The sequence below is a fragment of the Pinus tabuliformis genome, chromosome 2_2, assembly GCF_031772625.1.
Source record: "Pinus tabuliformis cultivar Carrire ecotype Pingquan chromosome 2_2, CPIR1, whole genome shotgun sequence".
Taxonomy (NCBI): Eukaryota; Viridiplantae; Streptophyta; class Pinopsida; order Pinales; family Pinaceae; genus Pinus; species Pinus tabuliformis.
Genome location: NC_142300.1, coordinates 900,101,681 through 900,245,859, shown reverse-complemented (window position 1 = coordinate 900,245,859; position 144,179 = coordinate 900,101,681).

Below are 144,179 nucleotides of genomic sequence, written 5' to 3'. Positions count from 1 at the left end.
CAATTGGCCTCCCTCTAAACACGCCCAACTATATGTACATATTTCTTCCATGGTCCCTACTGAAAGCAAGTTGAAAAATGGATCCATTTATGAGGTCGAAAGTCAAACTTGACATTTGAATGGTCTCTCTAAACACTCCTGACTATTGACGGTCCCTGACCAGATCGACTCCTACAATGTTGCATGGAAGCATCCTAAATCAATTTTGTTTTAAATTTGAAAATTATTTATTTAAATTACAATTTTAGAAAGTGGATTCTAAAATATTAAGTTTGTTTATATATATATATATATATATATATATATATATATATATATATATATATATATATATATATATATATATATATATATATATAGATATATAATACATTAAGTTTTATAAATTTATATTTAAAATACATCTTTGCAGTGTATTAATTTTTGGTTTATAGTACATTTTGTATGATTTTTTTTACTTTGTTTGTTGACCATGTTCTTCTTTGTTTTTTTTTTTGTTTTTTTGGTTTTTTGGGTCCTAATTATTTTAAATTGTGGCAAGTGACTAAATTGTTAAGTTTTATTGGTTTTACTTAAAATTGTGGATGATTGCAAAATGAATTAAAATTTTAGTGAATGTTTTGATTATTTTGACTAAATTTTATAAAAGTAAAAGGGACTTAGTTTAAAGCCATGTGAATGTGAATTTAAATTGTATTTCAATTTCAAAGTAATTTTATTCATATATTTTGTAAATTAAGTATTTGGAATATTAAATAAGTAATTAAATTTATGATAATTTTCATTAATATATATATATATATATATATATATATATATATATATATAACAGAAGTGAATAGATTGATGAAAACAATATGAACAAGAAGAAGATAAATCAATGGCACATAACAAAAGATGTATCTAGGGAAATCCACTGCTCAAAAGCTCGCTATTTGTATTGCATATATCAGAAATATGAGTGAATATACAAAGCATGTTCTCACTAGAACAATTCCTCTCAAGTATGCTCAACTCTCTAAGCTCACAAGCAAGCTCAAGACAAATCGTTAGCCTATTCAGTAGCTCTCCAAGCCCCTATTCTCTTGTGTAATTCCTAGGATGAATAGTCTATATTTAAAGGGAATTCATGCTTCCAAAATTGTGCAATCCAAACATAGGTCCTTCTATGATTGCATGCATGATATTTACAACTCAATAAATCATACAACGGACAACACACTGTCCTTGAACTCTAGTCTTAACTGGGTATTTCTCAGAATTGGCATGCATGAGTTTCTGATGGGGGAGTCTTCAGTTAATGAGAGTGACACTTGTGGATGCACTAGTGCACCAACTAACTGTTAACTCTCTATTAGTTCCACAAATAACTTGGAACCAATTTAGCTGAACATAACTCAGTAAACTGAGTTATCTAATTTACAACTCAATCAAAACTCATACTAGACCCCTAAAATTTAGGGAGAACATATAGACGACTTCATAAAGACTTCCAACTCAAAATTCCTAAGCTAATTATGTTAATTAAGCTTAATTAACTATTTACAAGTTGCTATGAGAATATAATTCAATTTTAATTCACAGTTTAAATTCACGGACAAATTTAAACTCGAATTTCTTGTTGCCATTTCTCAACACTCCCTCTCAACAAGAAAGGGATTACCAGCTACCTCGATCCTGTCTCTGTGAAACGTGAATTTACATCTTGACAATTCCTTTGTCAAAATGTCAGCATCTTTATCCTCTATGGGAATGTAATCTGATAACATAATTTTCCTGAATACACAATCTCTGAGATGATGATATATGATATCAATATTCTTGGACTGACCATGAAAAATGAGATTTTTAGAGAGTTTGATACAACTATGATTATTACAGAAAATAGCAGTTGGATCCATCTGTTGACCAAACAAACCAACCAGGATCTTCCTCATCTAGATGACCTAACATGCTGCCTAACTCACAACCATGTACTCTGCCTCTGCCGAATTGAGTGCAGTCAATATTTGTTTCCTGCTGTACCAAGAAACTTCTTTTGACCCAGTACTGAAGATCCCACTAATGTGCTCTTTCGGTCAGATGGAATCCCTTCCCAATATGCATTGGTGAAGCCTTGGATATTTACTCCCTCCGTTAATCTGTACCATAATCCATACTGAGAACTTCCCCTGAGGTATCTCAACACATGCTTTGTTGCCTTCTAATATAACTTTGTAGGGCTAACCATCGCTTGACTAAGCTAGTTAATTGGATAGCACATATATGGTCATGAGTTCACCAAGTACACGATTGAACCCACAAGGTGCTTGTAAATAGTATCTTCCTCTACTTCCCTTGAAGTAGCATCCTCCTTCCTCCAGTTATCCACTAGAGGAGTCTCCACGGGTTCGCTTCTCTCCACGCGGAATCTCCTGAGTATCTCATTGGCATAATTACCTCGAGACGCAAACAACTCCCCATTTCCCTACCATACCTCCATGCCAAGAGAGTAATGCATGAGCCCCATGTCCTTCATCTCAAACTCTCTTGCCAGGTCCTCTTTGCAATTTGATCAACTGAACATTACTTGTCAGTATGAGATCATCAACATAAAGTTCAATGATCAACAATTTACCTTCCACCACTATGTGGCATAGGTTTGAATCCACTTCACTCTTCGCAAAGCCCAACTTGGTGAAGTAGCTATCTATCCTAGTGTACCAAGCACATGCTACTTGCTTTAGCCCATACAAAGCTCTCTTGAGCCGACACACATGCGACTCATGGTCAAAGGTCTCAAAACCTTCATGTTGCTCTATGTACACCTCTTCCTCAAACATGCCATTAAGGAAGGCTATCATTACATCCATATGATGTACCTTCCAACCCATCTGGGATGATAGTGACAATATAGATATGATACACGAGTACCTTACAACAGGAGCAAAGGTCTTCTAATAGCCAATACCCTCTACTTGTGAAAAGCCATGGGCCACAAATCTAGTGTTATGCTTCTCCACACTACCATCTGCAGCTTTATTTACCTTACAAAGCCAATAGGATCTCACCACTGACTTGTCCTCTGGTCTTAGGACCACATCCCAAACACTATTACGAACTATGGAGTCAAACTCCTCCATCATGACATCAACCCAAACTAACTGTCTCACTGCTTCCTTAAAGGAAGATGGCATGTCACAACACATTCACCCATAAGATCCCTATATCTAGTGTACCTCTCAAGTTGCCTCCTCTGCCTATGCTGAGAAGTGGGTGCTCCCACATTCTCCCATGCATCATCCAATAATTTGTTAACCTCTTTGGTACAATTTCTTCCCTCTCTGGAAGACTCTGACTTAGTGGATGTCTCCACTACCAGATCCTCTTCATGTGGCTACTCCACATCAATTGAGGCTCCTCAACTTTATGAGCTAAAATATCCTCATCAACATGTAGCTCAATCTCCCTCTCAAGGGAAACTTGCATGGCCTTCTCCTCAATGAATTTGACATCCTTGCAAACCATTGTCATCTTGCTGGTCGACAAGTACACCTGATAGTTGTGAGGTGTATAAGTGTACCCCACAAATATCCCCGACTTTGATGTTGGCTCAAGCTTATTTTGTGCATCTTTGGTCACATGGAAATATACCAATAAATAAAAAATCCTGAAGTGATCAACATATGGCCTCTTACTGGAATAAGCCTCCTATGGTGTCTTCAACCCAAGTATCTGATTTGGGCTATGGTTCTGAACATAAATTGTTCTGTTGCATGCCTCATCCCACAAGTGTAGTGGTAGGCCTCGATCATGGAACATCACCCTCACTGCCCCTACTATGATTTTGTTCTTCCTCCCGGCCACCCCATTCTGCTGAGGGATATGGGGTGTCATCAACTCCCATTTAATCCCTTCGGCTGCACAAAATTTCTTAAATTTGTTTGAGACATATTCACCACCGTTATGACTCCGTAGAACTTTAACCTTCTTGCCCAACTCTTTCTCCACCAATTCTTTAAACTCAAAAAACTTTGTGAAGGTTTGATCCTTTTTCTGCATGAAAAATATCCAAGATTTTCGAGAAAAGTCATCAAAAAATATAACATAATACATATGTTTGGCCATGGATTCTATCGAGAATGGTCTGCACAAATCTGAATGGACTAACTCTAGAATATTCTCTGCTCAAATGTGTCTATCGTGAAAGGAAGACTTGGTGTATTTTCCCAAAGTAAACCCCTTGCATGTATCAACTTGCTCAAGCGTGCCTTTGGGAAGACTGGTAGAGATCTGCTGCAATATCTTCAAAGCCCCATGATGCAAGTGGGCCAATCATCTGTGCCACAACTCATCAACATCTCGGCTCTGCACCCTTTCTACTTTTGTTCTCAAAGCAACACACTCTTCTACGTCAAACTTATAGAGATTCTTCACCCAAATCCCTGCCTTCTTTACTTGACCTATGGCTATGTGTCGAAGGAACACCTTTCCTTTCGAGAATATCACATCAAAGGCTCTATCCTAAAGCATGGCAATGGATACCAAGTTCTTATTCAGCCCAGACAGATACATAAAATTATTTAAGGTGAGTGGAGCCCAATGCTCCCTCTGAAAAGTAATCATTCCCAATCTAGTAACACTATACTTCCCATCGCCACCCATCTCGATATGCATCTAGAGATCTTTCTCTTCCAGGTCACTGAATAACTCTTTATCACCAGTCACATCTAATGAAGCACCACTTCCTAAGTACTATACACTTCCCATCATTGATGACACCATGCATGCAATGAGGGAAAATTCTAATTCGAATTGAGAGGCCAAACCCTCACCCGCCGCTCCTCCTAAGGTCTTCTTCTTGGACTTCTTGAGTGGAAAAACTGTAGCAAAATGGCCTAGATCATGAAAATGAAAGCACTTAACTTTCGTCATGTCTTTATTCTTACCTCCATGATAAGAATCCTATTTGGAATCTGGATTTTTCCCTTTCCCCTTCTTCGCCTTAATCTCTAAGGCATAGTTCTCTTCATCATCAGTCTTTGATGAAGAGCCATCCCTGGTTTTCCTCCTAATCTCCTCTTGCATCAAATCTGACCATAGTCATTCCCAATCTAGTAGCTTCTCGCAACCATTGACATATTCCTGATAACTATGACAACTCTTTAAGAGTCCTAGAAGAGAAAGACTCACTATATCATCCTCAACAACCGTGATTCCAACACTTCCAAGTTCTTCATGACACTAAGTGAACTTGGTCAAGTATTTTGGAATCGTCTCACCTTTCTCCATTTTGATTTTTTGAAGTTTTTCCTTCAGTTCCAATTTCCTTTGGTCACTGTTGTTCTGATACAAGTCTGTTAATGTTCAAAACACAATTCCCACTTATTCCGGCAATGGTTTTTTCAAATTCATGATTTTTCTTTGACGTAGCCCCACACCTTGTGATGTGAAATTTCAAATAAACTTATGAGTTAGGATCTATTAGGGTTCCTGTGTTGTTTTTTTATAGTTATTAAAATTGAGTAGTCTTTTAAGTGTGGTTTTTTAGAGTTTTTGGCAGATTTCTAGTATAATCTAGATAAAAATTTTGTGGCCAAATCTTGGTTTGTGTTTTCTAAATTGGTTTCAAAACTCTGGGAGCAGTCCTATTATGAAGAGTTCACCAATCAAACGTGTGATTTCAATGAATCCCTATGGGATTCTAAACAAATTAGATCAGAAAATAAACCAGAAATCTTTTCAAAAAATCACACTTAAAGATTGATTTCTCAAAACTAATTATATTAAAAAATAATTATATTACAAATATTTATTAGTTAAGTATGTAATTTAAGATGGTGGACTAAAGAAGGAAAAAAATATGATTACGTTATTAAACAAGGGCTATGTAATAGCTAGTACATTTTTTTTTTCACATACTGGTTCACGGATACTCGATCAGTGGGTAGCCGCTATGTCTAGGGTTGTTTAACACTGATGTTTAAACAAATTATATTAAAAAAATAATTATATTACAAATATTTATTAGTTAAGTATGTAATTTAAGATGGTGGACCAAAGAAGGAAAAAAATATGATTACGTTATTAATCAAGGGCTAGCTAGTACATTTTTTTTTCACATACCGATTCACGATACCCGGTCACTGGGTAGCTACTATGTCCAGGGTTGTGTTAGCTACTATGTCCAGGGTTGTTTAACACTGATGTTTAACACTGAGTGGACTATGTCCAAGGTTGTTTAACACTGATGTTTAACACTGAGTGGACTATGTCCAAGGTTGTTTAACACTGCTATGTCCACTGAGTGGACTATGTCCAAGGTTGTTTAACATTGATGTTTAACACTGAGTGGACTATGTCCAAGGTTGTTTAACACTGCTATGTCCAAGGTTGTTTAACACTGAGTGGACGCCACCGGAAGGGCATCAACACCCTCGGCCTATTTACTAACCTGACCCCAAGAGCTTTCGGGATTCGACCCTGTGACCTCCCATTGGCGAGGCACTTGATTTGACCCATTGAGCTAACTCTTGGGGCTAATAGCTAGTACATGTTGCTTAGCATAAATATAGATTAATTGAACTAAAAAATAATAAAGACAGATTTCATCACAAAAATAAAACAACTAATAAAATATTGTATTATTGAATGTCATCACCAAAAGTTAAGAAATATGATTAACTAATAGTGTTTATATTAAAATATATATGTGTGTGTTATATATATATATATATATATATATATATATATATATATATATATATAATTAAATTTATTAAAATATTTTTTTTAGTATAATAATAGTTCATCTTAAATTGAAGAAAAAATTATAATTCATTTAAATGGAAATAATAGGAAAAAAATAAAAAAATGAAAATGAAATAAAACTAAAAACAAAAAATTAATAACTAATGGAAATAGAAGTTACTAAACAAAGCATAATAAGACCTCAACCAATCATCTTAAACATAAATAAATTTAAATAATAATAAAAATAACAAAAAATGAATTGCCAAAATTGAACTATGGATAAGGGACATAAAATTTTGATCCAAAACAAACTAATACACTGTCAAATTGAATCCTAAAACAATATAATAAAAAATTTATTATATTTTAAAATTTTATAAATTAAAATTAATAATTTAAAAATTGGAAAAAATTATAATTCAAGTTAATATAAAAATCACAAAATCGATTAAAATGGTAAGAATGTATTTTAAAAAATAACAATTAGACCATGGTAAAAGAATCGGTAAATAACAATAGGACCATGGTAAAGGAATCTGTTAATTAAACACTAGCACAGAGAGCAGTTATAAAAGTAATTAGAATACCATACTAAGTTTAAATCACTATATTGATTGTGACATTTAAGGTGAAAGAAAGTTGCAAACAACAATAAAAAATGTTATTTGAGATTTGGTTGCAACAAATATAAAGAACATGCTGCTTTAGTCATCGGAAAAGCAAAGCTGCAAGAGGAATAAAGTTACTTTAAACCAATAAAAGATATGAGATAAAATTCCACCTGTGTTGGTTGTGCCGAAGGTGTTCCCCGTTATTTCGGTCCATTCAGTACGTAATTCCCACTTACTCCGCTGATGGGTTTTTCAAACTCATGCTTTTGCGTTGACGTCCCACCGCACCCGCACCATGTGCAACTTAAAATAAACATTTGAGTTGGAATACACTAGGGTTGCGATAAAATGGGCGGTTTATAATTAGTAATTATACACCATGTTAGAAAGGAAAAGTTGTAAGGTTGTAGTATAGGAAAGGGTAATCTAAAAGATAAAAGTAAAAAAATTATATAATTTTATTTATTTATTATTATTTGTGTGAGAAAAGTTTTAATTGTTTTTTTAAGAAATTAGTTTTATTAGTGTTATTTTGGTTTGTGTGTTTTTTCATGTTATATTTAAATTTATATTGTATTAGATATCATATCAATTTTTTATTCTGCGCATTGGAAACAATGTAAGTAATACTTAATTAAATTCATTTTTACTTTTAGTTTGTTATTAATATTCTAATTTTAATTTGTCTTTGAATTAAAATTGTGAATTAAAATCGAATTTAGTCTCACTAGCTGCTTGGAATTAATTAAATAATTCATTATGGATTAATTAGTTGGAGAAATTACCCAGATGCGAGTGTTAAATTGACGTTAATGCAGATTAGACAGAAGGACGATAGACGACCAGGCCACATGGCCACTCGCGTCCCCTTCCATGCCAATTTATGGCAAGCCACACTTAGCCTGTCGGCACCATTACTCTGGTGCTCAAGTCGAGGAATTCGCAGCAGGCATAAGGCCATGGCTTCCGCAAGCCATAATCCATTCATCCCATCCCCGCTAAACTGCTCTTGCCCCCCTCATGCTACGGAGCCGAGCTCACGCACAATTACAGGGAGGCGCTGTTGGATTCTCAGCTGTATTGATTTGGGGAATGGCTTCCATTTCTCCCAAATCACTCACTGTGCTCTGAATTCCGCCCAAAATTCCTCTGCATCTCTTCTGAATAGCCTCATCAATTCCAGAGTAAACTTTGCCTCCTCTACTGCAATCACTGATAACAACACAGTCATTTTGGCCTAGACCAACAACCGTCAACCAACCATGCAACGTACTCGCCATCGAATGCGTAGCAAAAGAGGTGGTAGTCGTGGCAAAAGCATTCACCTCCCCTCGACACCCACCCCTGAACCAACAACTCCTTCCTCATCCCCTTCTACTATTCATTCCAGAGGTCATTTCTTTGGTAAACACCTTGACATGCGCAGCGGTAGAGGTCGGGCACAGGCCGATGGTGCCAGAAGAATGAACACTGCTACCCAAACAGCCAACCTCCCTACCCCCCCTCACCCCTCTCACCACACGACCCAATTTCACTTTCACAATACATTGCATTGTCCTCATATCCTTTCCACTGTCACAGTGACCTTCAGTGAGGAAATTAGTTCGCAGGATGAAGAGGATGCTTAGACCCGCGGACCTGGACCAGAGAAAGGGAACAACAACAAGCAACAGAAGGCAGATAAGACGAAGAAGGATGGCCATGAACCAGAGAAAGGAAACAACAGTAAGCAGCAGAAGGCAGAGAAGACGCGCAAGGCTAGTCATGACAACATTCTACATGGCGAGGATATGGTTGGAGGCAAGCATGCAATCGAAGGCAGTGTGGGTGGCATGCAAGCAGTTGGTGGCATCCCGGGCGGCACGTCAGGCAAGCATGCAGTCGAGGACAGTTCAGTTGGCTCGCAAGCAGTCGAGGACAGTTCAGTTGGCTCGCAAGAAGTCGATGGCATCCCGCGCGACACGTCAGCAGAGGATGATGACTGGTATGAGTATGTGTGTCGCATTGTGGAGGAGCCTCCACCAGACGATACCTAGGGGGTCAAGTTGCCAGGTTTCGATTCGCTGCTCTCTTGTTGTTTCATGGGTTTGTTTCATGGGGTTTTTTCTTTACTATTTTTTCAAACCATGTGGCTCGTTTTGATTGGTTTTGATTTAGGACCCCTGTGTGGGCCTTTTAGGTTAAGAATTGAGACCCTTGCATGGGCATTTTACAATGGGTTCACTCGGACTGGTTTCCCCTCGGTGGGCAGTTGAGTTTTGTCTTCTTGATTAAATTTTGACATAACTCTATTCAGCACCGCAGAGGCCGAAGCCTCGCTGTATTCTTAATTTTGCTTTTAGCAATAGAATAATATTACTTAGAAAGAAAAAATTAGTTGGAGAAATTCAAGTTAGAAGTCTTTCTGAAGTCATGCAACAGTTATCCCTTAAATTAAGGAGATTATTCCTTCATTAAGGAGATAAGATTGAGTTATATTTGAGTTGTAATTAGTTAGTTTAGTTTACTTAGTTAAGTCTAATTAAATTAGTTCCAAATTGTTTGAGGAACTAATTGTGAGTTATCAGTCAGTTGAAATTCAAGGGATGCATCTAAGAAACCATTCTTTAAATTAGATGTCAAATTTGATCTTCCCATGTTCAACGGTAAAAGTAATGCAGAAAATCTTAATAACTGGATTAGGCATATTGAAATCTATTGCAGGATTCAGCAAATTGAAGAGGACGATGCAAAGATTCAGTTGGCCTCTCTTCTGCTAGGTAGCACTGCTCTCGTCTGGTGGGAGAGAAAATTGCGAAGCAGTAAGAGTGTGGGTAATCTTCTTTCCTCATGGCCTAGTTTCATTTATGCATTAAAGGAACAATTTTATCCCTTGGGTTATAAGCAAAAAGCCTTAATGGATTGGCAATACTTAAGGCAAGGCAGAGGTCAGGATGTTCAAAGCTTTACATAGGAGTTTAAAAAACAAGCAATTAATTTGGGCATTGCACTTGACTCACCTGAAGTAGTAACTAAGTATATGGGATCATTACATAGTTACATTAGATATTCATTATTATTGTTTGAACCAACTACTATTGACTCGGCCAATGTAAAGGCCATTCAACTTGAGAACAGGGGAAAAAATGGAAAAGATGATCATTTCAAGTAACCACCTTTCAAACCTCCAAATGGAAAAACCAAAGTGAACGGAAAGGGAAAGGAGAAAAAGATGGCATCAACCAAGAAAGATTAAGGAGAAAGGCCTTATTGCACCCACTGCAAAAAGGAAGGTCATGACGACGATCATTGTTAGAAATTGTACTCGGAAAAGAGACCAAAGAAGTATGGAGGAAAAAGCAAGCAGAAGACAGTGGTAACTGTGCAGCAAGACCTTCGATCTGATTCCAGAGATGAAGCATTGATCACAGTAGCAGGAAAAAAAGGTAATCTTACACCTCATGTTAATTCTGAATCACATGAAAGCACTAGTTCAATAGATGTGTCTCTTCCTAATGAACGAAAGAGAATTGAGTTATTTCATATTAGAGTTATCATAAATCATACAAAAGTGGGAACTCTATTTGATACCAAATCCCAAGAAAATTTAATTTTAGAATCCTTGGTAAAGAAGCTAGGCTTAGAAACCAAACCACATCCAAAAATTTACCCACTTTAATGGATACATGATAAAACAAAATTGAATGTAACTAAGCAGTGCAAGATTAAATTTGTGGTTGCTTCTAAGTTAGTGGATGACGTATAACTTGATGTCATACCATTGGATATCTGTGGCATGATGTTAGGGAGTCCATACCTATATGATAGAAAAGAAATCTTCTTCTGCCATGAAAACAAATACCAAATCACAAAAGATGGGGTAGAATATATTGTATGGGCTCATCAAACTAAAATCAATGCCAGCCTTGTAAGTGCAGGACAAATGAAGAGGTTGGTGAATTCTAGTAAGGGTTGCATGCTTATGGTTGTAAGGGGGAAAGATGCAGAATTATCTGATGCTTTCCATGGTTGTGATCATGTGCATAAAAAGGAATTATGTGAAGTAATTTCTAACTATGATGAGATATTTTAGGAACCAAGGGGATTACCTCTAAAGAGGGAAATCCAACATGAGATCCATTTGCAGCATGACGCTCAATTACAAAATATTGGCATGTATAGGATGTCGACTATTGAGATGGAGGAGATCAAAAAGTAGGTGCAGGAACTATTGAGCCAAAGGGTCATCAGATCGAGCACTTTCCATGTGACTCACCAATTATCTTAGTGCCAAAGAAATATGGCGCATGGAGGATGTGCATGGATTACCGAGCACTAAACAAAATCACGTTGACAAATCGTTACCCTCTCCCGTGCATTGATGATTTACTAGATCGGTTAAAGAATGCCATCTATTTCACCAAATTGGATTTGCGTAGTGGTTATCACTAGGTTCGAATCGCAGAGCAGGATGTGTGGGACCACCTTCAAGACCAAACATGGGTTGTTCGAATGGATGGTGATGTCATTCTACTTTGCAACGCTCCATTAACTTTCATGAGGGTCATGAATGATCTCTTTAGGACTTTCATTGATGAATTTGTTCTTGTATATCTAGATGATATTCTTGTCTTTAGTAAAAGTTGGAATGAACATGTATGCCATGTAAAGAAAGTGCTTGATGTATTGAAAAAAGAAAAAATCTATGTAAAATTGTCAAAGTGTGAGTTTGGGAAAACCTCTTTGGTTTACCTAGGTCATATTGTTGGTCATGGTTAGTTAAAAATTGATCCTTCTAAAGTTGAAGCAATTGTAAATTGGCCTAAGCCTACTAGTGTAACCGAGGTTCGCAACTTTTTTGGCGCAGTACAGTATTGGAGGAGATTTATTGTCAATTTCTCTATTAGTGTAGCACCTTTACACACATTGAAAAGTGTAAAGCAAGTCTTTCAATGGGGAGGAAAGTAGAAGAAGTCCTTCGAAGCATTGAAAGAAAATATCAACACTGCACCGGTCTTGGCCTTACCATATCTCCAACAACCATTCGAGATCGAGACAGACACTAGCGGATATGCCATGGGAGTTGTACTAATGCAACAAAAGATGTCGACATGTTACCATTCAGAGAAATTCTCTCAGGTTGTGATAAACTATCCCACTTATGACAAGGAGTTATATGCCTTGGTTCAGTGCGAAAAAGTGGAAACATTACCTAATCGGCAAGGAGACCATCATCCATACAAATCATCAACCTTTGCAGTATCTTCAGTCACAAACCAAGTTGCAGCAAGCTTGTCATTTCAGGTGGATGGGTTTTCTTCAACAGTTTCATCAGGTAATAAAGTATAAGAAGGGAACTAGTAACAAAGTGGTCGATATTCTATCTCGCCCTCCTATTTTTTGCTTCTGTTATTTTTCATAATGCTTCGTTATCTTTTGAAAGTTATGCTAAACAATATGCTAACGATGATGACTTTAAGGAGATTTATGCAAAACTAACCCATGGTTCACAGGTGGACAACTATCACTTGTAGGGGAAACTGTTGTATCACCTTGGAAAATTGTGCATACCCACAGGGGAAAGGGTACATGTAATTCGGGAGGCCCACACCTCCCTTGTGTCTGGTCATTTTGGTGTTGAAAAATCTTTGTGTCATGTACAAAGATTTTGTTTTTGGCCTCATATGAAGAACATTGTGAATTGCTATGTAAAGGAATGTGTGATGTGTTCTGTTTCAAATCCCTCTAATAGAAAACTTGGGCTCTACACACCACTCCCTATTCCGAGTTGTCCATGGGAAAGTGTGTCGATGGATTTTGTAGGAGGTTTGCCTTTGTCTAGAAAAAGTCACGACTATTTGTATGTCATCATTGACCATTTTAGTAAGAGGTGTATTTTAATGCCTTGTAAAAAGCAGATCACTGCAAAGCAGACTACTTATCTTTTCTTTCAGCATGTTTGGTGTTATCACTTATAACTAAAATTGATACATGTAACTTTCCATCCTAGCCCGATGACGAAGGTCAGTGTTAGTTTAATTTGGTTTTAATTTTTTCCCTTAGAATCTGGAGTTTTGATGAGTTTTTGAGTCAAGTTATTCTCAGCTCCTATTGGTCCCCCTCCATCTACCATTGTTTTATAGTCACCTGTTATCTTATGTCAGTCACCGTGTCTTTTTGTAATTTCGTAGCGAAATCATGATTAGGCAGTTTCGCAGCGCAATCATGATTAGGCAGTTTCACAGCGCAATCATGATTAGGCAGTTTCGCAGCGCAATCATGATTAGGCAGTTTCGCAGCGCATCATTCAAATTTAAAATTGACCGCGCTGCGAAATCATGGATTCGTACCTTTCGCAGCGAATCTTTCCCGAAATGTCAAGTCCGTTAGGTGAGTCATACGCCGTGTCTTCTCATGTTAGCTCCTGTACCTCTCTTACCACATTTTACCACTCATTGCCACTATCACCACCACTAGATCTGTTGATACGCACAAATTATCATTCCCAAGAAAGACAACCGTGCATAAACCTTAATGATGGCCGTAAGTCTTGCATGAGTGAGAAATCTGCAAGATTACATCTTGAAAGGTTTTAAACGGAAAAATTCAAAATTCAAGCTAGGCTGATAATCAAGAGAGGCTGAATTCAAATAGAAGCCGAATCACAATTCCAACTGGAGATGGTAGTCATTGTTTGTGAAGATCTGGAAGAATCAATGGAGAAAAAAGAGCACAGATCCGGTAAATGTCTAAGGACTGAACCTGAAGGCCTGGATATAATGCTGAGAAATGAAGAGGTGAAGAAAGCATTTAAAAAGGCCGGGTGCTGGAAGTTTTGCAAAAAGTTACAAGGAGGACACGCACAGGTAACTAAGGAATTTGCACTTAACTTCACAGGCTTGAATTCAAAGGTAGCCATGTTAGAATTGCAGGTTTCGCCAGAAGTGATATCTACTGTAACAGAGATCCCACGAGGAAAGGAGGAATGGTTTAAAAATTTCAAATTTGACATGAATCCTTGCAAGGAGTTTTTGAAGGATGATTATGTAAATGAAGATTTAAGTAAGGCAGTGCCCAGGAATTATGTCAAAGAATATTATGCTCACTTACTCACCTGCATACAGAAATATCTGACTTGTGAAGGAAGGTATAACAAGGTTTATTCTTACCATTTTAAACTCCTTTTGCATTTCACCGGAAAGGTCTCCATAGACTTACCTTTTTATCTGTTCCGTAGTTTGAGTAAGATGTGTGATAAGGTACAACTGAGGAAATAGGATTGTGAAACCTCTTTGTTTCATCATGGTTTGATTAAACTATTGGTTTTAGATGGGCTCCAAAAGATAGACAGAGATTGGAATTCATTCATTTTTATGGCTGGATTCAAAAGACAGACTGGCCTCACTCCACCACCTGCTAGAGATTTTACAATAGCTGAGCTCCAAACAGAAGCAAGAGCTAAAAGAGTTCCAAAGTCACAAGTAAGAAAACAGGTGAAGCCACTTATCATCCAAGATCAACCTCAACAATCAACTAAGGAAAAAACTCATGGTAAAAAGACTGTACCTGAAACAAGCACATCTGAAGTAGCCTCAAGGGTAAGAACAAGAAGTCAGATAAATAAGGAAAAAGGTAAAGCTATAGCAGTTGAAGAAAGTCCAGTGTCCAAGGCAAGTTTAAATGATTTATTACAGGCTATTGAATTCGAGCAGTCTCTACCAGTTCAAATCGAATTGATGCAGTCAGAACAAGAAAGCACCAAGAAATCCAAGGCCTCAAAAAGGCTTAGATTTGATGTGCCAGCTGAAGAGTTCATTTTTAAACCTAGAAGACCTATGACAAGGAGATTCCAGCAAGTACAGGAAGCACTGCCAAGAACAGAGGAAACAAGGGAAGAGACACAAAAAGACACAGGCAAAACAATCATTGCAGCTAAAGAAAATAATATAGCAGCCCTGAAGAGCCAATTGGAATCAGCTAAATATGAGATTGCCAAATTGAAGAAAGCCGCTAGAAAACATGCAGCCATACATGCAAAGTATTATAAAACTCTATGGGAAGGGAATGCTGCTGTAGAAGCTCAGCTGAATTCAGTGGTTGATGGCCATTCACAATTTCACACATGGACAGTACCAGCAATCAAAGAAGCCAAGTACATCAGAAGGATCAATATGCAACTGAGAGCTGGGAATAAGGCTATGAAGAAACAAATTGAAGATCTGAAGGCACAGTTAAGTCAGCTACCTGCTAAATGAGTTTTCATTTCAAGTAAGATTTTGTTTTAAAGTTTTGACAAATTTGCTTGATTTTATCTTTCTGAGGAAATATAAATCCCTATTCGACATGTGGAAAGTCTAAAGGAGTTTTTGGCAATCGAGTACTCGGCTAATAAAGGTCTCGGGTTAAAAGCAAGCTGTTTTAAATAACTCAGTAGTTTCGTAGCGCGCTACGAAACTGCTGAAGGTGATAATTTTAACGCAAATCAAGCAGTTTTGAATTATAAGCGGGAATTTTGAAAGGGAAACGTCTAAAAGGCATACAAGGCATCATCTGAAGCTATCAACAGTCAACCAGGTCAAGACAGGTGGAGAAAAGATATATTCAAAATCCAACTTTAAATTTTTGTCGTAAAGTGAGCAATTTACCACAGTTCAGGATATGTTAAACAGTTTACAAGAAACTTTTGCCTGCACACATGTACATGGGAAAAAGATTACAACGCATCAAGGACGTGGCAGACTTCTACATTTTGGGTGATTAAAAGATAAAGGACATGCTTCTTTGCATTCGAATATTTTGGGGAAAACTAAAGCCGAGAAGCAAGGATAGTCTCCTAATATTTCTGGGCAGTTAAGAAGATTCAGCATCCAAGGTCAACATGGAGCATTAAACACCCATATTAGCCAAACTGAAAGAAAACCAGATGTCAAAGAACGAGGAGAAGCCATCATGCATGTAATATGGAGTTAGAGTCATAGTTGATTTAGATCTCTAAAAAACTCCAGTCAACACCTTGTTGTATTTATTAGTTAGTTAAAGGGTTAATAGGTGTCATTAGAAGTAGTTTTTGAATTCCCCTCATGCTGGAGGAGGAATCTCGATCAGTTAGAATAAGAACTCTATATATAGCTGAAACAACAATGTAATCAAGGTTGGAAAATTTTATGATACAACTTGTATTTGGCTTATATAAAGACTCATTTTCAGTAATATAATTTTGACTTTACTTCTCAGGATTCATGAAGGATTTCTTATGTTCAGAATATGTGATCTTGTCCTTTCCATAATTTTTACAGTGGTATAGATGTATAATCACTCAGAATTCACTGAATGTGCTCTGATTTCCTGTATGCATTTATAAACTGTGGTCCCATATGAGTTATGTTCTGAATGTCTAAATGCTGAGTGCCCTGACTTCTATGTAAGGTTGAGTTCACTGTTATATTGAGGTATTGTTGACTCCATAAGCCCAATGGATAGTTGTTTAATGTATTTCCAACATTCATATCTTTCACAGTTGTTCTATAAGAGTTAGCCATCTTATCGTTAATCAAAATCATTAATCCTTTAAGAGAGAGCCCTCTCAGGTTGAGGAGGCTAAGCCTCAGCGTAAAGTAGGTCTGAAATAGTTACTTAGAGTCAACCTGACCAGCAGCCTATCAGGATCTGATTTTGAGATAACATTTGGGTCCATTTTGGGTTTCCCACATCGATTGTGTCAGATTGGGACTCTCTCTTTCTCGGAGGCTTTTAGACCAGCTTGTGGAAGATGATGGACACCAAGTTGAAAAGAAGCATGGCATTTCATCCACAGACTAATGGACAGACAAAGGTTGCCAACCGCACCATGGTACACTTGTTGCGAGGCTATTGTGGAAAACAACCTAAGTTGTGGGATGAGCATCTTCCATATGTGTAGCATTCCTACAATTGAGCAGTGCACTCATCTACGCATCATTCACCATTTGAGACATGTTTTGGATACCTGCCCAAAGATCCTTTTGATATGGTCTTTGGAAGGTAAGATGGCTCCAATGGACTTGATGAAAGGGACAAAGAACAACGGTTCATTCATCGGATCCAATTGATTCACCAAGCAGTATAGGAGCAGTTGGAGAAAAGTCAGGCTCAGTACAAGGCTCGACATGACAAACACCAAGTCGACCATCAATTTCAAGTGGGCGACAAAGTGTGGTTCCATATCAACAAGGATAGGATGAAGGGAGAAGGGAAGAAGTCGCGACCAATCTGGTATGCTCCATTCATCATCTTGGAGAAGATTGGAAACAATGCCTTTCGTCTCGATTTGCCAACATATATGAGAATGAACTCCATAGTGAATGTGGAAAACTTAAAGCTTTATGAGCCACCATTGATGATGGACACTGAAGAGGTGGGATCAGTTCCTACAGTTGATGATTTTTCACTGGAGTACCTCGATGATTTGCATGAAGATATCATCCTTGACAGAAGAACCAGGACTTCACGATGGGGAGATGTGGAATACCTTCAAGTTGGTTTCAAGGGGATGCACCCTAGCAAGGCAAAATGGCTAGAAAAAGAGAGAGTGAGGGAACAATTCCCTCACTTTCCAATTGACTGATAAAGATTTTTGCGGACCAAAAGCTCCTCAATGGGGAGGATTGATCCAGGTGGATCTCCAGACACTAGTGGCATGGAAAAGGCCCAAAATTTAAAGTGGCAGAAATTTGATTAACTTGACATTAGATCGAAGTTCTCATCGCCCTGATTCCAACAGTGCGAACAACACTCAAATCTGAGTCCGTATGAAGAAGATAGAAGCAATCAAAGTTGTGGGTTGACTTACCCATGTGGCAGGCTTAAGGAGGGCACAATTTGGCAAGAATGCAACCAGTTTTCTGGGTGAATTTGTGGGTCCGTTAATTTTTCTTCTACCGCCTAAGGTTTTGGAAAAACCAAAAAAGGGTTGGTGGTTATTTATTTTCCAAAACCGAAAAAGGGTTGGTGGTTATTTATTTAAAAATAAATAAATAAGTATTAAAAAAAATGGGGTGGGCAGCCATGACCCTCCTGCCCTTGGAACCACCACACAAAATAAATATTAAAAATAGTGGGGCGGGCGGCCATGACCCCACTGCCCCCAGTACCCAGTGGAACCGCCTAACAAAAAAATGTCAAAGTGGGGTGGGTGGCCATGATCCATCCACCCTGGAGCCCACACGTAATAGCCATAATATATGGTGAGGCGCAGGTAGTCAACCTCGCCGCCCCTCCACCTCACCATGATAAGCAACCAACGACAGGAAATGGGGGTGGGCCACCCAAAATAGTGGACCCTCCACCCCAACATTAACCCAACAAAATAATACGTAGGTTAATTCGGGAGGGGCAAGATTTGATCCTCTGACCCCTCCTCAACGAATTTCTAAAGTTTCCGTTGCGCTAAACCACCTTCTTGTTTAATCTGCCCATCAAAAATTATTTAAACCTTTTTTCGTAGTTCACCAATGGGGGGAATGTGCACGCAGTTCGAGGCAGATAAATTACATGTGGTGGAACTATGAGCAAGGATGTGATAGGGGGCGAAACCTTCCTTGAGCACATTTTCCAGGGGGTCAGTTTTGGTCTAGTGTCAAAATTGGGCAAGTTTTATATAGATTTTGCACTTCTCGGCAATAGGAAATTAATTGTGATGCTAGTTTTTGCAACATAACTCTCCATTTTTCGGACATTTTCTAGAGTAGAGGTATAAGACTCCCTTTTTGTAAATGTTGATTTTACTCTTCTTTCTCATGCCACTTAATGAATGAAGACCTCCCCATTGATTGAGCAGGGCCAGGAGACGTAGTCCAAATTGGACGAACTTTATTATCAAGTCTTTTGTCTTCTTTCATGCTTTTATGTGTTTCTCCTCTTCTCTCTTGTGCACAATCAATTTCTATGTTTAAGCTGCAATTTATCCATGTAATTATTTAATACATCTATAAGAAAAAGATCTTGGATTACTTCAGACATGATCAAAGTTCTAAATTCAAAAACCAGGGCCGAGTTGGAACAAATTGAAATTATGGATAGAACAGAAACCATCCTGGAAATCAAGAAGGTGTTGCAAAAAAAGGACTTGATGACTGAGTTAGAAACTAAGTGTCAAACCTTGAAGACTTTTGTCCTAAAATTTAATTTTAAGTTTAATTTACTTAATCAGAGAGGACTGCTAGTATTAGTGGCCCCAAATGAGAGGTTGATCAATTTAGAAAAATATTGCCAGAAGCTTTATACTATAGCAACTGATAAATCAAACTTTGCAGGTATAGAGGGGCATATTACAGGGAAACAAGCATTAGAAGCTTTAGATTTTTATTTGACTACTAAGCATGAAATTAAACATATTTTTGTAAATAAGCCCACTTTTGAGAAGTATACCGAGGTTGATGAAGTTTACAGGAAATTGGTATATCTTTCTATACCAAGTGAAGACCGATGGCATCACTTGTGTGAAGTTATTGAGTAACTTTCATCAATTGAACTGAAGGACAGTTGGGAAACACTTTTTCGGGACTACATCATCAACAAATTCCTAAAGAATAGTGGAAACACTTAGCGGTTTTGAAATTCCTATAGTTTTGTACTATTTTTGTATTTTTGTTTTGAAAATATCTAGAAGAAATTTTGTGTAAATAACTCCTCCAAGTTGTTAGGGTTGAACCCTTGGATGAGATTTGATAACATAATTGTAACCGAGCTGGAGATTTTCCAAGTTAATGTAAGGATTCTGAATTTTCCTTCTGTAGTTTTCTCTCGTTGTAAGTTTTTCATATGTGCTTATTTCATTATGCATTGGTTCATATATTTAAGTCTTTATGCAGATATCTAGGTAATATCATACTGAGTAACAGTCAATCTTAAATCCTCTGTGAAGTTATCAGCAATAACTAGGGACTAGCTTATAAGACTATATGTTATTATAAAATCCCCTATATCAATTAATTGTCACACAAATATGCATTCGTTTAAATATATTTTATTCTATAGGAAACATTGTTTGCCTATGTTCTTTACTTATAACCAATCAAATATTATTTCTGAATATTTAGCAAGTTATACTTCATCAATATCCTACTATTCATTCACTTTGAATCAATTAACTATAGCTAGACAAATAACAACCATTTCATCTAGCTTAGTAATTGTTAAGGATCAAGCACCTGTTTTCAATAATTCATATCGTTGGTCATCTATAAAATTTAAAACCAACAAAACATTTTAGATTCTCTTGCATGACTCACTCACCTAGAGTCATCTTAGAGGACAACATCAGACTGGCGTTGTTGTAGGGGAGCGAAAATTGAACTATTTTCCCTGGGACAATGATTAAAAACGTTTTCTTTAAGGTGATTAAAGAATTTATAGGTTAAAAAATCATTCAACTAGTGACTCCACTAAACCAAAATGGCTCCTTCAAAACATACCAAATATCAATCTAACTCTCAAATTATATCTCATTTATCTGATCCAGAGATATTGGTGAGAGATGCCTCATTTAGAAGGAGACTTGAAGATTCTGCTTCTTCTTCTGTACCATTATATCCTTAATATATTCCAACTTCTAATCCCTTTAGCTCTGTTCCATCCCAATTAGATTTGGCTGATCTATCATCAAGGGTTTTAGAACCTTTATCTAAAGGAGTTGATTTTTAGTCAACTCTCTTAGTCCAATCTTTGGAATCATACAAAATTCCTGAAATATTTTCATATTCCCCCAAGTCAGATGAAGAACTAGAAGTACATTTACCGGAGCTAAAACCAACTGATTTTATCTTCCCCGATCATTATACATTCCCATGCACTTCTACTCAACTGAAAAAACCTTCTCTGTACATTCAAATCCATTGTTTGAAAGTAAAGAGCAAGTTGAAACAGAGGTTCATAAGTTAGTAATTAAAACACCTTTGAAAGCTTTTAGGAATCCTCCACTTTCCCATTCTCCTCCTCCCACTTTTACACCTCCATCTTCACCCACTTCACCACCTTCCTCTTCATCCTCCACTACATCATCTCCAACCTCTTCTACTGAATCATCTTCTTATTCATCTTTAGATATGCCCTTTCAACTTATAATTCAAGCTAGATATGATGCCCTACATCTTCCCAACCACCTAAACAATTTCCCTGATGGGTATTTGAAACACCTGCCCAGGTTTAATGGTGAAAGTGACCTCTTTGCAGAAGATCATCTAGTTGCATTCCCGGATTTGGATATAATATGAATATAGAGCATGGGGATGTATATATGTGTTTATTTGTTCAATATTTAGAGGGAAATGTTAAGATATGGTTTAGGAAACTGAGAGCTGATTCAATTCAGTCCTGGAATGATTTAACTACTATATTCAAGAATCAGTGGGGTATCAAAAATGATCCATTTTACTACCTTACTGAGTTTGAAGAGCTTAAAAGGAACCATGGAGAACCTGTGGCAGATTTCATTAAACGATTCAAAAAACTCTACCAAAAAATACCTCCTAATTGTAAACCTCCAGTTGCAACAACAAAAGTTAGGTTTTCCAAATCCTTTGAGGATGAATTTGTAGTCATGTTGAGGGATAGGCCATATCCTACCCTTTAGGATATGCAAACTAACGCTATATTAGTTGAGGCTAACCGATAAGCTTCATCTAAACTCAAAGACAAGGCTGAAAAGGCTGAAAGAAAAATGGAGGGCAAGGAGGAAGGATCTTCCTAAAAGATCAAAACCGATGATGAGAAAATAGATGAGATAACATCATTACTTAGAAACCTATCTAATAGGATTTCTAATATTGAAACTCAGCCTAGAACCATACAACAAACTATTGTTAGACCACAGACTCAGTTTAGAAGAGCCCCTCAAACTCAAATTTTACAGAGACCTAACACTGATCAACAGATCCAACCTCCTCTGATGATTGATGACCAACAACCAGATGATATTGGTCCTCTAATTTCCAAAGATATAAATAATTTTGATTCTTCATCTGTACATAATGCTATTGTTTCTCACCCTTCAAATCAGTCTTCCCAAAATCAAGAAGACAATCAAATTTCTAAATACCAGACCTCCTCTGAATTCCTAATTGGAGAATTAAATCAAAGATATGATCTTAGACCTAGGCCAGGGCCTGGTAGACCTCCAAAAATTCCCACTCTAAATGAACCTCAGATAAAACCTGTTGAAACCCAAACAACTATCATTCAACCACTGGATCAAATAGGTGAAACAAGTCAAATTGGTAAAACCGTTTTGAAAACCTTCAATGTTGAAAGAGAGCTGGAAAGTGTTGAAATACCAATTCCCCTAGTTGAACTGTTAAAGAATGCAGGGTATAAGAACCAAGTTTCAAAATGGATTCAGTCATCAAGTGTTGATTCTAAAGGGGATGTGATAAGCCTGCACGAAGAAAAACCCTCAGTAGCTTTTGGTCCTACCTCTGACATGATAGATGAGAATGTACCACCATTTTATGTGACTTTGAAAATTCATGATTTCCTATTATATAACTATATGCTATATTTTGGGGCTTCCCATAATCTAATGCCTAAAGTGATCATGGATCAATTGCAATTAGAAGTCACTAGAACTTACCATGATCTTTACACTTTTGACTCCAAGAAAGTTCCTTGTCTTGGACTCATGAAAGACTTGGTGGTTACCTTAGCACAGATCCCTATCAAAAGTGTGGTTTTAGACATATTAGTCACTGACATTCCTCCAAAATTTGGCATGATGCTATCAAGATCTTGTTGTGCTAAACTATGCGGAAGCCTACAAATGGATATGTCTTATGCCAATATTCCAGTTTATGGGGCTGAGCATCTGAGGCTATATAGAGAAGTTAGATTTATGAACAATGTTTGTAGAGATGATCAAGCTACGAATCATTCTATTTATGTTGTTGACCAAGACTTCGCTGTTTTGAACTATTCGTAACTAATTTACAAAATACTCAACATACTATTGAAGATATTATTGATTAACCTAAAACTGTTGAAAATGATATTTGGAAATTGTACTTTGATGGTTCTTTCTCAAAGGAAGGTGCAGGAGCTAGAATTGTATTAACTTAACCAGATAAAGAAAATATTACCCAATCATAAAAACTTGAATCTGATGTAACTAATAATGTAACAAAGTATGAAGCTTTTATGCTAGGATTGGAGTTAGTAAGAAGTCTTAAGGGGTAGAACTTAAGTGTATACAGTGATTCTAAACTTATTGTCCAACAAGTTAGGAATCAGTGTCAAACTACGCACCCCAGATTAATAGCTTATAGGAATGAAGTTTGGGATTCAATTGAAAAATTCTTTTCAACATTCAATATTACTACTATTCCTAGAGGTCAAAATATGCATGCAAATTCCTTTGCTATCTCTGCAAGTTCCTTTAAAATACATGATAAAATTCTTATCCAATATAAAATTCAAGTAAAGTATAGACCATCTATTCCTGAAAATCTTAAGCACTAGAAAATATTTAATGATGACGAGCAATTAAAATCCTTTTTGCAAGTCATTGATGAATTCCCAAATATGCAAGTTGAGGAAGAACAACTTGATAATCTTGAAATTGACAATGAAAATCAAACACCACAATTTGATCCTAAAATTTCTGATCATAGCATTATCCAATTTTATTCCAAAATGGTTAATCCCTCTTGAGAAGCTCTTGTATCATAATGATTTCCCCAAAAATCCACTATTTGATTCACATGAGGAAAATATTGAAATTTATAACATTGAAAGTTCTGAAGAGATCAAAAACGTTAAATTTTCCACATCTATGTCATTGGAAGCCAAAGACAAAGATTTATCCCTCCTTAAATCCAAAAAAGATTTTTTTCCTCGTCTTATAATGAATTGAAAACATATAATACATCTCTTATTGAATACAAAATTCCATTAAAATGAGAGGCAAAACCTTTCAAACAAAAATTGAGGAGAATTAATCCTATCCTTCTTCCTATAATTGAAAAAGAACTAAAGAAGCTATTGGATGCTAAAATAATACTTCCATTAATATATTTTAGGAATTTGAATAAATCTTCCTTGAAGGACAATTACCCATTACATAAGATGGATCAATTACTTCAGAAAGTTTTAGGAGCCCAAAGAATCTCCATCTTAGATGGTTTTTCAAGATATAAACAGATTATGGTTAGTCCAGAGGATAGAGAAAAAACTGCATTTACAATTCGATGGGCACATTAATGTATGCCCGGATGCCTTTTGGAGTAACTAACGCTGGAGCCACATTTCAACATGCTATGGACCTAGCATTTGTAGGTAAGACCAACATATTTGTTGTTATTTATTTAGGTGATTTAACTATTTTTTCCAATTCTGATGAAAATAATATGAAGAATTTGAGAAAGGCTTTTGACAGGTGCAGAAAATTTGGGATTTCCCTTAATCTCAAAAAGTCTTTGTTTGCACTCCAAGAAGGAAAACTGCTCAGATACATGATTTCTAAAGTAGTAGTCATTGATCGTAAAAGAGTCTCAACAATTCAAGCACTCATATTACCAAGGAAAAAAAAGGAAGTTCAAGCTTTCCTTGGCAAAACTAATTTTTTTAAGAAAATTTATCCTTAACTATGCTGAAATAGTTATGGACATAACTGATATGCTGAAAAAAACCATGAAGTCAAATGGATTGTTCTGGCTAGATATGAATTTGATCAAATTAAAAAGGCCATTGTAGAAGCCCTTGTCTTAACTAGTCCAGATTACTCTAAACATTTTAGTGTCTTTTATTTTGCTTCTGAAACTACCGTAGTTGCTATTCGTTTGCAAAAGAATAAAGATGGATATGACCAACCCTTTGCCTTTTTTAGCAAGGTTATGAGATATATTGAGCTAAAGTATGACATCATTGAAAAACAAGCCTATTCTTTAGTTGAAGCTCAGAAATCCTTTAGAGTCTATCTCCTCCACTCTTCTATCATTGCCTATGTACCTAATAGTGTCGTCAAAATTATCTAATTCAGCCTGACATTGATGGAAGGAGAGGGGGATGGATAACTAAAATTTTATAGTATAATCTCATCATCAGGACTAACAAAATGGTAAAAGGTCAAGGCCTGACCAAGCTCCTTGCTGAATCCAATTGCAAGATATTAGGAATAAATTATGTTTTTGACATCCCAGATGAGAAGAATACACAAGAACCTTCTGCAACCCCCACACATGAGAATCCATAAGAACCTTCTCAGAGCCCAAATGAGAAGAATCCACAAGAACCTTCTACATTAGATCAGTCAATTCTAATTCACATTTGTATAATTTTTCTACAAATCAAATAGCTCTGATACCATGTAGAAATTTCACCTATAGATCAAATTGATATATGCAATGTCCTAAAGCATAATACTTGATCTAGTTCTACAAAACATTAAGTGGAAGAAAAATTGATGTCATGAGCATCATCAAGCAAAAACACATATAACTGATCAAGAGAAATAATCACACATAACACAAGATATATCACTGGGGAAAGCACCAGCATAAAACCCCAACACTATATTATAAATCAAGTGGAAATACTCTTCTGTCTACAAAAAATATCAGCTCAAGGGCTATCCTGTACTTCCTACAATCAAAAGATGAAATTCATGGACTACCTAGGCCTCAATATATAGGCTGAAAATTTGCCTAATCATACCTGCTGTCACCTCAGGTCCAACTACGTAGTCATAGAAGAAAATAGATTCCTTCCTCATGCAAGGAATACTTACTAGAAATATCCTAGCATCTAATAGTACACTGTCCCTCATCTGATCTCAACTGGGTCTTTGTCTAAACTGCCATGCATCAGTTATTCATGAGAGAATACTCAGTTATCTGAAAATAATAGTTGTCACATGCATGCAAGCATTAACAAACTATATTTCATTATTTTAATAACTTGTTAAAATAATCTAAATGGACTTGACTAAGTTAAACTAAGTCAACTGATCCTCTCAATATAGAACTGAACCTTATCTCCTTTAATCAAGGGATAAAGTCCCAAATCAAGAGAGAAAATAATTGCATGATCTCACAAAGACTTCAAGTTTAATTTTCCATAACTAATTAACTCATGGAGATTAATTAATTAATATTTTAAACTGTTGGTAAGACCAAATTCGTTTTTACTTCCTATAGTTAGACCAGGGACTGCTAAAAATAGGGAGGGACCCAGAAATGCTATTTTTAGAACTTTCTATTTTTAGCAGTTTCACCTCTCACCCAAGGTGGCCAATGACCTCACTGGCCAAACTGATATTTTTAGACGTGCTATTTTTAAGAGTCCTATTTTTATCACATTCTAAATTTATCATTTCTTGTTGCACACTTTTCAACACTCCCTCTCAACAAGAAAGGGATTATCAGCAACCTCAATCCTATCTTTGTGGAACTCAAACTTGCCTTTTGACAATGCCTTTGTCAAAATATCTGCATCCTGTTCCTCGGTCGAAATGTACTGCAACATCATGATCCTCTTGACCACACAATCCCGTAGATGATGATAGCGGATATCTATATGCTTGGACCTGTCATGAAACACTGGATTCTCAGAGAGTTTAATGCAACTCTGATTATCACAATATATCACTGTAGGATCCATCATCTAACCAAACAATCCCACTAGAATCTTCCGCATCCAGATGGCCTCACATGCAACCTAACTAGCTGCCATGTACTCTTCCTCCGCTGTGCTAAGTGCAACTGATCTCTGTTTCCTGCTATACCAAGAAACCGCAGCTGACCCAAGGTTGAAGATTCCTCCAGAAGTGCTCTTCTTTTCTGATGGACTACCTGCCCAATCTGCATCCGTGAAGCCTTGGAGCTTCACTCCCTTTGTCCACCTGTACCATAATCCATACTGTGTAGTGCCTCTGAGATATCTCAGCACATGCTTTGCCGCCTTCCAAAATAACTTGGTTGGTTGAACCATAGCTTGACTCAACTGGTTCACTGCAAAGCACAAAAATCCAGTCGTGTGTTTACCAAATACATGAGTGAACCCACCAGCTGCCTATAAACAATAGCAGCTACTACCTCACTTGAAGTAGCATCCTCCTTTCTCCAGTTTCCTGCTAGAGGAGTGTCCATGGGCTTGCACATCTCCATGTGGAAGTGCCTGAGTATCTCATTGGAATATTTGCCTTGAGACACAAATACATCCCCATCTCTCTGCCACACCTCCATGCCTAGAAAGTAGTGCATGAAGCCCATGTCCTTCATCTCAAACTCTCTTGCAAGGTCCTCCTTGCAAGACTTGATCAACTGATCATCACCTGTAAAAATCAGATCATCGACATAAAGTACAATAATCAATAGCTTACCTTCTACAATGATGTGGTAGAGGTTCGCATCTGCTTCACTCTTGGTGAAGTCCAACCCGGTGAAATAACTTTCGATCCTGGTATACCAAGCACGAGGTGCTTGCTTCAGCCCATACAATGCTTGCTTGAGCTGACACACATGTGACTCATGATCGAAGGTCTCAAATTCCTCTAGCTTCTCTATGTATACCTCTTCCTTAATCTCCCCATTGAGGAATGTTGTCTTAACATCCATCTAATGGATCTTCCAACCCATTTGTGATGATAGTGCTAGAATCGATCTAATCAATGAGTACCTTGCAACAGGAGCAAAGGTCTCATCATAGACAATCCCCTCAACCTGTGAGAAACCATGGGCAACAAACCTTTCCTTGTGTTTCTCAATACTACCATCAGCTGCCTGCTTTACCTTGTAAATCCATCAGGAAGTAACCACTGACTTGTTCCCTAGTCTAGGAACAACATCCCACACATTGTTCTGCATGATAGAATCACACTCCTATACCATCGCATCAACCCAAATTAGCTGCTGCACTGCCTTCTCAAAAGAAGAATGCTCGTTTGTTACAAATTCCCCAACCAGGGCCATGTAGCCAGTGTATCTCTCGGGAGATATCCTCTGTCTGCACTGAGAGGATGGCTGCCCCACATTCTATCTCGTATCCTGCATCAATATGTTAGCTTCTCGTGAGCGTTTCCGCCCATCTCTGGAAGACTCTCTAGCAATGGTGATCTCCACTACTGGAATCTCTGCATGCAGTTGATCCGCATCATTAAGAGGCTCCTCCTCCTTAGGAACTAATAGTTGCTCATCATCACCATGCGACTTGAGCTCCCTCTCAAGTGACACTCGCATGACTCGCTGCTCATCGAACTTTAGATCCTTGCGCACTACAGCCCTCTGACTGGTAGGCAGAAACACACGATTGTTGTGAGGTGTATCCATGTACCCCCAAAGTATTCCCAACTCAGCTGTTGGGTCTAGCTTCCTTCGAGCATCTTTGGTCACATGACAGAAGATTGGTGATCCAAATATGCGGAAGTGACTGACATCTGGTCTCTTCCCTGAAAAAGCCTCCATAGGTGTCTTCATCCCCAAAATACGATGAGGAATTTTGTTATGAAGATATACTGCTATATTGCATGCCTTAGCCCACAGATGAAGTGGTAGGCCTTGGTCATGCAACATCGATCGAGTTGCACCCACAATAGATATGTTCTTCCTTTCGGCCACCCCATTTTGTTGTGGGTTATGAGGTGCCGTGAGTTCTCGTTTAATTCCTTCTGAAGCACAGAAGTCCTTAAACTGCTGGAAAATATACTCTCCCCATTATCACTCCGCAAGGCCTTTATCTTCCTCCCTAATTCTTTCTCTGCCAAAGCTTTGAACTCAGAAAACTTCAAGAAGGTTTGATCCTTCTTTTGCATAAAGTAGATCCAACTTCTACGAGAAAAATCATCAACAAAAATAACATAATAACTTTGCTTCGCGATGGAGTCTTGAATGAACTTGCTCTAGAACTGCTCCTGCTCTACCATCCCGATCATGAAAGGAAGATTTTGCATACTTACCCAAAGTACAACCTTTGCATGTGCTCGTTTGCTCCAGCTTGCACTTGGGTAATCCGGTAGAAATCTACTGCATGATCTTCAAGGCCCCATGATGCAAGTGGCCCAGTCTCCTATGCCATAACTCACCAATATCTTGGCCATGCATCACCTCTGCTTTGCTACTCAAAGCAGCACAGTCTTCTACCTATAACTTATAGAGATTCTTAACTCGAATCCCTATCTGTTTGGTCTGTCCAGTGCCGATATGCCTTAGGAAAACCTTTCCCAAACTAAAGACTACTTCATAGCCTTTATCCTCAAGCATAGTAATAGACACAAGATTATTTTTCAGCCCTGGTATATACATAACATTAGAAAGAGAGAGGGGAGAGCCATGCTCCCTCTGAAACACAATTGTACCTGAACTTGAGGCACGATACTTTCCATCATCACCCATCTCGATCCTTATATGGAGTTCCTTCTCCTCCAAAGTGCTAAAAATAGTCTTGTCACCTGACATGTGGAAAGAAGCTTGACTATCCAAGTACCAAACACATCCCATGTTGGATGAAACCATGCATGCAATAAGTGAGAAATCCATCTAAAATTGTGAAGCTAATGCATCACCATCAGATTCCTTGGAGGAACCCTTCTTGGACTTCTTCTTTGGGCAACGAGTAGCATAGTGACCCAACTCATGACAATGAAAGCTTCTCACTTTCGACTTGTCAAACTTCTTCCCTCCTTAAGAAGACTTGGATTGGGATGACTTTCCTTTCCCCTTCTCAACTTTAGATGCTAAAGCCAAGTTCTCTTCCTCATCATGATTTGATGAAGAAGTTCCATCTCTGGTGTTCCGTCTGATCTCCTCCTGCATCAAATACAACCATAGTCATTCCCAATCTAGCAGTTTGTCCCTTCCATTAACTGAGTCCTGGTAACTATGCCAGCTCTTAGCAGGCCAAGAAGTGCTAGACTCACCATATCATCATCAGTGGTAGTGATCCCTATGCTTGCAAGCTCATCTCTGCAGTTGGTGAGCTTGTGCAGGAATGTAGTGATCGTATCGCCCTTCTCACACTTGATCTTTCGAAGCTTATCTTTTGGTGCCAGCTTCCTCTGATCACTACTATTTTGATATAGATCTTTCAATGCTTTCTACATTGAAAACGGAGTCTCCTTCCCATGGAGGTTCGAGACTATGTGATCTCGAACTCCCTCCAGGATCTCCTAGCTCTATCCACATTCTTCTTCCAATCTGCAACCTAATTAGCATCAGTAGGCTTAGGGACATCTTGATCAATGTAGTCGTTAATGCCATTATCTTCCAATACTGCTTCCATGTGATCCTTCCAAGTTATATAGTTTGATCTGCCATCAAGGGCATACTCAAGCCTCAAACCAGTGAAGGCCATTTGGATGAAATCTGAACTGTGATGAGAACTAGATATCTATATCCCAAATAATAAACTTCAAATTCCTTTCTCTTGCTTGTATACTATTCCTTGCTTGATTACCTGTGCTCCGATACCATGTAGAATTTTTCTACAAATCAGATAGCTTTGATACCATGTAGAAATTTCACCTATAGATCAAACTGATATATGCAACATCCTAAAGCATAATACTTGATCTAGTTCTACAAAACGTTAAGCGGAAGCAAAATCGATTTCATGAGCATCATCAAGCATAAACACATATAACTAATCAAGAGAAATAATCACACATAACACAAGATATATCACTGGGGAAAGCACCAGCATAAAACCCCAACATTTTATTATCAATCAAGTGGAAATCCTCTTCTGTCTACAAAAAATATCAGCTCAAGAGCTATCCTGTACTTCCTGCAATGAAAAGATGAAAATCATGGACTACCTAGGCCTCAATATATAGGCTAAAAATTGGCCTAATCATATCTCTGATCTCAACTGGGTCTTTGTCTAAACTTCCATGCAGCAGTTATTCATGAGAGAATACTCAGTTATCTGAAAATAATAGTTGTCACATGCATGCAAGCATTAACAAACTATATTTCATTATTTTAACAACTTGTTAAAATAATCTAACTGGACTTGACTAAGTTAAACTAAGTCAACTGATCCTCTCAATATAGAACTGAACCTTATCTCCTTTAATCAAGGGATAAATTCCCAAATCAAGAGAGAAAATAATTGCATGATCTCACAAAGACTTCAAGTTTAATTTTCCATAACTAATTAACTCATGGAGATTAATTAATTAATATTTTAAACTACTTGTAAGACAAAATTCGTTTCTACTTCCTATAGTTAGACCAGGGACTGCTAAAAATAGGAAGGGACCCAGAAATTCTATTTTAGAACTTTCTATTTTTAACAGTTTTACCTCTCACCCAAGGTGGCCAATGACCTCACTAGACAAACTGCTATTTTTAGACATGCTATTTTTAGGAGTCTATGTTTAGCACATTCTAAATTTATCATTTCTTGTTGCACACTTTTCAACAACATTGATGGAATTTTTTTGTTATCAGATTGGTACTTTGACATTGTGAACTTTCTTAGAGAATTTGAATGTCTGGCTGAATTTAGCAAAAATCAATATAAAACACTGAATTTGAAAGATGTAAATTACTATATTGTGAATGAAAATTTGTAGTGGAAGGATCCTCTTAACATCCTTTTACTTTGCCTAATAGAGAATGAGACAGAAGGGATCATTGATGAATTTCATACAGGCATATGTGGAGGACACTATGCTTGGAGGGCCATACAATATCTTAAGGGCAGGGTTTTATTGGCCTACTCTATCTGCACAAGTCGGAGCAAAGGTTAGGAGATGTACACAGTGTCAAATGTTTGTTGGAAAGCAGAGATTAGCAACTCTTCCATTAGTTCCAGTCTTAGTCCAAGCACCATTCACTCAATGGGGATTGGATTTCAATGGGGAAATTCATCCTCCATCAAACAATCAATACAAATGGATATTGACTACTGCAAACTACTTTACCAAGTGGGTAGAAGCCATTCTAGTCAGAAAAGCAACTAATGTTGTTCTTATCAAGTTTATTGAAGAATATATATTGTGTAGATTTTGATTCCACTAGCAAATAGTGACAGACAATGCACAAACATTCAATAGTACTAAGATGATTGAGTTCTGTCAGAAATATCAGATCTTGTTGGATCATTCTACACCATACTATCCACAGGGAAATGGATTGGCAGAGTCCTCAAATAAAAGTTTGGTTATAGTAATAAAGAAAATATTGGAGGGTCATAAAAGGAGTTGGGATAGTCATCTCATTTATGCACTTTGGGTCAAGAGGATTTCACCCAAAATATCAATAGGTAAATCCCCTTTTCATCTTGTTTATGGAAAATAAGTTATATTTCTCACACATTTAACTTTTCCTGTTATGAAGTTTTTGCAAGAGTCAATTGGAGAGCCTGATGACTTCTCTCGAAGAATAAATCAGATGATAGAATTGAATGAGGATAGAGATGAAATACATTACAAGCTTAAGAATTAGGAGAGTAAAATGAAAATATTGTTTTATAGGAAAGCTAGGGAAAGATATTTCAGGAAAGGTGATCTGCTACTGAGATGGGATGCTAGGAGAGAAGGCCAAGGCAAACATGGAAAGTTTGACAACCTTTGGTTGGGACCATTTAGTATTCTTGAGGTCAAGGGTAATAACATTAATTCTGCAAAATTTGGAGGGAGAGTATTCCTCGTTTCCTGTCAATGGGAAGTACTTAAAGCACTACATTTAGCATTGAGAGGTTTCCATTCATTCGTCATTGTATTTTACTGGAGAGTTTTATTTTACATGTGGTAGTGTGTATTTATTTCAACAAAAGACCCTGTTAGCGCGAAGAGAAGGCACATGGATCTATAAGTTCTCTGCATCCTACAAGAGGAAGTAGTCCCCAGTTGGAGCCGATGTTGTAACATGCTTTATATTTGATAAGTTAGTTTTTATTTATAAAAGAGGGTACGAAAATATAAAGAAAAAATGGAAATATGAAAAAAAGAAAGAAAGAGATGAAATAAAAACCCATCAAAATAAAATATTTTTTTTTTGATAAGTGTGCTTATTTAAATGTCACTTCATGAAATAAATTCCAATTGTAATAAATAAAGGTCTGTGTGCAACTTGTTTTTATGCCACAATCTTTTCCTCTGATCTTGATCAAACTATCTAATCTTGATCAGATCATTTAAATTTTTGTATTAGATTAGATAATAAGTTCAACCAAATAGTTTAATCTTGGTTGAACATTAGAATTTAGGATATATTAGGATAAATAAAGGCCTAATATGCTCAAAATTTGGCCTAAGTTATACTAGATTAGGTTTAGATTAGTCAAATAGTTAAAAAGGGTAACTAGTCTAAGCACGCTCAAATTAGATTAATTTGTAATTAGCGCTTAATTACCTTTTTAAAGGATGATTAATTATTTTGTAGTAATTATTTATATTTCTTTTTAGCCAAAGTCAAATACGACAAAAAAGGTTTGCCGACAAGCGATAAAGGTTGATCAACATCCAACGGTGATCCGCTTCCCCGCCCAGATCAACAGTGGGGAAGCCTCTTCACACCCCCTTGCCATGAAACAAGATAACGGTAGGGGGGGGGGTGTGCTTGGTGCGAAAAGTAGATTTTCCTACGTGAGCCCCTCGCATATGTTTTCCTCCCTAGCACTTCACACCCCCCTCACACAATACCACTTACCACTACCCCCCCCCGAAATTTGCCATCCACACTTCCCATGCTTCTCGATACCACTCCAACAATAACACCTCCAGTGCCATCTACCTCCAATCACTCCATGCCACGTGACATCATCCATTACCACCTATCCATTCTTGTGTATCCATTTCCACAATTAATTTCTTCCCATTGTTGATCTCACCTCCCATTGATGCCTTAAATTCCTAATTATCCGATCACCAACAACCTTCCCTGTAACGATAATATTAATCCACTATTACATATTCTTTTGCCCCATTACATCATCCTTTCTTCAACTACTCTTGCACTGTTTTCTTTCACTGTCCTATTTACTATTATGTTCTACAAATTCTCTGCCGAGCCAAACCTGCAATATTAAGCATCCTTTGAGTAGTTCCTCTGCAACTTTTCTACCATTCACCATTTCAGTATTTCACATGGCTCCAAAGAAGAAGGATAAGCCTTCTTCCAGTTCCTCTGCAACACAGGAAACCCCAAAGGCCTATGATGCCTTAGACCTGGACCATATCCCATTGACCGACAAATATTTCAAAATTGCAGATACCAAATGTGAATTCAACATGTTCAAATTTCATAATTAGCTGAAGTAGACATACTTTGATTCTGATGATGAAATATACCTGTGGGAATCCCATCTACCTTTGTATATGTTTCCTTAGACTTATTCCTTTCCTGATTTAGTTATCTGGTGCCAATCCAAGTATAATCCTTTACAGAGAACAGTGGTAGCTCAGAATGGAGACATTCTAATAACTATCACTAGAGAAACCATCAACAAATGCTTATGATCCCAAAAAATGACTCCCTTAGATTTTTCTCCACTACAACCTTAATTGACTTATATCACAAGCTGACCTTCCCTCAAAGAGCTCAAACATTTGAGATTTTCTCCCTGAAGATGTTGAGCTCCCCAAAAATAATCCTCCTTATCCATCATCTATGTTCCCTGAAAGCCTACCAATCAGACCAATCGGTAGATGAAGCTATCCTAGGTTATTTGTCAATCTTTTCTAAAGAGAACAAGCATGCCTTCATGTATAACTACAATCAATTTTTGGTTGAATCTATGCATGAGCAATTTATGAACATCACTACTGAAGGAGTGTTTAAATAATCCTCTGTCCTATTTCAAATGTTTATTTTTCAGTAGGGAGACAAGTTTCCTATTGTTTTGCACAAGAAGGATGATCAACAAGAGAATCAAGTAGTTACTCACTGGACCTAATTTATTAGAAGGAACTCAACTGAGTTAACATTTTCATATTTCATAGATTGTTTCATTCACCCAGTTGCACAACTTCTCAGCAATTAGAGTGAACCCAGGATCAATACAGAAATCAAAAGGATCATGCACCTCAGTGATCAAGTTAGAACAGGAGACTGGTACCTTTACCAGAATTACACAGAGATCAGAGTATATGTCTGCGAATTAGATACATATAAGTTGCCCAAATATGTTCCAATGAAAATTTTCTCTTCGGAATATATTAGGCAAATGATGAATATGGATGAGCTTCATTTCATTTCAGGGAAGAGGAGATCACAGTTCAAGATAAAGGCACAAGTTGGATCATTTATTTGCAATACTAGACCAACAGGTTTAGAGGGATATGTCATGCTAAAATAGATGGGTTTCCAACTAAGCTTCACCTTGTCTGTTAGGAAACCAACTCACAAAAAGATAGAAAAGATAGATCAAATGCCATGGAATTTGTGGAGCACTGGAAAGGTATGTTTTTGACGAACAATTTAGTGACTTCTCAGTAACAATTGTAACCCTTTCTGCATAATGAACTTAAAGAAATACATAATTTTAATAGAATGTGTGAGAATTAGTATGGAAAACTTAATCGCTGATAATTGTTATTTTCCATGCAGGAAAGGGTGGAAACAAAGGGCTGCCATTCGAAAGGAAAAGACAAAGGAGGAATAACTGTTGTCCCTTTAGAAGGGAACCGGATGCGAACAAGATCGAACACATCGAAGCAGAACGACCCTGGAAAGAAAGAAGGGTTATCAATTCAGCGGAACAGGGGAAGAAAAGTAAAGGATTAACGGCTTGGCGAATCCCTCAAGATCTTTGATCCTGAGGGATCGCTGTTTTGCTTATTTTTGCTACCTAGATACCTCTTCCGTTACTTATATAAAAAGGGACATCATCGACCTTTTTTTCATATATGTAACTGTGAATTTCAGACTCAACTTTGATCATTGACTCTCACTAAGACTTGTTTTGATGTACATTTGTTGATGCATTAATACAAAATACTTGGTGTTTATTTCATCTCTGCGTCTGGAGTAATCTAAGGCGGTGTACCGTTGGAAGCTAAGGGCCCGGCTCCGAAGGACACTTTCTTTTGTATCATTATAATTTGGTTTCTGTGTGGTTTGTTTATCTTTATAGTTTGGTAATTTGACATGTTTTTCATATGCTATTCCATGCTCTGTTACGATTAATTCATTAATGGTTTCTTTCAAGAGATTTATGTAGTGACTCTGTATTGTATGAGTGAATCTTTTCAGAGTTGATTGCATGTTAACAATCTAAGCCAACTGTTTCTGTTACAGAGCCTTCATATTGAATATTGCTGTATTGGATTCATTTGAAATCTCAATTATTGGAATCCGGAAGTAATGTTATTCTATTTGGAAACATAGTCATATTCGCGTTAATCATCAGATTGCTATATTAAGCGTGTTGTGTATATATGGTTGATGATTGCTGTTCCATAATTCATTTGTGAATACTGTTCCATAAAGTATAATCCATTGAAGTTTCTTTAAGAGAGGAGACTGCTATTTTATTACAGAGTGTGAGTTTGGTTCAATAGAACAAGTTTAGTTCGGACTCACGAGGTTTAGTTCCATTTATTGCTGTTCCATTTACTGCTGTTCCATTTCAGATTTGCTGTTCCATATCCTGTTTTCTGTTCCATTTCACTTTCTGTCGTTCCATTTACTTGCATTTGCTGTCTTGGTGTGAGAGAATGTCTAAGGCTGTAGTGAGCCTCAGCAGTCGCTGCCTAGCTCCCATACCTATGGTCCATGCTCTAATTTCCTTTCCATCAGTTTCTAGAGGGATGGGTTATCGCTTCCGTACCCTTGACTGATAAGCTGCTTTGTGTGATTTTATTCTTTTAGAGCAATTTAGTCATAAGTTTAGCATTCGTTTACTCTTGTATTTTCTAAACACTGTACTACTAAGCATTACTCTGACGAATAGCCTCGGATTGAGATACTCTTTGCAATAACAAAGCGTTCCTGGATTGACTTATTAATGTGGCATAACTAGAGGTGAAAGAGACCCTTGTTACAGCTCTACATTTTGGCGCCATTGCCGGGGAAAGAGTATAGCCATTTGTTTTTTACAGAGTAGTGTACGAGTCTGCTAGGGGAGAGTTGGATTTTAAAAACGGAAGGTAAGAACCTGCGTACGGAGCATGTAAAAGCCCTGCTCCACCATCCGCTTTCCTGGCAGAATTGTGGGTTGAATAGAATTTGGTAGTTTATAGAGTGCATGACTAAGCAAAAAAAGCCAGAAAAAATTATCAAACCTCCGTTCAAACCCGAAAAAGCCAAAGGGCCGGTGAACCTTGGCCGAACAACCTTCATAGACGAAATCTATAAGAAAACTGAATCTCAGCCATCAGTAGGGTTCAGGAAAACCAATTCTAAACAACCTACTAGCTCCCTTCAAGCCGCAGGATCACCATCTGTAGCCTTCGCTGAGGTGCATAGTCAGACTGATGAACAGGACTTTCAAGAAATTGAAAACTCTATTCCAGAACGACTGCAGGAAGGGAATCTAAGCAATCTTTGTGAAGGAGAAGGGGAAACAGGAGAATTTGAGGAGCCAAGATCCCCTCCTAGGATAATTCAGCCATTAAAAAGCCCGGATAAAGGAAGCGCTGTAAAAATCATTGTTGAAGGGATTCAATCTCCTCAAGCAACAGGGACTCTCGTTATTCCAGACAAAGGAAGTGCTATTAAAAAAATCCCTGTTAAGGCCATTCCTTCTCCGGCTAAGAATACCCTCTTAGAGATCCCGGAAGGTTATTGACACATATTCGATCCCATGGCACAGAATCAGCCAAACACTCAAACTTCTACATTACAATACCCTATAGTGGATTTCGCAACAAATGCTCCTATGAAAGCAATTCCCCTTCAACACATTCCTACATTTCATGGACTTACATCAGAGGACCCCGATGAATTCTTATTTGAATTTGATGTATTATGCAGGGGATATGATTACACCACTGACCCCCAGAAATTAAAGTTGTTCCCCTCCACTTTGAAAGGAGCAGCTTTAAGATGGTTTATGGGTTTAGGTGGTGGGGTTATAAATAACTGGGAGCAAATGAAAGAATCTTTCCTAAAGAAATATCAAGATTATTGTAGGTCTAGAGAACTGAAAGATGAAATATTTCAGATGACAGCTAGACCAAATGAAACACTAGAAGAATATGTAGAACATTTTTAGTATAATTTGCAAAGATCTCCATATGCATCACTACCTCTGCCTGATAATGTCTTAAAAACAACATTGATTAGAGGCATGGAGGAACAATGGATTGAAACATTAAATATCATGGGAAAATGGGATATTTATCAAGAAAATTTTGCTGACATCATTGATTTATGTATCAGGAGCTCGAGAGGTAGCACAAGGATAAAACCAGCGGAATATGATCGGTTTGTCAGAGATAACAAAATAACAACAGAAGGAGTAACACGTGTAGAACTTGGAAATTTATTAGAAAATTTTAAAACTGATATCTTGGGGACATTGACTACATAACTTGATATTGTGCAAGCTAAACCGAAGCAAATAGAGGCAGAACAGAATTTGGCGATCTTCTGCCCCCGATGTAGAAGAAAAAATAGCCACAAGGAATGTCCACTAGATGCAGTTCAAACATGTGCTATCTGTACAAAAGATCACCTTATTGAAAGTTTCCCCTCACTTCCTGGATTGAAGGCAGTATATAAGGAAGTAGAAGAAGAGCCAGAATCAGCATACTTCGTTAACCAGCGTCGCCAATGGCAACCAAGGAAATCGGGTATGTTTTCAGACCCAACTTCTTCTTTTCAGCCTCCACAGTATAACGCTCAGAAATATAGTATGTGGCAAAACCAATCTCAACCCCCATTTTCGAACTGGTCATCACAACCATTTCCTTCTCCAAATCCATGGATGAATCAGCCAAGCCAATTTGGTTGGCTGAATTTTCCTTACGCCCCACCATATTGGCAGAATAGCTCATATCCTCTGCAATGGACCCCCCCTACTTCACAAAGTTCACCCTGGCAGACAAATTGGCCAAGATCGATATATCAGCCAACAAGAACTATTCCGCTCCCTCAACCGACTCTGCCAGCTTTGCAACAAAATCCCCAGTCTAATCTGAGACCGCAACTCCCAGCCCAACCCAATCCTAATCCTAATAATAGGCCGGTCCAATCCCTCCAAATTATAGAATCAGTAGAAATCGGACCTGAACTGAGGGAGTGCAATGATCTTCAGTTAAGATCTGGACGTATAATAGAAACAGAGGGAGATAAAATAGTTCACATTGAAGATCAGTTACCAGTAGAACAACCATTACAACAAGAGGGTGCAAATAAGGAGCAGACTCATCATCAAGCGAATACACCCTCTCCTCCCTTCCCAGAACGATTAGTCATACCATGACCTGTACAATATCCAGACTTTGACATTCTGGGAGAGCTACAAAACCTGTACATACGAATTCCTTTCCTCCAAGCCATTCAAGACATCCCTATATATGCAAAAACTATAAAAGAATTGTGCATAAAAAACCAAGGAGGAATGTAACCACTAACCCAAGAGTCCAAGTAGTCGGTACTTTATCTGACCTGTTATTAGGAACACGCATTAAATATGACGATCCAGGAAATCCAATCGTAACTGTTCAAATCTATGGTCAGACTCTGACTAATGCTTTAGTTGATTTAGGAGTTGCAATTAATATTTTGAAAACTTCTACTTGCCAAAATCTCGGTATTACATCAGTAGAACCCACTTCTACTTTGTTAGAATTGGCTGACTAATCTGTAGTTCGACCGGAAGGAACTCTATACGATGTCATGGTCTCTATAGATTCTTGGGAATACCCAACTGATTTCCTGGTAATTAATCCAAAAACCCGACTGGATGGACACCCGATAATTTTAGGTAGACCTTGGTTTTCTACCGCCGATGCTTACATTGGTTTCCGGCAGGGGAATATGACCATAACCAGAGGACCAGATATTAAAAATCTAGTTCTACACCCTCCAGCACAGCCAAGTCTTACAATGATAAAAACTAACTAGAACCCTGTATCATACCTTACTGACAATATCAGATCACCATTGACTATACAGAAGGACCTAGACTTTAAAGACCAAAAAAAAGATGATGCCATCAATAACTTCGTTAGTCAAACTGAATCTAGACCTCATGCACAGTGTTTCATGATAGAAGCTACATTTGATAGCGAACTAGAAGAAGATCCCTTGAAAGATACACATGACCAAACGATACCTGTGACTTCTGTTTCCAATAGTAAGGCAGTGGAAATTGAACTGGGAAAAACTCTAAACATCAATGCCAACCTTACACCGGACCAAGAAATAAAACTCATCCATCTGTTACGGAAGCATCAAGAAGCATTTGCGTGGGATTACCCTGATATGAAAGGGATTGACCCCCAATTGTGCACCCACCATATTTATATAGAAAAAGATGCAAGACCTGTCTGTCAACCGCAAAGAAGACTCAACCCTCATCTAAAAGATGTTGTAAAAGCAGAACTTCAGAAGCTTTTAGATGTTAATTTTATCTATCCTATTTCTGATAGTAAGTGGGTCTCTCCACTTGTGTTTGTACTTAAGAAGAATGGGAAATGGAGGATTTGCGTGGATTATAGAGAGTTAAACAAAGCCACACAAAAAGACCATTTTCCCCTCCCATTCATAGACCAAGTATTGGACACTTTAGCAGGAAAGAAATTCTTTTCTTTCCTGGATGGCTTCAGTGGATACAATCAAATTCAGATTGCCCCTGAAGACCAGGATAAAACTACCTTTACTTGTCCTTGGGGAACGTTCGCCTATAGAGTTCTACCCTTTGGCCTATGTAATTCTCCTGCCACATTCCAAAGGGCTATTCTTAGCATCTTTGCAGATTTAATAAATGATGGACTTGAAGTATACATGGATGACTTTACACCATATGGAGATGATTTTGATCCAGCTTTGGACACCCTAGAGAAAGTCCTACAGCGTTGCATTGCTACCAGGCTTTGTTTAAGTCACGAAAAATGCTATATGATGATGACTGAAGGGCTCATTCTAGGACATTTCATCTCAGCAGCTGGCATTCAGGTAGATCCGGCCAAAATTCAAATTCTTTTGCTTATCCCCACCCCCACTACTCAGACAGAGGTACGCAGCTTTCTTGGATTTTCTAGGTATTACAGACGATTTATAGAACATTATTCACACATTGCTGCACCTTTATATGCATTAACTGGTAATGTTGATTTCATGTGGACAGAGAAATGCGACCGCGCTTTCCAGGAATTAAAGAAGCTTGTATCAACAGCTCCAGTCCTTCGACGACCAAACTGGAATTTACCATTCCAAATCTCATATGACGCCTCAGAAACAACAATCGGTGCAGTCCTTGGGCAGTAGGAGGATAAAAAACCATATGCTATTTATTACATTAGCAAAAATTTATCCCATGCTGAATTAAATTACACTGTCACCGAAAAAGAATTCCTCGCTGTAATACATGCTGTCAATAAGTTTAGACATTATATTACAGGCTATCCCGTTGTTTTATATACAGATCATTCTGCTATCAAATATTTAGCGAATAAGCCTGTTACAAATGCTAGGATAACGAGATGGTTGATCTTATTGCAGGAGTTCGATATCACAATCAAGGATAGACCCAGCAAGGAAAACCTTGTAGCTAATTTTCTCTCACGAATACCAAAATCAATTGAGGCAGCAACAGTGGAAGACCAATTTTCGGATGAGCACCTGTTTGCTGTTGCTGTTCAAACACCTTGGTATGCTGATGTTGCCAACTACCTTGCAGTACGTAAGCTACCAAAACACTTAACTCCTAATGAACGTAAGTAGATTGCTCAGAAGAGTACTTGGTTTTCGTGGATCGGGGGTTATTTGTTCCACACAGGGGCAGACATGCAAATTAGGAGGTGTATTCGAGAAGATGAAATTTTCGACATCTTAAAAGCTTTTCATAACAGACCATGTGGGGGACACTTTGCCGAGAAAAGAATAGCACATAAAGTATTGCAGACGGGATACTACCGGCCTACAATTTTTAAGGATTCGAAGAAATTCGTTCAAGCCTGTGACAGCTGCCAGCGAGCAGGACGACCTGGTCAAGCCGACGAAATGCCTCTAAGGCCACAATTAGTCATTGAACCATTTGAACGATGGGCTCTTGATTTCGTTGGACCCATCAACCCATCATCAAATTAGAGAACATATATCTTGGTAGCCACAAAATATGTTACCAAATGGGTTGAGGCCGAAGCGTTGCCTAGAGCTACAGAAGATTCGGTAATACAGTTCCTGTTCCATTTGTTTGTACGATATGGCCTTCCGAGAGAAATAATTATAGATGGAGGACCACAATTTGCCGGAAACAAATTAGCTGTAACACTTAACAATTATCACATCCAGCATAAAATTACTACCCCATATCACCCGTAGGCGAATGGGCAAGTAGAAAGTAGCAATAAGGTAATAGAATCAATTTTAACAAAAACCATTGCTTCACATAGGCGTGATTGGGCCGCCCGACTACCTTAAGCACTCTGGGCTTATAGAACCACCTGGAGAAGTACCACTGGTTATTCACCCTATCAATTAGTGTTTGGGAAACAACCTATTTTCCCCATAGAATTTGAAATCCAAACGCTACGAACTGCACAGGAAGTTGGCCTAGATTTAAGTGAGGCACAAATCAATCGACTACAACAGATTAATGAATTGGACGAAATAAGGCTCTCTGCATTACAAAAAACAACACTTATTCAGCAGCAGCGAGCTAAATGGCATGATGCACTTATCAAGAACAAAGTATTTCATGAAGGATACCGGGCTCTGTTATATGACTCTCGGTTTCAGGATTTCCCGGGGAAACTGCAGACTCGTTGGTTGGGGCCATACGAAATCCAGAAAGTACATGATAATGGGACCCTTACTTTCATCACAATCGATGGTTCTGGATATGCATTCAAGGTAAATGGCCACCGAGTTCGTCTCTATCGCAGGCCACTCACTCGGGAATCCTTGTGTCAGCAGCTACGTCAAGACACTGACATGGAAATTTTAGGAGAGGAAGTAAAATATTCCTCACCTATAATTCAGTAAGGAACACATTTTTTTGACTTGTACATAAGTTCTTGTATATACGTTTTCTTAATATTTCTTTGATCTTTTTTTTTTTTTTTAAGTTTGCTTTTTACAGTCAGCGTGTCTTTGCTGTTCCTTTTCCAAAAGGAACAACAGTTGCTTGTTTTCATGTTTTTGCTGTTCCTTTTTTAAAAGGAACAACATTTCCGAGTTTTTGCTGTTCCTTCTCAAAAGGAACATCATTTGTGAGTCTTTGATGTTCCTTTTCAAAAGGAACAACATTTCCGAGTTTTTGTTGTTCCTTCTCAAAAGGAACAACATTTGTGAGTCTTTGTTGTTCCTTTTCAAAATGAATAACATTTGTGAGTTTTTGCTGTTCCTTTTCAAAAGGAACAACATTTTTGGGTTTTTGCTGTTCCTTTTCAAAAAGAACAGCATTTGTGAGTTTTTGCTGTTCCTTTTCAAAAGGAACAACATTTTTGGGTTTTTGCTGTTCCTTTTCAAAAGGAACAACATTTGTGAAGTTTTTGTTGTTCCTTTTCAAAAGGAACAACATTTGTGAGTTTTTGCTGTTCCTTTTCAAAAGGAACGACATTTGTGAGTCTTTGCTGTTCCTTTTAAAAAGGAACAACATTTGTGAGTTTTTGCTGTTCCTTTTCAAAAGGAACAACATTTGTGAGTTTTTGCTGTTCATTTTCAAAAGGAACAACATTTGTGAATTTTTGCTGTTCCTTTTTCAAAGGAGACAACACTCATGATCTTAGGCTATTTCGTCTCAAAGAACAACATCTCAACTATTTGTTTGCATGGATTCTTCTCTGTTGTTCCTCTTTCAAAAGGAACACCATAGCCATGTCTTTGCTCTCTGTGATGATTCATATTGAGGATGCTTTCCGCCCATCTTCTCTCCAGTCTTTAATATACAACTATGCACTTATGCAATGAACATAAAGTACGACATACCGAAATCAGCAGATCATAAGATCACTATCTTTATAGAGCCTAGTATTGATAAGAGGACAAGAGGAGGGATATACTTACTTCTCATCTCCGTTGTCATTGACTTATTCCCATTATCTGGTTGGTTATCTTTATCATGGCGATTTCCCTAAATTTTTTTTTGATTATTACTCAGGAATAAGAACAGAGGATTTATATCTTCCTGTTGGGATGATAAGACTTCTTCCACCATTCCCACTCTTAAGGAGGGCTGAACCACCCTTATGTGTAAATAAATAAGAAAAAGTGTTGTGCAAAGAAAAAATGATGAATATATTGTCAAATGCAGGATAAGGGGTCTCATCAAGAGCCAGCCTACCATGATCATCAGGTTGGAAGCGAAGTGGCATTCCCAGTATGGCCACCACACTAGGGATATGGTCCAAAAAGTACACTAAATAAACAAACCTTGGAACAGGGGGTCTGATCACGAGCTGACCTGTCCACGTTTCGCACCTTCCTTGTGAATGGAATTATGGCTAACTGGTTACCAAGCCAGCATAATGGCCTGCGTTTTGACAAAATACTTTTTATACACATAAAGGATCATGGTTCCGGGGGTGAAATAAAAAACTCTGCCAAGGTTATGAACACCTGTCGGCAGCAGAGCTCTGTTAATGGTATCGAAGTCATAATGGTTACACCAACAGGGATGATATTAACACCTCTTTTTCTCTTCTATCCTATGAATAATTCATATTTTATTTCCCGATGAACATATCGCACGAACACTCATTACTACCAATCATGGAAAAGGAACTGACAATGACCTCTGGGGATTTCGTACGATTGACAGGCGTCCCATCCCCCGGCCTCGCATCATATTACGCAGGCTCTTATGTAAAACGCGATCCACCTTTTTGCCTTGATTTCGGTATTTCGTTGTCCATCTAAAACATGGCGTAATTTTATATGCTGTTCCTTTATGACCGGTTACATGATGGCTGTTGCTCCTCTATTTGAAAGCTGGGGCAGCCTATCACATCGCGGGGGGGGGGGGGGAAGGTAATCTCATTACTCCACGAGTTACGTGTCAGCACATCATTCGGGGTAGATAGTGTACGAAGGTATGGCATGGTTTAACGGTATGATAATTCTATTTTATGCAAAGTTGCCATCCACAATCCATTTTTGTTGCATACTCTGTTTTTTTTCGCAACAATCACCTTCTCTGCATCTCAAAACAGCACAGGCAGTTGCTGTTCCATTGGAAATCCTTAGTAGAACCATGGGAGGAAAGGCAGTCCGAAGCGAACCTCAGGAATTGACAGTCTCTGCTGCTGCCCGGGAGATCCTGGAAAAGGCTGGATGGCTGAATTATTTCAGTCACCTACAAGAATCAAACGAGACAGTGGCGTTGGAATTTCTGCAAAACTTGCAGGAGGACTACTCCATAGTGAGAGAAAGGCGGATAGCGGTCACTGACGATGTAACTGCAAAAGTCTCAGGACTACCAGCCACCGGACCTGTATGGACACTGAGGAAAGAAAGACTACAAAAGATTATGGAGATTTTTTAGGATGAAGGCCAAAACTTGACAGTGAAGGGGAAGGGAGTTCTGCCAGCAACGTTAGGAGAACCCTGGACCGAACTAGCAAGGATAGTACAGAGCTACATTACTTGCGAAGGAAGGAAGGACGTGGTAAGACCACGCCATCTTAAACTCTTAGCTGTTTTGAAAGAAAAATGTTCTATAAATCTGCCTGCACTTTTAAATTCACTATTGCATGATGCGGCCCGAAGCCTGAAAATGACACAACACGTAGAAGTAGTTGTTAGCCACCATGGATTGATTCGATTGATAGTGAGCCATAGTCTCACTCAACAACAGAGCAGCTGGGAGGAGCTTGTTGCATTGATTGAGGGGAGATTGGTTGCACCATCCCCAAAACCTAAACATTCCTCGAGCACACCAGAATGATGAGAGAAACGCAGAGAAGTGGCAGCAGGAAAACGTGTTGCTCCAAAACGTAAGCATTCTTCAAGTACACCGGAGCGACCAGAAAAATGTAGAGAAGTGATAGCAGAAAAACCTGTTGCTTGTACACCTGAATAACCAGAGAAACCAAGAAAATCAATCCGGCTAGCTCGAATACGAGGAAGGCTGGAAAAGATTCGGGAAAGCACCATCCAACCAATTGAGATTATAGACGAACCTCCAGAACTAGAAGGAGGACCTTCCGAAGGAAATTCTGGACAATCTGGGGCGAGGCTAAGCAAGCTGGAGAAGGAGGTGAGGAGAGAGAAGTGCACTCCGAAACAGAAACAGAAGCTGAACACTCCAAGGCAGTCACTGAGCAGGACAATCAGGAGGAGGAAGTAGTAGAGCCAGAAAGCAGCCCGCTACGAGACCCTGTGGGAGAAGAAGAATTGGCCGCTATCCTGGCCAACATGGGGGAATATGGCCAATCCTCCAGCCCAGCAGGTCCTCCCGATGGACCTCCAGAGGAAGACATACCTGAGAATTTACATGCAGAAAAGGAAGGAGAAGAAAACCCGCCTGTTCATGAGGAAGAAATAAGGGACACCAACCGGGAACAATCTGTTCCCAAGGCACCAGAAGAAACTCTAGATAGAGTAGGAGTAGATTTAAGGGCCAGTCATAAAACCTCTGCTGAGGCAAAGGAAATCAAGAAATTAAGGACTAAACGACAGAGGCTGCTGAACACTATAGCCCGGCTCCGACAATAAATTCGGATTCTGAAAGCCAGTCTGAGGATACGAAGGACCACAAGGAAAAGAAAGAGGACCACTGCAGCAAAATCCTGTAGAACAAGAAGACGAAGGACTTATAGTCGCCCTGTTGGTCGAAACCCGGCTGGAAGACCTGCTGCTGTTCCAATTGTCACTGAAGAACAGACTGCTGTTCCAAATGACGCTGAGGAACAAACTGCTGTTCCAATTGTCACTGAAGAACAGACTGTTGTCCCAAATGATGTTGAGGAACAGACTGCTGTTCCAATTGACAATGAGGAACAGACTGCTGTTCCAATTGATAATGAAGAACAGACTGCCGTTCCAATTGGGGCAGAGGGACAGGATGACGTTCCATTAACAGAGGAACCACAACAACCTTTCATTCGTGTTAAGAAAGAAAAGAAGAATAAGGAGATCCAAATAGAGGCACCGCTTTCAGGGGTGATCCGGGTTCTGAACTCCAAACAATATAACAAAAAGGTTCAGGTAAAACTCCCGGCCTCTATGGCCCTACGGAAAAAGGATTCAAAAACAAGAACCTTGCACAAGATGATGAAGCAAGCTCAGTAAGAAGCTGAACAGTTGAAGGAACAAACAGTCCCCCGGGAGAAATATGAAGAATTGCAACAGCAATTTCGGGATATTAGTCAGTCCGAGAGCCAGGCCTTCGAAGGCTGGCAAAAGGAGCAAGAAAAGGTTGCAAAGATAACTCGTCGATTAGATATTGTTGTTAGGCAGATGGACACTGTGTGTTCTTTGTATAATGACGTTCTGGCCTATAGGGCCCCTGCTAAAAACTATGCTTTACTTTTGCTTGAACGATATTTACGATTAAATATAAAAGCTGTCAGGGCAGGTGCCCCTATACAAATCAATACTGTTAATGATTTCATAGATTGTTGCAATCATTATGGAATTAAGGTTCAAAGATTATTATGTGAATTTTACTTGCATAACCTCGTGCTAGACCAGGAAACTGATTTAAATCCTGGCCCTTTTGTTGGGGACATCCAATTGCAAGCCTTCGTTTCATTCGGGGTTAATCAGCTAAAATGGCTCAGGGCTTATAACACTTTTCAGAGACATGAAAATAGCCTAGACTTGTGGGTAAGAGCCGAGCCTAGAGACCCAGTACTGTTATGGAGAGCACATAGGAACCTTATGAGAACCCCGGGTGTTATGGAGACATTAGGACCCATGCATGAGGACCTAATCCGACAAAATTTGGAATATTTTCTGACTATTAAAGACCTTGCCATCGATGCTGCAAAATTCCGATACCAGACTTCGAACCCAAACATCCAGCTCAGGGAACCGTTCAGATATGAAAATTTTGAGCTAGCTGCCAGCCGATTGAACCTTTATGGCGAGCGTATTTTGCAAGCAGAGCCATCCTGGTTAGGGTATCGATTTAGTAGTCCAATTATTTGGCACCCTGCACCCGGATATCATGCCTTGTATGAAATTCCTGAAGGTCAAACAAATTAGTTCTTTGAGGATCTAGTTGCTCATCACGGCTGTAGGCCTCCACACGAGGTTCCCTCTCCTGCCTATTCTCTTACCGCCTTGCATGTCAACTATAATGTTTTCATGAGGGCATGAAACAGGGTAAGCAGGGGGGTGTGTGGAGCACTGGAAAGGTATGTTTTTGACGAACAATTTAGTGACTTTTCAGTAACAATTGTAACCCTTTCTGCATAATGAACTTAAAGAAATAAAGAATTTTAATAGAATGTGTGAGAATTAGTATGGAAAAATTAATCGCTGATAATTGTTATTTTTCCATGCAGGAAAGGGTGGAAACGAAGGGCGGCCATTCGAAAGGAAAAGACAAAGGAGGAATAACTGCTGTCCCTTTAGAAGGGAACCAGATGCGAACAAGATCGAACAGATTGAAGTAGAACGACCCTGGAAAGAAAGAAGGGTTATCAATTCAACGGAACAGGGGAAGAAAAGTAAAGGATTAACGACTTGGCAGGGATCGCTGTTTTGCTTATTTTTGCTAACTAGATACCTCTGCCGTTAATTATATAAAAAGGGACAGCATCATTAAGCAAAGGGACCTTTTTTTCATATATGTAACCGTGAATTTCAGACTCAACTTTGATCATCGACTCTCACTAAGACTTGTTTTGCTGTAAATTTGTTGATGCATTAATACAAAAGACTTGGTGTTTATTTCATCTTTGCGTCTGGAGTAATCTAAGGCGGTGTACCGTTGGAAGCTAAGGGCCCGGCTCTGAAGGACACTTGCTTTTGTATCATTATAATTTGGTTTCTGTGTGGTTTGTTTATCTTTATAGTTTGGTAATCTGACATTTTTTTCATATGCTATTCCATGCTCTGTTACGATTAATTCATTAATGGTTTCTTTCAAGAGATTTATGTAGTGACTCTGTATTGTATGAGTGAATCTTTTCAGAGTTGATTTCATGTTAACAATCTAAGCCAACTGTTTCTGTTACAGAGCCTTCATATTGAATATTGCTGTATTGGATTCATTTGAAATCTCAATTATTGGAATCCGGAAGTAATGTTATTCTATTTGGAAACATAGTCATATTCGCGTTAATCATCAGATTGCTATATTAAGCGTGTTGTGTATATATGGTTGATGATTGCTGTTCCATAATTCATTTGTGAATACTGTTCCATAAAGTATAATCCATTGAAGTTGCTTTAAGAGAGGAGACTGCTATTTTATTACAGAGTGTGAGTTTGGTTCAATAGAACAAGTTTAGTTCGGACTCGCGAGGTTTAGTTCCATTTATTGCTGTTCCATTTACTGCTGTTCCATTTCAGATTTGCTGTTCCATTTCCTGTTTGCTGTTCCATTTCACTTTCTGCCGTTCCATTTACTTGCATTTGCTGTCTTGGTGTGAGAGAAGGTCTAAGGCTGTAGTGAGCCTCAGCAGTCGCTGCCTAGCTCCCAGACCTATGGTCCATGCTCTAATTTCCTTTCCATCAGTTTCTAGAGGGATGGGTTATCGCTTCCATACCCTTGACTGATAAGCTGCTTTGTGTGATTTTATTCTTTTAGAGCAATTTAGTCATAAGTTTAGCATCCGTTTACTCTTGTATTTTCTAAACACTGTACTACTAAGCATTACTCTGACGAATAGCCTCGGATTGAGATACTCTTTGCAATAACAAAGCGTTCCCGGATTGACTTATTAATATGGCATAACTAGAGGTGAAAGAGACCCTTGTTACAGCGCTACACAATTCAGCCTCTTCGAGCAGGCAACCTCCTTTACATTTCACAAATGAACAATTCTTATATGATACAAATGACTAAACCTCCCTTATATATATAGGAGTCTAAGAGGTCACAATATAATCAAGCCAACCTAACAATAATAACATAAGGGCACAACAATAACAATAGTGGGTTTCTATGGGGCACACTAATAACAATATGGGGACAATAGGGGCACAATAATAACAATAAGGGATACAATGACAATAGTAATGGGGGAATCACTAGCATTATAGGGACCTAACATTCCCCTCTCCTTCTGGAAAGAGTTGTCCTCAACACTTGAGTAGTTCTCGATGCTTCTGTATAAAATTCTCATCCTCCCATGTGGAATCTTTAGTAGATAAGTTCTTCCACTTGATGGGATACTCCGAAATTGATCAATTTTGTAGCTGTCGAGTTCTTGTTTCTGTGACTGATTTGGTTCCAATATGATTTTTCCTTCCTTGTCAAGTTCTGCCAATATTGTTTGAACTCGGAGCTTGTTACCTATAACCTTCTTTAAACATGAAACATGGAAAACTGGGTGCACTCGGGAAGCTGCAGGAAGCTCTAATTTGTATGCCATAGTACCAATCTTTTGTAACACCTTGTACAGACCATAAAACTTTGGTGATAATTTATTATCCTTCTTAGCTTGCATGAGGGACATTTGTTTATATGGTTGTAGCCATAGGAATATGTAGTCACCTACATCAAAACTTCTTCTGCTGCGATGTTGATCTACCTGTTGTTTCATTCTATTTTGTGCCAACGTGAGGTTATCCTTTTGAGAGTTAGAGAACTTGTTGTTGATGCTCGATGTGATGTTCCATTGCTTGAAAATTAGAATTTTCTCTTAAATATGATGTGATGGATGGTGGATGATATCCATAAAGTTCCATAAATGGGGTCATTTTTTTTGCAGTATGAAAGGAAGTGTTATACCACCATTCACCCGGAGGCAACCATTTGACCCATTGTGTTTTTTTATTAGATACAAAGCAACGAATACGTCCTTCCAAAATTTTGTTTACTATCTCAGTTTGCCCATCAGATTGAGGATGATAAGATGAGCTATGAGCTAACTGAGTACTGAGACAAGAAAATAATTCTGTCCAAAAATTTCCAATGAAAATGGGATCTCTGTCGCTTACAGTAATCTTTGGGTTTCCATGTAGCTTTTGAATTATTTCCATAAATGAAGTAGAAATTGTATTGGATTTAAATGGATGTGATAATGCACAAAAGTGTGCATACTTGGTAAGTCTGTCAACTACCACCATGATGACACTCTTTCCTTCGGACTTGGGTAAACCTATGATAAAATCCATTGAAACCTCCTCCCAATGTTGGCTTGGAATGGATAAAGTTGTAATAGACCTGGGGTTTTAATTGTTTCAACTTTATTTTGTTCGAGAACCAAACATTCCACCACAAAATTTTGAATATACAATTTAAGGCCATCCCAAAAAAATTCCTTCTTAACCCTGTGGTAAGTTTTTAAAAATCCTGAGTACCCTCCTAAAGGAGAAGTGTGCAATTCCATAAGAATCTTTTGTTTGAGCTGGGAATTCTTGCATAGGTATAAGCGGTATTTGTACCATAACGAATCATTTTTCCAGCTAAATGTATCAGATGTACTGGGATCTTGTTGTAACTTTTGAATGAGTGCCCACACTTCTTTGTCATTCTTCCATTCATCCCTTGCTTCGTTTATCCAATCTGGTTGGATAATAGAAATGGTGCACAACAATGCTTCCACATCCTTATCCTTTCTTAAGAGTGCATATTCCACAACATTTTTCTTCCCTTTTTTGTAGATGATTTCAAAGTCATAACCCAACATCTTTGTGACCCATTTTTGTTGCTCTTCAGAGGATAATCTTGTTCTAAAAAGTATTTAAGACTATCATGATCTGTTTTTACCTTGAAGTGCCTTCCCATTAGGTAGGGTCGTCATTTCTGAAGGAAATGTAGTATTGCCAACATTTCCTTAAGAAATGGTGACCCTACCTAATGGGAAGACACTTCAAGGTAAAAAGTGTCCCTCAAGAAAACTATTTATGAGAAGGAAATGTTGGAAATACTACGCACACTTGAGAGATGGCAAGCTTACCTAATGGGAAGACACTTCAAGGTAAAAATGGATCATGAAAGTGTTAAATACCTTTTAGAACAAAGATTACCCTTTGAAGAGCAACAAAAATGGGTTACAAGGATGTTGGGTTATGACTTCGAAATCATCTACAAAAAAGGGAAGCAAAATGTTGTGGTAGATGCACTCTCAAGAAAGGATGACGATATGGAAGCATTGGTGTGTGCCATTTCTATTATCCAACTAGATTGGATAAACGAAACAAGGTATGAATGGAAGAAGGATGAAGAAATGTGGCCACTCATTCAAAAGTTGCAGAAGGTCCCAGTTCAAACAATATTGCCAGAACTTGACAAGGAACGAAAAATCATATTGGAGCCTGGAGAAGTCACAAAAGCAAGAACCCAACAGCTATGAAATCGATCAATTTCAGAGTATCTCATCAAGTGGAAGAACTTACTTGCTGAAGATTCCATATGGGAGGACAAGAATTTTATACAGGAGCTTCAATAACTACTCAAGCATTGAGGACAACACTTTTTGAAGGAGAGGGGCATGTTAGGCCCCTATACTATTAGTGTAACCCCTTATTATTATTAGTACAACCCCCTTATTATATTGTTGTACCCATGCAGTCCCCATTTTGTTAGTATTGTGCCCCATAGAAGCCCACTATTGTTATTATTGTGCCCTTACATTATTATTGTTATGTCGGCTCTGATTATATTATGACCCCTTAGACTCCTAAATATAGAAAGGAGGTCTTGTCATTTGTATCATTGAAGAATTGTTCATTTGTGTAATGTAAAGGAGGTTTCCCCCAGGAAGAGGCTTATTTCTAAGGCATTGATCTACCTTTTCTATATTTTTGTGAGCTGGTTTCATAACAAATTGTTTCTCCTTCAATAGTTTGAGCACCCTGTCAACATGTTCAACATGATCCTTCGAAGACTTGCAGTAGATTAGTATATCATTAAAAAATACTAACACAAATTTTCTAAGGAAGGGTTTGAAAATGGAATTCATCAAACCTTGAAATGTAGAAGGTGCATTGGTAAGGCCCAAAGGCATGACCAAAAATTCATAATGACCCTCATGAGTTCTAAATGTTGTTTTTGGAATGTCTTTAGTATTCATTCTGATTTGATGATATCCTGAACGAAGATCCAATTTGGTGAAGTAAATTGATCCATGCAATTCATCCAATAATTCATCAATGACAAGAATGGGAAGTTTATCTTTAATAGTGAGCTTGTTGAGCTCCCTATAATCCAAACACATGCGCCATGATCCATCCTTCTTGTGCACCAATACTACTGGAGCAAAGAAAGAACTTTGACTAGGTTGAATTATTCCAGCCTCTAGCATTTCTACAACCATATGTTCAATTTCACTCTTTTGGGCATAGGGATATCCATACGGCCTGATGTTTGGAGGAACACTTCCTGGAATCAAATGAATATCATGATCATGATCACGAATAGGTGGGAGGCCTTTGGGAGTCTCAAATACCTTGGAATGATTTTCCAAGACTTTTTGGAGATCTAGAGAAATAGATGATTTCGATGTGGGAACCTCTAGTGAACATAATTGTGCAATTACGCCTCATTCTTCCTTCTTTAGAAGCTTTGTCATACCATTAGAGCTGATTATCTTTCCTGGTTTCCCAACAATACCCCTTAATTCAACTTCCTTTCCTTTTGCATAAAATTTTTGAAAATTAAAAGCTATTGTACCTAAGGATTATAGCCATTCGACTCCGAGTACAACATCAACACCACCCATTGGAATGGAAAGCATTGTGATATTCAATACATATTCTCCCATGGATATCTTGATATTATGGCACTTTCCAGAGCAATTTATGGTTCCTCCACTTGCAACCATCACTTGACACTCTGGTGTTGGATATAGGAAGCAATAAAGCTCCTTGGATATCTTACAATGAATAAAATTATGGGTACTTCCTGAATCAATCAACACTATTACCTTTTTCTTCTTGATATGTCCTTCTATCTTGATAGTTTGAGGAGTGGTAATTCTAGCCAGTGCATTACAAGATATGGTTAGATTCATTTCATCTTTATCTAGGGTTTGTTCCTGGAGTATATCCTCTTCTTTTGACATTGCTTGTTCCTTTTCTTCCTCCTCTTCACAATCTATGTAGAATAATTTCTTCTCAGCACACTTATGACCTTTAGTGTATTTTCTATCACAACTGTAACAAAGCCCTTTTGCTCGTTTTTATTCCAATTTTTGTGGTGTCAACCTTGTAGGTTGTGGAAGGCTAGGGGCAACAAAACTTCCATCTTTATAATTGTCAGTAGTAGGCTTCCTGGTTGCCATAATTTTGCTTTCCATTTTTCTTGCTAACCTGAATGCCTTCTCCAATGAATCAGGTTCCCAAAGGCGAACCTCATGTTGGATATTATCCTTTAAAGTCTCTATGAACACATCAATCCTATGCTCCTCTGGAATATATTTTATCCTTATGTTCAATTTTTGGAAGTCTTCAATGTGCTCCATCATTGAACCCTTTTGTTTGAGATTTATAAATTGGCTAAAAAAGGTGTTTCTTTTTATATCCTCATAATGTGCTATCATTTCTTCTGTAAAAATTTCCCAAGTGACAATTTTTTTATGAGAGCAAAGCCATCAATACCATAAAAACTGATATAGTTCCAAATATAAAGTTGCAATACTTACCTTTTGTGTGTTTATCACATTATGGAGATCGAAAAATTGCTCCATCTGTAGTATCCATGTTCCGGGATCCTTGCCGTCAAACTTCCTCATATCAATTTTTTGAACATGGTGGGTCTTCAATCCAACATTAGAGTCTATGAGATCATGAGTAACATTTCTTTTGTTCTCATCATGAGGTTCCTTTACTACCCTATCATCATTAGTAACCATTTCTTGTAGCAATGTATTCAAATTTATCTTCAATTCTTCCATCTTAGCATCCATGCCATTCATCTTAGCATCCATGCCATCCATCTTAACTTGCATGCCATTCATATTAGCTTCCATGCCATTCATCTTGGCTTCAGTTACCTTTTGTGAGAGTGAAATTTTTTGTACCTGGTCTTGTAATTTTGATATATCATGTTGAATTTCTTCCTCTTCTTCACAAGTCATGCTAGAGCTTTCAGGTTTCATACTAGGTGTTTCCATTTGCTTTCTTTGAGAAATCAATTAATGCTAATAATTCTTCACTATTCCCTTTGAATTCCTTCAAACTATTTTTTCAAACCAATGTTATGCAAAATTTAAAAAAGCCCTACAGACTTTTTTTTTTTTCACTTTGTAAGAGCTCGATAGTGAATCTATTGTATCTTTGTAACTACGGATCTCGAATATCTAAAATCATGTCCCGCACTAGCCCTTTGAGTCCTCTTTCTAACCCCGCAAGCTTGATCAAGATTGGATTCTCGAAGGAAGAGTTATGGCAAATCTCCCACAGTGACCTGATTATAGACTACTTTAGTAGTGCAAACTTATACGAAGTGCCACGTGTTATTGTTTCGACCTTAGTACCTGAAAGTCATATACAGAAAACTAAAGGCTGTCCTCTTTCTGAAACTTATGAAATTTCAATTTGATGCTAAGAACAAAAGTTATGATAATTTTCCTAGGTCACTTGTTTGGAATGTAATTCGGGAGTCTACAAAAACCCTAACTTTGTCAGATCATATCTCTCAAAATATAGCGATACAAGCTCGAAATTTCGAATTCGAAGTTTAGAACAATTTAAGCTCAAATGGTTTTTTTTTAGCTTATGAAACATTGCAAAAAAAGAGTTATAGAAAAAATTCCATAATGACCTGTTTGGAGCAGGAAACCTTAGAATCCAAAGCTCTGGTACCAAATTTTTGAAAACCAGCTCACAAAAAGATAGGAAAGATACATCAACACCTTGGAATTCAACCTCTTCGAGGGGTTGCCCCATTTACATTACACAAATGAAGAATTATTAGATGATACAAATGACTAAACCTACTTTCTATATATAGGAGTCTAAGGGGTCACAATATAATCAAGCCGACCTAATAGTAATAACATAAGGGCACAACAATAACAATAGTGGGTTTCTATGGGGTACACAAATAACAATATGGGGATAATAGGGGCACAATAATAACAATAAGGGATACAATGACAATAGTAATGGGGGAATCACTAGTATTATATGGACCTAACATCATATTATGATCCATTCAGTATCATTTCAGAATTAAGGGTGGAACTCAAAACCACTATTTATAATCATACACCTAGACCAGAGATTGAGAAGTTCAAAAATCAGGAATAGTGGGAAGAGAATACTCTTCAAGAAGAAGAAGAATGGGTTTTACCTCCTTCTACTCTTCAAAATCTTACTTCTCAAACTAAACATGACAAGAGGCCTAGGGAAGGATCTGTTATCACTCAGGTTGTCCCTTAGCTCCTTGAGGGATACGACCAAGGTAACCACAAACCAATCTTGGGACTGCAGGTGCTAGCCCACCAGCAGTCAGAGAGGGCTCTCTCTTTAGGATTTAGCTTTGTTGATGACGATTTTAGGCTAGTTATTGAGTACAAGGGGTTTTGTTTTAGTTTTGGTGGGATGGATGATGCTTTCAAGTAAAGAGGCAGGGATAGCATGAAAGTTTTAGAACCATTGGTCATGGAGTCAAGGAGTAGGACTGCTGGTGCGTTTTCTGGGTCACAAGAGGGAATATGGAGCAATGTTGGGTCCCTATAATACTAGTGATTACCCCATTACTATTGTAGTTATACCCCTTATTTATATTGTTGTGCCCCCATTGCCCCCCATATTGTTATTAATGTGCCCACAAAATCCCTCTATTGTTATTTTTGTGGCTTTATATTATTATTGTTAGGTCGGCTGGATTATATTGTGACTCCTTAGACTCCTATATATAGAAAGGAGGTTTTGTCATTTGAATCATCCAAGAATTGTTCATTTATGTAATTTAAAGGAGGTTTCCCCATCGAAGAGGCTCAATTCTAAGGCGTTGATCTATATTTTCTATCTTTTCTTGAGCTGGTTTCATAACATTTGGTATCAGAGCATTGGATTCTAGGGTTTCGCTGCTCCAAACAGGTCATCGTGGAATTTTTGCTATAACTTTTTTTTCTGTGATGTTTCAGAATTCGTAAAAAACACCCATTTGAGAAAAAATCGCGCTGAAACTTGGGTCCAAATTTCAGAGCTTTTTGCGTGATATTTTCGGAGATATGATCTGAGGAAGTTGGTCTTTCTGCAGACTCCTGAATTACACGCAAAACAGGTGAGCTGGGGAAAATCGTCATAACTTTCTTTCTGAGCATCAGATTGAAATTTCGTAAGAAGGTACAGAAAGAGGACGGACTGTAGTTTTCTTTTATATACATTTTAGAGTCAAAGGTTGAAACAGTGACACGTGGCACTTCGTACAAGTTCTCTCTACTGAACTAGTCTATAATCAGGTCACTGCGGGAGATTGTGCATAACTCCTTCTTGAAGAATCCAATTTGGATCACACTAGTGGCATTGGAAAGAGGACATAGAAGGCTACTACAGGTCAAAACTTCAGAACTGGATGATTTGAAATTACAGAGGTACATCAGATTCAATATCAGGCTTCTACAAAGAAAAAAAAGGTGTGTAGTTTTTTTTTAAATTTTTGCATAAGCTTGGTTTGAAGGAATTCAAAGGGCATAGTAAAGCATTATTATCGGTAACTGATGCCCCGAGGAAAGAAAATGCAAACACCTAGTAAGGAACCTGAAAGCTCTAGCATGACTCATGAAGAAGAGGAAGAAATGCTACATGATATATCAAAATTACAAGAACAAGTGCAACAAATGTCACGCTCACAAAAGCTAACAGATGCTAAGATAAATGGCGTGGAATCTAAGATAAAGGGCATGGAAGCTAAGATGGATGGAATGGAAGCTAAGTTGAATGGAATGTATGGTAAAATTGATGGCATGGATGATAAGATGGAAGAATTGAAGATAAATATGAATAAGTTGCTACAAGAAATGGTCACTAAGGGTGAAAGAGTACTAAAGGAAACTCATGATGAGAACAAAAGAAATGTTAATCATGATTCCATAGACTCTAATGTTGGATCGAAGACTCACCATGTTCCAAAAATCGATATGAGGAAGTTTGATGGCAAGGATCCCGCCACATGGATATTACAGATGGAGCAATTCTTCGATCTCAATAATGTGCAAAACACACAAAAGGTACGTATGGCAACTTTATATTTGGAACCAAATCAGTTTGTATGGTATCAATGGCTTTGTTCTCGTAAAAAATTTATCACTTGGGCAATTTTTACGGAAGAATTGATAGCACATTATGAGGATACAAAAAGCAACACTTTTTTTAGCCAATTGATAAGTCTCAAACAAAAGGGTTCAATAATGGAGCACATTGAGGAGTTCCAAAAATTGAACATAAGGGTAAAAGATATTCCAGAGGAGCATAGGATTGATGTGTTCATAGGGTCTTTAAAGGATAATATCCAACATGATGTGCGCCTTTGGGAACCTGATTCATTAGAGAAGGCATTCAGGTTAGCAAGAAAAATGGAAAGCAAAATTATGGCAACTAGGAAGCATACCATTCACAACTATAAAGACGGAAGTGTTGTTGCCCATAGTCTTCCACAACCTACAAGGTTGACACCACAACAATTGGAAGAAAAAAGAGCAAAAGGGCTTTGTTACAATTGTGATAGCAAATACACAAAAGGTCATAAGTGTGCTGAGAAGAAATTATTCTACATAGATTGTGAAGAGGAAGAAGAAAAGGAGCAAGAAAGGTCAAAAGAAGAGGATATATTCCAGGAACAAAGCCTAGATGAAGAACAAATAAATCCGACCATATCTTGTAATGCATTGGCGGGAATTACCACTCCTCAAACCATCAAGATAGAAGGACAAATCAAGAAGAAAAAGGTAATAGTGTTGATTGATTCAGGAAGCACCCACAATTTTATTCATTGTAGGGTAGCAAAAGAATTGAATTGCTTCCTATATCCAGCACCAGAGTGTCAAGTGATGATTGCAAATGGAGGAACAATAAATTGTTCTGGAAAGTGCCATAATATCAAGCTATCCATGGGAGAATATGTATTGACTAGCCCAATGCTTTCCATTCCAATGGGAGGTGCTGATGTTGTACTAGGAGTCCAATGGCTACAATCCTTGGGTACAATAGCTTTTAATTTTCAAGAACTTTTCATGAAATTTTCTGTGGAAGGAAAGGAAGTTGAATTAAGGGGTATTGCAGGGAAACCAGGAAAGATAATCAGCTCTAATGGCATGACAAAGCTTCTAAAAAAGGAGCAAAGAGGTGTAATTGCACAATTATGTTCGCTAGATGTTTCCACATTGGAATCATCTATTTCTCCAGATCTCCAAAAAGTCCTGGACAATCATTCCAAGGTATTTGAGACTCCCAAAGGTCTCCCACCTATGCGTGATCATGATCATGCTATTCATCTGATTCCAGGAAGTGTTCCTCCAAACATCAGGCCGTACAGATATCCCTATGTCCAAAAAAGTGAAATTGAACGTATGGTTGCAGAAATGCTAGAGGCTGGTATAATTCAACCGAGTCAAAGTTCTTTCTCTGCTCCAGTAGTATTGGTGCACAAGAAGGATGGATCATGGCGCATGTGTCCGGATTATAGGGAGCTCAACAAGCTCACTATTAAAGATAAGTTCCCCATTCCTGTCATTGATGAATTACTGGATGAATTGCATGGATCAATTTACTTCACCAAGTTGGATCTTCGTTCAGGATATCATCAAATCAGAATGAAGATTGAAGACATTCCGAAAACGGCATTTAGAACTCATGAGGGTCATTATGAATTTTTGGTCATGCCTTTTGGCCTTACCAATGCACCTTCAACATTTCAAGGTTTGATGAATTCAATTTTCAAACCATTCCTTAGAAAATTTGTGTTAGTATTTTTTGATGATATACTAATCTACAGCAAGTCTTGGAAGGATCATGTTGAACATGTTGACAGGGTGCTACAACTATTGGAGGAGAAACAATTATATGCAAAAAGATCCAAATGTTTCTTTGGAGTCCAGGAGGTGGAATATTTGGGTCATATTGTATCTCATGAAGGAGTTAAGGTAGACCCTAGCAAAATTAAAGCCATTAAGGAATGGAAAATCCCCACATCCATAAAGCATCTGCGAGGATTTCTTGGGTTGACAGGGTATTATCGCAAGTTTGTTAAGAATTATGGGAGAATAGCAGCACCTCTAACAACATTATTGAAGAAAGATGCATTTTCATGGACTCCGGAAGCAACAAAGGCCTTTGAACATCTTAAAGAGGCAATGTGCCAAGCACCGGTCTTAGCTACACCGGACTTCACAAAAACCTTTATTGTGGAATGTGATGCTTCAGGAAATGGAATTGGTGCTGTTCTAATGCAAGATGAAAGACCCATTGCTTTTGAAAGTCGTCCAATCAAGGGAAAGTTTTTAAGCAAAGCTATTTATGAGAAGGAAATGTTGGCAATACTCCATGCACTTAAGAAATGGCGACCCTACCTAATGGGAAGACACTTCAAGGTAAAAACGGATCATGATAGCCTTAAATACTTTTTAGAACAAAGATTATCCTCTGAAGAGCAACAAAAGTGGGTCACAAAGATGTTGGGTTATGACTTTGAAATCATCTACAAAAAAGGGAAGCAAAATGTGGTGGCAGATGCACTCTCAAGAAAGGATGAGGATGTGGAAGCATTGTTGTGCGCCATTTCTATTATCCAACCAGATTGGATAAACGAAGCAAGGGAGGAATGGAAGAATGACGAAGAAGTGTGGGCACTTATTCGAAAGCTACAACAAGATTCCAGTACGTCTGATACATTTAGCTGGAAAAATGATTCGTTATGGTACAAAGATCGCTTATACCTCTGTAAGAATTCCCAGCTAAAACAAAAGATTCTTATGGAATTGCACACTTCTCCCTTAGGAGGGCACTCAGGATTTTTAAAAACTTACCACAGGGTTAAGAAGGAATTTTTTTGGGATGGCCTTAAATCAGATATTCAAAAGTTTGTGGCAGAATGTTTGGTTTGCCAACAAAATAAAGTTGAAACAATTAAGACACCGGGTCTATTACAACCTTTATCCATTCCAAGCCAACGTTGGGAGGAGGTTTCAATGGATTTTATCACAGGTTTACCCAAGTCTGAGGGAAAGAGTGTCATCATGGTGGTAGTTGACAGACTTACCAAGTATGCACACTTTTGTGCATTATCACATCCATTTAAAGCCAGTACAGTTTCTACTGCATTTATGGAAACAATTCAAAAGCTACATGGAAACCCAAAGATTATTGTAAGTGACAGAGATCCCATTTTCACTGGAAATTTTTGGACAGAATTATTTTCTTGTCTTGGTACTCAGTTAGCTCATAGCTCATCTTATCATCCTCAATCTGATGGGCAAACTGAGATAGTAAACAAATGTTTGGAAGGATATCTTCGTTGCTTTGTATCTGATAAACAGACACAATGGGTCAAATGGTTGCCTCTGGCTGAATGGTGGTATAACACTTCCTTCCATACAGCAACAAAAATGACCCCATTTATGGCACTTTATGGGTATCAACCACCATCCATCACATCATATTTAAGAGAAAATTCTAAGGTTCAGGCAGTGGAACATCACATCGAACATCAACAACAAGTCCTCCAACTCTTAAAGGATAACCTCGTGTTGGCACAAAATAGAATGAAACAACAGGCAGATCAACATCGCAGTGAAAGAAGTTTTGATGTAGGTGATTGGGTATTCCTACGGCTACAACCATATAAGCAAATGTCCCTCAAGCAAGCTAAGAAGGATAATAAATTATCACCAAAGTATTATGGTCCGTACAAGGTGTTGCAAAAGATTGGTACTATGGCATACAAATTGGAGCTTCCTGCAGCTTCTCGATTGCACCCAGTTTTCCATGTTTCATGTTTAAAGAAGGTTATAGGCGACAAGCTCCCAGTTCAAACAATATTGCCAGAACTTGACGAGGAAGGAAAAATTATATTGGAACCGGAAGCAGTTATAGAAACAAGAACTCGACAGCTACGAAATCGATCAATTTCAGAGTATCTTATCAAGTGGAAGAACTTATCCGCTGAAGATTCCACATGGGAGGATGAGAATTTTATGCAGAAGTATCTAGAACTACTCAAGCGTTGAGGACAACACTTTTTTGAAGGAGAGGGGCATGTTGGGTCCCTATAATACTAGTGATTACCCCATTACTATTGTAGTTATACCCCTTATTTATATTGTTGTGCCCCTATTGCCCCCATATTGTTATTAATGTGCCCACAAAATCCCTCTATTGTTATTTTTGTGGCTTTATATTATTATTGTTAGGTCGGCTGGATTATATTGTGACTCCTTAGACTCCTATATATAGAAAGGAGGTTTTGTCATTTGAATCATCCAAGAATTGTTCATTTATGTAATGTAAAGGAGGTTTCCCACTCGAAGAGGTTGAATTCTAAGGCGTTGATCTATCTTTTCTTGAGCTGGTTTCATAACAAGCAAGCTAGCTGCACATGAAACAATCATTCAAGCTAAAGGATGAAGTGAAGGCTAGGAATGAGAGGCAGTTAAGAATCTCTCGTTCAGCTTAGCAGAGGGAAGGTTAATGAGCTCTATCTAGGAGCAGTGAAGAATCCCTAGATAACTGTCAAACATGAGTGAATTAGGGGAAATATGAGCCACAGGGAATTCATATTCATTTCTAATTTAGATGAAAACATATAGAAACAACAGAAATTGAGCATAGAGGGCAATTAAACCAATTATAAACTATTCATTCTTTCTGCTATTTTTGATGTTACATCAATGGAAAACAAAGGTAAGAAACACATATTGAGTCATGTTGCAACACAAGAATTCCACATTCAATTCTTGAAAACATTCTTACGCAGCACACAGTCATTCCTCCAAGCTTTTCAGCAGTCTTTGATTAAGTAAAACATCAGATATACAGAGCAAGTCTCTCTTAGAGCTATACGACCAACCAACCCTTTAAACAGTGAATTCGGGTGGTTTTTATAAGTAAAATATCTAAAAAGATTAGATCTCAGACAGATCTTCTGTAATAAGTGTCTTTAACCTAACACATGTCTGAAATAAATGAGGGAAAATATCCTCGAGCTGCGCTGGGTGCAGCTATACCAAAAGGAGTTTAATGTGTTGCCTTTATGGCTCTATGCTAATCACTTAGCGATAAATATGATTTGGGTTTTGATCCATGCTCTTGAGTGGTTCTGAGGAGCATTAACTGTGATGGGAGAGCCTTGATTGGCCTTTACTGCTTTCTTTGAATTTGTTGGAGGTCATTCAATGTCCACCTGCATTGGGAATAAAGGTTTTCATTTAAAACATTCGACTGATACTCTTTGCCACTTCCTTGATATGCTTTGGCATTGAATGTGTGCCTTTCTTACTTCCGATACTCTTTAAATTGTTGCATCGACTTTTCATGGCTACTGTTCGGCCCTCTGTTTGCTTTTAAAACTGTGTTTGCCCCTTTCTGAATGCTGCGCGAAGAAATTCATGTCATTCTGCGCCTTTCGGGCCTGCTGGAGGCCGAGCCACGAAAGGGATTTCCATTTTGGCCTATTTCCCCTAGCGCTAATCGCGCATCAAAAACTGCCTCAGATTTTGATTCCGGGCTTCCTAGGCTGCGATTTGCGCCTCTCGCGCTTTTTGACGGTGACATCAGCATGACGTCATGTGGTGGGACCCAGTATGGCGGGTGATGTGACAGGGTGACGTTAGCAAGGTGACATCAGCAGTACGGCGGGTGACGTGGTGGTACAGTGGAGGAGGCTACGTTGGATGATGACATCAGCATGACGTGGCGCTGATGCAGGAGGAGGAAAGGTAGTATCCAGTTTCAGGCACACCGCTTTTGTGCGCAGGCGGTATCGGAGGAGGGGGCTCCGCCATAGCCGAGAGGGTGACGCGTGGCGGGAGTACGACGGGAAAACCGCCCATCTCCTGGGCGTTAACCCTCGGCACGTCGGGGCACAAAAAGGCCCGCCCACCGTAGATCTTGGGCGCGCCAGATCTGACGGTCGGCGGCACGAGTAAGGCGGCGGACGGTTAGGGACGGGGCCCGCGCGCAATTTTTGTGTGTTTTCATATGGCGGGGGGGGGGGGGAACTTTAATAATGTGGGTTTTTATGGGTTAATGCGGCATGGGTGTGATTCGAACCAACTTTATCACAAAATATGAACGCGGATGGGTTAAATATAGGTCCCAGATGGACTTAATATTTCCCCAGACTTGATAAATGTGGCTAAAAAATGCCAAGGGGTGGGAATATGTACGTAGGGGAGTTATTAACATATTTTTAGTAGGGGAAGGGGAGATAGATAGGGAGCTACATAGTAAAATTAGTAGTTAATATGACAAGTGATCAAAAAGCGCTAAGTATGTGAATATTAGGCTATTTATGGGGGAAAATGATTCATAGAGGAAGTATGAACATGCCTTGAGAAAAGCAGATCTTTACCAAGGCAAATGATATGGAAAATGATGAAAGTAATAGGTATCAAGCAGATCTTGATCCCTTCAGGGAAGTTAGTGAGTGATTTGGGAAATGAGAAGAAGACGGAGTTAGACATGCCTCACTTGAGCTCCTCCAAATGGAAAACTGCATCATAACTGTGCTCTGTGAAGATATAACACCTAAAAACATGAAATGGATTATAGAGCATGATTCTGCAAACACAAAACTACTTACCCAGCCTACTTACCTAGCATTTTTCTCCTTTTTGCATAGGTGCACTTGGACTTGCAAACCCAGAGTATCCTTTTCTCTTTTTGTTGTCCCTCTATCTAAGTCTACACTTATTTCTTCCAAGGGCCCAGATTAAGTAGTTGGGCTCCTTTGTTTCTCTACCTATCTATAAATCTGCCAAGATTGAACTGTTTGGACAGATAATGACTCTCTATATTCTAAAACAAGAAATTGAAACCTAGGGAAGCCAAGATTAGGCTGTTTGGACTTCCCTTAACAGAAACTTCTTCAAAAATGGATAACTCATCAAAATTGGGATACAGTAGTGGCATTTAGATTGGCACACTTTCATGGCCTCTTCTTTGGCCTCTTTTCAGGAAATATGGAGCATTGCAGCATGCAAAGTATGACATATTTGGCATGTAAAAATGTCAATCATGAAAGATGAACACCTGTTGCAACAGGAGGCTAACAGGATCATCGTCATCAACAACTGGAGAAATAGAATTCGTCCACTATCAGAAGAAATCAAGGACTGAAACAAAGGGAAATACTACTACATAGGGTCAGAAGGAGCCTCTCATGATCAATTTGGATGATTCACATGTATCTATAGGAATAGAAGAAGTTGTAATTACTACTCCTTCTTCTTCTTCTACTTCACATAATTTGTTAGAGATTACTTAATCTGCAAGACCAAGTGAAACAGAGGAGTCAAATTTCTTCACTAACTTCCTTAAAATCAAGTAGAAGAATGAAGCTTTAAAAGCTAATGTTTATGCACAATTTTGGAGGCAGACTTCTACTTCACAACACAGATTGTTGAAAACATTTGACAGCGAGAAGGGAAGAATGCAAACTGATTTTCTACAGGGTCAAGTGCCTTTCCATAAAGGTTCTTTTGATTATAAGAAAACTATATTTTCATTTGATGCTAATCAACTAAATCCAATTAATCAAATGGACATGCATAGGTAGTCTAGTGAAATGATTTTCTCAACCATGACCAACACTGCTATATCATTGTCAAAACTTAAAACTGCTCTGTCAAATGTCCAGTCACAATTGAAGATTGAGAAAATATCATCTTTAGCTAAGGATAATAAGGTCAAGTCATTAGAGGACTTAGTAATTAAAATTGGATATGACCCTACTGATGTCAAAGCTTATGAAGATATTATCAGGAGGAAGAACATAGATATTTCAACATTGAGGAAGAAACTGAAACTGCCTTCTACAAAGGACCCCCAGATGAAGGAGACAACATAAACTAAACAACACAAGGAAAAAATGCTCATAATGATAATTGAGCAGAATGTACAAATAAAGAATATGGAGGAGAAAATTGAGAAATTGCTTAAGGAAAAAGAGAAATTTACTCATTTAGCTATAGCTCCCATCACAACTATTCATATTACAGTGTCCAGAACAATAGGGGAATCTACATAGGCCACAATACAATCTACATCAATAGTAGAGGACTTGAATAGACTCTCACAAGAGATGACTCACCAAACGCAAGAGAATGAAAGGCTTCATTCGAAGTTTAAAAACCTGTAAGCTCAGGAGATAAAGAATGATACTCTGTACGTTGAGGAAATGCATAAAACACACAAGTTGAACATAAGAATTGAAGAGTTACAGAGCCAGTCATTAATGGCTCATACCTTGGCCCAAGCCAAGGAAAGCATTTGGGCAGATATTAATCAGGCGATAACTGAAGTATGACCTTCCATTCAAATAATATTTGAGCAGGAGGATCTCATAAACATATGTCAAGTAGCCATTGATGAAGTCAAGTAGCTTATTAAAAACAAACCAAGTGAGGCTTCAGACATGATCAGAGTTCTAAATTCAAAAACCAGGGCTGAGTTGGAACATATTGAAATATGTACAAAACAAAAAACATCTTGGAAATCAAGAAGGCGTTGCAGAAAAATAACTTGATGACTCATTTAGAAACTGAGTGTCAAACCTTGAAGACTTTTGTCCAAAGATTTCATTTTAATTTTAATTTACTTAATCAGAGAGGATTACCAGGATAAGTAGCTCCAAATGATAGGTTGATCAATTTGGAAGAACATTGCTAGAAGCTGTATCCTATAACAACTGATAAATCAAACATTGTAGGTATAAAGGGGCATATTACAGGGAAAGAAGCATTAGAAGCTTTAGATTTTGATTTGACTATTGAGCATGAAATTAAACATCTTTTTGTAAATAGGCCCACTTTTGAGAAGTACACCGAGGTTGATGAAGTTTACGGGAAATTGGTAAATCTTGCCATACCAAGTGAAGACCAATGGGATCACTTGTGTAAATTTATTGAGTAAATTGCATCAACAACTGAAGGAAAACTATGCAACACTTTTTGGGGACCACATCATCAACAAATTCCTAAAGAATAGTGCTAGCACTTAGCAACTTTAAACTTCATATAGTTTTGTACTATTTTTGTATTTTTGTTTTGAAAATATGTAGAAGAAATTTTGTATAAATAACTCCTCCTTCGAGTTATGAAGGTTTGAACCCTTGGATGCGCTTTGAGAACAAAATTATAACTGAGCTAGAGATTTTCCAAGTCAATGAAAGGACTCTGAATTTTCCTTCTATAGTTTTGTCTCCTTGTAATTTTTTCATTTGTTCTTATTTCATTATGTATTTGTTCATATATTTAAGTCTTTATGCAGAGATCTGGGTAAGATCATACTGAGTATCAGTCAGTCTTAATCCCCTATTAAGTTATCAACAATAACTAGGGACTAGCTTATAAGGCTATTTATTATTGTAAACTCCCCTATATCAATTAATTGTCACACAAATATGCATTCGTTTAAATATATTTTGTTCTACAGGAAACATTGTTTGCCTGTATTCTTTGCTTATAACCATCAAATATTAGGTTGAAATATTTAGCAAGTTATACTTCATCAAAATTCTATTATTCATTCACTTTAAATCAATTAACTATAGCTAGACAAATAGAAGCCCTTTCATCTAGTTTATTAACTATTAAGGCTTAAGCACTTGTTTTCAATAATTCATATCATTGGTCATCCATAAAATTTAAAACAAATAAAACATTTTAGATGCTCTAGCATGACTAACTGACCTAGAGTCATCTCAGAGGACATCAAGTAGTATTAAGGACTATAATTGTCCATATTCACCAAGGAGTTACATATATTGTCTAGAAACGCCTAAGCATATTGGTCTTTGTAGATGACAATACCTCTCCTTTTATGAAAACAAACTGCAAGACTTCATTTATGATTTTTTCCATATGATATTAAAAGTTACCTACTAGGGTCTCTCTAATAACTTTTTCCATCTTTCATCTGAGAGTGCATTCACATGTACCCTTGGAATTGGAAACCACCATTTCTTCCCTTGGACCTTATTCCTATTACCAAAGTCATCTACAAGTGCATTACCTCCTTCATCGTACCAAAATTTTGTCTGGCCTATGAGATGTAGAGATTCCTTCAAGCATCACACATCATAAAAAGTACGAACACATTAAACATCAATTTTACAAGAGAGTTGTCTTAATAGTTAAACAAATACAATGACTGGGAACAAAATTGTTACTTCCTTACAATCCACATGCAATCCAACTTTCTCAATGTTGCAAGATTCACATGAATGTCGGACCAAGGCATATAACCATAGATTTTCTTAGCCCTGAATTTTTTAAACAATTAGAATATTACACATTGCATATCTTTTGATAATTCTAAATTCTTAGTAGTCTTGAGAAAAAGATATCTTCCCCATCTAACCTATCCATTAGATTGCTTCTTTGAATGACAATTCATTTTTCTCAGTAATGAAATGTATACCACTGCTTGGTTGCAAGGTCACACTCCTATATTTCCCCACATCTTTTGAAGTAAATTATGTTTGAAATTAATTATTCAACCATAAATTTAGTATTATATTGGAATTTTTTCCTTGTGATTAATCGTTGGTCATTTATGAACTCAAAATTGTTGAGAGTGTTGGAGAAGGGGTAAATGACCTCAAGGTGGGTGATAGTGTCCTTCCTATATTCACTAGAAAATGCAAAGAATGCAAGCACTGCAAGTCAGAAGAGAGCAACATGTGTGCTTTTCTAAGAATTGACACTGAAAGAGGAGTTATGATGAGTGATGGATATTAAGGTTTTTCCATCAATGGGAATCCAATTTACTACTTCCTTGGTATTTCCACTTTCAACAAGTACACAGTTGCACATGTTGGTTGTGTTGCCAAAATTAATCTCATGGCACCTCTTAACAAAGTTTGTGTTTTAAGTTGTGGTGTCTCTACAAGTAATTTACTTCCAGATATTTTTTTCTATTCATTTGTTTTCCATTTTAGATTATTTCCATGTACATATCCACCATAAGAAATATTAAGGACCATAACTATCCATATTCACTAAGCAAATACATATATTGTCTAGAAAATCCCAAGCAGATTAGCCTTTTGCAGATGACAATACCTCTTCTTTTATGAAAACAAAATGCAAGACTTCATTTATGATTTTGTCCATATGATATTAAAAGTTACCTTCAAGGGTCTCTCCTTATATGGACTCTCCTTATTATTGGGGTTACCCTTGGCCTAGTAACTTGGATAACATAATTTATTCTTTCCCTTTTACTTTAGCTAGCATTATTTCAATTGAAGATTTTGAGAATACTTGGAATTTGATGGAAAAGGGTGAGGTCAAAAAATTTACCTCATTCATGTCCATTAGATTCAAAGATACAATCTAGTTACATTTATCTCTTACTTTGGGTATAAAAATTGGTAGTGGACAACCTTAGTTAAAATTGCCTAGTGCACTAGGCTATCTACCATCTTGTGAACTCCCATCTATGGAGATCACAAAAATTATTGTGCTTCTCATATACAAAACACATTTCTAACCATTTTGCATTCATCTAGGAGATTTTCCTATTTGGTTTGGTGTAATATAGGCCATCCTTCTAGATTTTCTAATTGAGATGCTTTTCAATGGAAATTGATGTTTGTCTTTTCTTATTATTTCATTTTTTATACCAATTATTCTTTCCTTTGTTATACCAAACACCAAGCCATCACTTATTGTTCAAAATTTTGACTAACATTTCCTACATTATGACCATGTCATTTTTCATCACCTATTGCTGTGGGGAAAAATGCCTATGCAGGACGATCCTATCCACCTAAGGTGTGACAGTGCCTTAGCAACAAACAGAGACAGCTATTCTAGTATTCTTCCTTTATGAATTAAGAATGAAGAGATAGATAGATGGACTAACCGGTGTCTTCCATTTGTCCCTCGATCCGACTTCTCTTCTCTTGGAGAGTTCCCAGCTACTTGCCTTCTCGCTCGCCCAGCTTCAAGAGGTTTCTGAAGATCACAAGAAGAGAACACTACACAAGACATGGATTCATATTCATAACTAGTTCAGGATTAGAAATAAACTAAACATACTAATGCATTCATACATAAAAAATACATCAGCATATAGGAGAAACCAAGATAGCTTTATTGATGAATAACAAGGTTCAGGAAGAGATACAACCCAGAGGGCTCCAATCCAGCATCTCCTTCCCAGCAAATGGAATTCCTATCTTCACCCCCTTCAAAGCATTAAGCACCCAATGATTCCAATCTCAAACCAACAACAATTCTTTGCAATAACAAAATTCCAGCCTCTAGATCTCATGGAGGAGAGATCCATATATAGATGTTTGGAGAGAGGATGAGTCAGCTTGAGATCTGACTAGTGTCCTCTCCCTCTGTCAGTTCTTGATTCCACTTGGAGGTTCTTACTTCCACTTGGAGATTTGGAACCTCTTACTCATCACCAGTCGAATTCCCTGAGGCAAGTGTCATTTTGGAAGCTTCCTGGGTTTTGACACCTTGAGAAATGAGCCTGCCACATGTCCACTCTCGTTCAGTGCAGGTAGCCAGTGTTCCATTTGACATTCAACGCAGGTAGCCAGTGTTGGCTTTGACATTCAGCGCAAACAGCTAGTGTAGCCACTGAAATGATCTTGAAATGACTTGTTTTTGAGCAGTTTTTGTCGGAGAACTTCTGTGAATTGCTATGGTTTGTTAGCCTTGTTCCTCTAGGGGTAGGAACAACATGTTTAGGGACTTTGGATCCCTTAGATTATGGACATTTCATGCTCAATGTTGTAAGGCACAAAAATGTCTATAACAGTTGCCCCCTAAAGTATGAGGCTGTTTATCGGGTGAAATGCTTTATCAGGGGGATCTGAAGTTCATCCAATGCTGAGAGGAGACCTGTAATAAGATACAATACAATACATTATTTTTCATACTACTTTCATGATCTAGCTGAGGCGGGCATTCCCATGCTCAGCTTTATAAATTCATTTTTCTGTACATAGAACAGACAATCGTCTAATGGTAGACTGATAATTTTGATGAAATTATCATCCTTTGAGTAGGATGATTATCTGCTGCAATGATGTACATGTCAATGTCTTTATATTTCCTGAATATATATCACAGCCCGGATGGATGAAACTAGATCCGGGGTCTTCAAACTCGTTCGATCTTCACTCTAAGTACAAGTCAATCCATGTGAGAAATGTTCTGAAGTCGAACATGGAAAGACATTGCTTGATTACCGGTCAATGATGTAAATCGTTAACAAGCGCGAGAGGAATCACCGATAATGATAATGACCCTCAAGGTACTGCAGTACAATTCACGTGGTGTGAATAAAGGACTTGGCGTCGAACACCGCGCAAAATCTTTCGGTCGAAGGTCATTGATGTATACATGTCGCTGAAAGTGAGAAACTTGCCATTGAGGCATGCAAGCTTCAAAGTACTGAAGGGGGTGTTCCTAGATCAACTTCTTGGATAATGAGCTGATGTCGAAAAGAAGTGATCTGTCAAAGGAGGGCCTTAATGGATCCCACATCAGTGACACGGAACGAAGCTAATGATTTTAATGGAGGTGAAAATGATCTGTGACATATGATTCAGGGTGGCGGTCATGAAAGGATGAAGGATAATGTATGGCAGTGGATGGGACACGGTTGACTTTTATGAACGACTTATCTTGAACATATGGCGACACTGATACGATGGATTGGTAGCATTACCCCAAATATGGATGGTATGGCGAGACCATGGATGTGACCGGTGAATGAAACAACCCAACCCGATTGTGGTACGGAGGAAAAGTGTCATGTTCAAGAGCAACTTGCTACCATCAAAGTTTTCTTTAGTTTCTCCCAATTTTTCCCTAATCATTGCTGACCAGTACCTCTTTATTTTTGTCAAGCTTGAGGAGGATAACATATGCTTGTTCTATAACCTACCCTTCGGGCAAGCCCATCGCTATGTTTTAACGAGCCTAGCAATAGTGAAACTCGTTCTCGTCTAAAGACAAGTTTGTCGCTATTTAATGATTTTAACGAGTCTAACGACAAAGATAACTCGGTTCTTTTCATTTTTAGAGAGTCTGAAAAGATACATAAAGTCAACTCCAAAATTCCTTTTTCGTCATCTAATCCCTTAAGTCCAAAAAAGTATAAAACAATACAGAAGGGATGAGTTTTCGATAGTTTTAACGAGCCGAATAAAACAAGTGCTCGATCTTTTTGTGCAATAATCCCTCAGTTCCAAAAAGATTAAAATCTAGAGGAGGGATAGCTCTTCTGGTCCCTTTAATGAGCTGGAAGGCCAAGGACTCGACAATCTTTTCATATTTTACGAGTCAGTTGAAAAGAGCTTAAAGAAGACTCGTCTTTTGAGGAACGAGTGATAAACAGGGTTAGTAGCTGATTCCAGGTACAGGTTGGAATTTTCCAATCACGGCAATGTCACAAGGATGGCTAGGTGAAATCACTCTTCGCAGCTGTTCCTCAAAATGGGTAAACAATCATATGGAGGTGAACGATCAGCCAAATGAAAAGTGGAGGTGACAGTGCAAACACGACCAAGGCTTTAACGGCTGATGATATTACATTCACTGTGGTTATTTACCGGGTAGTTCATTTTTTAACGAGCTTAAACGCGGATCAAAACACTTGCTCGGTCTTATGTTTATTTTTTAACGAGCATGAACTATGTGCTAAAACTGCTCGGATCTTGCGTTTATTTTTTAACGAGCATGAACTTTGTGCTAAAACTGTTAGAAATCATATGGTCAAATTTTTTATTTTTACCATGACTAGCTTTGCCATTTTCAAAGATAGTACTATATCCTCAATTGCTGCATCAAACTAGTTAGAAATGAATAACATTTGCTTGAAAATGAGATTATAACCCTAATATTTCGCTTTGAACTACGTAAAAAGCCATTAAAAGGTGTTTTTACCTCTCATTTTACCATTTCATTTGAACTTGGTTTGTTGGAGCTTTGGAGGTGCCTCTTCCCCTTTGATTTTCATCAGTTGATTCCGGGAGATTCTGCAGATGATTTTCGGCGCCGTTTGGACCAGGTAGGAGCTAAACCCTAGCTCTTCCTTTTCATGGTTTCCTTTTTCCATTCTGTGCCTGTTTTCCTGTTCTCCTGAGCCCCTGGGGTTTTGCTAGGGCGCTCTGCCATCAGCGCAGGCAGTCCATTCAAAACCTGTGTTGAATATCAAGCTGCATGAAGGCAGTTTGACCTTCAACGTAGGTGGGACACTAGCCAGTTGCGTTGAGCATAGAAAAACAGTTCTGTTGCACAGTTTTTGATGAAAAGTTTTCCAGTCTCTCATCAAATCCAAGATCTTACTCTTTCTCTTGTTTGTTTTGCAGGGACTTTTGAGCAAAATGACCCTCACATGGCGAGAATGAGAACATGAAGAAGAAGACATGATTGCCCTCCATGACCCTGTCATGGTGAACGTGCTGCGGAACTGTGGCTGCTGAAGTTCTTCCGTATCTCTAGTATGAGAGCACAGATCTCCTTACTGCAGTATATGCTTGATGCTTGAGATCCTATCAACCAAGTATTTCAGATCAGGAGCAAATCCATCCCTTTGACCGTGGTAGACATTTACTTCTTGACTGGTTTGTCGAGGTGGGGTGCCCCCATTTCTTTGTCAGGTTTGGCCCGAGGGAATGACTCTGTGAGAGATTATGTCTGCCAGTATTGCAGGGAAGGATCCCAGTCGAGTAGAGATGGCAAGGTTGTTATCCGTGAGATTACTGACAGGTCTCTCAGGTCCATTCTGTATACTATTGGTAGGATGGCCGGTAGCGCATCTCTTCATGTTGCCAATAGATCTTATGTGCAGCACGCCTTGGAGTGTCTCCAACCGAAAATATTCAACTGGTGTGATGCAGTACTTCTTCAGATGAAAAGTCAGTTGAACAAGGTAAAGGATGGGAAGCTGAAGAACTTTGGATTTCGTTCTATTCTGACTGCCTTTGCCTTGGAGAAAATACCACTGATGCAGCCTCAGTATATCGTACTCGACTTGCCTTCTCCTACCAAGCCACGCATGCAGAGATGGGTTGATCACATGTCTAGGCATGCTGGTCAATCTCAGATTTCTTTCACTGATACCTTCTTCAGGTGGTTCGAGCGTCAGGAGATGGTCTATTCCGAGTATCCCTATGTTGGTATGGATTTCCGAGGTGATCCGGACTTGGTACTGCCGGATGGCGAACAGTGGGGCGCTATTGGTAAAATCTTCGACCATATTACTGTTTACTGTTCTTATTTATAATGTCCTTGTGCTTTATTCTATCAAGACTTTAATCAAACTCATGTGTGCGTGCAGATGTTGGTCCTGTTCGTCCAGCAGTTCGCCCGAGAGCACCAGTTGCTGCCCTAGCAGGGAAGACTGCTGGGAGAGTTATTCTCCGCGACCTTGATGTGGCTAAGACCCTTACAGCTGTGTAGGAGCAGGTTGAGAGCCTTACTCTTGGCATTCCCGATGTGAGGATTGATGAGTTACTGTTACAGTTGCACCGACATACTACTGGTGTGCCTAGACGATGGACTCGTCTCTTGCGCATGATTGCATAGGCCGTGACGTGCTATCATGAGCATCACTAGGCTAGGGTGCCCCCTAGCATTTTTGAGTTTTTGGTTCATGCGACCATCTTGGTTATAAAACATTATGTATAAACGATAAACAGCTTATATATATATATATATATATATATATTTTGATTTTCGTGGCTTATTCTGGTTGAGTTATATGAGCCATATGTACAACATTGATGATGGGTCTCTTTTTATAAATGTCGCAAATGTCTATCTAACACATATTTTGCTAATGAGTCGGTTAATGTGTTTAAGTTTCTGGAAATATGCTGGTATTGAATTAAATCAAACTGTCTTTCCAAAATCTTAACCCTTAAGAACATGCGATAAATAGCTGGGTTGCGAACGGAATATACACCATTGAGTTGTAGTATTACGAGTTGTGAGTCTAGCCTGACGATTAGTCAGCGTATACCATGGGTGATGGCATCAGAGAGTAGTTCTATCAACGCACTATACTCAGCGATGTTATTCGTTGATTGCCCAATACATACACCTCTGAAACTTACTAACTCGCCACTTGGATCAAAAATGGCCCAGGCTGCGGAGGATAGGTTCCGCGAACTACGACTCGCTCCGTCAAAATACCCAACACATGTCTCCAGAAGGTTTGACATCTGCAATAAATGTAAAAAGGTGGATTACTCGACCAAAACAAACACTTTAGCGAAAAAAAAATACAACAAAAGCATACAGGTTACTATTTAAGCATAGTAATGCTTGAGGTACAACCCATTACGGGGTTGCGCTAGTGGAATTCCGTCATAATCCATTAACTCGTAGGCTCCTTTTGCTAACACTCGTTTAACAATATAAGGGCCCATCCATAAAGAATTAAATTTACCTGCTCCCAATTTATCGGATTCTTGGTCATAAAACAAGACCAAGTCACCTTCTGAGAAGACACGGGGTTTGACATTTTTGTCGAACTGCGCCTTGACTCATTTCTTATGGGCTTCGTTAGCCAAAGCGGCATCACGAAGGGTTTCATCCAATTGGATTAATTCCAAGAAACGAGCCTCTTCTTCCGAAGTTCCAAGGAGGAGATCAATTGCGAGTTTAAGAGACGAGATTTCACACTGGATTGGCAAGACTGCTTCTAGGCCATACACCAGTTGGAAAGGTGTGAACCCGGTCGCGTTCTTTACCGATGTTCGGTAAGCCCACAAGGCTGAGTACAGGATTAGGTGCCACCTTCTTTTGTGAACCCCGATCATCCTTTGCAACATACGCTTCAGGACCTTGTTGATTGCTTCAACTTGTCCGTTGGCTTGTGGATAATACGGGGTAGAGCTGTCGTGAGATAACCCTAGCTTGGCAGCTAATTCAACCATCATGTGATTGCGAAAATGCGATCCATGATCTGTAACTATAGCCTGTGGTACGCCAAACCTGGCGACTACATGATTGAAAAAGAAAAGGGCAGCTGTTTCACCAGTGTTATCTAATGTAGGCATCGCCTCGGCCCATTTGGTAAAATAGTCAACAGCGACTATAATATACCCATGCCCCCCGGTCGAGGTGGGGTTACATGTCATGAAATCGATGCCCCATTTGGCGAAAGGCCCAACAACAACTATTATCTGTAAAGGTGCGGGTGGCCTTCTGGTTTTGCTATCAAAAATTTGACAAGCATGGCAACTTCTGACTGCGGTTATGCAATCTTTGAACATTGTTGGCCAGAAGTATCCTGCTCGTAAGATTTTCTATGTTGTAGCATATCCAGATTGATGCCCCCCACACGCGCCTGAATGACACTCATTCAGGGCTTTTTCGGCCTCTTCATGGGTGAGGCACCTCCTCAGAACTGTATCGATACCACGACGGTAAAGCGTATCACCGACGATCATGTAGTCTTTCGCTTGGTATCGTATACGTTTCTGTTCTGAGTGAGAGGTGTCAGGCTTGAATTTTTGGGTTTGGAGATAAACGATTATATCTCCATACCACTCATTGCTTGTAGATATCAGAAACAAATGCTCGTCCATGATTGATTCTTCGGATGTTTCATCGTTGGACGATGATGGGAGATCGCACAATAATTCTGCGAAGACTAAAGCTTTCTTTGATTTGGATTTTACAAATTCCAGATCAAACTCTTGAAGGATCGCTATCCATTTTGAATATTTTCCCCCCAGCAACTGTCGCGACAATATATAAGTCATGGGGTTGCAATCTGATAGAATGGTAGTTTTCTGAAAGAGGACGTAATGTCGAAATCTTTGTATCGCTTGAACAGCAGTGAGTGCTATCTTTTCAACATAAGAACATTTGCTTTCTGTATCATTCAAGTTTTTACTTAAATAATATATAGGATGTTCAATTCCATCGACTTCTTGAACTAAAACCATCGCAATGGTTGTATCTGCTGCGCCAGATACAGGTTAAAGTCTCTTTGATAGTCTGGGGCATACATTAATGATGCTTTTACTAGAGAATCTTTCAGAGCATCAAAGGAAGCTTGCACCACCTGATCCCAGACAAAAGGTACATCCTTTTTCAAAAGACGTGTATAACCTTTAGCAAGTTCTGCGTAATTTGGAATGAATCTCCTCAGAAAGTTTGCTTTCCCTTGGAGTTTCTGAATCTGAAGCAAATTTGACGGTGGAGGCAAATTAATGATTGCCTGAACCTTGCAAGGGTCGAGCCGAATCCCATCCCTAGAGACTACAAAGCCAAGTAAACGACCAGAACCGACGCAAAACACACATTTGTGTGGATTGAGTCTTATCTTGTAGTGTCGGCAACGTAGAAATATCGCTCTTAAATGCTGCGGATGATCAGTCCGCTTTCGCGAATGAGCTGGAAGGTCGTCGAGATAAGGTTGAACGATGTTCTTGATGTCATGGAAGGCATAATTCATTGCCCTCTGAAATGTCGCCCCTGCGTTATTTAAACCAAAGGGTAATTTTCGATAAGCGAATGTGCCCCACGGACAGATGAATGCAGTCTTTGACTGGTCCTGTGGGCGGATATTTATTTGATTATACCCGGAAAATCCATCCATAAATGAAAAGATTTCACATCCGGCACATTCATCAATTATCTGGTCGATGAAGGGTGTAGGGTAGTTGTCCTTTGGACAAGCTTGGTTTACATCCCTATAATCGACACACACTCTAATTGTCCCTTGTTTCTTCATAATAGGGACAATATTCGATACCCAATCAGTTAGAGGAACCGGGTAGATGAAACCAGCATGGAGGAGCTTTTCAACTTCTGCTTTAATGGCAGCGACTTTCTTGGGGTGCACCTGCCGAAGCCGTTGTCTTACTGGTTTGACATCAGGATACATCTTAATTTCATGCTCAACGATACTCGAGTCAATGCCTGGCATTTCATCATATGACCAAGCAAAGACATCTCTGAATTCGAGAAAAAGAGCGTTATATATTTCCAGTTCTGAAGGAGAACAACCTTTCCCGACATAAATGTTCTCTACAACATTTGTTTTAGTTGAGATATTTATGGCTATAGTCTCTTCAATATTGGATAAGTTTCGCTCGGAATCCACCGTATTTACAGTATTTGATAGGAATTCAAAAACTGAAGGGAGATAAAGGTCATGCTGAGTATCTTCTTCATATTCCGGATGAAGGGAACGATGGTGGCAATCATTCCATGGTGTCCCCTCAATCAACATTGATTGTAGGATTCCTTCGTCAGTCCCATGTACTTTCGACCAAGGATCTAACGGGGTACCATATTCTCTAGACCTATCTACCCAAATGCTTGATGAGCGTTGACTTGGGTTTGCCTGCCATGCTCGAAACATTGATTTCTACAATATTTCTATAGGGCTTGGGGGCAAAACCATTGCATGATCCATGTCGACATCGTCTTTTGAGATCTTCGTGGAAGATATCATGTTGCAGGCTCTTACCAACGCTACTTCTCCTATATAGATTGGAGGTGGAAGTGCAAAAGTTCCCATTAATGTGGGGTCTTTCAGTAGGCCTACTCCGATATCTTGAAGCGAATGGTTGCTTCCATGGATCATGGGAATGCTTCCTGTAACTTGTGAACCATTAGGGAGGAAGTCTTGTTGGTCGACGATCGTAATCCCTCGTTGAAAAGGGAATGCGATCTTCCTAAAATAAGTCGACACTATAGCTGCCATGGCATATATCCACGGTCTTCCCAGTAGGATGTTGTAGTCCAGATTCCCATCGATGACTTCAACATCTATTTCTACTGTTTTTCCTCCCAGTTCAACTTTCAAGTTATTAAGGATACCGCACGGGGTATATGTCCTTCCGTCGAATTCTTTTAATGTCGTCGAAGATCGCGACAAGGTTGGAGATCCTAAAGTTTTCCAGCAACTCATCGACATAATACATGTAGATGCCCCCTCATCAATAATTATTCGGTGAACAGTTTTGTTGAGGGCTTTCACTTGAATAAGGAAAGCTAGTTGAGCTGGTAACTGAGGATCGTATCCTTTGTGGTCAAAGGATACAAGATTGGAATCCTTAGGATCAACCCCACCAATAGCCGATAACAAAGCTTGCCTTTGGGATGGGAAATTTTGTAGTACTTCAAGAGTCGACATAGCGGATGGCGATTGGGCCAAATCTTCTACTATGTTATAATGCTGCGCCGCTTTGGCGCGAGGATTAAATGTTGACTTGTGTATTACTCCCTTTGGCGGTTTTATCGTTAATTCAGGAATGATGGGTGGTACAACTTCTGTCGAAGTTTTTGTTGAACTACTTGGTTGATCTTTACCCTTGTCGTTCGATAGCTGTGGATTCCCATAATCTTTGTTCCTTGTTGAAATCAAAGCATCATTCTACTATTTTGAAACTGACAACATAAGCACTTGCGACGGGGAAGCATTTCCACTATCAACCAGATTTTGACCTGGATTGGGAAATGGATCAGTTAACACAGCTGAGGTCTGCGAACTTTTAAAGAATCTCTTAAGCTCAGCTTTGTACGGACATTTGTTTGTCCAATGATCCTCATCACATATTTGACATGGATTTTTCCTATTTCCAGGAGGGTTTGAAGAAGTTTTTCCAGGAGATGACTCACCCTGTTTCTTCTTCTTCCCTTTGTTTTGTTTCTTCTTGCTCCCTGGTTGTTTGGTTTCTTTGCCTTTATCTGCTGATACGACATTTACTTCCGAAGCAAGAATTTCTTCTTTTGCATTTTGATCCGAATTCTTACGGGCTTTCTTAGACGAAGCCTTTGTCGATTTCGCGTTTGCCGTGCCAATCACGCCATTGCCCGCATGAGAGTCACTATTTGATTTAGGAGGAGGAGGAATTGAGAATTCCGGTCTAGGGGCGTCAGGTATTTTGTCGTAGAGCGTGCCAGACTGAGTATAAACTAAGTCTAGATATTGTGCACGAGCAATAACTTGCTCCTCTGTTACGACCCCCCCCTTTGCCACATCTTTTGTTATAGCAGGAAGTAACGACTTTATAAACCATTCAGCTAACAGCTGATCGGGAACGTATGTTTTCACCATCCTACGACGACGATGCCACTCATGTATATGATTGGATATATGAGTGGCCGTTGTCTGCTTGAAGTTGGTTAAGATTTATGTTCCCGTTTCATACCTTATCGGTAATTGAAAATGGGTTAAGAAAGTCGTGGCTAGGGAGCTGAAATTGTCGAACGAGGCTCTAGGTAATTCAATATACCATTTTGCCGCTGGACCCGTTAACGTCCTCTGGAAAAGGCGAAGCCTTATCAAATCATCATTTAGGGTGTTTGATGAACACCAAAGATGAAAAGTCATCACGTGATTCGATGGGTCTTCACCTGGATTTCCATTGAATTTAGGAATGTCAGATGGAAGTTTGTGAGGAATCGCTGGCCACCAAGGGGCGTAAGCAATCGGATCGTTGGTTAACCGGTGTAAATCGGGTAACTCTAAAGTTGCCATGAATGGTAACCGTTGATTCAGGTTAGGTGAAGCATACCCAGGGTACGATGGAATCGCTTCAGCAGTGGGCCTTTGCATACCAGCATAATGTAATTGATGTTGGTATGACTGATACGGTTGGTGGACTTGACCACTGTAAAGCGGTTGGTTTTGACCGTTTTGAATATACGGTTGTCCACTGTTCGCAAAGATCTGCTGCTCAGAACCTTGGTACACTTGCTAGAATTGTGGTTGTTGTTATTGCACCAGCCACGGTTGTGAAGCCATGTTCTGTTGCGCTATACTAACCGTTGGACCAAGGTGTGGGGTGATTGTACCCATTTGGACCCGTGTCGCCCCACCAGTAGGTGATTGTGGTTGAGTCACAGGGTCAAGGGGCTGTTGCATTACAACCTGAGAAATGTGAGGCTGACATACAACAGGTATCACTTGAACTTGTGACACTGTTACAATAGCTGGTGTGGTCGGGATATTCGACATAGTTACACACTGCTGCATAGAATATACAACCCTTGGTTGTTGAGGTAGCATAGGTACCCAACCACTTGATGTAATTCCAGTATAACCTGAATACTGTTGTGAACTCCCGTATGGATACCCTCCCGGAGGGGGTGGTGAAAGGGCATATTTCCCCCCATACGGTAGAAATCCGGAACTCAAGGGGATTGTTTGTCCTTGTGGATTGGATTGCCCAAATTGACCTCCAAATGGATCAATCTGGCGAGTTTCAACATAAGAGTTTCTGGATATTATTTCGGAGGAACAAACTGGAACAGACCACACTGTCGAAATAGTCCCTTGGTGGACTCCTTCTAGCGGTTGCGAGCTAGTCGGGACAGATGGTATGTCGGCAAACATTGTCAGAGTGACGGCAAGGGCTTCTGTTGTCGCTGTGTCATTCGACACAGTCCTAGATGTTGACGGTTGTTCAGACATTTTGAGTCTATCCAATAGATTGCCTAGCGATTCTACAGGAACTTCCACTTGTGGTGGACTAACTTCTGATGAAGGAAATAGAGTGACCCCGACTCCAAAATGGGTTGGAGTACTTGCTTGCGGATCCTCTAAAATTTCTTATATCACAATCAAACTCGGTGGAAGAGGAAGACCGTCAGGTCCGTAAAATATTTCTGGTGCCGAAGAAGGGGTTGAATCAACAGCGACAGTTGTTTGAGGAGCAAGACTCTCTGAATCGGTTACAGATGGAACTGGTTCAGTAACGCAAGTATTTTCTCCCAGACAAGGATCAATGTTACTGTCCCTCTGTGGCTGTTGAACTTCTTCTATAGAGGCAGGGTTTCCAGAAATGTTTGGAGTAACCGGAATCTCAGATGTTGTTAGAACACTTGTTCTAACTTTGATAGGAGATTTCGAACCGGTTAAGCGAGTTCGCTTTGTCTGTACTGTTTTCGATTCCGAAGACAAAGACGGTTGACTCGTAAGCCTCCGCGAATGATAGGGTACGGGCGGTCGATCTTCCTGAATGCCGTGTTCAGTGCATTGCGATCAGTAGGGCGGCCGACACGGCTTCCTAAGGATAAAGGTTTTATTCCTATAGGGGTCTCCCAATATATACATGACGGTACGTGGGAGCACAATCTGTACTGGCGCTATCGTCCCTTAGGAGGAATCACCCACCATCCACGATTTCGACAGTCACCAGGCTTAACGACGCCGAAACACGTCTCTAGCCTAGACCTCTATGTTGTGCGTTATGTTGCAAAGTGTTGTTAAGTTCATTCAATTTATTTTAGGTTGATCTTTTTAGAAGTTTGCCTTTCAAGTTTCACCACGAGATGTATGATACAATTCCTAAATTCAGTCTAAAGATGATAAGCAAGCTTTATATCTTTTCAACTTTGAAAATCCTAGCTACTAAGGGAAAAGAAAGACACCATCTTTTCTCAAAGAGCAATCAGCACACTCTAATGCACTTTTCCTAAATCCAACATGCAAACTATCAAATGCAAATGCACAATGCAGGTGTTTGTTTTCCGCTTTCTTAGTATTGATGCCTACAAAGAAAGATTTTTGTACAACTTTGAATTTGCTTTTAAATGAAAAATACAAACAAGTTTACTTTTTCGAAATCAGAGAGGGTAGAAGAGATTACAACACTTAACGATTTTCGAAATGAATACTTGTTCCGACACTTAAAAGAGACAAATTCAAACCAATAAGCAAAAGTAAATATATAATCAATCTGCAAACAGCCAATGAACTCTCTTCTAAGATCACAATCAACAGATCTGAATCAAGGGCTACAGGATGACTATTTCACTCATGCAAAGGAAAACTGTAAATGATGCCACAAACACATAAAAACACTCACAGTATTTTTGTACAAAAGGAGGTGGAATCTAAGCAGAGAAAAGGAGTTATCAGACTGGTACCTATGCTAGTTACAGGCTGCAAAAATCAGAGATCAAAACAAGGCAAAACAGAGTAGAGAACCCCAGCTGCACAAGGAAAAACGGGTTCAGCGCAACCTCAACACAAGGGTTTTGACATTCAGTGCAGGTAGCCTTCACGGGACCTACGTTGAAATGCAGAATCCCTTCACTGGGTCTGCGCTGAAGGAGAAACTCTCGTTTCCTTCAGGTTCTTGGTCACAGATTGCTATTTAATTCACTGTTTAAGGCCAAATAAAAGCACCAAGCAAGGTACAATCAAAGGGATGCTTTGAAGGGTACTAAGATCTATCACAAAGGATCATCAAATCATTTGTGAGTCCATTGTCCAGATCATAGACAAGTCCAGTGATTGGATCAAAGCAGCAACTGTCTACTTTGCATCCGGGAAAAGCAGATGCAGTTCGATTGTTGCAGTCAAGTCTATGAAACAAAAAATGATGGAAACACAAATAAAATGACTAAACAAATCTCCCCAGTGGAGTCGCCAATTTGCTGTGGGGAAAAATTCCTATGCAGGACGATCCTATCCACCTAAGGTGTGACAGTGCCTTAGCAACAAACCGAGACAGCTATTCTAGTATTCTTCCTTTATGAATTAAGAATGAAGAGATAGATAGATGGACTAACCGGTGTCTTCCGTTTGTCCCTCGATCCGGCTTGTCTTCTCTTGGAGAGTTCCCAGCTACTTGCCTTCTCGATCGCCCAACTTCAAGAGGTTTCTGCAAGATCACAAGAAGAGAACACTACACAAGACATGGATTCATATTCATAACTAGTTCAGGATTAGAAATAAACTAAACATACTAATGCATTCATACATCAAAAATACATCAGCATATAGGAGAAACCAAGATAGCTTTATTGATGAATAACAAGGTTCAGGAAGAGATACAACCCCGAGGGCTCCAATCCAGCATCTCCTTCCCAGCAAATGGAATTCCTATCTTCACCCCCTTCAAAGCATTAAGCACCCAATGATTCCAATCTCAAACCAACAACAATTCTTTGCAATAACAAAATTCCAGCCTCTAGATCTCATGGAGGAGAGATCCATATATAGATGTTTGGAGAGAGGATGAGTCAGCTTGAGATCTAACTAGTGTTCTCTCCCTCTGTCAGTTCTTGATTCCACTTGGAGGTTCTTGCTTCCACTTGGAGATTTGGAACCTCTTACTCATCACCAGTCGAATTCCCTGAGGCAAGTGTCATTTTGGAAGCTTCATGGGTTTTGACACCTTGAGAAATGAGCTTGCCACATGTCCACTCTCGTTCAGCGCAGGTAGCCAGTGTTCCATTTGACATTCAACGCAGGTAGCCAGTGTTGGCTTTGACATTCAGCGCAAACAGCTAGTGTAGCCACTGAAATGATCTTGAATTGACTTGTTTTTGAGCAGTTTCTGGTGGAGAACTTCTGTGAATTGCTGTGGTTTGTTAGCCTTGTTCCTCTATGGGTAGGAACAACATGTTTAGGGACTTTGGATCCCTTAGATTATGGACATTTCATGCTCAATGCTGTAAGGCACAAAAATGTCTATAACACCTATCCCTCAATATCCTCCTCTACAAGATTATGTAGGCATATCTTACCTTAAGAAATGCTCTATCTATGCTTACTTGTTAGGTTTTCTATTCCAAAATTTGTCTAACATCATTGGAATGTTACACTCCTATCCTTCGCCACATATTCAGACATGAAGTATTTAGGTATCAACTATTATGCTTGAAATTAATTATTCAACCATAAATGTAGTATTTTATCGGAAATTTTTCCCTTTGATTAATTGTTGGTCATTTTTGAACAAAAAATTGTTGAGAGTGTTGAAGAAGGGGTAACATACCTCAAGGTGGGTGATAGTGTCCTTCCTATATCCACTGGAGAATGCAAATAATGCAAGAACTGCAAGTAAGAAGAGAGCAACATGTGTACTGTTCTAAGAATTTACACTGAAAGGGGAGTTATGATGAGTAATGCAAATTCAAGTTTTTCCATCAATGGGAATCCAATTTACCACTTCCTTGGTATGTCCACTTTCAACAAGTACACTGTTCTGCATGCTATTGGTGTTGCCAAAATTAATCCCAAGGCACCTCTTGACAAAGTTTGTGTTTTAAGCTCTGGCATCTCTAAAAGTAATTTACTTCCAAATCTTTTTTCTAATCATCTGTTTTCCATTTTAAATTATTTCCATGTACATATCCACCATGAGAAATATTAAGGACTATAACTATCCATATTCACTAAGTAGTTACATATATTGTCTAGAAAATCCCAAAGTACATGTTATGCCATCATTACATCAAAAGATCACCCCTACCAATCAATGTAAATATGAAAAAAACATGCTAAACTATCATTGCATGAAAACAACATTCCTCCAACCCAAAAAATGTACTGCAAGTACATGAGTTCTAAATCCTATATCTAGCTTTTCACTATTTTTTCTATGTCAATTAGATGATGTAAGAATTAAATAGCTATGCCCATTATCCCAATGCTCCCTCCATTTGAATAATTTTTCCTTGTTGGAACAAGCCCCACTATGTAATTAGTAGGGGAAAGAAGCCAATCCATCTCTCTCCACCATTTGGTCTTCCTCTCCTCTGGCAATGGCTCAAGCCTCTAGAATTCCCCAAATAGAGAAATTTTCAAAGAACATTTATAATTCAAAGTATATTACCACTAGGGGATCCATTATGATGTAACCTAATTTCTCCTTAAAAGAGTTATTTCTAAAAGAAAATTCAATAAATTCAATTAGGAGCAGAGAATGAACACGGAGTTTGGTGGTTTACATCCATCTTCAATGTTTCTCAAACCCTTAATCTCCCAAATGGAATAGTAATAACAAAATACTATAAATTATTCTCAAACATTATATTAGTCACTACATAAATAGGAAGGCATGGCTTTACAGGGCATGAATTAATTATTGCATCTCTATCTGGGAAGGTATAGGTTATATGGTTGGAAATTCTTTGTAGTTTACAAGAAACAACCTGCAAATGGTAAACTTCCGAAAAGCTACATGTTTTTGGGGAGTGGAATATTCTTTTGTGTAAGAACCTTCCTCTAAGATGCCACATCCTGGGGGGTCTCTTCTGCGAAAATGGCTAAGATATGCACCAGGTTTTGTCTGACAAATTATTAGTAAAAACTACCTTAGACTCAGTTAACAATCAGATATCACAAGATAGCACAAATTGACCATGTTAGTAGAGCAACATGTTCTTGGGGAGATTGAATCTATGTCTCAACAATGAAAGGGAATTCAATTTATTGCTTGGTCACATCCCACTTGGCTTCCAACAAAAATTCATTACTTTATTACATCATCTGATATAAATGATCTAATGTATCTTTGGATTTACTAAGAACTCAGAGGGATCAAAATAAAAATTGAGGTGCAAACCCATTGGTGCTTAAAAGTTGTCAGATTAAGATGAAACTATGCTAAATTATTTTATTCTTATATATGTCATTTTTTTTGTTGTATTAATAGCTCCTTTTTTTCATTTTGATGTACAACTATTACACACTGATGTGACCTATCTCACATGTACTAGGTTGTAGACTGCACTTAACTTCTTTGGGTTCAATAATGGTTTGAGTTTGAGAAGAAAAAAATCTTCACAGAGAATAATATCATATAAATTTTGAATTGATCAATAACCATTGAAAGGTTAAAAAAAACAAAGGAAAAGCTATTGTGATGCTTATGGATAATAGGTCAACAATAAGTTTTTGTAGAATTAATGGAAAATAAGTGAAGGGACTGTATACATTGCAGAGTTTTATTTCTTGACAACTAGATTTTCCAGCATATATACTTGGGGGTGGCCATCCTTACTCATCTAAGGAGCGGTTTATTCACAAATGTCCTAAGTATTCGATACTTTATTCCTGTTTGGTGCATAGAATATATTTCAAAGGACCTTGTATCCCTCTTTTTTAAAGATTTGTTGTTGTGAGGATTTTTCCATGAACAAGTGTCAAATAGATAAAATTTTATTTTAGGAAGACACTTGTCATGCCATATTGTTTTCCAAGTTGCAAACTTGTGTAGCATTATTTATTTGATACCCATTTTTCATTATGTAATCACCTGCTTGTTTTCCCATTCTCTATTTTTCTAGATTGATCCGCTTGCAGAGCTGACCCACTTAATTTTGTAAGAGTGTGGACCACTGATCATTTAAACTTTTTGGAAGATTTTGTATTTTCCATTTATTCCACAATCCATTTCCTTGTTCATCTGATTATCTGATGTCTTTGAGCTGAATTATATCATTTTGTGCCATCCACCACTTCAGGTTTGTAGTATCTTTACTATGGTGTAGAGGTTGTTTTCCAAGAATTCCTTCCTCCCAGATTTTGAACTTTTCCCCATTCATGGAATCCATGAGAGATTGCTCTGTATGGTGTTTACTACTACTTGATAGTTTCCAAATTGTTGATGCTTTTATATTCTAAAGTTGCCTATCTAGACTATGTAGCCAATTTTGTTGGGCGTGGGATCCCCTAAGGGAAGTTTTGGAGCTTAAATCCATGATTTTGACTAAATCCGATGTAAAGGATCTATGTTTTGTAGGCATGGAACACAAACTTGTAAATGAGTCATACGGTTTTTTGCCCTCATTTTTGTAAATCTAATGTCGGCTTTAGAGATCTACCCATGGTCCACAGACTATGGGATTGTATAAATAGAGCGAGGCTCTTAGTTATAAAGGAGGAGAATCAATTGATGGATGGATGAAAAAGAATTGAGTCTTATCTAAGTGTAGAGTCGAGTCTTGGGTCATAGAGTAGGAGAAGGCTCTGCAGCTGAGTGTGCAGATGCCTAGTGGTTTGTAGTTGAGTGCACAGACCCCTGCAGTTGAGTGCGCAGGGCGAGTTGAGTTTTTAACCTTTGGAGAAGTAATAAAGAGAAGTTTCATATCATTTTTGTGTATCTTTTCCTATTTTATGCATTGAGTATATTGGGTATGAATTGCAATTTTACTATTTATATGCACGAACTTATATGATGATGTTACCTAAGAGAATATAAGACAAAGAATATGTTTATGCTAAGTTAACTAATAGTTATAAGAAGATAAGTAAGATGCGCAACATAACTTGGGGAATTAGCACAGATCACTGCCTTAGTAGTGCGAAAGCAGCTCAGCCCCTGGTTAGGGATGTGCGAAGGTGATTATAACAGATCGTGAAGACCTCGTAGGTTAGGGCAGTGCATGAAGTAAGCTGCACGAAGGTATTCACAGTTGGACTAAACCAACCCCTCAGACATCTCAAGGGTGTGGAAAATTGGTTCCAACATCCCCCCATACTACTTTGGGTGAGACCTCAGTCCACTCTTCGTGGGCTGTTGCCGAAAGGGCTAGTAGTGTAGGGATTTGTTCGGCTAATTAACTCTGAACCTAGGTTAGGCCCCCTCAAGCCAATAATAGTTCCGTTGTCGGTACCGGAATCTGCATAGAGATGTCTGGTGTCATATCATTGGAATCCAACTAATAAGGAAATTGAAGGTTGGTTGGATAGGATAATTCACGAGTTCGTGGCGTAGGAGAACAGGAATCTGCGACTGACAAAAGAAGAGTGGTTAGACTACTACCTAAACACGGAGATCCACAAAATATTCTTCGCATATTTCCATACTGAGTTGTATGAGTGGATCATGAAGCTAGCAGAAAGCGAAGGAACGTGGAAACTTGACAATCCTATTGTGTGGACCCCAAAGTTGGTGCACAGATTGGATGCATCAGAGGATAAGATTACGTGTGCTATTGATCACTGGCTCGATCAGATTATAGGAGGATTCATTACTGAGTTCACGGTAGATACGTAAGTCAGCTATAGCGAGGCAGAGTGACGCTTTCTCAAAGGACTACGAGGTAAGTATGTAAAGTCTCTAAATACTTGGATTAAAATGCTATTGTGTGAAAAGAGGGTTATGTAATTACCTTGATGTTCAGAGCTACGTGAAGTGGAAACCTACAGAAACGAAGGAAGTAAGGGACTAGAGAATAGTCCTTTCATTTCACCTCCGCAAGGGGATGAGGAAGAGCTCACAAAGGTCTCTCCGCGAAGTGCGATCCATTTGATAAGGCAAAGGATTCCATGCATACCACCCCCACCCACACCGTCACCAGCTTCAACGCCTTCACCTCCATCTTCACCTGTACCACCTCAGCCACCACCGTGAGTCGATATGGCAAGCGTGATAAAGTTCCCTATGTTCAAGGGAGTAGGAAATGAGGATCTGGACTAGTTTTGGTTTGTGATAAGAGCCGTATGGGAAGCAAAGGGAGTTATAGATGACAATATAAAGAAAGCGACATTAGTTAGCGCCCTACAGGACCGCACGCTGACCTGGTATATTAAGCATTCCAATGATAATTCAAATGTGGGGATCACGGATATCCAAACTGCGCTAAATAAGGAATTTAGCAATCCAAATTCAGAAGTGCAGTCGATCATTGGGTTCAAAGATATCACAATGCTACCAGGTGAGACTCCTTGAGAGTTGGATCAGAGGCTGAAGTGCACAATTCACGAAGATAATATGACTTTGATGGATGGACACCACCACGAATGGTTTGTAGCATCGCTAACACTACATTTGAAGAACGCGCTCTCGCAGCAGAGGTTAATGAATCAGGAAGAATCCTTGGAGATCACAATGAGACTGCATGAGACCCCAATGCATGATCCTAACTTGGGAGTTCAGCAGATCCATGCATAGTTGAAAAACTTATGCCTTGAGATGTAGAGTCTGAAACAGGATAGGATAGCTCGACCAAAAGTGCGTGAAGAGGTGTGGTGTGTAAAATGCAAGGGTCAAGGTCATGATAAGGAGTACTACTCGGTGTTCGAAAATTACCTCGCGGGAGGAGGACTGATGCCGTTAAGATTGGAGGCACAAGAAGGACCTAGCACGGTGCTTGCCTTGTGGTGTGCAATTTGTCAAATAACAGGGAAACATGCTACGGACAACTGCCATTTGTTATAGAAGTATACACAAAATTCGCAACAATTGTTCTGTAACTTTTGTAGATCAACGGGACATGATGAGCATACTTGTAGAAGCTATGAGTTAATGATGGATAGAACTCCCACCTACAGAGTTAAGGCCAAATCGTGGCTCCTAGACCCGAATGTAAGAGTGGCGCGAACAGGATTTGAGGGGCGCAGACAAGGCTGAGGAGGAAGATGATTTGGAAGAGGTCATGGAAAGTTGATATGATACAATTGTGGATGGCCAAGACATTATGCCCATGATTGCATGAATCCAACACGTCCATCATGTCTATATTTTACCTTGTTTGATCACGAGACAAAATATTATCCTACACTGATAGCTAGGATACATGACAAGGGAGCGCTACCACCTCCCCCGACTCAGAACAAACAGATGATGAGGTCTCAGCCGTGCGAAGAAGATCCAAATGTGAACATTGTGCTCCGAAGTGGAATCATGATGGGAGATGATAAAGGAAAACAGTGTACCAGTAGCCTTATGGGATTATAGGACAACGTGCAAGAAAATGACAGAACAGATGCCTTCTAGCCTAGCCTATGGAGCGAACGTTGTAATTCCGATGGACTATGTCATGCCTAGTCCGTGCATAGCATCGTTGTTGGATATCACGGTTTGCATAACCTTCAAAGAAGGGATCGCACAGTTGGAAGAGCTCGAAGTAGAATGCTTGGGACTTGATGAAGAGATCCAATAGTGTAATCTTAGGCTCTGAGAACTCATGAATGAAAGAGTTTGGCTGAGGGAAAAAAGCACCATGGCAGAAGAAGAAGTCAAGAAGATTAAGGAAGGAATAAAGAAAGATTTTCTTGATAAGAAATTCATGGTGATAAAATAGGATACGCAAGATTACGTTGACGAATTTGGGGACTACCGTCGAGAGTTGATGAGTTTGATGCCTTGGATTGGACCATATGTTACTAAGGGGATCACATATGGTGGCGTGATGTAATTGGTAAAATGCGCGATGCAGTTGGTGAAGCCAACTAGTGGACCCTTCCCAGGAGAAGTAAGCGCTAATCGGTTGAAGCCGTATATAGGCGGCCCAACCTGTTGAAAATATCATTCAGTATATTCCAATTTTAGTTTGTCCTTGAATTAAAATTGTGAATTAAATTCGAATTTAGTCTCACCAGCTGCTTGAAAAATAATTCATTAATTCCTCTTGAGTTAATTAGTTGGAGAAATTCAAGCTAGAAGTCTTTGTGAAGTCATGCAACAGTTATCCCTTAAATTAAGTAGATTATCCCTTAATTAAGGATATAAGGATGAGTTGTATTTGAGTTGTAATTAGTTAGCTCAGTTAACTGAGTTATGTCCAGTTAAATTAGTTCCAAATAGTTTACAGAACTAATTGTGAGTTTAGTTTGTTAATGCATGCATGCATGAAACTAGTGTACTCCAAATAACTGAAGATTCTCTCAATAATAACTCATGCATGTTAGTTCAGAGAAATACTGAGTTGAGATTAAAGACAGGGACAGTGTGCTATCAGTTGGAGGAATTTTCCTATAAAGGAAACTCATCCATGCAGTCAAGGGAAGGTTCCTTGAGGATTGCGTAGTTTTACAGGTTGTGTGATCAGTGTTACACTTGGTAATAGTAGGATCACCCAAGAGAAACATCAAAAGGAAATAAGAGGCTTGGAGGGCTGAGGAGAAGGTTTGTGAGAAGCCTTGTTAGCCTATGAGCATCTAGGAGGATTGTACTGAGAGATGGTAGCTGTGAGAGCTAAAGCTTTGTGTAATTCTGAGATATTTCCACCTTGTATGATAATACAAAGAGAGGGGTTTTTAGCTGAGGCTTTCCCCAGAGTATTCTTCTCTGTTTCATGTGTATTGATTCTTCTTCTCTGTTATATGTGTTCTGCTTGATCTTGCTCAAATCGATTAAGCTTCCGCAAGTTTGATTGTAGAAGTAGATTAATTATTTTGCTTTAGTTATATTGCATAATCAGATTGATCTACAATGAGAATTTCTACATGGTATCAGAGTTGGATCTGTAGAAATATCTACATGGTATCATAGCAAAGGTGATCGAAGCTATGGATAGTATATTGAGAAGGGAAATTCGAAGTTTGAAGTTCGAGGTTGCAGGTACAAACCGAATTCATCTCATACTTTAGGTTGGTCAATGGTGTTCTATGGCTTGAGACATGAGTATGCTCTAGATGGTAGCTTGAATTACATAGCATGAAAATAATGCATGGAAGTGGTATTATAAGACAATGGTTTGAAAAATTTCATTGATAAAGAAACCCCAAGCCAGCTACAACTAATGCACAAGAGTTGGCTGAGTGGAATAAGTGTGTGGTGAGGGCGAGACGGATAATCCTTGAGGGAGTTCGAGACCATATTGTCTCAAGTATCCATGGGAAGGATACTCCATATTCAATGTGGAAGACATTGAAGGACCTCTAACAGAAAAATAGTGACTAGAGAAAACTGGCGCTCAAGGACAAGCTTCAAAGAATCAAGATGGAGAACGGTGATATTATTTTTACATATTTGAACAAGCTCACCACCTGTAGATATGAGCTTGGTAGTGTGGGAATAACGACTGCTGATGATGATATGGTGAGCCTCACTCTCCTTGGTCTTCCAAAGAGCTGGCATAGCTACCAGGACTCTATGAATGGAAGGGAGAAACTACCAGATTGGGAACGACTATGCTTGGATCTCATGTAGGAGGAGATTAAGAGGAGCACTCGAGATGGTTCTTCATCAAAGAATGATCATAAAGAAAATATGGCCTTAGCAAGTAAGCCAAGGAAAGGAAAGGAGAACGATTCTCATCCCCAATCAAATTCTTCTCATAAAGGGAAGAAGATTGACAAATATAAGGTGAGATGCTTTAATTGTCATGAGGTGGGCCATTATACAACTAATTTCCCATTGAATAAGTCCAAGAAGGGATCCTTGGAAGGATCTGAATGTGAGGCATTGGCCTCTTAGTTTGAATTGGATTTTATCCTCATTGCATGCATGGTGTCATCGATGATGGGTTGTGGTTGGTTTCTTGACAGTGGAGCCTAATTCGACATGACCGACGATAAAAGTTTATTCAGTACCTTGGAGGAGAAAGACCTAAAGATGCACATAGAGATGGGTGATGACAAAAGGTTTAGTGTTTCAGGAGTGGGAACAATTTCTTTTCAGAGGGAGCATGGAGCTTTCATCACCTTAACAGATGTGAAGTATGTGGTTGGACTGAAGAAGAATTGGGTATCGATCGAGATGTTGGAGGACAAAGGCTACGATGTTGTCTTCAGTAAGGGAAAGGTTTTCCTTAGACACATCACCACGGGTCATGTGAAATAGATTGGTTCACGAGTCAAGAACATGTACGCTATTGAGGTTCAAGATGCATGCAAAGCCTTGAGGAGCAAGGAAAAGATTAGAGACTTGGTGCTTGCGAGGGAGAGTAAATTATCTGTCAACATGTAGTGCCAAAAGAAGTCTCAAACAATTGTGGAGGAGCCACAATTGGAGAAGTTACCAGAGGGATCACATGCTTCCATACCTCCAGGTGTGAGGTGGGGCGATGTGAAGTGATAGTCTCAAGAAGGCTGAAATTTGGCAGGGTTCATTGATAGGTTTTATCTCATAGATCGTACCTTGCTACAAGAGCCCAAAGTACATAGTAGTGGGAGGAATTAGTGGGATTGATGCAGTCAGAGATCAAAGTGACAGAGGCTAGAGTAGTCAAATACTGAAGAGCACAGAGAAGGGTTGACAACGGTGCAGAAAGGCAGAGTCAGCAGAAGCACATAGTTTTCAGATGACAAAGTTAATAACAATCATATACTTTGATGACGGATGCATCATACTGATTCAGGTTGGATGTTTTTTTTTTATGTTTATGGAGTTGTTGGAGAAACAACACTAGAGAGAAGTGTTGCATGTAGAAAATTCGAAAGGTTCAGGATCGGGTTCGAGTTGAAGTCCTTTCTTTTTGAGAGAGAGTGTTGAAAATAGCAACAAGAAATGCTAAAAATAACATTTAGTATATTCCAATTTTAGTTTGTCCTTGAATTAAAATTGTGAATTAAAGTCGAATTTAGTCTCACCAGCTGCTTGAAAAATAACTAATTAATTCATCTTGAGTTAATTAGTTGGAGAAATTCAAGCTAGAAGTCTTGGTGAAGTCATGCAACAATTATCCCTTAAATAAAGGAGATTATCCTGATAAGGATGAGTTGTATTTGAGTTGCAATTAGTTAGCTCAGTTAATTGAGTTATGTCCAGTTAAATTAGTTCCAAACAGTTTGAGAAACTAATTATGAGTTCAGTTAGTTAATGCATGCATGCATGAAACTAGTGTACTCCAGATAATTGAAGATTCTCTCATAAATAACTCATGCATGTCAGTTCAGACAAAGACCCAGTTGAGATTAAAGAAATGGAAAGTGTACTGTTAGTTGGAGGAATTTTCCTATAAAGGAAACTCATCCATGCAGTCAATGTTGGGTTGTGTTATATTCTTTCCACGACTAGCCCACGTAGTTAACCGAGGGGTTAGAGGGGGGGTCAAGCCCCCCTTTGTTGCACCGATTGTGTAGCGGGGGGGGGGGGGGGGTCACAGGGGGTTTGAGGTGTACCCATAACCCCACTTTATGGGGTCCGGGGAAATGCCCCATAATTTTTTTGTTTTGGACCCTATGTTAGGTTGGGCAGACCCACCTATGGTTTTGTGCACGATTTTCGCACATGTTTTTTGGACACAATGGTTTTCGATCCATGGTATTGGACACGATGGTTTTCGGTGCATGGCATTGGATGCTTTGGCATGTATAAATATGTATTATAACATTTAAAGGAACATAATGAAAAATCAATCTGGTAGTCTCGTTTTTGGGATCCAGGGAAATCTCTGTGTATATGTGTTTTATGTGTTATGCTCTTGCATTATTTATTTTCTGTGTTTTAGAATTCGTATGCAGGTAATTTCTGTATGGGGTTAAAACCTACATTTAGGATCAGAGTTGTTTTGGCTTCAAGGGGACACCTTTGTTGTTGAGGGGTTTCTCTCGGGCCTGTGGTAGACCATGTTTAGTGGGAGATCTGCGAGATCGATTCTGTTGGTAAAAGAAGATGGCGAGCAGTGGAAAGATAGAGATCGAGAAATTTAATGGTCAAAGTTTTGAGTTGTGGAAACTAAAGATGGAGGATCTGTTGGTGGATAAAGATCAATGGATCGTAGTAGATCCGGTTACTAAACCAATGGGAGTGTCCGATGAAGAATGGAAGAAGTTGGATCAGAAGGAAAAAAGCACTATACGATTATGTGTCTTAGATTCAGTATTGTTGAATGTATCAGGGGAATCTATGGCGAAGGCTTTGTGGGACAAGTTAGGGACTTTGTACCAATCTAAGTCTCTGGTGAATAAACTATTCTTGCAGAAAAAGTTGTATAACCTAAGGATGAAAGATGGAGACTCAGTGATAGAGCATCTGAACACATTTAATACTATGGTAAGTCAATTAGCATCTGTTGATATTAAAATTTTAGATGAAGATAAGTGCATCAGTTTGTTGTGTTCTCTACTAGATTCGTGGGATAGTCTGGTTATTGCAATAGGTAGCAATGCAACTGCCTTGCAGTTTGATGAAATAGTCTCAGCCTTGTTGACAGAGGAGATGAGATGGAAAAATATGGAGAGCCAGAATGGTGATGCCTTTTCTGTACGAGGACGGTCCTAGAACATAAACAAAAATAAGTCATCGAGTGGGAGATCTAAATCTAGAGGGAGATCTAAATCTCCAGGAAAACTTGTAAAGGTGGCGTGCTAGAAATGTGGAAAGGAAGGGAACTTCAAAAGGGACTGTAAATCTAAAGCTCCTAATAAAGGAAAGGGATTTGATGATGCCCTTATGCAGAGGCAAAAACCACCTCAGATGAAGGTGGGGATGTGTACTTGGCTTCTTCAAGTACACATGTAGATCATGAGGCATGGCTTACTAACTCAGGTGGATCCTTTCACTTCACTCCCCATAGAGAGTGGTTCTGCGAGTATGAGAAATATGATGATGGTGATGTCTTCTTGGGGGATGATAAGAAGGCTAGAATCGTTGGTCACAGAAAAGTAAAATTGAAGTTACAAGGTGGAAGGGTTAGAACACTTCCGAGTGTTCTACATATTCCTGCGTTGGCCAGAAATCTGATTTTTGTAAGCAAGTTGGATGATGCAGGTGTAAAAATGGTGTTCGAGAAGGATACCTGCAAAATGGTTCGGGGAGCACTGGTATTGATACGGGGAGTTTGAATTGGAACTTTGTACAAGCTGCAAGGTAGCACTGTTGTTGACGGGTGCAACAGTTTTGTGGTTCCTGAAAGTGGAGCTGAAAATCTAGTGGTCTCTGGAAAGAAGAACATGTTGTGGCATAAAAGGCTTGGACATATGGGAGAGAAGGGCCTTCTAATACTTCATGGTAAAGGTATGGTAGAAGGTATGAGTAATAGCTCTCTGGATTTTGATTTCTGTGAAAATTTTGTATACGGGAAGCAGAATCGAGTGAGTTTCCCCTCTGGTAGTAGGAGGGCGAAATAGATATTAGAACTTGTGCACAGTGATGTGTTTGGACCTATGAAGGTTCCATCATTGGGTAAGTCTGTGTACTATGTATCATTTATAGATGACTTCTTGAGGAATACGTGGATACATTTCCTTAAGAAGAAATCTGAAGCCTTTGACAGGTTTAAAGAATTTAAGGCTCTCATGGAAAATCAGACAGAGAAGAAGATAAAGGTGCTGAGGACAGATAATGGTGGAGAGTTTTGCAGCAAGGAATTTGAAGAATTCTGTAATAAGTGTGGTATAGCACGACAAAAGAATACTCCATATACACCTCAGAAAAATGGAGTTGCAGAAAGAATGAATAAGACGTTGATGGAAAGGGCAAGAAGCATGCTCAGTGGTGCTAGGTTAGGACATGAATTCTGGGCGGAGGTGATGGATACTGCATGTTACCTGGGAAACGATCACCTTCATCAGCGTTGGAGGATAAGACTCCACAAGAGGTATGTACTGGTAAGAAACCCTCTCTTTCACATCTGAGGGTACTTAGATGTGATGCATATGTACATGTTTCGAAGGAGAAACGAACCAAGTTGGATAGTAAATTTGAAAAGTGCATCTTTATTGGGTATAAAGATGGTTTAAAGGGTTATAAGCTTTGTAACCCAGTCACACGGAAGGTTTTGTACAACCAAGATGTGGTGTTCAAAGAGGTAAAAGGTGTTATTAAACATGAAGTCCAACCAAAGGAACCTAAGAATATAGAGTTTGAGCTAAAGGAGGAAGAATCAGACTCTACAGCAGAGGAGGAATCAAAAGATGAAGAGCCACAAACTCTGGGTGTAAGAAGATCAGTTCGAGAAAGAAGGCAGCTAGAAAGGTATAGTCCATCTACTTTCTGTTCAAATTTTGCTTTATCTATTACTGATGATGATCCCAGAACTGTGAAAGAAGTAGTAGATTCAAAGGATGGAAAACTCTGGAAAGAGGCCATGGTTGATGAAATGGCATCTTTGCAAAAAAATGAGGCTTGGGATCTGGTGGAGTTGCTGGCTGGAAGGAAACCCATTGGCGGAAAATGGGTGTTGAAGAAGAAGACAAATGCAAAAGGAAAGGTGGAGAAGTACAAATCTCGGTTGGTAGAAAAAGGTTATTCCCAGGTGCCGGGAATTGATTTTGGTGATATTTTTTCTCCTGTTTCCAAGGTAACTTCTATTAGATTACTTTTCTCTGTTGTTGTTGCTTTTGATTTTGAGGTAGAACAGATGGATGTGAAGACAACATTTCTTCACGAGGATCTGGAAGCAAAAATATACATGAAGCAACCTGAAGGCTTTGCGGTGAAGGGTAAGAAAGAACTGTTATGCAAGTTAAAGAAGTCTTTGTATGGGTTAAAATAGTTGCCAAGGATTTGGTATCAGAAATTTGATACATTTATACGGGGACTTGGCTTCACCAGAAGCAAAGCAGATCACTGTGTGTATTTTAAATTAATTGGTGACCATGTTATTTATCTAGTCTTGTATGTGGATGGTATGTTGCTGGTTGGAAATGACAAAGAAATTATCTAGGATTTGAAGACCCAAATTTTTTCCTCCAAATTTGACATGAAAGATCTTGGTGCTACAAACTATATTTTGGGCATGGAAATTAAAAGAGATTGGGCAAAGAGGAAGCTCTGCTTAAACCAGAGGAAGTATATCAAGACAATACTGCAGAGGTTTAATATGCAGGATAGTAAACCGGTGAAGGTTCCTATTCCTGTAGGTGTGAGGTTATCTACTGAACAGTGTCCCAATACACAAGAAGAGGAAGAGGACATGTACCATGTTCCATATGCAAGTGTGGTTGGTAGCCTGATGTATGCAATGGTCTATACTAGACCAGACACTGCACATGCAGTGGGAGTATTGAGCAAGTTTATGTCAAAACCAGGGAAGGAGCACTGGACAATAGTGAAGTGGGTTTTCAGGTATTTGCGTGACACTAGTGATTATGGTTTGTGCTACCAAGGAAGATCAGGATTGAATAGAATGTTGGATATTCATGGCTTTGTTGATGCAGACTGGGCTGGAGATCTGGATCAGAGAAGATCTACAAGTGGGTATGTGTTTAACCTACTTGGAGGTGCAGTCAGTTGGATGAGTAAGAAACAATCTGTAGTGGCACTATCAACTACAGAGGCAGAATACATGTCAGCCACTCATGCAAGCAAGGAAGCAGTTTGGTTGCAGAGATTGAGTTCAAGTATGGGGTTAGTACAAGGAGCTATAAGGATAGATTGTGATAGCCAAAGTGCAATTTTCTTGGCAAAGAACCCCACATATAATTCAAAGAAAAAGCACATTGATGTTCAATATCAATTTGTGAGGGATATGATAGAAGAAAAAAAGGTGTTGCTGGTAAAGGTGGACACTTTGAAGAATACTGCAGATGCATTGACAAAATCTGTGAGCTCTGAGAAATTCTCGTGGTGTAGAGAGACAATGGGAATTTCAGGGCTAGAAAAATGGCTAAGCTCTCTTGTGGCCCCCTGTGGAAAGAAAACAACAAGTGGGAGAATGTTGGGTTGTGTTATATTCTTTTCATGACTAGGCCACGTAGTTAACTAGGGGGTTAGTGGGGGGGCAGAGCCCCCCTTCGTTGCGCCGATTGTGTAGCGGGGAGGGTGGGGGGTCACAAGGGGTTTGAGGTGTACCTGTAACCCTAAAATTTTGGTTTTGGACCCTATGTTAGGTTGGGTGGACCCACCTATGGTTTTGTAAATGATTTTCGCACATGTTTTTTGGACGCGATGGTTTTCGGTCCATGGTATTGGATGCGATAGTTTTCAATCTATGGTATTGGATGCTTCGGCATGTATAAATATTTCTTATAACATTCAAAGGAACATAATGAAAAATAAATCTGGTAGTCCCACTTTTGGGATCCAGGGGAAATCTCTATGTATATGTGTTTTATGTGTTATGCTCTCGCATTGTTTATTTTCTGTGCTTTAGAATTCGTATGCAGGTCATTTCTGTACAGGGTTAAAACCTACAATCAAGGGAAGGTTCCTCGAGGATTGCACAATTTTATAGGGTGTGTGATCAGTGTTACACTTGGTAACAATAGGATCACCCAGGAGAAACAGTGAAAGGAAATAGGAGGCTTGGAGGGTTGAGGAGAAGGTTTGTGAGAAGCCTTGTTAGCCTGTGAGCACCCAGGAGGATTGTACTGAGAGCTCGTAGTTGTGAGAGCTAAATCTTTGTGTAATACTAAGATATTTCCACCTTGTATGATAATACAGATAGCGGGGTTTTTCGCTAAGGGTTTCCCCAGAGTATTATTTTGTGCTTCATATGTATTTATTCTTCTTCTCTGTTATATGTGTTCCACTTGATCTTTCTCAAATCGATTAAGCTTCCACAAGTTTGATTGTAAAAGTAGATTAAGTATTTTTCCTTAGTTATATTGCATAATCAGATTGATCTACAATGAGAATTTCTTCATGGTATTAGAGCTGGATATGTAGAAATTTCCACACGGCTACTTGACTAACCATGGGAAGCACAGTCTTAGCGCTCTAGGTAGTTGAAAGGAGGTGCGGGACTATAAACTACTCTGCCCGAGATTTACGGGATGACAGGACTGCGTACAGGAATGAAGTGTCACAAAGTCTGTGACAGCGCAAGGGTAGCTGCAATGTCGCGTAGGTTGGCTGGAAAGTGACCATTATAGTCACTATTCACGATGTGATGCTTGGTTTGAGACAAAACAGAGCAGGTGGTAGGCATTTAAGGCCAAATTTATGGGTTATATTTTGGAAAATCTACTGCCAAGGAAGAATTAATGAACCAGATTTTGGTGGAATGGTCGAATTTAAATTCAAAATACGTTATAAATTGCAAAGGGCTGCACAGCAAACAACACTTTGCCATTTGAGAATTGAGCTATTGCGCGCCCAGAGATCTATGAACCCAGATCTATTTGATTTTTTGAATACGAAGACGTTGTTTGAGCACATATCTGAGCCATTGAGATATTTGTGGAACAGAAGTACAACCACACCAAAGGAAGCCATGTGTTATCCCCTGGATTGAACCTCAGGCTGAAAGAAGGCAATGCCAGGGTAACCACAAATCATGCTTAGCCAAGTAGCTAGCCCTACTAGGCTAGAAGAGGACTCTCTCCATAAGGATCTCATCCGAGATGACTGGATAAAGAAAATGATATTAGGCTAGGTATAGTAGCACAAGGTTTGATTTTGATTTTGAAGGTTTTTGCCGTATCAGGAGGAGCCAAACAGTTAGGGCAAGGAAATTAGGTCAAAGTTGCAGGGTGTTCGATGGGGCAAGGTAGGAAAAAGGTTCAGCACTCTATGGTTTTTATGGGTGAGGTGATTCAATACAGGTGAGAAGATAGAAAGAGCATGTGACCAACATGGATCCTTCCTAAACTAAAGAAAACATAGACTGTAAATATTTTCCCAAAACAGAGCATAAAAATTATGGGTCTGCCTATCAACTTGAAAACATCCACTTAAAAGCAATGAATTGATTGAAGAAATACAAAAAACATTTTAACATATGATCACAATAGAGAAAACTGAACGAAACATCATACCACATGGATCCCAAAGATATAGCTCCAATTTTTTATTAATCTCCTACTAAAATTGATACAAAATGATGTCTACTCAAAGCATAAGCATCCAGCTGAGTCCAACCCTTTACAATGAGAAAGAAAAGGAATATATAGACATTTATTCAACCTCCTCCCATCCTTAGGGGTCGAATCCCTAATATGAGGAACTAATCCATAAAAAACTGAACAAGAAATTGGAATCTAGGCAACCTAACAACTTGCCTCTAAAAGGGAGGAAATTGATTCATTTGTCCTCAAGATAACTTTTGATCTAATGAACCTACCCTCCAGTAACTACTGTCCATCCTATTTACATGCCTAGTCACAATTTACAACAGTGAAACATTACCTATGAGAGAAAACCCAAAATTACAGCCATGACACAGTGAAGTGAAAATCCAGCACAAAATTGTCCTATGCACAATGCTCAAGCTCTATGCGCAACAATTTTTTCTGGGCCAGTTTGGAGGTCTTACCAGTGTCAAAATTGAGTTCATGACAGCTCATTGGAAATATTTTCATGTCTACTTTCCAAATCTTGCTTTAGTTTCCCATTTGGTGTTGATTTTACACCTCAAAAACTGATTCTCCCAAGACTGCCTCTATGCGCAACGCCATGGGCGGAAAGGTCATTTTTTGGGTGTTTTCTGACCTTTTGATTGACCAGTTTTGCTGCAAAAGCTTAGAAAATGCACAAGGTGCATGTAATCATCATTTTGAATCCAAAAATGTTGACCATTTCCTGTTTGGATTCCCCTAGGAAAAGCGCAGCGCTAGTGGCGCTATGCATAGAGCCAATTTTTCTAAGTCAAAAATTGTAAAATTTTTAAAAAAGGAAAAAATTCTCAAAACTTACTCAAAATTTGTGGAGAACACCACCATCAAGTGTTTAGACTAACCAAGGAATCTTCAGCAAAAAATCTAAGCCTATCACCATCCTTTTTTCTTTTTAGTGCTTGTTTCAGTCTTGGCTTCATTTGCTTGACTCTGCCTAATGATTTGATTGTTCCTGTTGGCCCTTTGTAGCAGCTTCTCCAAATGCAATTTGACCCTGTCAAGCCATGTTTATTTATTCTCCTCAATCTCCCTTTCAAGCCTCTATTCTATAGTCAAGGTGGCTGGGGTATTTTCCTCTTGCCTTACTAATTTGCCTCTGTCATCTTGCCTCTTTACCTTGAGAAGTTCTAGCTCCATGAGGACCGGTTTGTCACTTAGCTTCTTGTTCTCTTGCTCAAGGTATGAAATGAAATGCTTATCTCTCGCCAAGTTTTCCATTAGTTCTTGGATCTGTGCATCTTTTTCCTTTATGATTATATTTTCATTTTTCACCTCATCTTGAGCCTCCAAGTCGACTATCTCAATGCCATGCTGAATGTGTGGCTGTTCTGGTTCATCATGTTCCATCAAATCAAATCCCCTTTCCTCTTCATCATTGAGGCTTTCCTCTAACATTGTTTCCTTCCATTTTTGCACCTACTACACCTATTGTACCTGTTGTGTTGATGAAGAAGGCAAATCCCCTTTCACATTTTGTGGAGCAAGCATTTTCCAATGAGTTGGTGAATAAGGTAATTCCCCTTCCACATTAGGTGGAGTAAACACTTTCCTATCCACTACAAACAAATTTCTAGCCTCTCTATGATAATTCTGCCTCCCTTATGTGGTTTTCTCTGATGCTGAGGTTCATCTCCCATGCTTTCACTTCCACTGATTTCCTCCTTCTCATAATCACTATCCTCTTTATCCATGTCTTTTGAATTTTGAAGCTTTGAAACCCTATAGAAGGTAATCAAGAAGTGAGTTATGGTGAATAGGGATAGGGGAAGGGGAGAGGAGTTTGTGCAATGTAGGATGAGATGTATATGATGTGAGAGTGAGAAGGAGGATATTTTTTGGTAGGGACTGTTTAGTAAATAGGGGTTTAAGGATTTTGTTTTGGGATTAGGGTATAGGGGATAGGTGTAAGGATTTTGTTTTAGGGGATTAGGGTATAGGGGATAAGTGTAAGGAGGGTTTTTAAGACAACCTAGGGTTTGAAAATTCAAATAGAAAACAAACTTCAAAATCATGAAATGAGTGTCGGGAGGATGGTTCAAGGAGTGTACTTACTTTCTTAGAGGTTCTAGGTAGTAAAAGAGAAATTTAGATGGTTGATAGGGTGGTCTTGGTGTTTGTTGGCCCTATACACAACAACTTGTATAGGTGCACAACGCTCCAGTTTTATGCACAATGCCGTGCAAAAATGCACTGGAAAACATGCTCTATGCGTAGCGCTCTGTCTGTATGTGCAACTTTTCCTCCTCTATGCGCAGCGCTCCCTGCTCTATGTGCAACACTTTTTGTCTTTTGGATGCTTTCCAGATGTCAAAATTGAGCACATAATAGCTTGTTGGAAAGGTCTCTCTCTTGGCTACATAATGGACCTATAAAGCACTAGAAAGGATCAATTATAACCCTTGAACAATCAATTATCCCAAGACTGGTCAAAAAGTGCAGAATGAAGGTGCGAAAATGAAGTGTTCTCTTGTATGAAACGTTTGGAGGTATTCCTCAGCTCCAAATTGAGATCCTGATAGCACATTGGAAAAAGATATGTCTCTATAGTTATCAGTTGACTCATCGAGAAATTCATTTGGACAATCCAGCTAGAATAAAAATTGATTTCCCCAAATTCGCTGTAGAAGTGCAGAAACTCTCTTGTAGCCACATTATTTTTGAGATTTCTCTAAAACCATGACACTTGTGTAAAACATGAAGGAGGTTTTTCGTCCTTGGCCTATTATGGACAAAAACCTCTCTCAATTTTTCCAAATTAATCCTTGTTTGGTCCAAAACATAGTTTGAAGAAAAATCGGCCCTATGTGTGGCAAATATTTGTCCCTTGGAATGACTTATTGAAAAATGATGGAGACATGATGTGTATGAGTTGGAATGGCCTCATACTTGTTGAAATGACCTCCTTATGCCTCATATACTTAGATTTCTCTGATTCCATAGCCAACCCTAGCTCAATGGGTGAGGAAATTAGGGTTTAGTGCTTGTGGAAAATGATGATTTGGACACCCTTGGGAAAAGACAACTCCCTTTGGCATGCACTTAACCACTTGAATGTTTACCCTTTGACTTCACTATTTCCTTTGACAAATTGATCTTTTGATGGTCTGGCATCTTTGGAACATTGAGTTAACAGCTTGGGATGGTGAAATTATTACATTTGAAACACATCAAATTACATAATGAAATAAGCATTTCTCTTTACAAATCATCTTCACATGGTGAAGGGATGTTATTTTATCACCCTTTACTGGCTGATCTTATGCAATGGAATGGAACCTTGGAAACCCTAATGACCTAATGAAAGCTTTAGAAACCCTAAAAGACCTAATGAGACATTGAAGGACTGAAATTCAAGATGGCATAATGACGTGATTACTGATACAAATGGCATGATAAAAATAACTTTATGGATGATGTATGTTGGTACCATTCCTTGACCTCCTTTTTCCTCTTCAAACACATTGTTTGCCTACCTTTTTCCTTCATACCTTTCTTAGACCCCTTGGAATTGATTAGTTAACAATATTAAAGTTGTTAGATACATTAGAATTGATTTATGAGTTTTATGTTAAAGAATTAGGGATTTTTGATAAAAAGACTACAGGAAGTTGCAACATCCTGTAATTGGTTTATTGTTTGACATATGGCATGACAGCTAGGCTAAAGCAAAGGGTAGGGATGTGTTGAGGCCTCGAAAATCGCTGCCACAACAAAGGGGAAACCACCCGGTCCGGACCTTAGTACAACTCCTTTTCCGTTTGGAATAGTGGCTCCGACTGGGGATAATGGGACCAGTTTCCCAATAATGGATAAAAGTGGGATGGATGAGTAACTTATGATGTATGATGGTGATAAGCTAACAACTAAAACTATCGGCGAAATATATTAACTATAATCTAATCCCGGGACTTATCAATCTTTTTAAAGCGTAGCGTTTGATAATCTGTGCTTTAAGGCAGGCATATAGATGACTCTAACACTAAAGCATAGATGTTTAAACCATTTAAGATTGCTCTGCATAATTAGTTATGCAGAGCGATAATAGCGAATTACTACACATTATCATTCATATCATTGCTACATGCATGATTAAAAGAAAGGGCATATCACAAAACATCCAATAGTGGAATGAAATGAAGATTTGTTGTTACAACGCATACATGTATTCAACAATAGCAAAAATAATAAAACAGCAATTCATATGAAAGGAAAGAGGACAGATGCAGATAAAAGTACCATGTAAGCCGCTCAACAATCCATTATATAAATCGCTATGTCGCAGTCCTTTCTTCAAACCAGAAAGCATTCCAAACAAGAGACAATAGTGCGCAATTGCATAAAATAGCCTTCTTGTCAAATTAAGGACTATCGGTCGAGTTTCACAAAAGAATATAGACTGAAGCACAGTAGTGCAAACTTCAGCCTTTAAGTCTATTACAAAATTTTACGACCCTTTCCAAAACAATGAAAGGGTCTATAAATACTAATCTAATCTAAATATCTAAGAAAAAAACTGAAAAGCTATTAAATTGGCATCAATAAATATTTTCCATCTTTTTTGGCAATCTGGCAGTCGGCAACAATGCTTCATTCGGTGGTCTCTTTGCCTTTAAACCTCAGCTGACATATCGCCAGCATTGGCTCTACTTCCGGTGGAGTGTTGAGACGCGACGTGAGCTGTCATATGTGGCATCCTGAATGTCGGGGATTAGGCATCCGAGAGCATCTGTTAAACACTTAAGAGCCGACCTTTGAGTGTGCGGCTTGATTAGAAAGAGCCAATATGCGTCGAAGGTTAAAGTATTTAATCCAGCGATTAACTTTCTCTTTTCCTCCAGTTCATGATAACTTGTTTGTTCAATCATGCTCGCCATGGTTATGCTTCTAGGTGTGCACTGAGAGATCATGTTGGCCAAATAGAGTGTATTGTTGACTAAATCAACAATATTGCTAGCAATCAATTTACACCTTGAAGCTGCCCTTTCCGCTTTCATCATCTGAGTGTTCCATTCCATGAAGAGTATGTCTTTGTATGTTTCATAGATTCTAGGCAAGTTCGCTGCCTTCCCCACATCAGAATCTTGCCAATCAAGATATTCGGCTATAGTTTCTTCGGCTTGATCCAGCTCATTTCTGGCCCTTTCTATTTGCTTACATACTGTTGTAGATATTTCACATAATGGCTCAACCTCGGTAAGTTGTCGGCATAGGAGTCTAACCAGAGATATTAATGCGCCATTTATTTCAGCTGCTTCTGCTCTGAAAGTCTCTACTTTCTTGGTGCCTTTGATATCTTCGAGCTGTGCTAACAGTTGAGCGATTTGCTCATCCTTTGACTTCGTCATTAGCTCGTTTGCCGCTCTCAATTGTGCCAATGCCTCCGTTAATTCTTTCTGCTTCTGGATTGCGCTCTGGTCAATCCTCTGTTTTTCAGTTTGCAGTTGCTGGGTCAATATATTGTTTTCTTGCTGTTGTGTCAGCAACTGCTCTTCTACCTGCGCTGCCTTGTTCTTCGCCTCTGCTACTTCTGCTTGTAATGCACCAATTTCCTGGTCCTTGGTCTTCAATAGAAGACTTACCTCTGATGCTTTGTCAATAGTCGCTGCGGAATAAGCTCCCACATACTGCGACAGCTTTCTCAGATCATCGGAGGGGTCCAATTCCTCCTTCCAGACTACATTCCCCATGACTGTTTGCTTAGGAAAGATGGAAGGTTGATCAAGCCTTCGTCTCTTCCTTGAGTGCTTAACAACTGCTTTGTGCCTAGGGCTGTAGAAAACGTCTAGGGGAGGAATATCTTCCACCTAGAGCACAATCTGATCGGAAGGGTCTTTGGTGATTACCTCGACATCCTTTGAAGTGGGTGGGCCGCTGGTTCCGCTTAGAACCTGAGAAGAAGTGGTGTCTGGTGCGTCGCTTGTCTTAGAGGTGTCTGTGTCTTTGGAGCCTTCCTTTCCACTGATAATGGAATCGAATTGATTCCATTGTTTAAGCAATTCAGGATCTATGGAGGTCTGTTTGTGTTGCTCCGTCTGGGATTTACTCTTCTCCTTTTCTTGTTCCAACCTCTTCTGCTCCTCCAGCTCTTTCCGCTGCTGCTCCTCTAACTCCTTTCTCTGTTTCTCTTCTTGCTCTCTTCTTTGCTTATCCGCTAATTCCTTTTTCTGCCTATCTGCCAGTTCTTTCTTTTGTTTTTCTTCTTCTTCCTTCTTCCGTTGTTCCTCCATCTGCTTCTGCTTTCTCTGTTCTTGTTCCTTCTGCTCTTTCTGCTGCTTTTCCATTTGCTCCTTCTTTTGCCTTTCAGATTTCTCCTTTCTCTGCTTCTCTGCCTGCTGCTTCTTTTTCCTTTCCTCCTGTTGTTTCTTTTGTTCCTTAGTTATAACAGGAGGTTGGCTTGTCTGTTTCCGACCAGGCTCGCTTGAGGAGGACGCTGAGGTTAATGACAATAAATCTAGAGGCAGAGTTTGCAACCTCTGCTCTCTAAGTTTATTGAACTAAGTTAAATTCTCATCATTGTATTTCATCCTAGCAAGCTCTTTGGTTTGGTTTATTGTATCGGCAGCTACGAACAGGTCATCGAACTCATCCTCTTGATGGTCAATCTTTGTCAGTTTGGCCTGTTCTAGGGCAATGAAAGTAGTCTTCCTTGGATCATAGAGTCTGGCTGGCATAGTGGGCAGGGATAAAGCTTGCATCTTTGTTGCCTCCTTTTCTGCATGCTGAAGATTATGCAGAGTAAAAACACCCATCCTCAAGGGAAAAGGGGGCCAGCCCCTCTTCTTCTCTTTCTTGAGAGTTTGGGTTACACTCTCGGCCATAATTTGGTAGGAGATCTCTCGGGCTAACAGTTTGTCTGGAACATATAGAGGGAGAACATGCGGCTTGGCTTGGCTTCCATAAACTCTAATATAGGTAAAATGCTCCTCTCCAAACCAACTTGCGACAGCAGGTAAGTCGAAGGAAGCCAGATATGAGATTTTGGGAATGGGCCGATCAAAAATGGAATAATGAATGGGAACCATAAAACCATTGCAAATTTGATGCAAATGGTCCTTGTAAGAGGATTTCCATAGTTTCTGATGATACAAATGAATGGGCGAAGGGTCTTGGGTGGTCCATCTCCAACCGAGGATGGGAAACTCAGAGTTAAAACACAATGTGTCCATAATGTAGGCACTATAATAAAATGGGGGGATTTTCCTTTCGGTGACTACAGATTTAGCTCTAAAATCCCGAACAGCTACAGTCAACTTATCAGAAAGAATGGTGGCCCAATCCATGATTATACTATTAACAGCGGCCTCCATTAGGGGAACCATTTCTATATCAAAATTGGCAGAGTCATGTAATCCCCATAGCCTACACATCATAATTCCCGCATAGCAATAGGGAGAAGCCAAAGAATCAACGGAGTACTTACCCGAGCTTTCGTGCTTGTGTTTGGCCAGGTTCTGCCTCCAATCCCGAATGGGCTCGGATGGTACTTCATTTTCAGCTGCAAACTTCTCCACGAAGTCTTTATTGTAGATTTTCTCTGGCTCAGGCAAATGATACATTTGCCTTAGGTGCTCTGGCTTAAACGACCCGAAAATCCGTCCGTCTCTTGTGTGGAACGTTCTGTCAATGATTGGAATTTCCTCGATTGCCCATCGCACTACATCAGTGTAGGGAAGGACTTGCTCTCTGGCCGCTATTCTGTGAAGAAAGGAATCAGCCAACTCTTTGAGAGTTGCATCAGACTTTTTGAGTGAGTCCGCAGTAGCCTCTGTCACTGAAACTTCCGGTTGCTCAGCTTCTAATAAATTATATGTGCCCTGCCATGTAGTCTTGTTAAGACCAGTGCACGTAGTGTCTGAAATGAGGCCTTTCTTCTTATCTGCGGCAGCTTGACCTGCTACAGGTGTAACAGCAGAGGCCGTAGTCCTCTTGGATCTTTTCCCCATCATGCTCAGGCTTCTCTCAAAAGACGAATTCTACACATTTGCAAGAGAAATCGTAACAACATAATAACAATGACACTCCACGGCGGGATAGATATATCATTTGAAGCGTGCTAAGATTAATTTTCAAAAGTGGCTGCGGATCCAATCGCTGGGAGGATATTGCAGATGCATTAATGGTGATTTGAGGCCTGCTACCCATTAAATGTGATGATTACACCGTTATCCGGGTGAATGACTCCCTTAAGCGTGCAACAGATATTCTAGCGGTTAAGCGCAGGTGTTCGTTAATCGAAGGGGAAAAATCTTTTAAATACACACGCATTACCTTATCCCTTGCATTTAACGGCATTTTGGGATTCGCGCTTTGTCAACCGGATATGAATATAAAATTAAAGCTTTAAGTAATGGCTTTTAAGAATGCTGACCACCGATGAGCGATATCGCATCGCTTCGGGGAATAAGTGCTGCACAATTATCACCAAAAGATCCTGCCGACAGCCGATAAGCGATATCGCATCGGGCTAGCGCATGGAAACAGAGCTAGGTGCATATAAAGTGGTTTGGGGGTTACCGATTGCGATATCGCATCGCATCGGGGGTAGGAACCGGGTGCCTTACTAAAGTGCATGGAATTCTGCCGACGGCCGATAGTGATATCGCATCGGGTCGGGATTTATAACATAAAGCGGTTCCACATGAGGTATCGCCGATAGCCGATCGCCGATATCGCGTCGCGTCGGGGCATGAGTTATGTGCCGTTACTTGGTGTGCATGTAACATTGCCGATCGCCGATAGCGATATCGCATCGGCGGAGACCAAAATGCCACTTGAATGCATCTCTCATGTTATTGCGATATGCGATCTTGCGATCGCTTTATCGCAATAACAAAAGATTATTTATTATTTGAAACATTAATATTCAAAAAGGCTTAAATACATGAAAACTCATTTGATTATCCGGCCTTTTTTGAACATACAAGCATTGATGCCAAAATTTTTAAAAGGGACCCATTCCATATGTTAATTTTTTGTAAATAAGAATGATATGAAATGGGGGGTTGTTGTAGGGCACAACAATTGGCGATTCGCTGGAAGAACCAGTTATCTCTAAAATTAAAACAAACACTTAAGCTTTTTGAAAATAGAAACTCAATCAGAAGGGAAAACTTCTAATTTAACTGGATATTCGCGCGTTCTGAACCAAGTGAACTTATTCTGTTAACTTCTTTCCTTTTGGTTTCAAGAAAAATAAATACATCCTAAGTCTTTAAAATAGGCCTTTTATTGGTTTATAATGATAAAACAAAAACTTTCCCAAATCAGCTTTTATAATTAACTCCTCTGTCATAGGTAGAGCCTATGTTGCCAACAAACGTTTATAGTCTCGACAGGGATACCTTTTAACCATAGTATTGTTCACTTTTTCATTCACATAAGAGCGTAGTTAACAGAATGAATCTAAAACACGTTCCCATATTTTATTTTTCATCTGGTGATCATGATCATCTTTTTTATCATTGATAAGATAAAAAGCCATTGTCCTGGTTTGGTGGCCAGCTGTTGACAATGCCATTCACTGGTAATAATTTAACTGAACAAGCTGGCTCGTGATGAGACCTCTTGTCTTGAAATTTCAAGCCATTACCCTGTTTTGGTAGGCAGTATTGGTAATGTCGGTCAAACTATTTCCCTATGAACATGGTAAGCAGGCTTGTAATAAGACCTCTTATCTTTAATCTTTTTATATTTTAGAATTACACTCTGAGTAACCATAAACTTTAGTGAATGGGGTGAACAAATTTCTCCTTAAGAGTAGATGGATGACAGGTGAAGAGTTGAAGATGCTAAAAATGGGTTAGCTTCTATCTCAAAATGGATAACCTCTTGAGACCAGTTTTGAAAACCGAAAATGATTCACAGAACTTTCACCTCTTGAGAAGAGTTTCCAAAACGTTAGGTTGTGATTTCAGAACACACAGGTATCTAGTTTCCTAGAAACTATTCCTTTTGGTTGAGGGTTCTACTATCTAAAAGCAAATATTCATATTATTTTGTGAGACAGCTTCTTCAAACCCAATAAAAGGTCAATGGGGATACTCTACAATTTTATTTCCTACTGATCCTACAAACTAGACAAATCTACAAAGAGGAGAAGGGATTACCTTCTCAACTGAAGAATTTCTTCAAGATCAGGCCATTAACAGGGAGAGAATCTCTCACCCCTGATAAGTCTTGCAATAAAAAGGTCGAATGGCCTATCTTCTCACAGATCTGAAATGGTCCAAGCCACATTTTCTGAAATTTGGTATGTTTACCTTTATCTTCATGGGCCTTGTCCCATTTGAGAACTAAGTCACCAACTTGAAACTGTTTGGAAGCGGATGAGGTTAAGTCAAAGGATGCTTTGATGATTTGTTGATGTTTGACATGAGTGATTCTAGCTTTTTCCCTTTCTTCTTCTAATTTGAGAATTTGGTCATGTCTAAGTTGGATAGAGGAAGAAGGAGTCTCTTCAATGTACTGTACTAGGGCTAAAGAGGGTAAAACAAGATTCATAGGCAATACTGCTTCTTTCCCATATACCAGATTAAATGGGGAGGAACCTATAGAAGCCTTTTGTGTAATCCTATTAGCCCATAATGAAAACACTAGAGATTTGTGCCAGTTTCTATGATTCTGTTCAACAGTTCGCTTAATAATTTTGATGAGATTCTTATTAGTAGATTCGGCTAAACCATTTCCCTGGGGATAATAATTAGTAGAATATTTCAGTTTAAACCCCCTCTTAATAGCGAAATCATATATAGCATTTCCTGAGAAATAGGAAGCATTATAAAAAACGAGAGCGTTTGGGACACCAAACCTGGTAATGATAAATTGGTCTATGAATTCGATGATTGCCTCTGAATTTGTTGCCTTCAAAGGAATAGCCTCTACCCATTTGGTAAAATAATCGGTAGTAGTGAGGATATACCTATGTTGTTTGGAAGATGGAGGAGTAATTTCCCCGATGATATCTAATCCCCATTGTTCAAATGGATGTTCAATGTTGACAGGTTGCAGAGGGAAAGCTGATTTCCGTTGTCTTCCACTAGCAGTTTGGCAATTGAAGCATTTTCTTACGTATTCATGAGCATCTCTAAACAGAGTAGGCCAATATTATCCAGCATGAATAACTTTGTGGGCTGTTGTGTCTGCTCCAAAATGTCCTCCCGCTAGCCCATCATGTAGCTCCTGTAAAACCTTTTGAGCTTCAGGTTTCTCAAGACATCTTAACAGGATAGAATCATAATTTTGTCTAAAAAGCACATCATCAATGAGAGTGAAATTCTTCTCTTTTAACATAATGGCCCTTTTATTTTTGTAAGATAAATTTGGAGGAGCATAACCGTTCTTCAAATAAAATATTAAATATGAATATTGAGATTCAGAATCAGTGACACTTATCTGATTGATTGATTCAGTCTGATCCATATCGCTTGATTCAGGAATGTTTGATGCTCCTGCCAATATCCTGCAAAAACCTTGGCCCCTAACAATCTTTGCTGGCTTTATTTCTAAGTCATATTCTTGAAGCGTTGTGACCTAATTGGCCCTTCTTTCACCCAGTTCTTTTTGAATTAATAGTTGCCTTACCGCTGGGAAAGGGACTATAACTTTCGTGTGAGTTTTCAAAAGAAAGGGCCTGTAATGTTTGACTGCTTTGAACACAGCAAAGGCTTGTTTCTCCACATCGGAATAATTTAGTTCGGCACCCTGAAGATTTGAGCTAAAAAATGAAATGGGTGCTTCCAAGTTGTGAGCATTTGGCTGTGTGAGAACTGCAGCATAGGATATATCGGACGCAACGGTATACGATGTAAAATGATTAGAAAAATTGGGAGTATTCAAGGCTGGGGCATTGATTATTGATTGCTTGATAACATCAAAAGCTTGCTTTTCTTCTGATCCCCACTTGAAGACTGAATTCTTCTTGATCATTGTCTGAAGTGGTAATACAATTTGAGAGAAATCTGGAACAAATCGTTTGACAAAATTAATCTGACCCAAAAATGACTGCATCGATTTTTTATTGTGTGGGAAAGGGATTTCAGGAATTTCCTTAATCCGATCAGGATCAATATAAATGCCATCTTTGGATACTATAAAGCCTAAGAGTTTTCCTTGATCAAGAGCAAAGAAAGACTTCTTTGGGTTTAGAGAAATACCATATCTTTTGCATCGCTGAAAGATTTGATTTAAGTCATGCAAATGATTATATCTCTTTTTAGAATATACAGTAATATCGTCTAGATAGACGACTAGTGATCGATTAATCAACCCTTTGAAGGCTATATCCATGGCTCTCTGGAATGTCGCTCCCGCATTTATGAGTCCAAAAGGCATTTTCTGATATGCATAAGTTCCCCATTTTGTTCTGAATGTGGTTTTATGTTGGTCATCAGGATGAACCAAAACTTGGTTATATCCAGAGAATCCATCAAGAAAGGACATCAATTCAGAGCCTGCTACTGATTGGAGAATTTGCTCCATAGTAGGTAACGGGAAATTATCTTTCAAGCTTGCTTTATTCAGGTTCCTGAAATAAATACAGATTCGAATGTCACCATTTTTCTTTCTGACTGGCACCATATTAGAGACCCAATTTGAATGTCGGACCGGAAAAATAATTTTGGCTTTCAAAAGCTTATTAAGCTCCGACTTTATCTGGCTCTCCAAATTTGGATGTATTTTTCTTAACTTTTGCTGAATTGATTTCTGATCAGGAAGCATAGGAATGGTATGCTGGATAATAGATGTATCATATGTCTTTAAGTCATCATATTTCCAAGCAAAGACCTATTTGTTTTTTCTCAATAGTTTAATAAATGCTTCTTTTTCTTCCTGGGAAAGTCTTATTCCTAAGTTGATGTTTTGAGGAGTCTCGTCAGTGCCTAGATTTATTAATTCAAACCTAAGGGTGGAACTTTGAAGCTTTGCATTAATTACAGGTTTAAACCTGTCTTTGATATCATAAAGGTCTTCAAGCTTCACCACGGGTTTGGGAATTGAATTTTCTTGAGGTGCTTGTTTCATCTGTAGATCGTGATCATCTTCCTCAATGACTTGATTGTCATAGGATTTTTCCGAAGTTAGAAACTGCAAGATATCTTCGTCATGGTTAAATACTCTCCAATTGGTGACATTGTCAGGAATTGAAGGTCTAAAAAGTAATTCTACAGAAAATCTATCAAGGCTGTAGTCTTAAGAAGGTAGAAGTTTAGAGGCTACATTGGCTAGTAGGTCGGCTGCTGAATTTTGTGACCTAGGAATGGAAGAAATGTTGAAGGCTGAAAAGTGTGAGGTAAGATCCTGTACTAGCGATTGATAATGCTTGAGGTGACTTAAAAGACAATGAATTGCATTTCTCACCTATTTGACAATTATTTCCGAATCGCCAAACACTTTTAGATATCGCACTTCAAGGCCGATCACTTTATATAAACCCTGGACTAAAGCTTCGTATTCGGCTGTGTTATTAGTACACTCAAATTCTAACCTACAAGACAACATTGTCTTTTCTCCTTGCGGGCTAACCAAAATGCAACCTGCTCCTGAGCCTTCGTTGGACTTAGAGCCATCAAAATATAAAGACCAAAATAAAGGAGTATTAACACAAATATCTACATTTTTTTCAGCATCATTAAAACATCTAGAATTATCTGTTTGTGAAAAAATTTCAATCTGAGATGTAAAATGATTGACTGAAAAAGGAGATGGTTGGGCAACAAAGTTGCCAAAGAATGATTCTGACGAATAGTTCCCCAAAATGTTGTTGTTGAATGCCACAAGTTGGTTTTCTTGCTCAAATTCAGTAACTGTGTGGGTCATATGCTTCTCCCGATCGATCCTTATTTGATTCGGCTTTCCCTTGTAGGGAAGCCACATATGTGACCAATCTGTGGAAATATACCCATGCAGTTTTTCGGACCAATCTCTGCTTAAAATCAAACCATAAAATTCAAGTATGTCGGCAATTAAGATGTCAATCCTCTGAACAATTCTGGGGTCGGCTGACAACCTGATGGCTACAGAATTAATTTCTCCCACAACCTGCACCTTAGTCCTATCCAACTGTACAATATGAATGGCAGACTTCTGGGGTTCAATGTTCAGCTTAGAGCAAACTGAAGCTGGCATTATATTAGATGAGGCCCATGAATCAATTAAACAGTTGTGTAGGTTTCTATTATAAATCTCATAAGTCAGCAGGAAGGGTGGAGTGTGAGAATTTGATTTATCTCCGATTAAAACTGAATCGGTAATTTCAACCATACCTGCAGGAGGCTGGCCTGAATCGTTGGCAGCTCTTGCACTGGGAAGGGGAGTAGAGGGAACCACATTTAATTCTTTAAGAAGTAACTTTTGTTGATGCTTTAGTTTGCTAAGTTCAAACATGGTTATATTTGCCTTAGTTTTCTTCATGTCATCAACAATGTTATATTCCATTGAATCGGATACCACTAGTGTCTTGGATGTTGAAGGAGAACTAGAAGTTGAAGGCTGGTTTTGGGGAACTACTACAGGTGACTTCTTTGGGGGAACTTTTTCCTTTGCTGTAGCAGCACCTGCGCTCCTCTTCTTTGAAGTTGCTTGGGCGGGTTCAGGAGTGATTTTACTTCTTGTAGTAACCGGAAAGGCTTCTTATTCATTCTCGGTATCAGAGTTTGGGAGTATAAAATCCCACATTCCGTGGCATTCAGCTACTTCTTCTTCATCATCGGTTTGTGAAGTCGTTTCCTCTTCCTCTTCTTCTTGGTCTGAATCTGCGTTAGATATAACATTGGGCGGCTTTGATTCAGTTTTCTTATAAGTTCTAAATGGTCTTTTGTTTGAAGTTTCGGCCACCTGCTTCTTTATCTCAACCATTTCGTTAGACAATGTTTTAAGGACCTTTTGTAAACCTTCCATGTCATATGGGTCCTTTGGGGTTTTCTTCTTGGAATATTCTTTAAACGAGACTTTTTTAGCTTTTCTATCTTCCAAAGCAGCTTTCTTTTCTAAAGCATTGATGCGCTTTTCAACAACAAGTGCCTCTCTCATGTTTTCAGCTAAGGTAGGTTTCCCAACCCTGTCTACAAAAATAGCTATGTTGGCCGGTAGGGCTGTAATATACCATTCACTTTGTATTTGTTCACTTGGTTTAGAAGCGGTAGGGATTTTATTCAGGAGTTTATTAAATCTAGCATTAAACTCCTTTATCGGTTCCTTATGCTCTATTCTCAGATTGGAGAGGTCGTTTATTAAAGTAGCTAAGGACCTGTCATCTCCATATTTAGTGAGAAACTGCTCTTGGCATGTGTTCCAACTAGTAATTGAACCAGAAGGTAAGGAAAAATACCAGGATCCTGCTGATTCTTGTAAGGTGTAAGGGAAGAGTCTTACAACAACATCTTGTTCTGTCACTCCTTTTAGGTTAACTGCTAACATAAAGTTGTTGATGTGTTCTTCAGCTTGGGTCCCGTCATCTGGATTAAATTTAGGCAGCCATTTTTCAGGAGCATCGGGTAGATCATGCAATGGTGCAGGCATGTTGACTGCTCCTGGCCTAGTCCATGGATCTGCCATTATGATAGCGACAGTGGTTGAGACTACTGCTGGGATTCTAGATGTATGGGAAGGGATCAAAGACGAGGAGTGAATAGGTTGGGATATTGAGGCTTATGATCCCTGGTGAACGACAATTTGTAATGGGGGAGTGGATGGTTGACCTCGCAGAGGAGAAAATGCAATGGAGGACGTGGATGAAAGCTCTTCACTATCAGATCCTTCAGTAATTTTCTTTGCCCTTTTCCTTTTAGGTAAAGGAAACTCAGTGGGTTCAATACCGAGTTTTTCACTCTGAAGCCTGGTGAGAGGGTGAGTGAGGTTGAATTGTGAAGTCGCACTGCTTTCTGATACCTCAGATTTCTGTGGTGAAATCGAGAAGCTCTGAAGTTTATGGATTAGAGACTGGACGTCAGGTGATTCAAGACCTAATTATTCTGTGGTATGATGGGTTTGAGCAGTGGTAGTTGATTCCCCTTCTCCTTGTTTGGATACCGGCGAACCAGTATGCAAATGAGAAGGTCGAGGGGATTCGGAGGGGGATATACTCTTGGAATGACTTATAGGTTTGGACTTATGTGCCATTCACAGTTGAGGCCCTCCTTCTAGCGCCAATTTTGTTGAGGCCTCGAAAATCGCTGCCACAACAAATGGGAAACCACCCGGTCCGGACCTTAGTACAACTCCTTTTCCGTTTGGAATAGTGGCTCCAACTGGGGATAATGGGACCAGTTTCCCAATAATGGATAAAAGTGGGATGGATGAGTAACTTATGATGTATGATGGTGATAAGCTAACAACTAAAACTATCGGCGAAATATATTAACTATAATCTAATCCCGGGACTTATCAATCCTTTTAAAGCGTAGTGTTTGATAATCTGTGCTTTAAGGCAGACATATAGATGACTCTAACACTAAAGCATAGATGTTTAAACCATTTAAGATTGCTCTGCATAATTAGTTATGCAGAGCGATAATAGCGAATTACTACACATTGTCATTCATATCATTGCTACATGCATGATTAAAAGAAAGGGCATATCACAAAACATCCAATAGTGGAATGAAATGAAGATTTGTTGTTACAGCGCATACATGTATTCAACAATAGCAAAAATAATAACACAGCAATTCATATGAAAGGAAAGAGGACAGATGCAGATAAAAGTACCATGTAAGCCGCTCAACAATCCATTATATAAATCGCTATGTCGCAGTCCTTTCTTCAAACCAGAAAGCATTCCAAACAAGAGATAATAGTGCGCAATTGCATAAAATAGCCTTCTTGTCAAATTAAGGACTATCGGTCGAGTTTCACAAAAGAATATAGACTGAAGCACAGTAGTGCAAACTTCAGCCTTTAAGTCTATTACAAAATTTTACGACCCTTTCCAAAATAATGAAAGGGTCTATAAATACTAATCTAATCTAAATATCTAAGAAAAAAACTGAAAAGCTATTAAATTGGCATCAATAAATATTTTCCACCTTTTTTGGCGATCTGGCAGTCAGCAGCAATGCTTCATTCGATGAGCTCTTTGCCTTTAAACCTCAGCTGACATATCGCCAGCATTGGCTCTACTTCCGGTGGAGTGTTGAGACGCGATGTGATCTGGGCATCATATGTGGCATCCTGAATGTCGGGGATTAGGCATCCGAGAGCATCTGTTAAACACTTAAGAGCCGACCTTTGAGTGTGCGGCTTGATTAGAAAGAGCCAATATGCGTTGGAGGTTAAAGTATTTACTCCAACGATTAACTTTCTCTTTTCCTCCAGTTCATGATAACTTGTTTGTTCAATCATGTTCGCCGTGGTTATGCTTCCAGGTGTGCACTGAGAGATCATGTTGGCCAAATAAAGTGTATTGTTGACTAAATCAACAATATTGCTAGCAATCAATTTACACCTTGAAGCTGCCCTTTCCGCTTTCATCATCTGAGTGTTCCATTCCATGAAGAGTATGTCTTTGCATGTTTCATAGATTCTAGGCAAGTTCACTGCCTTCCCCACATCAGAATCTTGCCAATCAAGATATTCAGCTATAGTTTCTTCGGCTTGATCCAGCTCATTTCTGGCCCTTTCTATCTGCTTACATACTGTTGTAGATATTTCACATAATGGCTCAACCTCAGTAAGTTGTCGGCATAGGAGTCTAACCAGAGATATTAATGCGCCATTTATTTCAGCTGCTTCTACTCTGAAAGTCTCTACTTTCTTGGTGCCTTTGATATCTTCGAGCTGTGCTAACAGTTGAGCGATTTGCTCATCCTTTGACTTCATCATTAGCTCGTTTGCCGCTCTCAATTGTGCCAATGCCTCCATTAATTCTTTCTGCTTCTGGATTGCGCTCTGGTCAATCCTCTGTTTTTCAGTTTGCAGTTGCTGGGTCAATATATTGTTTTCTTGCTGTTGTGTCAGCAACTGCTCTTCTACCTGCGCTGCCTTGTTCTTCGCCTCTGCTACTTCTGCTTGTAATGCACCAATTTCCTGGTCCTTGGTCTTCAATAGAAGACTTACCTCCGATGCTTTGTCAATAGTCGCTGCGGAATAAGCTCCCGCATACTGCGACAGCTTTGTCAGATCATCGGAGGGGTCCAATTCCTCCTTCCAGACTACATTCCCCGTGACTGTTTGCTCAGGAAAGATGGAAGGTTGATCAAGCCTTCGTCTCTTCCTTGAGTGCTTAACAACTGCTTTGTGCCTAGGGCTGTAGAAAACGTCCAGGGGAGGAATATCTTCCACCTGGAGCACAATCTGATCGGAAGGGTCTTTGGTGATTACCTCGACATCCTTTGAAGTGGGTGGGCCGCTGGTTCCGCTTAGAACCTGAGAAGAAGTGGTGTCTGGTGTGTTGCTTGTCTTAGAGGTGTCTGTGTCTTTGGAGCCTTCCTTTCCACTGATAATGGAATCGAATTGATTCCATTGTTTAAGCAATTCAGGATCTATGGAGGTCTGTTTGTGTTGCTCCGTCTGGGATTTACTCTTCTCCTTTTCTTGTTCCAACCTCTTCTGCTCCTCCAGCTCTTTCCGTTGCTACTCCTCTAACTCCTTTCTCTGTTTCTCTTCTTGCTCTCTTCTTTGCTTATCCGCTAATTCCTTTTTCTGCCTATCTACCAGTTCTTTCTTTTGTTTTTCTTCTTCTTCCTTCTTCCGCTGTTCCTCCATCTGCTTCTGCTTTCTCTGTTCTTGTTCCTTCTGCTCTTTCTGCTGCTTTTCCATTTGCTCCTTCTTTTGCCTTTCAGATTGCTCCTTTCTCTGCTTCTCTGCCTGCTGCTTCTTTTGCCTTTCCTCCTGTTGTTTCTTTTGTTCCTTAGTTATAACAGGAGGTTGGCTTGTCTGTTTCTGACCAGGCTCGCTTGAGGAGGACGCTGATGTTAATGAAAATAAATATAGAGGCAGAGTTTGCAACCTCTGCTCTCTAATTTTATTGAACTCAGTTAAATTCTCATCATTGTATTTCATCCTGGAAAGCTCTTTGGTTTGGCTTATTGTATCGGCAGCTACGAACAAGTCATCAAACTCATCCTCTTGATGGTCAATCTTTGTCAGTTTGGCCTGTTCTAGGGCAATGAAAGCAGTCTTCCTTGGATCATAGAGTCTGGCTGGCATAGTGGGCAGGGATAAAGCTTGCATCTTTATTGCCTCCTTTTCTGCATGCTGAAGATTATGCAGAGTAAAAACACCCATCCTCAAGGGAAAAGGGGGCCAGCCCCTCTTCTTCTCTTTCTTGAGAGTTTGGGTTACACTCTCGGCCATAATTTGGTAGGAGATCTCTCGGGCTAACAGTTTGTCTGGAACATATAGAGGGAGAACATGCGGCTTGGCTTGGCTTCCATAAACTCTAATATAGGTAAAATGCTCCTCTCCAAACCAACTTGCGACAGCAGGTAAGTCGAAGGAAGCCAGATAGGAGATTTTGGGAATGGGCCGATCAAAAATGGAATAATGAATGGGAACCATAAAACCATTGCAAATTTGATGCAAATGGTCCTTGTAAGAGGATTTCCATAGTTTCTGATGATACAAATGAATGGGCGAAGGGTCTTGGGTGGTCCATCTCCAACCGAGGATGGGAAACTCAGAGTTAAAACACAATGTGTCCATAATGTAGGCACTATAATAAAATGGGGGGATTTTCCTTTCGGTGACTACAGATTTAGCTCTAAAATCCCGAACAGCTACAGTCAACTTATCAGAAAGAATGGTGGCCCAATCCATGATTATACTATTAACAGTGGCCTCCATCAAGGGAACCATTTCTATATCAAAATTGGCAGAGTCATGTAATCCCCATAGCCTACACATCATAATTCCCGCATAGCAATAGGGAGAAGCCAAAGAATCAACGGAGTACTTACCCGAGCTTTCGTGCTTGTGTTTGGCCGGGTTCTGCCTCCAATCCCGAATGGGCTTGGATGGTACTTCATTTTCAGCTGCAAACTTCTCCACGAAGTCTTTGTTGTAGATTTTCTCTGGCTCAGGAAAATGATACATTTGCCTTAGGTGCTCTGGCTTAAACGACCCGAAAATCCGTCCGTCTCTTGTGTGGAACGTTCTGTCAATGATTGGAATTTCCTTGATTGCCCATCGCACTACATCAGTGTAGGGAAGGACTTGCTCTCTGGCCGCTATTCTGTGAAGAAAGGAATCGGCCTACTCTTTGAGAGTTGCATCGAACTTTTTGAGTGAGTCCGCAGTAGCCTCTGTCATTGAAACTTCTAGTTGCTCAGCTTCTAATAAATTATATGTGCCCTGCCATGTAGTCTTGTTAAGACCAGTGCACGTAGTGTCTGAAATGAGGCCTTTCTTCTTATCTGCGGCAGCTTGACCTGCTACAGGTGTAACAACAGAGCCCGTAGTCCTCTTGGATCTTTTCCCCATCATGCTCAGGCTTCTCTCAAAAGACGAATTCTACACAATTGCAAGAGAAATCGTAACAACATAATAACAATGACACTTCACGGCGGGATAGATATATCATTTGAAGCGTGCTAAGATTAATTTTCAAAATTGGCTGCGGATCCAATCGCTGAGAGGATATTGCAGATGCATTAATGGTGATTTGAGGCCTGCTACCCATTAAATGTGATGATTACACCGTTATCCGGGTGAATGACTCCCTTAAGCGTGCAACAGATATTCTGGCGGTTAAGCGCAGGTGTTCGTTAATCGAAGGGGCAAAATCTTTTAAATACACACGCATTACCTTATCCCTTGCATTTAACGGCATTTTGGGATTCGCGCTTTGTCAACCAGATATGAATATAAAATTAAAAGCTTTAAGTAATGGCTTTTAAGAATGCTGACCACCGATGAGCGATATCGCATCGCTTCGGGGAATAAGTGCTGCACAATTATCACCAAAAGATCCTGCCGACAGCCGATAAGCGATATCGCATCGGGCTAGCGCATGGAAACAGAGCTAGGTGCATATAAAGTGGTTTGGGGGTTACTGATTGCGATATCGCATCGTATCGGGGGTAGGAACCAGGTGCCTTACTAAAGTGCATGGAATTCTGCCGACGGCCGATAGCGATATCGCATCGGGTCGGGATTTATAACATAAAGCGGTTCCACATGAGGTATCGCCGATAGCCGATCGCCGATATCACGTCGCGTCGGGGCATGAGTTATGTGCCGTTACTTGGTGTGCATGTAACATTGCCGATCGCCGATAGCGATATCGCATCGGCGGAGACCAAAATGCCACTTGAATGCATCTCTCATGTTATTGCGATATGTGATCTTGCGATCGCTTTATCACAATAACAAAAGATTATTTATTATTTGAAACATTAATATTCAAAAAGGCTTAAATACATGAAAACTCATTTGATTATCCAGCCTTTTTTGAACATACAAGCATTGATGCCAAAATTTTTAAAAGGGACACATTCCATATGTTAATTTTTTGTAAATAAGAATGATATGAAATGGGGGGTTGTTGTAGGGCACAACAGGATGAAAAGTAGAATGTACAAGCATGGACGAACACCTATCCTACAGCAGAACCAACGCTCCTGGAGGCACGGTCAATGATGGTCAAAGTATAGCATGTTGGCGACAAAAGCAGCAGCAACATAGGGTTCTAAATCGATGTAGTTTTATTCCTTTTTGAAATTGGTTCAGAATAGAAACAACTTAAAAACTATGCCATAGCAGAAGCGGCAACAACTGCATCATGAATGTACATTCATTTCGAAATGTAAACGTTGCAAAAACATATGTAAACACAGTTCTATGTTGGTAGTTAGTTAGTTTATCATTGTATCGTTTTGAAAACAGAGTTTTGAACTTAATACCAAAAACACGGTTGCAGTCACGATTTTATCGTTGCGTTGATTCTATAGTTGCTTGAGCACAGTCCAGTATACCTTTGAAACGCGGACGGGCCCTGCGTGGAACGGGTATACTGTTATTTTATTTCATTTGCAACTTCTGAATATTCAATAGTATGCACAGTGATTAGAGTTCAGTTATGCTTTCATTGATTCAATTAGAAATTTGTATGAGTAATGTTTATGAGGGTAGCTTGAAAGACTAATTTCTGAGATCGTTGAATTGTATCCTATAAGGGATCTGATCTTTCATTATTTTTAGGAGCATCTTCATGAACCCTGTTTCTTATATATTTGGATTTTAAGTGTGCTTATGATTTTAATACATTTCAATCTTTCATGAATGATAAACATGGAATGCTGAGTGTTTACTGAACAGGGGTTTTATGCACAGTATCCTCGTAAAGGGATTGAAATCTTGGTTTAAGTAATACACAGTGTTTTTAGAATAGGTAGATGAATTGAGTGACTTGAGTGTCCAGGTGATAAGGAGCATACCTCAACCTTCCGTAAAGAAGTTTTGTAACCTGTCATCACAAACACTTAGTTAGGAATCCTTTATGTCTATAGATTGTAGATGCATGCCTCGAAGTTTACTGACCCTGGTCGATAATAAATATAGCCTAATCTAGCACCCTAGATAGGAAACTACATTTTTGCGCCGTTGCCGGGGAGGCGTACTTAAAGGATTTAAAAAGAAAAAAAATTCAATAAATAAAAACGAGCAAAAACATAGATTTAGAAATCATGTTCATTTATGCCTAGATTTAGAGACAATCAAGGTAGATTCATAAAAACCCCCCATCCAAAAACTAACCTACCATCAGGAGCAAACTCTTTAGGAAATACAACACCGGCTGAGGAAGTCACCATACAAGCATTAGAGGATAAACAAAAGTCAGGACACAGACTTACTCTCATCGAAAGGCAAACTTTATTAGCACATAAATCACAGAAGAAACACTTTCCTAGATCCTCCACACAAGGAGAAAGTAGCACAGTGACCGAACAATCTGTCTTTAATCTCCTCTTTAAAACAAGTGACACTGACACAGAGAAACCTATTAGAATGGCTGAGGAAGGAGATGGATCAGTACCAAATCAAGGACAAAGAGATGAAGAAGAGTCAACCTTTAAGTTTCCTATACATGAACCACAAGAAGATGATGAGATCAAAATGAAAAACATACCTCTATCCGTGCTACCAAAGTTTTATGGTATGGCTTCGGAAGACCCAGACTCATTCTTGTTTGAGTTTGACATTGTATGTCGAACATATGGTTACACAGATGATTCCCATAGGCTTAGACTCTTCCCAGCGACATTAAAGGCATCAGCCTTGAGATGGTTCATGAGGCTTGGTGAGCATGCGATAATCGATTGGGATGGCATGAGAAGAATATTTCTAAGAAAATATCAACCTTATTGTAGATCCAAAGATTCCAAAGATGATATCTTTAGAATGAGCCAACAAGAGGATGAAACCTTAGAGGAATACTTTGAACGGTTTGTCTACAACTTACAAAAATCCAAACACCGAACTATGCCTCTTGATCTGATCCACACAATATTTTTGAAAGGCATCCGAGAGGAATACATGGATGATCTTAATTTGATGGGAAAAGGTGACATTTCTACCTTACCTTTTGAAGAAATCACTGAGATATGCGAAAAGTATTCAAGGAGCAAAGCTAAAATTGGAAAAAGAACCCTGTCATCCAAAGTCACAAAATCTGCTTCAGCAAGTGTCACAAGGGCTGAAATAGGGAATCTGTTCGAAGAGTTTAAAACAGATCTGTTAAGCACCCTAGGGAACCAAATTGACACTCTAAAAGCTAAGAAGAAAAAAGAAGATGAAGATCAGATAATGGCTATCTTCTACCCAAAATGCCGGAAGAAACATGCCTTAAAAGACTGCCCATTAGAAAACATCCAAGTTTGTACTTTCTTTACTGAACATCATGATATATTTATTTGTCCTAAAGTTAAGGTTTCGCAGAACTGCAATATGGTAGCTAATGCAAAGATGGAGAACGTGTATTACATGGGCACAAAGAGACCATGGCAGCGAAGGCCAGTACCTCAAGGTATGTTTCCAAATCAAAATTTGCAATTTCCCGTAAATGATAAAATGTATGCTCAGAATTCATGGAATGTACCCATGCCATGGCAGCACCAAAATCACCCACAACAACAATGGAGACCATCTCAACAATATTCTCAATCATATCATGCATATCCTCAATCATACCAACCATATTCACAGCCATATCAACAATATCATCAGCCATATTCATCACATCCACAACCATATCAGCAGTATCCTCAGCAACAAGTTTCTTACCAACCTCAACCTACTCAACAAGCATTGCCTGCTCCTCCACCAATAAATCCACCACAACTTCAATTTCCATCTAACTCACAACCTCCCAGACCTACTCAAATTCCTGCTCAAACTGTCCCAAATCCAAATAACAGAGTAGAGAGGCCAGCCTACAATGTAGAATAGGGAACCTCATATCCCACACTACCCTTGCAAAATATCAACTTGAGGTCTGGTAGGGTACTCCACAAAGATTCTCCAATAACAGATAAACAAGAAGAAAACATAGAAAATGAAAATGAAATGAGAAATCAAAGAAAACCAAACAATGATACCAAAGATAAGCAGATGCAACCATTGCATCCACCTTTTCCAGACCGATTGGTTCAAATGAAACTTCCAATGTCTATACCACATTTTGATGTTTTAGATGAGCTCAAGAATGTCTATATAAAAATTCCACTACTCCAAGCCATAAGAGACATTCCCATATACACTAAAGCAATCAAAGAAATGTGTCTTAAGAAGCCCACTAGGAAAAGAATTGATCCACAAACTATTCATGTTATAGGACATTTAGCTGGCCTTATGACAAATACCATCACAATGGAAAAGTATGTTGATCCTGGTATCCCCAGAGTTACTACAATCATTAACAACATACAGATTCCAAACACTTTAATAGATCTTGGGGCTGCAATAAATTTCATGACTCTTGAAACCATGAGAACGCTCCAGCTCATAAATTTGCAACACACAACGATTGTTCTAGAACTAGCTGATAGGTCTAAAGTGATTCCTGAAGGGATTTTGGAGGACATAATTGTTTCACTAGACTCTTGGGAGTACCCAGTGGACTTCTTATTTCTTCAACCCAAATCCAATCTAGGAGGGCACCCTATCATCCTTGGTAGACCATGGTTAGCGACTGCTGATGCATTCATAGGATGTCGATCGGGCAACATGATCATTTCAAGAGGGACCAAAAGGAAACAACTCACTCTTTATCCATCGGCACAATCACCAGCAGTAACACACAATTTATGGCTTGATGATAAATACAATGATAAAGAAGAGGTACAATATGTTTTTAGCATTGACCAAATCTATGATTTCCAAGAACAAAATAATAATGATTTGGTGGAATTGTTCCTTTCTCAACCTGATATCTCCGAAAATTTGAGAAACGACCAATATCATGTTGCAGATGTACTTTTAGCCCAAAATTTTCAAGAAACATGCACCATTCAATCTTTGCAAACCAAATTTCACGATATTTTTCCAGTTCAATCCATCACAAACACAGAGTCAGATCATAGAGATTAGTCCAGGGAAAACTCTGAACATAGGCAATCACCTAGACTCATCTCAGCAAGAGAAATTGATTCGACTATTGAGAAAATACCAGAAAGTGTTTGCTTGGGACTACACCGATATGCACGGGATTCACCCCGACACATGCACTCACCATATTTATACAGATAGTACTATCAAACTAGTGAGGCAACCGCAGAGAAGAATGAACCCCATGCTCCAAGATATTGTCAGAGAAGAATTGCAAAAACTGTTGAGAGTTAATTTTATATATCCTATTTCTGACAGTCAGTGGGTATCCCCATTTGTTATAGTGCCCAAGAAAAATGGTAAGTGGCGCATTTGTGTTGATTACAGACAATTGAACAAAGCAACGCTCAAAGATTATTTCCCACTACCATTTATTGACCAAGTGTTAGACACCTTAGCTGGGAAATCATCATTTTCTTTTCTTGATGGTTTCAGTGGCTAAAACCAGATCAGGATAGCCTCAGAAGATCAGGAAAAAGCCACATTCACCTGTCCTTGGGGCACTTATGCTTATAATGTTTTTCCATTTGAACTTTGCAATGCTCCAGCTACATTTCAGAGAGCTGTCTTAGCTATTTTCGCTGATTTAGTTCATGATTGTGTTGAAGTTTACATGGATGATTTTTCAGTGTACGACAACTCATTTGAACATGCATTAGAGAACCTTGAAAGAGTATTGAAAAGATGTATTGAAGCTAATCTGTCCCTGAGCAATGAAAAGTGCTTTATGATGTTAAACGAAGGGATAGTATTAGGCCACTATATTTCTTTTCAAGGCATCAAAGTTGACCCAACAAAAATCCAGATCATTGTTGATTTGCCAATTCCAAAGAATCGAAGAGAGGTAAGAAGTTTCCTTGGATATGCAAGCTATTACAGAAGGTTTATTGAACATTTTAGTAAAATAGCTTTACCTTTGTTTAAGCTTCTAACAAAATATGTAATTTTCAACTGGAATAATAACTGCCAACAAGCATTTGAAGCACTCAAAATGAAGTTATCAACCGCACCAGTCTTAAGAGGACCTAACTGGAGCATACCATTTCATATCTTTACAGATGCATCTGACACTGCAGTGGGTGCCTCATTAGGCCAAAAAGAGGAATCTTGTAATTTTGCCATTTATTTCATTAGCAAAAATTTAACACCTACAGAGTCAAACTACACAGTCACAGAAAAGGAAACACTTGCCATCATATATGCTGTGAATAAATTCCGACATTATATAACTGGCTATGAAGTCTTTGTACATACTGATCATTCTGCCATTAGACATTTAATGAATAAACCAATAACTAGTGGCAGAGTTACCAGATGGTTATTGTTGTTACAGGAATTTAACATCACAGTGTTAGATAGACCAGGTAAAGAGAATCAGGTGGTGGATTTTCTTTCTAGACTGCAAAATCTAGGTGAGGTTGTTCCGGTTGAAGATTCTTTCCCAGATGAAAATTTATTCGCAATTTCCATAGTGAATCCTTGGTATGCTGACTTGGCCAATTATTTGTCTACAGGAAGGACACCTCCATACTTTACTCCAAAGGAAAAGAAGGGACTAGTCAAACAAAGTGCTCGATACTCATGGATTAATGGTGATTTATTTTACACTGGTTATGATATGATTATTAGAAGATGTGTAAGAAATGATGAGATAATTGATATTTTAAAATCTTGCCATGATGAACCGTGTGGTGGGAATTTTGCAGCTAAGCGAACAACATTCAAAGTTCTTAGTCTTGGATACTACTGGCCATCCATTTTTAAGGATTCCAAGAAGTACGTGAAGAGTTGTGACAGCTGCCAAAGAATGGGCAGGCCAACAGCTACAGACGAGATGCCCCTTCAGCCCCAAGTTCACCTAGAGCCATTTGAAAAATGGGCTCTAGACTTCATAGGACCCATTAACCCAACCTCCAATGGTAAAAAGTACATCTTAGTATGCACTGATTACGTCACAAAGTGGGCTGAAGCAAAAGCACTAGTTAGAGCCACCGAACAAATAGTGGTAAATTTCCTTTTTGAAGAGATTTTTGTCAGGTATGGAGTACCAAGGGAAATAGTGACTGATCAGGGTACTCAATTTACTTCAAAGTTAGTGAAGGACATCACAGACAAATACCAAATCAAGCACAGAAGAAGTACACCTTACCATCCATAGGCCAATTGGCAGGTGGAATCCACAAACAAAACTTTGGAAGGGATCATCACTAAAACTGTGGCAATGAACAGAAAGAATTGGGAAGAGAAGCTCAAAGATGCACTGTGGGCTTACAGAATTACGTGGAAGAATACTACCTGATTTACACCATATCAGTTGGTGTATGGAAAAGAGGTAATGCTTCCTATTGAGTTTCAAATACATACTTTTAAACTGGCTGCAGATTTGCAAATTGACCTGGACCAAGCACAACAAGAAAGAATTCAACAGTTGAACCAGCTGGATGAGATGAGGTAGCAAGCAGAGGAAACCAAAATCCTCATGCAAAAACAAAGGAAGCAGTGGCATGACGCACATTTCAAGAAGAAGCAGTTCAAGGAAGGCGACTGGGCTTTACTTTCTGACTCTAAATTCAGAGATCATAAAGCCAAATTTACCACCCATTGGATGGGCCCATACCAAATTATTCAGGCTTACGACAATGGTTCAGTCAAGCTCAAAACTATTGATGGAGAAGATCATAAAAGGGTCATCGCCTGAAACTTTACACTAAGCCCATCAACAAGCAAACTTTTCTCCAAACAGTATCTCAACAAAGTGAGGTTGAGATACTGCAGCCTTCAGCTGCAGTATCCCTGCCTTAGTTCATTTCATTTCAATTTAGAAATTAGAAAAAAAAAAAAAACAAAAAAACAAAACAAAATCTAAAAAAAAGAGAAAAAAAAAAACAAACACAACCAAAAATAATAACAATGGGTTAGATGTGAAAACCAAACTCTAGCACACTCTAACCCTGAATTCTTACTTGAAAACCAATTCGTTGGCGGGTAAGAATTCCTTTTCTTTTGTTCCCTGTTTCATTTATCAACTGAATAATGACTTGAGGACAAGTCAACACTTTAGTGGGGGAGAGAAGCATCAACATTTTGTTCTCTTATCTCTCCATTGTAAATTCTTAAAGATTTCTTATCTCATCTCCCCACTATAAATTTCCAAAGCAGTTTGTTTCAGCATTCCAGATTTCATTAAAGAAGTTGTTTTGTCATTGTTTTATCTCAGAGGGACCTGGTTATAAACATTATGCAGGGGGGACCTGTTCTGTCCAGAAGACCATGTTATCAACACCAGCAGTAATGGGACCTGTTTAAGACACATAAAAGGGACATGTTAAGAGACTGTTACTTCAAGATTACTTCAACAAAGCTTCATCAAGTTTCTACAAGGATCCACGGTTGCTGGGCACCTAGACTTCATCAAATACCAAAGATCAAGGAACCTGTATACATATAATTCTTTCTCCGGATTTCAAAGAAGCTGCATGAACATCTTCAAGATCTCAGAGGGACCTGTTGCATTCGAATCTATCTCAGGGGACCTGTTATGAACAACAAAGAAGAGTCAAAAGAGACTACTCCTACCCAGCATGCCAATGCAACGCTTGAACAACCAACAAAAGTGTAATGTATTCCTTATTCTTAACATTTAAATTCTTAGATTAATTTTTAATGTTAAATTTAATAAGTGTGACTGCTACGATCAATTTCAGAGACACCTCCATACCTATCACTCGTTATCCTATTGTTAATCCCTCTCATTTTCCAATACTCCAACCCCTCTCATACTTACACGATTTTGTTAATCCCCTCTCATATCACCCTTTTCAATCTCTGTTAATTAGACCCTACACCCATCCCAACATTTCTATCTGGTCAGGTACCAATAGAAGCAGGACACGTGGTGAATTGTTTGGAAACCAAATGTCATGCAGGCTTGTTCATTATGTTTGAAACGACTGAATTATGATTTAAACACTCGACGAAGCCAAATGATGCAAACGACTAACTGGAATCATATCTCAGTACTTCATATATATGCTTCTAGCGTTTCTATGATGGCATCCATATGACCAGTACATCCATTCCTCTGTTTCAAAAGATGAATATGTTATGAATTGAGTTAAGCTGATTATTTCATTATCATTTTCAGTTGTCAGCATTTGACTCCTGCGACTTCAACAATAAAGACTGAAAGTAGCAAGCGCCACGAAGAGAAAGTGCAGTTAATTGGGTTCGACCTCTATTACAAGGTAGTCAATCGAGCATCGTTGGGTTACTAAAGGAGCTAGTGTTAAAGAGCCAAGGATGCCACCAGGTCAGCAGCATTGGGGCGGAAGATAAAAGGTAACAAATCAAAACTTCCTTGTTGAAGTTGTAAAACATAAACAAAGAAGAGTTAGAGCACAACTCTCGGCCACAATGACCAATAGGGTCGAACCAAGCATATTCGACAGTTCCCAGTATCATGAATATTGCATTTCAACTCTTAAAGAAATACAGTGGCTTCCCTTTTTAGAGAAGTTTCGTGGAAGTAACGAAGAGGTCACTAAACAGTTCGCTTTTACATTCAACGGAGAGAAAGCTCTGATAGGTAACTTTTCATTCAAAGTTTCGGAAGATACCATAGCTCAAGCCCTAGGGATCAGCCCAGAAGGGGAGAAGTACTTCAAGACAAAGCAGTTTAAAGAGAAATCATGGACTCAATTTATGTCCAGATCCAGGGTTTCATCCGTTAATTGGAAGAAAGGAGTCCCAAGAAGTTGGCTAGTGCATCCCTGGGACGAGATGGTCTATATCATCCAAAAGTTTGTAACTTGTGAAGGCTGCTACAGTATTGTTTACTTGTATCATATCAAGTTACTATTACATTTGAAAAGGCAGTGTGTTATCAGTCTGCCATACTTCCTCTTGCAAAGCCTAACCAAAATGTCAAAGACCATCCAAAACCAGAAAGGTAATGAAGACAATGTTGTAGGGAAAAGTATCCAACTCGGATGACCCTAACCCACTCTAAGGGTGACAGTTCCTTAGCAACAACTGTAAAACAAACTACTGAAGGTTTACTTCTTTATGAAAGCAAAAGAGGATGGAGAGAGCACTAACCGTTGCCTTGCGCTTAATGTCGAATCCAAACTCTTCTCTTTGGCCACTTGCTCCTAGCTCTTTGTCCTTCTGCTCGCCCAGCTGCAATGAGATCCTGCACAATGACAAAGAAGGAAACTACAAGAGGCATGCAATCATAACTGGTTCATGGATTAGTGTAAACCAAACATGCAATCATCACAATACATAATTGAAACAAGAGCACATAGAAGAACCTCAATAGCTTTTATTAATGAAGAAATAAAGGTTCTGAGAGGATTACAACCATTGCAGGCTCCAACCCAGCAACACCTCCCAGCAGAAAGAATTGCTCTTCTTCACCTCTCTCAAACAATCACCCAATAACTCAAGAATGAAACCAACAACATATCATTACTTTGCACAAAATTCCAGCCCCCTGAGCTCATAGGAGAGAGCTCAATATATAGATGAATTGAGAAAGGATGAGTCAGCTTGCAACTGATGTGTAGCTGCCTTATGTCCTCTCTCTCTTCAGTTAATCTTTAGTTGATCTTCAGTTCTTGAGTCCACTTGGTGAACCTTGCTTCCACTTGGAGAAATAAAGCCTCTGACTCATCACAAGGCGAAATACCTGATCCAAGTGTCATTTTTGGAAGATTCCAAAGCAATGACTCACTGTGCCACATGTCCAAACTCGCCCAACGTAGGTGAGCTTTGTTCTACCTGCTTTGCAACGCAGGTACACCATGGAGCAGTTGTGTTTCAGCGCAGAAGCCTAGTGGAGCACCTGCTTTGATTTCAGGATTGCTTGTTTTTGAGTGTTTTCAGGTGGAGAACTGATCTAAGAGCTGTTGGTTTGCTGACCTTGTTTCTCTAGGGGTAGGAACATCATGTTTAGGGAACTTTGGATCCCTTGGATTATTGACAATTCATGCTTGTTGCTGTAAGGCACAAAATTGTCTATAACAGATGCCCCCTAAAGTATGAGGTCGTTTATCGGGTGAAATGCTTTATTGAGAGGATCCGAAGTTCATTCAATCTGCTGAGAGGTATCCTGTAATAAGATACAATACAATACATTATTTTTCATACACTTTTCATGATCTAGCTGAGGCGGGCATTCCCATGCTCAACTTTATAAATACATTTTGGTACATAGAATAGACGATCGTCTGATTGTAGACTGATAATTCTCTGCTGAAATTATCATCCTTTGAGAAGGATGATCCTCTGCTGTAATGATGTACATATCAAATGTCTTTATGTCCTGAATATATATCGCAGCCCGGATGGATGAAACTAGATCCGGGGTCTTCAATCTCTTCTGATCTTCACTCGATGTACAAGTCGATCCATGTGAGAATTTCTTGAAGTCGAACATGGAAAGACATCGCTTGATTACCGGTCAATGATGTAAACCGTTAACAAGCGCGAGAGGAATCACCGATAAGGATGATGACCCTCAAGGTACGGCAGTACAATCTACATGGTGGGAATAAAGGACTTGGTGTCGACCACCATGCAAAATCTTCTGGTCGAAGGTCATTGATGTATACCTATCACCGGAAGTGAGAAACTTGCCATTGAGGCATGCAAGCTTCAAAGTACTGAGGGGGGTGTTCCTAGATCAACTCCTTGGATAATGAGTTGATGTCGACAAGGAGCGATCCGTCAAAGGAGGGCCTTAATGAATCCCACATCAGTGACACGGAATGGAGCTAGTGATTATGATGAGGTGAAAACAAACTGTGATGTATGATTCAGGGTGGCGGTCATGAAGTGGATGAAGGATAATGTATGGCAGTGGGTGGAACACGGTTGACTCTTTACAGAACCACATCTCTTGAACATATAACGACACTGATGTGATGGATTGGTAGCATTACCCCAATTGTGGATGGTGTGGCGAGGACCATGGTTCTGCGACCGGTGAATGAAACAACCCAACCCGATGCGGTACGGAGGACAAAGTGTCATGTTCAAGAGCGACTTGCTACCATTAATGCTGTGAGGTTCTCCCAATTTTTCCCCAGTCATTGCTGACCAGTACCTCTTTATTTTTGTCAAGATTGAGGAGGATAACATATGCTTGTTCTATAACCTGCCCTTCGGGCAAGCCCATCGCTATGTTTTAACGAGCCTAGCGATAGGGAAACTCGTTCTCGTCTAAAGACAAATTTGTCGCTATTTAATCATTTTAACGAGTCTAACGACAAAGAAAACTCGGTCCTTTTCATTTTTAGAGAGTCTGAAAAGGTACGAAAAGTTAACTCCAAAATTCCTTTTTCGTCTTCTAATCCCTTAAGTCCGAAAAAGTATAAAACAATACAGAAGGGATGAATTTTCGATTTCTTTAACGAGCCGAACAAAACAAGCGCTCGATCTTTTTTTGTAATAATCCCTCAGGTCCAAAAAGATTAAAATCTAGAGGAGGGATAGCTCTTCTTGTCCTTTAACGAGCTGGAAGGCCAAAACTCGGCAAACTTTTCATATTTTACGAGTTAGTGAAAAGAGATCAAAGAAGACTCGTCTTTTGAGGAACGAGTGATGAACAGGGATAGCAGCAGATTCCAGGTACAGGTTGGAATTCTCCAATCACGGCAGTGTCACAAGGATGGCTAAGTGAAATCACTCTTCGCAGCTGTTCCTCAAAATGGGTAAACAAACATATGGAGGTGAACGATTGGCCAAATGAACGGATGGAGGTGATGGCATATAAACACGACCAAGGGCTTTTAATATGGCTTTCAAAGGTTACATTTCTCGAGGTTGTTTACCGGTTCATTTTTTCTGGATGAGCTTGAACTGCTAGGGAAAGATTGCTCACAATTTACGTTTATTTTTTAACGAGCATGAACTTCTGCACAAAAACTGCTCGATGATTGCGTTTATTTTTTAACGAGCATGAACATTGCTAAAACTGCTCGATCTTTTGCATGCCCCCAGCATCATAATAACACATGTCAAAGGAGGGTGCCCCCCAAGCTTCATTGCATTCAACTTGGTGGTTGGAATGAAGGTTTACCTTTGAATTTTGAAAAGGGGATTTGTTTCATTTTTTATTGAGGTTGACATAGTAAAAGAACTATCCTCATGATTCCTTGTTTCATTTTTTAACGAGGTTGACACGAGATAAGAACCGTCCTCGGAGCTCACTGTATTTACAGTATTTCCATTAGGGCGACGATCCATGTTGACAAAATATTTAGGAATCTTCTGAATCCGTTGGATATAGAAGATTTCATATTGTAAATTTCCACTGTGGCTACTTCCGCCAGATTACTCGCCGGCGGTAGGGCAAAAGTACCCATTAAGGCAGGGTCTTTTAGGAGACCTACTCCGATATTTTGGAGTGATTGATTACTTTCATGGATCATTGTGCTGCTTCCCGTAACTTGAGAACTGTTGGGGAGAAAAGTTTGTTGGTCGACGATTGTAATTTTTCCTTGAAAAGGAAATACAATCCTCCTGAAGTAGGTCGACACAATTGCAGCCATGGCATATATCCAAGGCCTTCCCAGTAGGATGTTGTAATCGAGGTTTCCGTCGATTACTTCCACATCAACTTCTACTGTTTTGCCCCCCAGTTCAACTTGCAAGTTATTTAAAATCCCGTATGGAGTGTATGATCGTCCATCAAATGCTTTTAACGTCGTTGACGATTTCGACAAGGGCGGTGAGCCTAAATTTTTTCAGCAACTCATTGACATAAGACATGTAGATGCCCCCTCATCAATAATTGTTCGATGAACAGTTTTGTTGAGGGCTTCCACTTTAATAAGGAAAGCTAGTTGAGCTGGTAACTTAGGGTCATATCCTTTATCATCAAAGGCCACAAGATTGGAATCCATTGGGCCAATCCCACCTATAGCTGATAATAAAGCTTGCTCTTGGGAGGTGCAATTTTGCGCTACCTCAGGCGTCGACATAGAGGACGACGATTGGGTTAGGTCCTCTATTATATTATAATGCTGTGCTACTTTTGCACCAGGATTAAATGTCGATTTGTGCACTACTCCCTTTGGCGAGTTTATTACTAGCTTAGGAACGATGGGTGGCACAACTTCGTTCAAAGTTGTTGTCGAACTACTAGGTTGTTTATCAGCCTTGTTATTCGACTGCTTTGGATTCCTGTAATCTTTATTCCTTGTCAAAGCATTATTTTGCTGTTTCGAGGTGGACAACATAAGCACTTGGGATCGGGAAGCATTTTGATTCGCAACCAGATTTTGTCTTGGATTAGGAAACGGATCAGTCAATACTGCCGGGGTTTTTGAACTCTTGAAGAGTTTCTTAACCTCAGGTATATGTGGACAATCTTTTGTCCAATGATCCTCATCGCATATATGACACCCTGTCGGGGGTCTCCCTTTCCTTTTGTTTTTCTTCTTGCCCCCTGGTTGCTTCAGTTGTTTGTCCTTGTCGGTCGACATGGCATTTACTTCTGAGGCAAGAAGTTCTTCATTTGCATTTTGACTAGAAATTTTGCGTTTGCCAGTCACGCCATTACTGACGTGAGAGTTAGTATTCGATTCAGGAGGGGGAGGAATTGAAAATTCAGGTCTAGGGGCGTCAGGTATTTTGTCGTAGAGCGTGCCCGACTGAGTATATACTAAGTCTAAGTATTGAGCACGAGCAATGACTTGCTCCTCTGTTACGACTCCTCCCTTGGCCACATCTTCCGTTATAGCCGGAAGTAACGACTTTATAAACCATTCAGCTAACAGCTGATCGGGAACGTAAGTTTTCACCATCCTACGACGACGTCGCCACTCATGTATATGATCAGATATGTGAGTGGCCGTTGTCTGTTTGAAGTTGGTAAGGAGTTCTGTTCCTGTTTCATACCTTATTGGTAATTGAAAATGGGTTAAGAAAGTCGTGGCTAAGGAGCTGAAATTGTCGAAAGAGGCTCTTGGCAATTCAATGTACCATTTAGCCGCTGGACCTGTCAATGTCCTCTGGAAGAGGCGAAGTCTTATCGAATCATCATTCAGGGTGTTTGATGAACACCATAGGTGGAATGTCATCACATGATTCGACAGATCTTCACCTGGATTTCCATTGAATTTAGGAATGTCCGATGGAAGTTTATGCGGAATCGCTGGCCACCAAGAGGCATAAGCAATTGGATCATTAGTCAGCCGGTTTAGATCTGGTAATTCTAGAGTTGCTATAAAAGGCAACTGTTGGTTCAGGTTAGGCGAAGCATATCCCGGATAAGATGGTATCGCCTGAGCAATGGGTCTTTGCAGACCAGCATAATGCTGACAACTTTGACAAGGTTGATGGGCATAACCATTATAGCATGGTTGCCCATTACTTACAAAGACTTGTTGCTCAGGTCCTTGATATGATTGCTGGAATGGCGGTTGTTGAGATTGAACCAGCTGTGGTTGTTGGACCATTTGCTGTTGACCAATACTGGATGATTGACCAAGATGAGGAGTCACAGTACTTATTTGATCCTGAGTCGCTCCAGATAAGGAGGCACTACCCTGAGGTTGTGATTGAGTCGCTGAGACAAGAGGTTGTTGTATTACAACAGGTAGCGCTTGTACTTGCGACGCATTCGCCATAGCAGGTGTGGTGGGAATATTCGACCCAGGGTGTACTGGTTGCATTGAATATGCAACTCCTGATTGTTGAGGCAGCATTGGTACCCGACCGCTGGATGTAATTCCAGTTTGACCTGATCCTTGTTGTAAACTCTCATATGGTTGTTCTCTAGGAGGGAACAATGAAAGAGCATACTGCCCTCCACATGGTGGAAATCCAGTACTTAAAGGGAAAATTGGCCCTTGAAGACACATTGGATGAATTTGTTGAGTTTCAAAATAAGAAGTACCAGATGATAATCCGGATGAAGAAATAGGGACTAACCATATTGTCGTCCCTGATGGGACTCCGACTTGTTGTTGACAATTTGCCGAGACAGATGGTATACCAGCGAACATCGTTGGAGTAGCAGCAGGAGGTTCTGCTGCTGCCGTGTCGGACGACACAGTCCTAGATGTCGACGGTTGTTCAGACATATCTAGTCTATCCAAAAGATTTCTTAGCGATTCTACAGGAACTTCCACTTGTGGTGGACTAACTTCAAAGATCAACGAGGGAAGGGTGATGATTATTCCGCTTAAAATAAATTTTATAACGACGCTTTAGACACAACTTGCTTTTTCAGTTTTAAAGAGTCGAGAAAAAGCTAAAGATGACTCTAGTCTCCTTCGATGTTTTAACGAGCCCGAAGTGACAAATGCTCGGATGGACTTTTTCAGTTATAGAGTTTGAAAAAGGCCAAAAGAAACTGCTCTGGAGATCTAGGCAAAGGGTGTGCCAAACTTTTCGCAAAACCACGGAATACGTTTTACGGTACGTGTGGTCAATCTTCGTGAATGCTGTGTTCACTGCATTGCGATCAGTAGGGCGGTCGACACGGCTTCCTAAGGATAAAGGATATATGCCTATAGGGGTCTCCCAATATATACTCGACGGTACGTGGGAGCACAAGTCCGTATTAGTGCCACCGACTCTCAGGAGGAATCACCCACCTTCTTCGAGATCGACAGTCACTACGTTTAACGACGCCGGAACACGTCTCTAGCTTAGACCTCTATGTGTTTGCGTTATGTTTCAAAGCGTTGTTAGGTTCATTCAGTATATTTTAAGTTGATCTTTTTAAAGTTTGCCTTTCAAGGTTCACCACGAGATGTATGTGACAAATTCCTAAATGCAGCCTAAGATGAGAAGCAAGCTTTTTCAAATCTTTTTGACTGATGAAAATCTTAACTACTGAGGGAGAAGAAAGGCATATCTTTTCACACAGTTCATACAACACAAACTAATGCACTTTCTCCTAAATCATCATGCAAAATTTTTCAAATGCAAAATGCACAATGCATGTATTTTCTTTTCCCTTTCTTAATGTTGATGTATTACAAAAAGAAAGTTGTTATTTAACTTTGATTTCGATTTAAAGTGAAAACAAACAAGCTTGTCCAAAATCAAAAGACACCTTAAGATTTACTTGTTTAATCACTAGAAATACATGAAATCAAACCATAATGACGAAAGTAAAAAGACTAATCAGCTATGGACAGCAAACAAGCTAACTCTTTAGACCAGCAAAATGCCTAACACAGGTTCAGATCTAAGAGGCCAAAGCATGACTAGTTTACTTTTTGTTATGGGAAATTGTAAATGAGTAAGAAATACAAAGAACAAGTACAATTTCGTTATATAACAGAGGCGGAATGATGGCAAGTAATATTGGTTTCAAAACAGGCACAAGACTGACACCTAGCAGCAAAACTAAGTGAAAACAGGCAAGAGAAAGGAGGAAACCCCAAATGCACTAAGCAAATTTGGGTCAACGCAGGCTCTGCACAGTCAAACTGGCTCTCAGCATAGGTAGCTAGTTCGGGACCTGCGTTGCAAAGAAGGTAGCCTGTGTACTACCTGCTTTGGAAAACGAGAGTTGCGTTTTCACAGTTTCCGGGTCATAATTTTCTAAAAAATGCACGGTTTTTGCTCAAATCAGAAGCATTCAGTCAAGCACACTCAAAGGGATGATTTAGAAGGTGAAAAGCTATCACTAAGAGCTTACAAGGATCTTTGTAGATCGGCTCTTCAAATCATGAATCTGCTCAGAAAATGAGCAAGAGTAGCAGCCCCTCTACTTCGCTTTTGATATAGTCAAAAGCTTTTCGATTCGGTACTCTTTTGTTCAGGAAATGAATAGAAAAATACTACAAACACAATCAAACGGATACGATCCCCAGCGGAGTCGCCAGTTTGTTGTAGGGAAAAGTATCCGACTCGGATGACCCTAACCCACTCTAAGGGTGACAGTTCCTTAGCAACAACTGTAAAACAAACTACTGAAGGTTTACTTTTTTATGAAAGCAAAAGAGGATGGAGAGAGCACTAACCGTTGCCTTGCGCTTAATGTCGAATCCAAACTCTTCTCTTTGGCCACTTGCTCCTAGCTCTTTGTCCTTTTGCTCGCCCAGCTGCAATGAGATCCTGCACAATGACAAAGAAGCAAACTACAAGAGGCATGCAATCATAACTGGTTCATGGATTAGTGTAAACCAAACATGCAATCATCACAATACATAATTGAAACAAGAGCACATAGAAGAACCTCAATAGCTTTTATTAATGAAGAAATAAAGGTTCTGAGAGGATTACAACCATTGCAAGCTCCAACCCAGCAACACCTCCCATCAGAAAGAATTGCTCTTCTTCACCTCTCTCAAACAATCACCCAATAACTCAAGAATGAAACCAACAACATATCATTACTTTGCACAAAATTCCAGCCCCCTGAGCTCATAGGAGAGAGCTCAATATATAGATGAATTGAGAAAGGATGAATCAGCTTGCAACTGATGTGTAGCTGCCTTGTGTCCTCTCTCTCTTCAGTTAATCTTTAGTTGATCTTCAGTTCTTGAGTCCACTTGGTGAACCTTGCTTCCACTTGGAGAAATAAAGCCTCTGACTCATCACAAGGCGAAATACCTGATCCAAGTGTCATTTTTGGAAGATTCCAAAGCAATGACTCACTGTGCCACATGTCCAAACTCGCCCAACGCAGGTGGGCTTTGTTCTACCTGCTTTGCAATGCAGGTACACCATGGAGCAGTTGTGTTTCAGCGCAGAAGCCTAGTGGAGCACCTGCTTTGATTTCAGGATTGCTTGTTTTTGAGTGTTTTCAGGTGGAGAACTGATCTGAGAGCTGTTGGTTTGCTGACCTTGTTTCTCTAGGGGTAGGAACATCATGTTTAGGGAACTTTGGATCCCTTGGATTATTGACAATTCATGCTTGTTGCTGTAAGGCACAAAATTGTCTATAACAGACAAGAGCTTATATCACTTTGGGTTAATTAAAATTCTTATTGAGCATGAATTGCAGAGAAGAGGGAAAACGTGGAAGGAGTTCTTAGCTGCTAACCAAATTAAAGATGAAGAGGACAAGGAAGAACCACAGGAAAACTCAAGATTCATGAATGATATTGATGAAGAGATTACCATACACAAAGCAAGCAAGGTACCTCCACCTGTTAGCAGTATAAGGACGAGGAAAATGAGAAAAGAGGATGCTCGGAAAGCAGAGCAAGATAAAAATTTTACCACTTATTCAAGAAGAACCAGGAGAACATCAAAGGCCCAGCTACAAGAAGACCAACCTGAATCAAATGCACCTATGCCGATGGATATTGAAAGTAGTGCCCACTCACAACCTGGACCAGGAGCTGAGATGGAGGTTGAAAGCAATAAAAGGCAAGAAAAAGATTCACCGCCTGCCATAAAGAAACATAAGACACTGGAGAAGCAAATTGAGAAGTTAAAGGAAGAACTAATGGAGGCTAATATGTTGGAAAAAGTTATCAAGAAAGAAAATGAAATGCTCAGAGCACAGAGTAAAGAGACTCAACAGAAGAATGAAAAGTTAAGGGAGCAAATTAAGGAACTTGAAGCTGAACAAACAGATATTTGTAAATGGTCCACTAAATGGTACAATCAAAAGAAGGTCCTTAAGGAAAAGTACAAAAGTTTAAAGCATGATCTCCATGGTCAGAAAGATGCCCAGGTGAAGAAGAATGTGGATACATTGTTAAGGGCAGCAGAGGTACAGGCAGGGACAGAGTTCAGAGGAAGCACATCAGGGTTAGCATGAGGTCATGCTAATTCATTAAGTCGGGGAGAGATGTTGGTACCATTCCTTGACCTCCTTTTTCCTCTTCAAACGCATTATTTGCCTACCTTTTTCCTTCATACCTTTCTTAGACCCCTTGGAATTGATTAGTTAACAGTATTACAGTTGTTAGATACATTAGAATTGATTTATGAGTTTTATGTTAAAGAATTAGGGATTTTTGATAAAAAGACTACAGGAAGTTGCAACATCCTGTAATTGGTTTATTGCTTGACATATGGCATGACAGCTAGGCTAAAGCAAAGGGTAGGGATGAAAAGTAGAATGTACAAGCATGGACGAACACCTATCCTACAACAGAACCAACGCTCCTGGAGGCACGGTCAATGACGGTCAAAGTATAGCATGTTGGCGACAAAAGCAGCAACAACATAGGGTTCTAAATCGATGTAGTTATATTCATTTTTGAAATTGGTTCAGAATAGAAACAACTTAAAAACTATGCCATAGAAAAAGCAGCAACAACCGCCTCATGAATGTACATTCATTTCGAAATGTAAATGTTGCAAAAACATATGTAAACACAGTTCTGTGTTGGGAGTTAGTTAGTTTATCATTGTATCGTTTTGAAAACATAGTTTTGAACTTAATACCAAAAACACGGTTGCAGTCACGATTTTATCGTTGCGTTGATTCTATAGTTGCTTGAGCACAGTCCAGTATAACTTTGAAACGTGGACGGGCCCTGCGTGGAACGGGTATACTGTTATTTTATTTCATTTGCAACTTCTGAATATTCAATAGTATGCACAGTGATTAGAGTTTAGTTATGCTTTCATTGATTCAATTAGAAATTTGTATGAGTAATGTTTATGAGGGTAGCTTGAAAGAATAATTGCTGAGATCGTTGAATTGTATCCTGTAAGAGATCTGATCTTTCATTATTTTTAGGAGCATCTTCATGAACCCTGTTTCTTATATATTTGGATTTTAAGTGTGCTTATGATTTTAATACATTTCAATCTTTCATGAATGATAAACATGGAATGCTGAGTGTTTACTTAACAGGGGTTTTATGCACAGTATCCTTGTAAAGGGATTGAAATCTTGGTTTAAGTAATATACAGTGTTTTTAGAATAGGTAGATGAATTGAGTGACCTGAGTGTCCAGGTGATAAGGAGCATACCTCAACATTCCGTAAGTTCTGTAACCTATCATCACAAACACTTAGTTAGGAATCCTTTATGTCTATAGATTGTAGACGCATGCCTCGAAGTTTACTGACCCTGGTCGATAATAAATATAGCCTAATCTAGCACCCTAGATAGGACACTACAATGTACAATCAACGAGATATGAAAATATGCCGACAAGTAGTCATATTTAGGTAAGAGTGATGTTTTTGGACTAGGACTACCATCAGTGACTAATTTTTTTGCATGACCTAGTGGAATGATAAAAAAAATCTGCGTGGGACACCTAAATGAATATGAAAAGACAAATTTTGATCACTAATGGTAGTATGCAAATACTGACTTTAACATTGGCTCCATTAGGGATGGTAGCTCCTTGGAGAAGCTAAGAACATCATAGACCAAGTAGCCTTATCCATTGGGCATGGAGTAAAAAAACTCAATCTGAAATACATGACTGAATATTGATGACTCAAAGACACAAACTGACTTTTAGTCAACTGAAAAGTAACTCAATACTAAAACACAACTGATAAACTGAAAAAAGATGCTCAAAATGGAGCTTATTCAATAAAACGTACTTTAACTATTCCATTCATCACCTGATCAAGTGAAATGGAACAACCAATGCTACCAAGTAAGCATTCTGGTTGTTGTTTGAATTCTCTGCAAGTGCTTGTTTATGAGCAAGAAGAGAGAACTACTGAAAGCCAACTCCCATGAAAATTTGTCGACAGATTGAATCTTGATGAAATTGCAAAGCATGAGTCCACCTGTTTACCTCAAGAATGTTTCGAAAGTATCTTCATAAGAATACATATTTATTTCCAGCCCATCTAATACGTTACTGCTCCGCTCTAGGTAGTCTTCATGCTTTCGTTTTAAAATTTTCCTAACATCTATGCTTTCTTTCTTTGATGACTGTAGCAAATTGAAAAAAGGATCCTGAAACTCATGAATGACTAATTT